The sequence below is a fragment of the Centropristis striata genome, chromosome 2, assembly GCF_030273125.1.
Source record: "Centropristis striata isolate RG_2023a ecotype Rhode Island chromosome 2, C.striata_1.0, whole genome shotgun sequence".
NCBI lineage: Eukaryota > Metazoa > Chordata > Actinopteri > Perciformes > Serranidae > Centropristis > Centropristis striata.
Window position 1 is genome coordinate 18,085,229 of NC_081518.1, and position 144,179 is coordinate 18,229,407.

The 144,179-nt window shown below is 39.1% G+C and overlaps 4 protein-coding genes and 1 long non-coding RNA gene across 6 annotated transcripts in view; 1 reads left to right on the forward strand and 4 right to left on the reverse strand.

Annotated features, from left to right (window-relative positions):
• The window catches only part of minar1 (membrane integral NOTCH2 associated receptor 1), a 7,672-nt gene extending 2,873 nt beyond the window's left edge, over nt 1–4,799 (reverse strand). The window contains 4 exon segments of the mRNA XM_059346928.1: nt 917–1,180; nt 1,987–3,330; nt 3,332–3,427; nt 3,978–4,799. Of these exon segments, the coding sequence (XP_059202911.1) occupies nt 917–1,180; nt 1,987–3,330; nt 3,332–3,427; nt 3,978–4,799 (2,526 nt within the window).
• Nucleotides 4,800–11,169: 6,370 nt separating this feature from the next.
• Nucleotides 11,170–88,721, reverse strand: adamts17 (ADAM metallopeptidase with thrombospondin type 1 motif, 17). The gene is given in 24 exon segments (XM_059353846.1): nt 11,170–11,242; nt 11,244–11,322; nt 13,497–13,692; nt 13,837–13,989; nt 15,703–15,907; nt 17,538–17,673; nt 18,923–19,082; nt 23,767–23,924; nt 43,721–43,801; nt 46,587–46,707; nt 47,098–47,225; nt 50,841–51,010; nt 54,354–54,499; nt 54,643–54,744; nt 56,127–56,277; nt 59,046–59,186; nt 59,553–59,658; nt 60,720–60,763; nt 64,540–64,697; nt 68,773–68,856; nt 71,901–72,061; nt 75,173–75,341; nt 85,316–85,677; nt 88,536–88,721. Coding segments are annotated over 24 exon segments (3,342 nt in total). The 5' UTR covers nt 88,594–88,721.
• On the reverse strand, nt 33,023–37,714 carry LOC131990648 (uncharacterized). Its single transcript, XR_009396073.1, has 3 exons — nt 37,628–37,714; nt 33,614–33,728; nt 33,023–33,517 (listed from the first exon to the last, which is right to left on the reverse strand). It is a non-coding gene; the product is annotated as an uncharacterized LOC131990648 (long non-coding RNA).
• Nucleotides 88,722–103,170: 14,449 nt separating the features above from the next.
• Nucleotides 103,171–110,055, forward strand: LOC131988671 (serine/threonine-protein kinase pim-2). Its single transcript, XM_059353857.1, has 8 exons — nt 103,171–103,216; nt 104,260–104,673; nt 106,612–106,706; nt 106,801–106,848; nt 106,955–107,176; nt 109,330–109,507; nt 109,601–109,774; nt 109,883–110,055. Exons 1-8 carry the CDS (start codon nt 103,171–103,173, stop codon nt 109,972–109,974), a joined length of 1,269 nt encoding a protein of 422 aa, XP_059209840.1. The 3' UTR covers nt 109,975–110,055.
• Nucleotides 110,056–117,187: 7,132 nt separating this feature from the next.
• cers3a (ceramide synthase 3a) lies at nt 117,188–141,195 on the reverse strand. Of its 2 annotated transcripts, XM_059355685.1 has the most exons (10): nt 141,023–141,195; nt 137,787–137,904; nt 135,081–135,199; nt 134,112–134,169; nt 133,876–133,926; nt 131,018–131,110; nt 129,596–129,724; nt 127,611–127,717; nt 125,284–125,437; nt 117,188–117,413 (listed from the first exon to the last, which is right to left on the reverse strand). In XM_059355685.1, exons 1-10 carry the CDS (start codon nt 141,193–141,195, stop codon nt 117,282–117,284), a joined length of 1,134 nt encoding a protein of 377 aa, XP_059211668.1. In that variant the 3' UTR covers nt 117,188–117,281. The 2 variants fall into 2 exon arrangements, with proteins under 2 accessions (XP_059211668.1, XP_059211663.1); XM_059355680.1 differs by lacking the exon at nt 117,188–117,413 and having other exon boundaries at nt 125,089–125,437.
• Between the last annotated feature and the right edge of the window lie 2,984 nt (nt 141,196–144,179).

The window sequence follows — 144,179 nt, forward strand, 5'->3', positions numbered from 1 at the left end:
CCTTGTGTACCTAAAAATAATTAAGCTTGGGCTTCTTCTAGACTCTAGAAGAAGCCCAAGCTTAATTATTTTTAGGTACACAATTCAGACACACTACAATTGCTAGACAGATGCTAATAATAAAAGATCGTTTTTTTCCCATGTACTATCAGCTAGCTGCTAGCTAGCTAACGTTAGCTACTTCCCTCTAGTAGTCACAGCTGCAATACTCTTTTCAAAATTATACATTTTTACATCATTTCTATTTTTTTTATTATATTATTTATTATATTCCCATTACCTCTTTGATTGCTGACCACCTTTGGGGGGGAAAACATGGGAATCTTTTTTTGTGACATGATATCTTGTTACACTTCAGCTGAACAGATTGCTGTTGTCAAGCTGCCTGTTGTCAAGTGCGCCTGCTGCCTGACGCCGCTGTTTTGGGTGAATGACGTCACGTGCGACCTGGGGGTGTTAACCACTTGTGTGCCAAAGCCAAAGTAGTGGCTTTAAAAAAAATTTTTTTTAATTAATAGTTACTCAAACCTGTCCAAAAACACTGTTTTATCGAAGCATCAACATAAGATAACCGTAGTTTGAGGATGTGATCTTAAAAAAAAAAAAAAAATGTTTTGCTTTAGCCCCGAATGTTTAAGCCTAGGGATGCCACTGACTATGCTTAATACTCAATGCGGAATTAGCATCTTAACTGTGACCCTTGATGATTATTTTGTCACTCTTGACAGTTAATTAATAATCTACTGTCTCAGCTTCAGTTGGATACACTGATTTCTTTTAATCATTTTAAAGACATTCTTGTTGATATTATGATTTATAAACTGAGTTGAATTGAAACAGTGTAAACAGGTGTAAAATGTGTAATGTTTAAATTCACTACCTCACAGCCCCCACATGATTCTGCGGAGTCAAGTACCTGCAGTTCCAGAGCTGTGAGCTGTTTTCCTTTCTCTTCCGAGATGCGGTTATACTTCTTGATGGCCCAGGATGGCTGGCCACGCATGCCATCTGACAGGCTGGTAAATCTCAGGTTGGTGTACAGGGGACTGCCTTTAACGTGGGCCTTGATGGATGGGGTGAAATGGTGTGGTGAGATAAACTGTTTGCTCAGAGGGGACTCCTTTCGAGGTTTTGGTAGGCATTTTGCTTGGGGGAGCTTGTATTGACGCTCTCGTTCTGCCTGGAAATGGAAAGAGGATTAGAGAAAAGAAAGGTCATCAGGGAAGCTTCCACCAGTGTACTTTCTTCAAACTTGCGTGTCTCAGCTTGGAAAAACAATTCTGTAGTTTCCTTCACTTTAGGCCAACAAGGGAGTAACTCATTGTAGATTATACAGGGCCTTTGTCTAAGATGAAGACTTTTTAAACTCTACAACTTTCAGCAAGTATAAATGTAAGTTCCTGAAGACATTCCAAATAATATTTTGCAATTCATTGTATTAGACAGAGGTTTATACCATCCAAATTGAGAAATAGGAGAATGTATCCAATGAACCCTCTAGGAGGAATTCCGAGATTCATTCATTCATTACCGTTTACTGATTATCTGCACTCGCTTAAAATAAGAAATTAACCTTAAACATTAAAACATTAACATTTAATTAACATTAAAAAGATAAATGATGTGACACTTCTAAATCTAAAGTTTTTTTATCTTGGTAATAAACAAATAATTTGCAGTGCACTCTGCTCGGGTCAGTTCATCGCTGCTTGCAGCTTTAATTTATCTTGTTTTAAGAGTTAATTTCTTATTTTAAGTGTTCAACATGCTTGTTTCTAGATTTAACAATCTTAATTTAAGAAATCTTGTCCAGGTAAATTATTTATCCATGCAGCAAGATCATTTCCCTCAGATTTAGTGTTTTTATCTTGTTTTTAGACACACCTTTTTTGCAGTGTACAGTGTAGACATTTACACACAGCTATCTATCAAATACCTGTGTGTATCAGTCTGATTTAAAAGTAAAGTTAAAAAAAGTATATCTACCTCTTCGGCCTTCCGGTGTCTGTCCTTGCTTTTCCTGCCTTTGTCTTTGACCTCATATCCACAGTGGTAGGGATATGAGACTGTCCACCAATCCTGCAGAGAGCTAGTGAGGCTGGCAACCTTGGACTCAGTGCCACTCTTCTCCTTGTTGAGTGAGTGGGACCACCTCCTGATGGACATGCTCATCTTCAGAGGTTTAAGTCTGAGGTTATCGCTGTTTCCCCCATCTGAACAGCAGGACTCATCAGATGTGGCAATTTCCATTTTGACATTGCGACCTGTGGTGTGGCCCTGGAAAACACAAGGTGACGGTGTGGTGTTGGGATGCAGATGATGGTAGGGAAGCGGCTTGTCTGAGGTATCATTGGGCCAAGATGCAGACACCATCTCCTCGTGTTTCCCGTTGGCCTCAGTCTCCTGGATCTTCTCATCCAGCATGTTGATTTTGGAGATCACCTGGGAGATCTCACTGCGAATCCCCAACAGAGACTCCAGCTTCTTCTCAATCTCACCAATCCTCGTAATCACCTTGCATATACTCGATTTAAGCTCATCGTCTGTGTTTTCCAGTGAATGGAAAAGGCGATCGAGCTTGGACTTGGCTAGTTTGACTGCGTTGTGTTCAGGATAGTTGTCCCCATCAGACTTCATAGTTACCTGAGAGAGAGACCCATGACTGTTGTAGCATGATGATTGGGCAACACCCAGAGAGTCACAAACACTCATATCATCCAGGAAATTAAACATGGTACTTATGTCATCGCTCAAGATCTCAGAGTCCCCTTCAAAGTGTTTGAAGACATGCCTTTCTCTGTCACTGTACTTCGCTGGGTAGTCTTTTACCTTATTCTGTTCAGCCTGCTCTGTTTGAGTCCCAACACTGGAGGAGCTGTCCCCTCCTTGAATAGATATACTGTTCATATTTTTGCCACTGAACCTTTTGACTGTTTCTATTTTCTCCCAACCTGCAGGCTCACTTGCCATCAGTGCTAGATCCTTGTTCCTTATTCCGTTAGCTTTTTTTGCGAAGCCAGACGGAGAAGCTAATGCCTTTTCTCCTGGGTTCTGAAAATGCCGCTCATTCTCAGTGAATATGATCTTGGCATTGCCATGGTGGTTTTCTTTAAGTGGTTTGCTGTTTAAAAGTGACCTGTCAAAGTCTGTAGGCCCCTCTTCTTTGCTGATACAAAGGCTCTTCACTGACCACAGCAGCTGCTTCCCTGCTGTGTTGCTCTGCTTCCTGTTGCTGGTGCAGTCTGAGACTGTGGGTGACCCAAAATATGTAGATGCCTGTAAGTCCTCCAGGTTGTCATGCTTCACCCTCTGTCTGTCCTGAAAAGAGGAGACGGGCATTGGATAAATAAACAAAATAAGGGTTACTGTAGGAAAGTTCAAAGCTGTGGTTGATGAACATTCGTTTGTACACTTTACTGCCACCTTTCTGTGGAGGTGGCAAAAGAAGTTCGGTTACAGCCACCCACTTTATGTCAGTAACTAAAACTAAAACCATAGTTGCAGCATTTATCAGTATCAGTATTGTTAAATTGGTAAATTGCTTAACTGAACTTTAAAAATGTCAGGAGATGAATTGTTTCATATGTCTGTTCAGAAAATGCGAAACCAGGAAAACAGTGGCAAGAAAAAGTGACTGGTAAAATTACTTGGTTGTCTGCATTCATTTGTCATAAATTGTGATCTGGTCTGCATCTCAGTCCCAATAAGAAATTAACTCTTAAAACAAGATAAATTATCTAACACTTCTAAATCTAAAGTTTTTTTTAATCTTGGTAAGACACAAATCATTTGCAGTTCATCGCTGCTTTCAGCTTTAATTAATCTTGTTTTAAGAGTTAATTTCTTATTTTAAGTGTACAACATGCTTATTTCTAGATTTAATAATCTTAATTTAAGAAATCTTGTCAATTGAAATTATCTGTCCATGCAACAAGATCATTTCCCTCAGATTTAGTGTTTTTATCTTGCTTTTAGACACACCTTTTTTTGCAGTGAACACATACTTGTGGTGAGAAGTTGTGGAAGTCCTCCTTAAAGATGCTCCTCTTCTGACTGAAGGAGTGAACGGGGAAGGGCTCTGGGTAGCAGCTGTATTGCAGGGTCTCAGTGATGGACTTGGTGCTCTGCATTTCACAGGATGGAGAGTGTGAACTGCTGCTGGAGTACTGGGGCAGACGGTGCAGCTTGTCAGGAGAAGCTGCTCTACATTTCAGGTCCTTGCTGATGCCGAGGAGGAAGTTAGAATCAATGGTAATAAACTGCTGGCAGTCGTTCTTAGATAATGTCGAGCAGGGAGCAGTGCTCTGAGACACAGAGTGCTGCTGGAGTCTCTGATGATTGTGGTGGTGGTGTCCACCCCTGGGCTCATCCATGTGCTCCTGGCCAAGCCCCCTTTCACAATCCTTAAACTTATAATCATCATTGAGAGAACTGCACAGTTCCACGGACTGGTTCTCATGAAACTTGGCTCTATGCAATATTGGTAGTTTGTCTTTGGCTATGCCTCTGTTCATTTGTATTAAATTAAATATGGTGACAATGTCTTCCACCACCATGCGCTTCTTGGATTGTGGTTCCTGCATGGAGCAGCACATCTTGTCCTTGAAAAGGTCTGCTGGGAAGGGGGGGTCCAGGCAGGCCGTGTAGAAAAGCAGGCTGCGGAGCTTGGCCAGTTGCACCATGTTGAAGTTTGCACACAAGAACTTACACAGGTCCTGGTAGGACATGGCGCTTTGCTTGGTGTCCAGCTCATCCAGGATCCGGACCAGAACTAGAGAGTAGTCTGGGAGGGGGTCCATGGCTGTTGAGGGGCAGAAACAAGGAAAAGCGTGGCACCTGAAAACAAATAAAGCAATTTCTTTTTAACCAATGAGTTGGAAATGGCAGCCATACTGTATTTAAGGACAAATTGAAAATTACACAGTTTGGCAATTTTAGCACACATACTCAAAAGAAAGACTGTAATCAACCAAAAACTTAAAACTTACTCCCAGTAACCAGACCAGTTTTTACTGTGTACACCATGTCGACACCAACAGTGGCTGTAGAGAGCAGGGCAGTGTTCCAGAGAGCAGCTTTAACAAACTCTAACCCTGAACTCTGAGTTCATTTACTCTGAGATTGGGAACTCTGACTTGTCAGTTCCACATCAGCTGATCTGAGTTAGTTCAATCAACTCTGACAATGTTCAGCCTGAGTTACACTTGTGCATGACTAAAAAACGTTGGGGCGGCTGTGGCTCCGTTGGTAGAGTGGTCACCTACCGAGGATCCCAGACCATGGTAGCCCCCAAATTGCTCCTGAGGCTGCATTCATCCGTGTGTGAATGAATTCCCAATGGTGGCAGGAGGCACCGTTTAGGGTAGCTGGTATGTATGAGTATGTGTGAGAATGAGTGCAGTCTGCCCTACAAAGTCTAACTGAAGTAACTACATTTGTGGTAAAAAAAAATTGAGTTATAACTAAAAATGAACTCCTTGATGTCTGTTTTATCTTGTGACAAAGTTTTAGATTTCAATTTTGCTTTACTTCAGATAAATAATTACATAAAAAACACAAAATCCAACTCAAAACCAAACGGTTATTGCACTTACCACGGTCTGCTTTGGATACATATAGAGCCACCAAATAATAATTTCCAGTGGAAAAACACCAATTTAACAAAATAGGATAGTTAATATTTGTGTCTTCTTTGTCAGGTTTTAAATTGGTGACAACATATAAACACCTTCTAATGCACAACATGGGCCAAAAATGACCTTGTGCATTAGAAGCGTAGTGATAAAAAGGGGTTTTTATTCAAGAAGTAAGAAATGAAAACAAAAAATTAGAATGTATGATGATCAAAAACAAGTCATTTGAGGAAAACCTGCAATACTGAATGATGAAATTAATTTATTGCAAAGATATAGAATATAAAAACTTAGTCGGGACACTTTAGACCCATGTTGTGCATCAAATGGTTAACAAACTCGCTTTCTGGAATTCACACAGGTACGTAGGCTACCTTTATTCATTAGCACACTGTCACTCACCTTTATTTGTTTGAAAGAGAGCAGGAATCATCCGATCAGCCGGACAGCCTGTCTTTAATCAGAGAGAAAATCAACTCAGAGTAACCCAGCATGATCTTTCTCTGGGTCTTCCTTTCATATGCAAACAAAACAGGGCGTACAGAAACCTATGTTCCGATGGAACATAGGTCCATCCGGAACTGTCCATCAGTGTAAAGAAAGGGCAAAAATCAAAACCAACGCAGAGTAAATGCACAGGCGAACCCGATAAAGGAGCATTTGCTGTCCCGGTTGGTTTGAATGTTAACCACGGATCCATCCTTCCAAGTGACAGCAGACTGTCTTCATGGTCCACCGTTCAGGACCTTCTGGACTGGACTCCTATCACAGCTGCGCCGCTGTTGTCCCTGAAGTCAATCATGTTGACTTGACCACGGCGTGTGTGTCTGCGTGGCGCGGACAAGCACAATATTGTGTCCACACAGTCAACATCAGCTCCTGTCACATATCAAAGACATGTTGACGCTCTCTCTCTCTCTCTTCTTTTCTCTCTCGCGCACACACACACACACACACACACACACACACACACACATCTGACTTGACAACTAACGTTACAATATAGCCTTTAAGTTCCAATACTGGAACATATACTTCACATCATATGTGAGATGTGTTAATATTAATCATATTGATATTATATATCATAGCTATACAATATTCATGTCCTTTTGCATATTCTACTTATCTATATGTTCTTATATTCTTATATATGTATATATATATATATATATATATATATATACATATGTAGATATATATATATATATATATATATATGTAGATATAGATATATATAGATATATAATGTTATGTATATATGCACATCCTGCACAGGCTATTATTATAATACTGGCCTTATTATTATTATTATTATATAATATTTGATCATATTATTATTATTATTATTATATATTTTATACTGTATATTTTATATCTATATTCACAATAACATTATTACCATCACATCATCAGTACAATTACCATCATCTTGCCACTGTACCTTAACTTATCTTCTTTTAACTTCTTAAGTGTCCTTGTTCTATTCTGTGTTTCTTCTCGTGTTGTTTTTATTTATTCTACCTCAGTATTTTATTCTATTGTATTTTATTGTACCTAAATACTGGACTGCTGTCTGTCTGTCTATCTTAAACTTTATTACACTGTATGTAGGCTGGTGAAGTGAGCTGCTCACAGCCACACTGTAAATAATCACTGTGAAATCTGCAGTTATTTACTGTTTTATTCACAGTCCATCACTGTGTTTGATTTTTACAGTATAGTGCTGTATAATTTACAATAAAAATCGCTCCTCGTGACAAAAATACAGTAGTCAAAGCATTACTGTGAAAATCTACTACTACGACTGTATTTTTTTCATTTTTATCATAATTTTGATCAGAATCAGACCTATACAAATGCTGTTTAAGTAATTAACTTAAAGTAAAGTTTTTCATACAAAACACAGTATGGAAATCAATTGTAAAAAAGTATACGTATTAATATTAGTTTCCATTATTTTAGTGTATAGAGTAATTACTTTTAATTAATAGTTACTTCTATAAAAAATAATGATTCAATTATTATCAAATTATCAGCATTGTTTACTGTGCCATATTGCCATATACGGTACCATTAAAAATCACAATGTTTAACAGTTTTTTTTTATTCTTACAGTAAACAAATCAGTCCTGTAAACACAACTGAAAAATCAGTGTTTAATTTTTTTTTATTTTACGGTAAAGAAACCAGTACTGTAAATAAAACTAAAATCAGTGTTTGTTTTTTATTTTACAGTATAAAAACAGTATTGTAAATAAAAATATAGTAGTTCTAGTTACTTGTTAATTGCTGCCAATAAGTTACTGTAAAAATCACAGTAAATTCTTTACAGTTTCCAGCTCCGTGCGTAATTTACACGCGCGGACATACAGTAGGCAGTGTTTATCTCATTCTTGCATCCCGGTGCATCATGTATACTTTAGGTAGGTTTATGCTGCCTGCAGACATATGAATACTAAGTAGCCATTTGGCAGTCTCTTCACAATGTGATTCCATTAGACCTTATATATTTCACTGTTTAACCCAAGTCAGCACCTATGCACACTCCCATTATATTTTACATACATTTGTAGTTAACTAAAAAGGTAAAACATTTGGTTTATGCTGCATTTTGCTCAATATTTGCTGCATTTTGCTTCCCTTTGTATCGTGCGTCAGGAACTTCCCTCAAAACAGTCTAATTAAAATTTAAAAAATGAAGATCTCGTCACCATACTAAGAATAAACACTGAAGCAGCTCATGGTGCCTTCAGCCATTCTGGTCCTACTCTCTGGAATTCTTTACCACATGAACTCAGATCTGTTACAACAGTATCTTCCTTTAAAAACAGACTAAAACACATCTTTTTTTTCTCAAGCTTTTAGTTAGGTAAAGGGTAAAGGCTATTTTAAAAGCAGTATTGTTGTTTCTTTTAACAATGATAATACCACTACCTCTTACCCGACTCTACCCTAATTTTTTTATGCTGTCTTATATGTTTTTATGTATGTCACATTATTTTATGGTTTATTTTATCTGTTTTATTTATAATGTTAATGCAATGCTTAGTGTTTGTATATTGTATATTTCCGTCATGTATGATTTTTACTTTTAGCACACTGAGTCCGAGCTGTATGAAATGTGCTATATAAATAAATTTAACTTGACTTGACTAATTAAGACTGCGGTTCAGTGAGCCTTCATTCTCTTCTCTGTAGTCAAACCAGCCGTCACTATATCATGTAGTGCCCCGTATTGTGATATTTATGGTAAATTAATTTAAAAAGTGAGCTGACATGATAGGTAAACACTTTACTGTCATTCTTTCTCACTTTATTCAGTATATTGATATAGACTGCACAGTAAAATATGACATTATATTAAAGAAAAATATTTTCCAGTCACTATTTCCACTTCAGCTACATACTAGAGGACCTCAGGTATCTTCTCACAAACTTAGAGGAATTTTCACTGTGGAATATCAGAATAAAATGTTTAGTTTAAACGTTTGTCACATTTTTACTGTACAGTAAATATCCAAGTGCATTGTATTTTTATATTATTTTAAAAATATTACTACTACTACTAATACTATAGTGGATAAAAGATCAACATTTCCTTATTTCCTATGGGGTGAAAAGGTCAACAGGGTCATAAATCAAATCTGGACAGAAGGTTGTGCATATCTCCCTCTGTCTCGATTGACAAAAAAATAATAATTTGACCTTGCAGAACACAGGAGTTGCTGGTCTACTGCTGCCTTGATCTGTTAGTTGGTCTTACAGTGTGACTATAGTGTTTTAGTTCAGATTCAACAACTTCATTCACCACTTCATGTTCATACAAAATACTTTGATTGCAAGCATTTACAAGGAAGTTTTACAAATATAAGGATTTATGAAAGATATAAATCCAAAAATGTTATCATTTCCCAAAAACAAATACATTGATTTAATTGTTTGTGGACTACTACAATGTATGGTGGTGTGTGAGGACAGGCAAAGCAAGAAAGCAGTCTGCATTCTTGTTTAATGGAAAAGCAACATAATTACAATGGGTCTTACAGGTTGTTTTTCCTCGTAAAATCACATAATTGATTATGTAACAGAATAAAGGAGAATCACTTTACAGTCGACTTGAAATACAATTGAATTTGATCCAAGCATTTTGTTTTCTGCTCAGAAGGGTTTAACCAATATTGGGCAAAAAGTTGATAACAGTATAAATGTTGTGTGATGACACAGAACAACAACACACATGGTGACAGTTCATGTAACAACCATACTGATTTGGCAATTCAAATAATTACATGTTCATCACCCTTTAGACAACATATTCATATGAAGCTGTGAAATGTAAGATGGACTGTATTCGGATTGAATATTTGGCCAACAAAGGCACAAACTTGAAACAAAGTGTGAACAAACGTGGATTAAATATTAGGCTACTTCATTATCCAGATATGTGAAATACATATGTAAAGTTGATGAGGCTCAAAGTTGATCTAATTGTAAAATTTAGAATAGACTAATATTGGCAAGAACATTCGAAATCTATCAACTCCATTGCATCTGAGAGAAAACAAAACAGTGTTACTTAATGAATGCACAATGTTCTGTTACATAAGTTATTCACCGCCTTTAACCCATTTAAGCCGGGAAAGCATTACCGCATTTCCCCCATTAAAACCGGGGGCGATGTTGCGTTATTCTACCATTAAAGCCGGGAAAGCGGATACGTCGTTTTATAGTATTTGTAGTTTTTTCCACCTATTTTTGGTCTCTTGGCCAATGAAATGCATCAGAATACATGTGGGAGTGTCGCAATGCAACATGGGACTATCATCACCAAAAAAAAAACACAAAATGACCAAAAAAGACACAAAATGACTAAAAAAGACACAAAAAGACAACATGACTAAAAAAAGACAAAAAATGAGCAAAAAAGACACAAAATGAGAATACATGTGGGAGTGTCGCAATGCATCATGGGACTTTTTCAGAACTGAAATCATGGTGGAAGACGACTATAGCGGAGGGAGCTCAGATATAACAGCTATAAGCTCTCAAATACTTTTTGAATTTCATTTCTATCTGCTACAGAGGCTGAAAAATCGATTATTTAGTAGGAAGCGTTGACACTTCTGTTGAATTTCCAGAAAAACTTCAGGTTTTAGGGGGTCATTTTAAAATCGCCCAGAGGTTTTACAGGCATTTTTTGCAGGCGTTTTAGGCCTAAATGGGTTAAACAGACCAGTGGATCAGTGGGTCACCTATAATTAGCTGGTTTGAATCACTGTAGTCCTCAACAGTTTAACATGCCTCTAGATCAGTAATTGTACATTAAAGTTGACATCATTAATATTTAAGTATAATATATATATATATATATATATATATATAAACCTACCTGGTAGTTATTTGAAACAGACACAAATTGCTATAATACGGTACAGTACAGAAACTTCCATCAATGATGTTTTCTCACCATCATTTTTCTAGACATTGAACAATCTAGATCATTTAACAATATAGAAAACAACAAAAAGTAGCCTTATGTGGGAAGAAAATAGCATTTAGTCGTGTGCAGTATTTTCTTGGCATAAAACCCACAAAAGATTTCAGCACTGGTAGCACCTCACGTCCTGACAGAGGTTCTTCTCTTGGATCACACAACAGTACTCTGTCCACTGGTCCTCGTATGCATCTGTAGGTCAGTGTTAGCAGCTGGGTGGGGGTTAACATGTCACACATGATGCTACAGTTAACATTAGCATTGTTTTGTTTTGAAGCGAAACACAGAAGAGTAATATGTTCTTTAAGTTCAGTTATTTGTTGATTTCCTTTCCGTACTCACCATGCTTTTATGCTGCTGCTGACATCATCTATGATCATCTATTACAAAAGAGAAAAAAACAAACTCAAACCAGAAAAGGTATCTAATGGACAATAATTGAACCTGGTCTCACAGGAATCCGTGAAATAGCCACGGATTCACTTAACTCAAAATCCGTGGAATAGCCACGAAATAATTCAAATTTCCGTGAAACTGACACGGATTTCGCTACAATGCAAGTTGGCTTGCAATCCCGTGGCTATTCCCTGGATATTCCTATTGGTTTGTTCCAGACAGTTCTCTCATTTTTAGTGAAAAAATCAATATTTTGACTTAGTTTCTGCATAAAAATGGATTTTGATCACATTTCTAGCGAGAAATATGTTTTATTTTCTAAATATTCACTCAGTGAATGTACATAATCACTTTGTATTTTGGAATAGCCACGGGATATGACTGTCATTAACTTGCATTGTAGCGAAATCCGTGTCAGTTTCACGGAAATTTGAGTGATTCCGTGGCTATTCCACAGATTTTGAGTTTAGTGAATCCGTGGCTATTTCACGGATTCCTGTGAGACCATGTTGCAATAATTCCTCATGGCTTTATGTCTGTGACAAACAGAAATTAATCTTCTTTTGGATTTCAGGCCGACTGCATACGTTTCTCTGTGTTTAAATTGAATTTTGCAGCAAATCCTGCCTTGCTATGATGTGAACACAAGTGTTTTAAGCTAAGTAGGATAGGAGCTATAGGGGAGCCAAAGGCAGCCAAGTGCACCCCCTGCTGAGTGTATTTATGATGACAACATGTTTGCAGTCAATGAAGTCGTGGTTAGCTATACCCAGAGTCATTGTACATATTTATTAAAAGTAAAACGTGTGTGTGTGTGTGTGTGTGTGTGTGTGTGGTGTGGTGTGTGTGTGTGCAGAGCTGGCCTGACAAGCAATTTCAATGCCTGCTTGCCTGCTTATGGCCGCTATGGCCAGATGGCCACTAGAACCGCCAAGTGCTTGAAATGACCAATAAGAGATCTTTAAACAGAGCCAGGGCGTACGGCCCTGTACTATATTAGTCAGGCGGCTTAGGACCAGATTTTAGAAGAATGGGGACACGCCGGACAAAAGCACCAAATTTTTTCCACATGCTCTCTTTCACCATAGGTTTCAATTTTTGGTAGGAGCCACTTTATCAAGATTGTGGATCGGAGATGGCAGCCGTATAAAGTCTATGAGAACCTATATATCTTCCAAGCCACTTAGAAGGTCAATCTTGGTGTCAAATCTACATTTTCTGTTGGGAAAAATGTATATACAAGATCTGACATGAGATATAAGCTTTCCCTTGATTTGTTTGAGCAGTGTACATGGCAGCTAATCCGCATTCTCCGTGAACATAGATTTCACTCAGGATTCCCGCTGCTGCACTTGAAGTTGCCTACCAGTCTGAGTGAAAACGAACATATCTATTTGATCAAATAATCATCTAGTGATATTCTCATTAGCTTTAAATGATTCCTTGACCCAGAAATGTAGATTTTGACACCAAGATTGACCTTCTTAGAAGAGATATTGGTTCTCATAGACTTTATATGGCTACCATCTCCGATCCGCAATCTTGATGAAGTGACTCCTACCAAAAATTGAAAATATCATATGTATGTGTGTGTGCGCGCGTTTGTGTGTGTGTCTGTGTGTGTGTGTGTGTGTTTTGTGTGATAGAAGCCAGTAAACAAATGATGGCCTTGAAAACAGATCAGCAGCCAGCTAACATCAATATGGAGGTTAGAAGGGGATTTTCAATCCTATCCAATTTCCACCAATGAGTTCAGTTTTTCTTATTTATGTCAAGTTAACTATTTAGTTTGTATATTTTACTAGTTAATTTGTTTTTTGCAACTTTTTTTTCACTCCCAAATTTACTCAGATTTAAATCTCTTGAGAATTTATTTTTACCTTAGAGAAAATCATTTGTACATGTCAGTTAAAAAGAAATCTGGTTCACTTTCAAAGATAAAAATAAAAACGATGGTGCAAAGTTTCCACAGAACAAAGTTGTGACAAGTATCTCACCTAGCCTGGGGGAGGTGGTGGTGTTTTTCTCACTGCAGATACCATGGTAACAGGACCGGTACGTCGGAGGCATAAGAGCCACTGGGCAGTCATTTCCATGGCGACCAGTCACTTTGTGCATACAGTGGACCACTCGTGATTGCAGGCTCTTCCCGCAGGATGACGAGCACTGAAACAGCCAATAGGTGATGTAAGTTCACACTGTGTTCTCACTAGCTTGACATATCAAGAGCTGTTGGACCTCTTTTAGTTACTTTTTCAACATAATCATGTCTTCACCATATACCAACCATGGGGTTTCAAGATCATTTACCTTGGACCAGTCACCAGTCCTCCATTCGTAACATTTGGAGTGATCCTCACAGGGCTCCTCTCTAGCAGGCTGAGACAGAGGATCACATAGACCCAGAGGGTTTGTACATGACACCGTCCGTTTGTGAACACCGTGACCACAGTCGGACGAGCACTGGATGAAGGGGAGGGAAAACAAATGAAAAAAAGAGAGGAAAACAGAACAATGGAAAAGAATAGGAAGAAGGTAACAACTGTTTATATCTTTGGAGAACATCTGTAAAACCACTGATCAGCATTTGAAAATCTAATATATTTAGGATAAAAATATTCAACCTTGTTTTTACCTAAACAGTCATCAACATGAAGGGCACCAATAAAATGTTCCATAAGTCATTACACGTCTTCTACGTCAATCAAACATCACTGACATGGCCACAACTGATTTAGATCCAATTTCCCCAAAGCATCTTTAGACTCATTTGACCGTAAAATCCATTTCACAAACATTCACTTTTAGAAATGTGATTGTTGATTAATTCAACTGTACTTGAGATCCCCTTCTTAAGAAGCTTTGGAACTTGTAGGAAAAACCAAACACTACATCTGTTCTGGGTAACACTTCATATTAGGGAACACATATTTAACATTAATCAATGCAAATAAGTAATATATTATATATACACACACACACACACACACACACACACACACACACAAAGACAGCAATGAGGCGTTTGGGAGTCCATGTTTTACAGTGCAATGTTGAAAAAAATATATTTGGTAACATTTTAGATTAGGTAACACATATTCAACATGAATTTGTTGTTTATTAGCAAATAAGTAACATATTGTCTCTTAATTAGTCATTATTAAGTAGTTATCAATGCCTTATTCTGCATGGCCTTATTATACAACCAGTAAGGCATTAACTAAGAGTTTTCCCTCAATAACCTCAGAATTATTGCTAATTAGTAGTAAGTTAGGAAGCTCTTGTATATGAGTTATGATCTTAATATGCTTTACTTTGTATGGACTTTATAAGTCTCCACATAGCGGTGAAGGAAACCATGGAAACGGCAAATAGCCACCTTCTCCAGACCTTTGACGTGACTGGTGGCTCCTTTTGGATGATTGGATGAGGATTGGTAGATTGTAATGTCAATCATTACTCTACAAAGTGGCTCACTTTGCGCCAAAGTTAGTCTACCAGTGACCCACCAAGTAGTAAGAAAGTTTCAACAACTCCCTTACTTACTATTAATAAGCAATAATTCTGAGGTTATTGAGGGAAAACTCTTAGTTAATGGCTTACTGGTTGCATAATAAGGCCATGCAGAATAAGGCATTAATAACTACTTAAGGGGCGTCCCAGTGGCACACCTGGTAGAGCGCATACCACAGTGGCATAGTCCTTGTGAGCGGGCGGCCCGGGTTCGAATCCGACTTGGTGCCCTTTCCCTCTGTCTCTCCACTGTCAATAAAGCCTTGAAAATGGCCAAAAAACATATTTTAAAAAAATACTTAATAATGACTAATTAAGAGCCAATATGTTACTTATTTGCATGCTCATAAGCAACTAATTAATATATGTTCCCTAATATGAAGTGTTACCCTGTTTTGTTGTGACTGAATTGCATCTTATGGCACATATGTTGTTGTATGTATCATGACGAATGAAGGTTTTTCTTCAATGAAATTTGATTCAAAATGAGTGTTCAAGGTAAAATAAATAGTGAAAAACATTCATTTTTAACATAATTATAGAATTTAGTTCTCCACTGATCTAATTCCACTAGGAAATGTGTACACAATTTTTACAAAGCTTTTAATGGTGTGCACATGCTTCCGATCAAGTTCTGCCTTAAGAAATGTGTGTATGACGTACCTTGGACCACTGTGAAACCTCCCACATAGTGAGGCAGGGTTGGCCCTCACAAGCCTGCACAACAACAGGTTTTCCTCCTTGGCAATATAATTCACTGGTGTTGATGAGTGAACCATTCTGTAGATGGTAAACACAAACCACCTCCCTCTTGCGAAAACCTTTACCACATGTGGCTGAGCAGGATCCCCACTCTCCTGTCACCCACCTGGAAAAAACACATTCATCGAGAGTTTATCCATTCAATCTGCTTTTGATTAAAATGTTTAACTCTGGATGGAGGTCTGAAACAGTTTTTGTAAGGGTTACCAGTTTAGTGTTGACGTACAAATCACTTTTATAGGGCACATTTTAAAACAAGTGATGATTTCTGTATTTTCTCTTTTTTTTTTGTTCCTCCCTTTTGGAGCGCCTTTTGTTTGTTAGAGTTTTTATTTGTTTGTTTTCCCCCTTGTTAGGTTAGATAGATCCCCTCGTTTCTTAGATTAGGGTGGGTTGGTTTATTAAGTCAGTGTAGTTAGGTTCTTAGTGTTTCTCCTCCTTTGGAGCGACTTTTATTTTGTTAGATCTCACAGCACAGTCTCAGCAGATTTTGTAGCACTTTTTATTTTCACTCTGTTTGAGGATTACTCTCGCTGCACATCCTGAATAAAGTTACTTTAAGTACACCTGCTCTGCATCTGAGTCCTGCATCTGAGTCCTGCATCTGAGTCCTGCCTTGAGCCCGGCCTGACATTTTCATGTCAATGACAAGATAAGACAATAAACACTGAATATGTGGCATTAATCTCAGTTTTACATTACTATCAATTAGGGATGACGCCGATCGATCGGCAACTGATCGGATTGGGCCGATATGATAAAAAAACGATTGGTCGAAAAATCAGATCAAAGGATAAAATCACCGATCCGATCGCATTATACATGCGCTTTACAAGTGTTTGTTATGGTGTGATATATATTCCGGATCCAAAGGTGGCTGTAGTGCGCCGAAACGCTGCCGCTTTAAAACGAAGAAGAAGAAGAAGTGTTGTGTTGTGGTCACGCAGCCTGCATGCACCTACACACACCCACAACATGTCTGCCATATGGAACTTTATCTAAGTGAGTGAGTCCGCTGTCACACATGCTAGCTGCAATTTATGCAAGCATTTAGACATTTAGAGAAATGTTAGTGTGAGAGTGAGCAATAATAATAATATGTTACACTGTACAGTAGTTCAATGTGACATAATGCCACCAATGTTCAGACTGGCATTTTGAGGTTGTTTAGCCTGTTAAATAGGCTCAATTTTTATTTGAATTGTATTCTATACGATATATGCAACAATACAGCCATTTAAAATGGATAGTATCAATGAATGAACTTTCAACATGAAGCTCTTGCCTGTTCTTGACTGCCCTATAGAGGCCATGTTGGCATATTGTTTTCCACAGTGCCACTGCTGCTATGAAGGAATATTAAAGTTACTGCTATGCAATAAATAAAGGTCAATCTAGGTAACCTAGTAGTATCTAGTAAATAAATGATTACAAGGTTAACATAAATGAAAGACTATAGGGCTGTGCATGAGTGGATGAATTGATGGGGGGGAAACAAGAGTAAAATATAAATATTAATATCGTCCCACGTGATCGATCGGTTCTGATCGGTAATCGGATCGGTGAGGCTTTAGGTGATCGGTGATCTGTATCGGTCTCAAAAAACCTGATCGGACCATCTCTACTATCAATTCAATTCCTTTAAATTGCAGCACCTGCTAGCACATCTACAAGCAACCAGCGGCTGTGAAAATGCTGCACATGTGTATGTGTGTGTCTGTGTGTACTTGTCTCACCGGTGCTGACAGGGATGAGAATTGCAGAGTTGTACTTGGGGGAGTGGTCGGTTCTCTGGTTGACAGTAACTATCATTGACCACCTCCATGGTTTTATTGACTATCCTCATGCAAGAAACCACTGTTCTCCTCTCACCTGCTCACACGCACGCACGCACGCACACACGTACGCACGCGCGCACACACACACACACACACACACACACACACACACACACACACACACACACACACACACGCACACACACGCACACACACACACACACAAAAAGACAGCAATGAGGCGTTTGGGAGACCATATTTTACAGTGCAATGTTAGAAATATATATTTGGTAACATTTTATATTAGGTAACACATATTCAACATGAATTAGTTGCTTATTAGCATGAAAAAAAGTAACATATTGGCTCTTAATTAGTCATTATTAAGTAGTTATTAATGCCTTATTCTGCATGGCCTTATTATACAACCAGTAAGACATTAACTAAGAGTTTTCCCTCAATAACCTCAGAATTATTAGGAAGTTGTTGTATATGAGTTATGATCTTAACATGCTTTACTTTGTATGGACTTTATAAGTCTCTACATAGCGGTGAACGAAACCATGGAAACGGCAAATAGCCACCTTCTCCAGGTCTTTTTTTTGCTGTCATCTAAAACTGAACAATGTTTTCAAAACATAAGTTTCACTAAAAGTTGACATAACCTACTCTGTGCATTCCCATCAAGAATCTTTTTCCCACTATTACTATTGAAAAAAATATTCAGGTTTTATTACTTTTTTTCTCTTGAAATGAGGCCTAATTTTGTATATTTGACTAAAATGACCAATAATAATGAAAAAAATATGAAAATTATATACCAATGTGTTGGTCATGAGTTACCTTAAAAGGTGAAAAAAAAGTTGGTAATGTTTTTTTTTCTGTCCTAAAACCAGTCTAATGTCATGCGGTCCTTTTCGACTCCTGAGGACCACAGGTGCTATAAAAATGTATAAAACACGTAAAAATGTATGAAGAATTAATGAAATTAATATTACCTATGAAGGATGCAGAGGAGCACATATGCTGAACATTTCAAGCAATTCTATGTTAGTTAACCTATATTAATCGTATGTTGAAAATGATTTGGGGTCAAAAAGGACCCCAGGAGTACAGGGGGGTTAAGCTTTATCATTTACCATTGTCAGACAAGTTATGGGACTAGTAATACTAATTTGGCCAAAACATAAGGCCTACAATTACACAATTTGGGGGTTTACCATCAATTTGATGTTTGTTAATAAATCAAGCAACTCTGTCAGCTGGCCTGTAATCGTGTACAACTATTAGCGATAGATAATGTAGAGTTTGTGTGTGTGTGTGTGTGTGTGTGTGTGTTCTACCTCCTCCACATTGGGCAGTACAGTGCTCCCAGCTGCTGTGTGTCCAGATGTAGAGATAATGTGGTTCCCTCTGCTCTTTGCTGATTCTGTCCTGAGTTGAGTTGAGAGACATTGTGTACTCATAGTGGATCCCATAGCTCTGATCATGAAAGAGTAGCACCTGGAACATAACAGAAAGTGGTTTAAAGTAAAGTACATCTGAGCTTATCAACCTCCACTTATTTATTTTTTTGGCAAACCTTTCTACAACCTTATGGAAAGGGACAAAGGCACTGCTGTGGTCTTGCTTGGTAGCAAGCTGACAGCAGCCAACCCCCGGGAGCATGTCTATGTTCCCCGGGTCCTATGTTCCCGTCTTTGTATGAGACTGGGGAACATAGGACCCTTTTCCACGATTTTCCCAAAAAGGGTCCTATGTTCCCCGGTCTGTTACTTTTTTCACCATTACTGCCAAATTCCATGGCAAATAGGCGTTTGTAGGCCTACGGGCTGTTTGACGGGCATATGCAATAACCTAACCCTAACCATAACCCAAATAACCTAACCCTAACCGTTGGTCCCCGCTGGTGGAACACACTACCAGTTCCAACCAGAGCAGGGGCGTCCCTCTCTACCTTTAAAAAACTCCTGAAGATCCAGCTCTTCAGAGAGCATCTTCTTTCCTAGCACCACACGGTAATTCTACTCCTTAAAATTGTCACTTACACTTATTGATGCACTAATAGCTCTTTTTGCACTATACCTTGATTATTTGCTTTTATTCTTCCTGTAGTCGCTTTGGATAAAAGCATCTGCTAAATGACTAAATGTAAATGTAACCATAACCTAACCCTAACCCTAACAGGAAAAAGCTAAGCCTCGATGCAAGACAATATGATTAGGGATGGAGAATACACAAACATGAGTAATCCTAGGTTCAAATAGCAAAAAAATAAACTGCAAAGTAACCAGAAAGTAGCTGCTGTGCAAATGTAAGTTTTGGGCTGCTTGAGCTAAGGTGGGCCATGCGATGGTAGGCCTGCTGGCCATGCTGAGAGTCTACTGTAAAGATTGATAGATTATGGGGAACATAGGACCCTTTTTCCTGGAAAAGGGGTCCCAGGGAAAATAGGGATGACCCCCTAACATCCTCTTTCTGTTAGCTGTGTCTTTGCAGGCTAATGTCAGTAAAGTCTGTTTTGGAGACTATATAGCAAGCTCTGTTTTTGTGTTCATCTCTTCGTGCTATTGTTTCTTCTACCTGAATCTCTATGGTTTAGACTAGAGTAGAGTTTCTCTCCTGTGTTGTTTTTTAAACTTATAGATATCACCCCTATTATAATGTTAGTGATTGCTGATCACTCCCAGCCATAACGTGTTATAGATAATGCAGTATTTTTGTCATCATCTTAGCAGAGCTTTGTGTGCTGTTCTTCAACAAAAAAACAGGTCTCATCAACCAGATTAAGAACTATTCTGCACTTTTAACTAAGTGGATCAGTTTTTCATATTGCAACAAGGAATGGCACAAACAGAAACTTGCACACCAAGCTAAAAAAGGGCTGCAAGTGGGCTGCAGGCTCTTATGCGGTTTGTGACTAGCACAGCCCCAACACGTCATCAAGGCAAACCACTTAGCACAAGAAAGAACAACTTTCTGTTATCCTGACAAATTCACGCCCATCAAAATCAAGAGATGTGACATCAGCACTCCAGTTATTACTGGCGAACAGGATCAAAGTACCCGCTGTGACTGAATGGATTACTTTATTCTAACCAGGATTGTAGGATAAGGGAAGACTTTTGAATGCACAACTTGGTCCAACACGTTTCCTGCATACAGAACAGACTGAGATCAAGATTACTTTATTAATCACACGATGGGGAAATTCAACCTCTGCATTTAACCCTTCCTTTCTGACACACCAGTGAACACGTTTAGTAGCAGTGGGAAACACATTTCTGCTACAATGTTTTGTGCAGCTCTTATTAGCAGAAGGATCAATGGATCAAACCCTGCTGTCTCTGGGTGCATCCTATCCTTCAAAAAATACTGAACATTTCACTGACTGATCCAGGAACTACATCTGGACAAAGTTAAAACTTATTACATATTGTGGACAAAGACCAGTTTCACCTCCTTCTGAGAAAAGTTAATTGATGGAGAGGAATCATCTCTCTGGCGCAACTGCTTCTGCATTTGTCTGAGGTTATTAGCAATGCATGTTGATGTTTCCCCTCACCAGATTATCTGAAACTACTTCAAAGTCATGGATAAAACAAATAACCACATAATCCAATAATACAAGCAATAATCTAGTATATGTACTTGGGTTGCAACAAAAATTAATATTTTTTTTAAAACTAATAAAATCATTTTGGTCAGAACCAAGTATTTACATACAATTTTAAGGTACTTGTATGCTACTTTCTACTTCTACTGCACTACATTTATTTAATGACTATAATTATTATACTAACCAACTCAAAGCATTTCTTTCAAATCACTCTGTATAAAGCCCTCATCAGTCTGGTTTAGAGCAAATCATAGCATTATTTGAGCCACAATGTTAGTTGTAAATTACATAATTTCCACCTTAGATAAAAAGAAACACTGTGCTGCATTATTCATAGATTTTTCTAAAGCATTCAACACAGTTGATCACTCTTTGTACCTAAATAGGCTATACAGTGTGGGCTTTGATAGAAATGCCTGCAGATGGTTCCTGAACTACTTATCTGGGCGACATTAGTGTGTGAAGGTTTGGAGAGCTCAGTCAGAATTATTAACCAATTACGAAAGGCGTTCCACAAGGGTCAATCGTGGGTCCTGTCTTATTTACTATTTACAGTTGAAACTAGAAGGTTAAATACACTATATAAAAAGACACATATCACTTTTCCTGTTTTAGGTCTGTTAGGATTACCAAAATTATTTATATTTGCTAAATGCCAGAATAATGAGAGAAGGATTTTTTTTTAGACAATTTTTTATTACTTTCTTCGAAGTCAGAAGTTTACATGCACTGACATTATTATGCCTTGAAACAATTTGGGAAAGCCCAGATGATGCTGTCATGTCTTCTGATAGGTTTATTGACAACATTAGAGTTAATTGGAGACACACCTGTGGATGTATTTTAAGGCCCACCTGAAACACACTGCTTCTTTGTGTAACATCATGGGAAAGTCAAAAGAAATCAGCCAAGATATCAGGGAGATAATTGTGGACTTGCACAAGTCTTGTTCATCCTTGGGTGCAATTTCCAGATGTCTGAAGGTGCCACATTCGTCTGTTCAAATAATTATACCCAATGTAAACTTCTGACTTTGAAGAAAGTAATAAAAAATTGTCTAAAAAAATCCTTCTCTCATTATTCTGGCATTTAGCAAATAGAAATAATTTTTGGTAATCCTAACGGATCTAAAACAGGAAAAGTGATTGTCTGATTTCATGTCAGACAGTGAGAAAAAAACCATATGTGTCTTTTTATATAGTGTATGTAAACCTCTGGTTTCAACTGTATGTCAATGACATTATCCAATCTCTGAGTGGCTGTCAGGCCCATCTGTAGTCAGATGACACTATTATATATTGCATTGCAGGCTCTGTACAATTGGCTGTCGACAGCCTGCAGCTCTCATTTAATGCCCTGCAAGATGCATCCGTTGGTCTCAAGCTGGTACTTAATGTAAGCAAATCATTTATTTATGGTATTCTCTAGGGCAAGAAATATAACTCAAGATGACCTGCATATACACACCAAAAATGGTTCTGACAGAACTGGTTACAGAATACAAATATCTTGGAATCTGGCTTGACGACAAAATTATATTTAAATGCCATATTAACAACCTTTCCATTAAACTGAGGCAAATGATTGGCTTCTTATACAGGAACAAAACCAGCTTTATATTAATATACAGAAAGAGCATTGTGGAGGCATCTGTCAGTTCTGGACTATGGGGATGTGATCTACAGAGGTGCTGCTCCCTTAACTCTTAGACCTCTTGACTCCCTATACCATTCTGCTTAGATTTACGACTGGTGATAGCTCCAACACTCATCACTGTTTCTTATATGATAAAGTGGGCTGGCCTTCTCTGGCAAACAGAACATTGGTACCGATTTATCTTCAAGGCCATTGCCGGAAAAGTACCTACTACAAATAATTAGTTTACAGTTCCCCATATGCAGACTGAACTTGGTAAGTCAACCTTTTGTTTTAATGCCCCATGACCTGGAAAGATCTTCAACTTTAACTGAGGATCAATGCGCCCATAACATTTTTTCAATTTTGTAGCTTGATTGCAGACTTTCCTGCAACTCTCTGCAGCTGTTTTTAGCTATGGTCATTTTAAATAGCGTTGTTTTACTTATTTATTTATCTATGTCAACAGCCCTCACTGAAGGTCTTTGGATAATTCTCCCATTGTGTGCTGCAGTATTATGCTTATGTTGCTCAGGTTTTTTTCATTGTTTTTTTCCTCCTTTCCTCCTATTTCTTTCTCTTCACCCCTGTTTTCCTATCCTGTTCACCTCTGTCATATTGTTATTGTGTGTTTTTAAACGTTTTGGATGAGTTTATGGCAAATTTCATTGTATACCCTGTGTATACAATAAAGGCTTTCTGAACTGATCTGATGGGTACCATATGTGGAACAAGAACATTGCTACTTATGGTATATTAATCAAATAAATTAGAACATGTCCATCATATTTGTCTTAGGCAAAAGTAGTAAGTGCATATCTAATTTGCAGGTAAAGGTCAATAGACCAGTTACACAAGCATTAGCACCATTAAGCTTGTGTCCACGATGTATTGTGATATAACAACTTCAATTACAGGGACTGGTATGTTTACCATTAGGTGTAAGGGTGTCCTAGTTGGTCCTTTGGCAGACATCTTCTCCCACAGTCCCCTTCTAACATAGCGCACTGTGGTCCCAGCCAGCTCAAACTCTCCTGGAAGCTCGATCTTCCAGTTGCTGTTGATGGATCTCTGACTGGAGTCTTTCAAAGCTGAGAAGAAGACACATAAGGTAAGAACACTTTCATGGAGAGGGTGTTCCGCAATTTATTTACTGACCTATATCACTGACCCCACTACTTAAGTATTTATATTATAAATATATTAATTGTTATAATTAAAACACATTTTAATTTGTCATCTGATACACCTTACAACCTCCTGCCCCTTAGATGTGCAGAACAGGCATGCCAATAATGTAAAGCTGAAGTCTGACCAGCTGAACCCTTCAAACATTCACTGGAGGTCATTTTTTAAATTATGTAAAAGGAGAAGAAAAACCCTTATTCAAAAAGTATTTTCCTATTTGTTTTGAAAAAATGATTTGATGATAGAATCATAGTTAGTATATGCAAAACAGAACATAGCATGGATGGGTCTATAACACTGATTTTGGAAATGGTTGTAAGAGACTCCCTCTCCGTCGCTACAAGACTAATGGGCAGAGCTTAGCACTAAAGGTTGGTTACTGGTGGTTGTGATGTTGTGTGAGTGGTTGTGGATGAGTGGCCCAGTTTGTAAAATGCCCATTATCACTAATGGCTGGCCATTGACGTGTGATAGTGAACACCCATTCTGCCCATGTTTGACACATATAAGGGCTGGGCGATATGGACCAAAAGTCATATCCCGATATATTTAGGCTAAACATCGATATACGATATATCCCAATATTTCAATCGCAAAGTTAGACCAAATTTTCAGGCAAAGTCAAATATGACATGTCACAAGTAGTTTTATTGAAACCGTTTAAGTGAGCATAAATACTGTATAACAGGAGTACCTTTTTTTTTTTTTTTTTTTTTTTTTTTTTTTTTTAAATCAAAGCTCCATAAGGTGCACATTTCAATAAAAACAATAGCCAATAACAATTAAAATAGCCTATGAAATAAAATAGGCCAATCTTTCTGAAATAAATATATTTATATGAGAAAATAATAACAAACATTACAAAATAACAAAATATGACAAAACCTAGTAAGGGCAGCATTTACATATAAAGAAAGGGGGAAAAATTGAACTATATCGATATATGCGATATGGTCTCATTCCACATCACATTTAAAAATATATCGATATATATTTTTTATATTGATATATCGCCCAGCCCTAACACATTTCTACTAAAATTATGTCACAGGTGTTCCTTGTCCACCAGAGACTATTGTGTGCACTGTACATTTTATGTTTGTGTCGTTTGAATTCATTAACAGTTGAATGGTTGACACTTGTGATTCAACAAGGCAGACAGTGACAAGTACTGTTCACCTATTCTGATTTTTGAGTTCACATTGTCAACTACATACCAGCCACCCTATCATAAATCCTATTATATACAACTATAACTCTTATAATTATTGAGCAGTTGGGGTTTACATATGCCTCAAACCTGAACAATGAACACCACTTGTGTGGGTTTCATGGTTCAGAAGTATGTTTAGATGGCTATCAGAATTATTAATAATTATCATAATTAATAATAATTACTCTACTTTATTTACTCTAAGTCACGTTGAGATGGGGCACCACTCTGTAAAACAGAGTAAGATAGCCAATATAACTAATTCAGTCTTATAAAGTTACTAAACCATCAATTTGGAACTCTGATTAATAATTAAGTTAATGGTTAGAACCAAATTACAAAAATAATAATAATAATTAGTAATGGTTGAAGGAATTCTTTTCACAGAAGAGGCTGACATCACTCCAACAATTTGATTGGTATCAACTGCAAATTAAATAATTGAATGTCTCATTGACAAAAAAAACCTTTCACAGTTATTTGAGGTGAATTTTAAGCAGATACATGACAAAATGTATGATGATCTGGAGGGGTGGAGCCTGTGCCCCAATCCAGGGATTGGGAAAACACTTTTCAAGATTAATCTGCAGTAATAAACCAGCAAGACCAAATAACACTACAGCTGCCAGGGGAGAGGGGGGGCATGGCTCTACCTTCTATCTGTCAGCTCAGCTGAGGCCTTTGGTGTCTTGGTGCAACCCAGCCTATGAAGCCAAATAGAAAGACACTGAGTTATCTTTAAGGGATATTCTCATTCAGTCGGTCCTGGGCTGCTCTGGTAGACTTAATGCTCCACAAAAGACTTAATGCTCCACAAGGCACTGCTCTGGCTCCATTCCTGTTCACACTGTACACAGTGGACTTCAAACACAACTCTGAGTCGTGCCACATCCAGAAGTACTCGGACCACACTGCTATTGTGGCGTGTATCAGGAATGGACAGGAATCTGAATATAGGGATCTGATAAAAGCCTTCAGTGACTGGAGTCACAAGAACTATCTCCTACTGAACACCTCAAAGACTAAGGAAATGATCATAGATTTCTGCAGGTTCAAGCCCCTCTTCAGCCAGTGAATACCTGTGGGGTGGACATGGAGGTGGTGCCAAGTTCTAAGTATCTAGGTGTATACCTGGATAATAAGTTGGATTGGTCCCTAAACACAGACGCTCTCTACAAAAAGGGGCAGAGCCGCCTCTTTTTCTTCTTGAAGCTCAGATCTCTTGACATGTGTAGTGCGATGCTGCAGATGTTTTATCAGTCTGTGGTGGTAGTGTGTTGTTTTATGCTGCAGTCTGCTGGGGAGGCAGCATCACACACAGAGATGAAGGCGGTTGGACAGACTGGTCTAAAGAGCTGGTTCTGTGGTTGGAGTCAGGTTGGACACACTGGAGGAGGTGGTGGAGAGATGACCTGTCAACATGTTCCAGGCCATCCTGAAATACCCAGATCATCTGCTACACAAAACCTTTATGGACCAAAAAAACAGCAGTGGACGGCTCCTCTCTCTCTTTTGCAGGACGGAGAGATTCAAAAGATCCTTCTCTCCTACAGCCATCAGGCTGTCTCATTCTACCAGACTAACTGGATTTACCCTCGGGGATAAATGAAGTCATTTTGATTTGAATTTGACTTAATGAAGTATAACAGCTACAAAATCACTGTGTTAGTTTGTCTTTAAAAGAAGAACCAGAAATGGTTAAAAGATTTCAGCTCCACAGAGAGATCAGACTGTTGAGTTGGCCTGCATTCCAACCACACTTCCTCCCAGCATCACAGGACCCAATAGAAACATTTATGTATTGATTTATGTCAATCTTCTGGGTTAGGAAAAGAAGATTTTTACTGCTATTTACAGATCCGTCACTTTTTAACAAAAGAAATAAAGACTCCTGATTTAGCTGAACCTGAAATACACATATTTATTGATGCCTATAATTCGAAAAAGTCCAAAAGGTACTCTTGGCAAACTTTAAAAAAAGCTTCATTTTAGTGAATAGGAATACAACAGATTATGATAGACAGTGTTGTGGGGGAAAATAAGCTATTTCATAAGATATGTGGCTTCAAATCAGGAAAAATCAATCCACTTCCACAAATTATTTTTCTAGAAGACTATGATACGATTTTTTTGTAAACCCGAATCAGAAGTCAAAAGTAGTTGGTTCACATTTTCTTTGCTGTAGAGGAGTGGAACAGCTAATTTCAGAAACCCTGGACATAACATTTGATTTCTACTTCACCTCCCCGAATCTTGGAAAAATCCTGAAGGCCTCACTAAAGGGGACATATGTTTTTTTTCCAAGATATTCATGGCTGCAAGTAAAAGTAGGACTGCCACAGACACAAAGACTCTTAAACTCTTTTTCATGTTTTAGAATGTATCTGTATACACTGTGTATACTATGTTATTGTCATTGATACAGTTTACACTAGGATTATACTGTAATGTCCTTGCTCTCATCTGTTCTTTTTTAATGCAAACAATGATAGAAGATGAATATCAAACAAAAGATAAACATTTCAACTTATCTCCAGGTATTTCCTTCTAGATCTTCCACACAACTTAGAACATAGCACCACTTGTAACAGAACAACACATTTTTAGGTGGGCAAAAGTATAGAAACAGATTTAAAATAGATAACAGTGAATAACAGTAAATATTTAGTTGCAAATCCTTTGCTTGCAATAATTGCATCAAATGTTTGCATTCTTCTTTGTGATGCTTTTCCAGCCTTTTACCCCAGCCTCTTGTTGTTTGCCCTGGGGGGCATAAGTCTCCTCCTTAGCAGGTAAAATGCATGCTCAATAGAGTTTAAGTCGGGAGATTGACCTCCGATAATTTGTGTATCATTAGTTCTTTTCATTTTCAATCAAAATCAAATAATGAAAAATTGACTGGTTATTTTGTTATTTGTTGTCTATTATGAAGTGAAAAACTAAATCAAGCTCTAAAATCTAGCAAAAACGTCTGCAATTGACAGGCTATCAATGGCCTTAAAGCCTTAAAAATTCCTAAAGTTCTTATTATTATAATCATGCAAGATGCTTTGATACAATGATCATCTGCTAATATTGTTTTGAAACTGATTAAACTAAATACATTTACTCTATCTGCTTAAACTTTCTCTGTCCTACTTAGAGTAAGATTCTATTATCACAAAAATATATATTTTATGTTTTATGTGGATATTGTTTGTTGCAAAATCTGTGTCTCCAGTAATATCTCTGCAGGTCATATCAAGGCAGGAGTTTGTGTTTTGAAAGTTTTGTTAACAGGTCAGGTCACAGACATGATGTGCTGAGCAGAAAGATAACTGTCTTCTCTGCTTGGTAACATGACGTGTCCATGTATTAAATAAACTGACAAATCAGTGGATCAAAAGGAGGCGACTGAAAGAGATCTACCTACATTTCTAAAAAAAAAAACATTGTTAGGCTATAAAACTGGGTTTTAGGGAAATTAGACTGGTCCAACCTCAATGAACTGACCGGCCTAATGTGATGTCAGGGATGTGTAGATTGAACCCAGAGACTCTGTAACTGCACATTTCTTGACATATTGTAATAAAATGAAGTTAAACTGAGAACTCAGACGTCTCCTGCTCATCATTCCCCATCAAACGATGGGCGCAGAGAAATAGGTGAGGATTTTGTGTTGGAGTCAGATAAATTAATTTTAAAGGTTTCCTCAATGCATTTCTCAACAAGTCTCTTCATTAGGCATACTTTACAACCTTAATCAGATTATTAACTAGTAAAGGACAGACATAATTTGCACAAACATGATAACAATAAGTGCATTTGCCTTAAATGAAGGCACTAGAAACATTCATATGTTTGCATTACATGTTTTATTGAAAAAACATTGATAACATTGAGTCGATTATTCAGGACAAGACCACTTTCTGTATAGTCACACAAACCAAAGGATGCAGATCTGTAAATGACAGATACTTAAGGCCTTTGTCATTGTCAGACATTGTGAGAACACAATATATCAGTTTTTTCAACAGCAAACATGACATTATGAGGTTAGAATTCCAGGTCTGCATAATATTCCAAACAAACAAATTTGAAATGACATCCACAAACACGTGGCTTACCTGTGACTTTAACACAACTTCCTTTTTGACAAGTCAAGATTCTTCAAATTTTAGATCCTCTATTCTTGATTCAAAATCAACAAACACAAAAGAAACATTTCCATTCACACTAACTATATATCAAGGCTTGCTAACTTCAATGTTAGCACTAAACCGCCATCTTGTCCCACTGAGCACAGGACCCGCCTGACACCCCACACAGCCCTGAAAACATCAAAGTTTCCGTCAGTTTAAAAAAGGTATGTTCAACCTTCAGGAGAGTTGCTACCAAAGCCTTCAGATAGTGCTGGATCAGTCTCATCTATTGCCAGTTTGGCCATTTCAAAGACAAAATTGATGAATTAAAACCAGAGTTTGTCATTTGGGTGTGTAGGTGAGCTCTGTGTCTGATCATAGCTATGCTATGCTCTGTGTATAATCCTACACTGGATATCACCCAATTGGTTTCTCCACAGGAGGATTATACTGCCCTACGAAGTCTAACTGCAGTAACTACACAAGGGGTAAAACCGAGAAAAACTGCTTGAAAGTTTGTTTGTTTTAACATTTTTTAACTGGCCAGCAAAATGGGTTATAGGTAGGTAAGTGATATGACACTTATTTCTACATGAATGGATGGTGTCGTTTTTTAATTATTATTTAATAATTAATATGAACTCCTTGATGTCTGTTTTATTTTGTGACAAAGTTTTAGATTTCAATTTTGCTTTATTTCAGAGAAATAATTATATAAGGACCACAAAATCCAACTCAAAACCAAGCAGTTATTGCGCTTATCACGGTCTGCTTTGGATATATATATACTAATTTAAACTAGGGCCGGGACATTAATTACAGTTAGGCTTTGTAGGGCAGTATACCGGACCCCACAGCTGCCTTTAGTGGAAAGGTCTGAACCAAACACCTCAGTCTACTTTGATTCCCGACTCCTGCGAGAAGTCCATGTATCAGTCGCTTCAACAATTCTGGAATAAAGCTGTTTCCCTCCACAGTAGCTAAAAAGTACCTAGCGCTGGAGTCCTCAGGGAAAGAAGCTGGCTGCTTGCCTCCTTCCACTCCCAATAGCAGGATTCTGATGCTTTGGATACATCTGTTCGCACACTTCCATGTAGTACACATACCAACAAGGTAGTGTTGTCTAAAGTCAAACATTATGCACTCACTAGAAGCCCGGTTGATCAGCCAAATCACAGCTATCAGCAGTTATTACATTCACGTTAATCAGCCTATTAATCGCTTATTTTAGACTACAGTATAGTGGTAATTAGAGAAAAATACATGCATAACTTAAAGATTCAGATCCAGTTTCAGTTGTGACAGCTGCAGCTTCCGCAAATTTCACAAGTTTGAAAAAGATTTATAGTCACACTAGGGCTGGGCGATACGGACCAAAAGTCATATTCCGATATATTTAGGCTGAATATCGAAATACATCCCAAAATTTTTGCGCAAAGTGAGAGCAAATGTTCAGTCACAAGTAGTTTTATTGAAAATGTTTATCTAAGTGAACTTAAAAACTGTATAAACAACATGAGTACCTTTTTAAAAATAAAAAAAATCAAAGCTCCATAATGTGCACATTTAAATAAAAAATATCTTAAATAAAAGTAGCCTATGAAATAAAATAGGCCAATATACCAATGTTATATGAGAAAAGAACAACGAACATTACAAAAGTGACAAACCCTAGTAAGGGCAGTATTTATATATAAAGAAAGAAAAAAATGTTGAACTATATCGATATATGTGATATGGTCTAATTCCATTTCACATTTAAAAATATATCGATATATATTTTATATCGATATATCGCCCAGCCCTAAATCACACCCCTTCCTCAATGTAGAAAACATGGCAACCGTTGAGGGTGAATAGTGTCCAGTGCTCCACATTCAACTTTTTGACTATTATGAGTGAAAATCAGGATCCTTATAGAGCTTTGCATCTCTCCTTACTGTCATGTGAACACCCTTGATGCACTCAAAATAGCAAGTGTGAGTACAGAAGTACACAAATTGAGACACTGAATTGTGATTACATAAATTTGGTATGACTGGAAAATCTTGTGGATTCAATGAACCCAATTTTATTAATGTGTGATGATTTTAGCCCACATATCAGTATTTCATTGTACTGACGAATAATTAGTTTGTAGTTGTAAAATTTTATGAAGCTTTAAAGACCTAGGTCATTCAGAGGATGTATGGCTTTAGGTTTATTGATAATAACATAACAATGTTTCTCAACAGTTTCCAGAACCGAAGTGGTGAAAATTTGAAAAAAGACCACATGGCGTGAGGGACAGTATCTCTAGTTGCATCCTCCGCCATAGGCTCAAGTTCAAAAGTACATTTTTGAAATCGACCGTCATGGATTTAGCCCTCTGGCAAAGGATGCTGGGCTTTTTGGAAGGGACCCGGGTGGCACAATTTTTATATGAGAGGTCCATAGAAGTCAAATCAATAGGGGTGTGACGAGATCTCATGCCGCAAGATCTCACGAGACTAAACTCGACGGTATTTCTCGTTGCGTTAAAAATCTGTCTTGCGAGATTTGTAAGCTATCCAAACTTGTATTTGTGAACTGTGGGGGCAGTAAAATGAAAAGAAGAAGAGGAGGAGAAGGAGGGGAAGCAGCAAGAAGAACGAGTCAAAGCGGCACAGTCCTCCTGCAGCAGTCTTTCCCAGCTGCAGAGCCGGAGTGGATGTTTACCCCTTAGTGTCCAGTCTGCAAATTGCTAACAGGCTAACAGTTAGCTCTGTAGCAGTACAGTGTGTATGTGCTCCTGCTGCAGGAGGTGTTCACTTAGCGATCTCTGTTTGTTTACAACAAGTACCGGACACTCTGTGCACAGTTAGCAATGCCGGTTGCTGATCAGCGGAGACGCTGTGCATAATGAATTAGCCATGCTGCTTTGTTTTGATCAGCTGCTGATGTTGTGCACAGTTAGCGACGGGGGCCACAGTTGCTTCTCCCGTGTTTAATCCTTCGCTTATGTGATCACGGTTGAAACTGTCGCTAATCGATTATGCCACGATCTAATACCATACGTCATCTTCAGAGTCTCTAAATCCCTCTCGGGGCCTTTTTTTAACGGAGACACGCAGAGTGAGCGGACATTAGAGAGGCCGTGGCCTGAGACTTTCCCGGTGGCCACTCTTCCCCCTAAAGGAAACACGGCTCATATTGTTTGCACTTGAAAAAAAGAGAGAAATATTTATTCATTCATTACCATTAACCGCTTATCCGCAATCGGGTCGCGGGGGGCTGGAGCCGATCCCAGCTGTCATTGGGCGAGAGGCGGGGTACACCCTGGACAGGTCGCCAGACTATCGCAGGGCTAACACATAGAGACAGACAATCACACTCTCAGTCACACCTACGGGCAATTTAGAGTCACCAATTAAACCTAAATGCGTGTTTTTTGGACTGTGGGAGGAAGCCGGAGAACCCGGTGAGAAACCACGCTGACACGGGGAGAACATGCAAACTCCACACAGAAGAGCCGCAGGCGGGAGGCGAACCGGCGACCCTCTTGCTGTGAGGCGAGAGCGCTAACCACTACACCACCGTGTAGTACAAATTGAAACTAAAATTTATAAAAGTTAAAATAAAATAAATTAAATTAGAGAAATATTTAATTTAATTTATTTTATTTTAACTTTTATACATTTTTGTTTCAATTTGTGGAAGTAGAAGTTTATTAAAAATTAATGCTTACATCATGCATGTAAAGAGAGAGAGCATGCATGTGCAACGTTGGTCCAGTCATATATTTTGTCATTGTAGTTTCTTAAAATCTCCTCTCGTCTCGTTCTCGTGAACCCAATATGGTGTCTTATCTCGTCTCGTGAGCTGAGAGTATCGTCACACCCCTACAAATCATTCGTTAAAACATCTTAACCAAGAATGATCATTTCATTCAAGTTCTGAACCTGACTATATAATGTATGCATGACTATTAAATGACATTGTCAGTGTTGTGTTTTTCTTTGCTTTTTTCTGTGTCTGTAAAACACCACACAACAATGAATAACTGCAAAGTAATAGAGGTAGCATTACTGTAAGGAGAGGGAAAATAGCCTTGCTGCTTGTGCCCAGCTTGTTAGGGGACATGGTGCTGAAAAGTACGAGCAGGGGCAAGGCTCTGAACACAACTGTATCAGGCTGGCTCCACCTGTTTGAAAGAAAAGGCAAAATATTAGGCATAAATAATGACTCATCATGAGATTTCAAACAATAAACTGGGTGTAATTGAGGTATTGTGACTTACCTTTCAAGTATTGGAAAGTCCATTTGGACTGGGCTGTTAAAAAGAGGCTTTCCCATCTGTCCATTATCTCAGAGATTTAACAGGAATTAGTTGGTATCAGCAACTCAAGCACGGGCTGAAAAAATGCAGTCGAATACAGAAAATTAATGTAAACAAAGTAATCTCTATTGCAAGTCCTGGGTGAACACAAATGGCGTCTACAGTCTAAAGAATATGGAATTTTTCTCACAATGCCCCAAAATGTGTAGTGAGAAAACATGACAATGCGAGGACTGGTTACAAGGGTTAAACATTATTATGGGCTTTAATTTGTCTCATTAATACCTGTAAACACACAGAGGGTGATCTACAAATAATCCTTGACTTGCACACACGTTTTGCTATCCACAAATACAAATTCCTAATTTGTAACTTGCTTTTGTTTTTTTTACAAATAAGTGTGTATTTGTAAATATATTTTGTATTTTTTAATACACAATTTTCCATTTGTAAAAACAAAAAAGCTATGTCATATGCATTGATGGAGCTATGGTTTGGACTCTGTTTAAGGTGGACTTACACTTAACTTTTGATTTTGCGTTAAAGCCATGGCCGAAGATGGAGAGTAGCCACCATCCTCTGTAAGTAAAACTATTTTTTCTTGCCCTACATTACATTAGCAACTATACCGTGAAAATAAAATGAAAACATTGATAACACTATCGCGACTGACGTTTTTGTGCACCACCCCAACTTTAATGAATTGAAAAACGTCGGCCTCCCTGTCCCTGTCTGAACTGTCTTTTGGAGCAGGCCGTGTTGTCATAACTCAGTCATTAATTAAATTAAACGTTTTAACTATAGGGCCGGGACTCGATTAAAAAAATTAATCTAATTAATTAGAGGCTTTGTAATTAATTTATCGAAATTAATCGCATTTTAATCGCATATAAATATTTGACCTGAGAACAGTGAGAAGTAATTTATTTCACATGGATTTTTAGTATACCATTGAATAATGACTGAATACATAAGCTTAAGCAACAAAAACATTGTTTATTTTTGTTAAAGTCCAACAGGCCAGTGCAATTTTTGCCATTAAGTGTAGCAATAGCATATTTAGAAATATAGTACGTTTCAGAAATTCAGGTAGCCTATAGGTAGGTAGACCTTCTGTAAACTAGAATACTTTGGTTTTTTAAGTATAACACAATGCACGCTAGCTACCACACTAGCTGCTATATGTTTTGCATTGAGGTGATACTTGAGGCTGGATGTGCTGCGGTGATATGTGAATTCCTTGTTGCATAGCAACACAACCATGCTCTTATCGACGCTTCCATCCATTGGTTTTTTGTAACAAAATGTCCCATCATCCACGGGGCCAACCAAAGCGCTCTCATCAGCTTCTTCCTTCATGTTCACTGTGGTTTGTTGTTGTCTGAACTCATGAACGCTAGTTGGTGCTCCAGTATAATCGGTCCGCCTGAAACTCATCCAGTGAGAAACGTTCCGCAGTGCAAAAATAAGTGTGATTAAAATGCCTCAATTTTTTTAACGCGTTAATTTTTGGGTAATTAATTAATCTAAATTAACCCGTTAAAGTCCCGGCCCTAGTTTTAACCAAACCGGCACAGTCGCAATAGTGTTATCATTGTTTTCATTTTATTTTCAGGTTATAGGTCCTAACGTAATGTAGGGCAGGGAAAAATAGTTTTACTTACAGAGGATGGTGACTGCTCTCCAGCTTGGGCCATGGCTTTACCGCAAAATGGAAAGTTAAGTGTAAGTCCACCTTAAGCAGAGTCCAAACAATCGCTCCATCAATGCATATAACAACACTGCCACGTACTGTTGAGGAGGGCGGCCATTTGTGAATCACCAGCTGTTTTTTTGTGGATTCTCTCGACAAGAATGTCTCAAAAATACATCATTGAGGAAAGAGATGCTTGAGTGTGATTGGCGATCCACAAATGCTGAATCACACTTCACAAGCAGAATTTTCAGTTTAACAAATGCCTTTTTTACAAATACACATTTATTTGAAAAAACCAACACACAAGCTACAAATCCTTAAATTCGTGTTTGTGGAAGGAATATTTGTATGCAACAACACTGGTTGTGATTTGACAACAGATACAAAAGCAAAATCTGAGAAGCTTGCTCCCATCAGGGATGCCTTAGGGAGATGGTGTAGCTCCTTCTACTGATGTTCAACCCAGGGCTAGAGGTGAAAGTAGATGATAACATTTGAAAGTAGAAGATGTTTTGTCCCTTTCCGTGGAAAATGGCCATTCCAGCAACACATTTATATAATTCTCTTGAGGTTCATTTTACCTTTTTTTTTTATTTTTGTTGTCAAAAGAAAGGCCTAGGGGGCAACACCGACGATATTAAAATGAATCTTTTCATGGATAAGGAAGCTTAACAAGGTAACCAAGAGGTAAGAAACAAATTGGATGATAAATAATTGTTTGAGTATTTTATGGATTATTTAAGACATGGGTCAAAACCGACCCGCTAACATCATGATTAGTAACAGAAAACTAACACAAGAGGAAGGCTAGAATTATCACCTGCCAGTTGCATGGCTCTGCCAAGACATCAAATTGCGTTTTTACATACATGTCTGTCCAGACTCATGTAGCCATGACTGTACCAATGCTTCAAATTTGATTGTTCTAAAACTTGATGCTTCACACACATTTTCAACCTGGCAGCTCAAAAGATCTATACATCAAGGTTATAATAGTTTTGGATTTTTCATTAGCTTTAGTTTTAATTTCGTTGTGATTGTCAGTTTTAAATCGTTTCGAGAATGAGTTTGCTAGTTTTAATTACTCTTTATTTTTTGGAAAATGCTTAGTTTAAGTTTAGTTTTTATTAGCTTTATTTTTTCTTCGTAATGGGGTATTTGTTGGGTGCCAGATTAAAAAAAGTCACAATAAATGTTCCTTTATTTCCTTTGTCTGATCCATCTCAGCCCCAATAAGTTTATCAAGTCATAAAACCAGATAGATGAAATAGATTTCATATCAACCAAAAAGGTTTACGTGTGAAAAAAAAGGATATTTTCCACTATGATTTTAGTTTGCTTTGTAACCACAAAATACAGTTTCGGTTAGTTATCGTTTTTTTAAAAAACTCTCGTTTTTATTTTTATTTCATTTAACGAAAATGTTTTTTCAATTCTAGTTTTCGTTATTTCGTTGGTTCTCGTTTACTATAATAACCTTGCTATGCAGTCACCATAATTTCAAGGTGGGCAACCAAGATTAGTGTCACCATTTCAGTATCCACTAAAATTCCCTTCTGTTCCTATTATGGCATTGAATATCGGCCAGAAAAGTGTTTTTAGTGAAGTTGACCTTTGACCTTTGGATATAAAATGGCATCACTTCATCATTGCATCCTTCAAGACATTTGATGTAAAATGTTTTGCTATTAGCAAATTAATTATTGAGTTATTCTCAAAAACATATTTTGTTCGGTCACAGTAACCTTGACCTTTTCCCTCCAAATCTAATCAGTTCGTCCTTATTGCGAAGTGGACAGTTTTGCCACTTAAAGCATTCTTGAGATATCATATTCACAAGAATGGACAGACACAACGTCAAAGTACAGTGAACTTGACCTATGACCTCTGCAATCTAATCACATTGCTTTGAAGTCCAATTAAAAATTTGTGCCAGATTTGAAAAAATTCCGTAAAGGCATACCTAAATTATCATGCTCACAAGAATGGGACAGACAAAGGGTCCAAGGACAGTGACGTTGACCTTTGACCTCCAAAATCAAATAAGTTCATTATTAGGTTTAAGTGATTTCTTACAAATTTGAAGAAATTACATTGAGGCCTCTTGCAATACCGCGTTTCTTCCAAGAACAACTATTTGCCTCTTGGACATTTAAGAGTCTCTTCATGAGCTTTTTTAGGAACATGCTCCTGCAGTGTACAAGTAGTAAACATCAAAATATGACAGAAGAAAACTTTTCAACACAACTAAAAGACAAACAAATGAAAAAGAGACTCACCCTCTCTTTGCTTCTGACCAGTCTTTTATCATTGGGTAGTATTCCACCCATTGCTTCACCATGACATTAACATCACATTTTCCATTGAAATCGGTCCATCCATCTGTGGCATACATGTGATCCAAACAATAGAATTTGTTATTACTCAACATTTTAATTACATTGCACAGGAGTGCACTCAGTTTTGTTATACTGTAGTAGACAAAACTGACCTTTAGGTGTATAGCCTGGTGCCGTAGGAGATTTTCAGGACTGGGAAAATATCTTTGATGTCATACCAGGAAAGTGAAGGCAGTGAGTTTTCTCAAATATTTTCGGCTGGAAAATGAATAAGATACTGTTATAATTCAGCCTTGTGTACACAGCACGTGGATAATTTACCAACTAATTTTTACATTGTGACACTGTACAATTAGCATATTGTTCTGACATTTTGCTCACTATTGCTACAGGCTATCATTGTGTTTCCAGAGTACTGGTTGAATTTGAAAGCAAGGCATATTCATCACGGCTGCATAGACAAATTCATTATTTTAGCTATTACATATTGCACCATACCATTTACATTCAATGCAGAACTGCTAAACAAATATGTTACAGATTAAAAACATAATAATAATGTAACCTTCTTGGACTTATTGCACATATGAAACTGAAACTATAAAAATCTAAAGTGTTTCTGTAGAGCTGTGGCCCCAGCCTTGAATAATTGCTCTAATTTCTTCAAGCCACTAATATTATATATATATATATATATAGATATATATAGATATATAGATATATATATACACACACATATATATAGTGCCAACATAGACAAAAAAGTACAATCATTAGAGTAGCGTAAGCCCATAAAATAACACTAATAAAACATATACCTAACCAATATAGCATAGCATACCTCTGAGTGTGCCAATTGCAACATCGTCCACTTCATCCACAACGTGACTTAATTGAAGTCCAGAAATGATACTTCAACAATTAAGGCAGCAGCAGGTGGTATGCATGCAGGTGTGTGTGTTTGACTTTAATCTGATGAACTGATATGTGCAATGTTTCCAAGAATGAATTGCTTATGTTTTAATATACGATGGGAAACATTGATGCTAGATACAGCTCAAAACTTGCTGTGATTCACTGACTTGCCATTGCAAAAATAGCGAGCTCTCTCAAAGCTAGAGTTAATGGAATTCCAGGAAGGTTGCATTTGTACTTACAGTAGTTATGCTCTATGATAGTGTTAAAAGTCACATTGGTAACGTAAACAAATTATCTGGTGCCTTAGTTTCCATTTGCCGAGACACTGCTGGCAGTGTAAATGTTTGAGGGTATGCAAATGCCTTTAATGAGGATAATTTTAAGGAAAGGACCACAGAGAGACCAGTCCGGCAGTGTAGCAACATTGAGAAGGCCATCACAAACGGCTTAACAACTACATTCTGGATCAACAGAAGGACCCAACTGGTAGAATTCTCGGCCTTGAAATTGATCCAACAATCACCCAATGATATGACATATACAGTAATATTCTTGAAGGCACTGGCCCACAAATAAATTATGTGATAACAGAACAAAAGGTTATATAAAAATTAAAACAGAATGTATTTGTAATGACAAGTAAACAGTTAGGTCTATCAGGACTCCTACATTTAGATGTTCTTAATACTGCACCAATTATATTACTGTACCCTCCATTTGGTGTTAGAGATAAACCAAGCCGTACCGCCTACAGTACATTTGCCTTCAGTGATAATAAGTTGAAGCTGTCTTCAAGGCAATTATTGTTCTACTAAAAATAAAATAATGCCATTTCCAATCAATAAAGTAAAAGTTAAGAAGTAAGGTTGTTCAAATTTTGTTTGCTCCTGCTATTGTTCTTCAGACTGTTTACAAATTCAGAACACTCATTGAACTGCATTTCAGCATATGGATAATATTTTCCCAGACAAAATCACCCAAAACACCACTGGTCCCAGTAGTTTGTCTGGAGGCAAGAATCAAATAATGTTGTTTTGGGTGATTTTGTCTGGGAAAATGTTGTGCATACAGTTTGAATCAAAACAAACTGATTTTTCAAACAATGGGCCTTTAAAAAAAAGCATGCTCTTAGAGTGTAAGTATTTCTGAACATCCTAGTTTTCAAATAAGTGTACATTGGGACCAACACTGGAAATAGCATGTCATACTTTAAAGAAAAAACACAAAGTAGTCAATGCAATGTCGGGCCTTTTGGCCCAGAGTGGCCCACCACAATTGATCACACACCAACGATCTTAGCGTTACCCTGAATATGTATACCAACTGAATCACTCACTAAAAACTATGTTAAATATGATAGTAAGTAGTTACCCAGTGATCCAAAGGTGGGTAGTTTGATACCTGGCCACAGTAGTCCTGAGCAAGATACTGAACCCCAAATTGCTCCGGATGCTACGTCACAGGTGGTTGTTTTGTCTTTTGCACCAAAAGGACAAGTGGTGACAAGACCAGACGAGATGTTTATGTTGGACTCAGCGCTTTAGTAGTAAGTTGGTTAGTGGATTTTGCGGGTTTATTAGCAAGCTAGCTACCTCCTCTGAGTCAAGTTGATTCCACACTAACAGCAGATAACGTTAGGTTGGCTGATATGTGAATTTAGTTCTAAGGTTGTATCTCCGTACCCTGATGATGCTGAAAATGATGTGTCTGTCTCACCTTCTGTGGACTGTGTGTGATGAGGCTCTATACTTGCACGTTTGACAACATGCCCACCCCCCCCCCCAACACACCGCCGAAGCCTCCAACAACCCAGGGAAAACCCTGGTAGTGGGCCAAGCTTCTGAACTTTTAGCAACCATTGGCCTCAGAGTGCCGTCCAAAAACAACTGTGGTTGCTGGAAGTAGACCGTGGTGAGCTGGCATTCAGTTGCCATGAGCGTGGGTTACAAGCTAATCAAAACAAATCAAATAGTTAAGCTACAACTACTGTGATTTTCAGAAGTAAGCTGCAATGGCATTCCAGGGCCAGAGGCCAGGTCGGAGCAAGCTACTGCAATTACTGAAAGTAGGCGGTGGGGCCACTGGCATTAGTCAAAGCTGTTCTTAAAAAATAGGATCACATTATTATTGAATGGCAAAATGTTAACAGTGTCTTGCTGTTAACCTGTTCCTGTCACATTGGTCTATATCCATTTTTGGTTGCACTTGACTTAACATTAAACTAATTAGATGTAACTAGCCATACTTTGTATCAAATTAGAGAACATTTCAAATAATGTGTCCTTCATTAGACATTAAAAAAGAAATATTTCTACATCCAAATTACACCTAAATTGTGTTAGGATCCCAGTCTTTCCTGAAGGAGGTGCAGGGGTGCATCCCACCCCTTCTTCTCAAGCCGGCTTTCCCCGGTGGAGAGGAATTACGATGTGGGAAATCGAGAGTTGCTGGCTATCGAGCTAGCAAGTTGGAGGAGTGGAGGCACTGGCTGGAGGGTATTCAACCTGCCGTCACCGTACCCCATCCTGCCAGCAGTTTGCTTTGTGGGAGCCATAACATGGGAGGTGAAGAGACTGGTATTAGAGGCTCTGAAGCTACATTCGGACCCAGGTGGGACCCCTGCTAACTGTCTCTATGTTCCAGATCCTGTTGAAGATCCTGTGAATCGCACACTCACTGTCCCTCCTGAAGAGTCGCTTCTGGTGGCTGACCATGCGACAGAACATACAGGAGTTTGTGGCAGCCTGTGAGACCTGTTCCCGCAGTAAGTCCTCCCAGCTCCCCACCGTGGGCCTGCTACACCCGCTCCCCGTTCCCACCCACTCCTGGAGTCACATCGGGATGGATTTTTTTAGCAGCGTCCCTCCCTCCAAAGGTAACACAGTCATCCTCACCATTGTTGACAGGTTTTCTAAGGCTGCTCATTTTGTGGCTCTCCCGAAACTCCCCTCTTCATCCAAGACGGCAGCTCGCCTGGTGACCCATGTGGTGAGGATTCATGGCATCCCTGTGGACATTGTCTCCAACTGTGGCCCCCAGTTCTTGTCACAGATTTGGAGGGCTTTCTGTCGTTCTCTGGGGACTTCAGTCAGTTTGTCTTCTGGATATCATCCACAGTCTAATGGCCAAGCAGAACCGGCAAACCAAGACCTGGGAGCTGCTCTACGCTGCGTAACAGCCAAGAACCTGGCCTCCTAGATTGATCATCTACCATGGGTAGAATACACCCACAACAGCCTGCCCAGCTCAGCTAAGGGTATGTCCTTTGGTCATCAACCACCTGTGTTTCCTGCACAAGAAAAGGAGGTCTCTGTGCCCTTGGTTCAAGTATTGATGCGTCGCTGCAGACGGCTCTGGAGGGAGGCTCGCACTGCGTTCCAAAGCAGTGGGAAGAGAAACAAGCGGGTCAGGGACTTCTAATGGACACCAGCCCCTACCTACCGTCCCGGTCAGAAGGTTTGGTTGTCGGCTCAAAACATTCCTTGACAAGCTGTTTCCAAGAAACTGTCTCCCAGGTTTATTGGGCCTTACGAGCTTCAGGAGATTATTAACGACTCTGCTGTGAAACTCAAGCTCCCCCAGGCTCTGTGGGTCCATCTGGTCTTCCATGTCTCCCAGCCCTCTCTCTCCTCCAGCCACACCTCCCCCACCCGTTCGGGTCATGGATGACCATTTGGCTTTCACCGTTCGGGAGTTGTTGGATATGCGCCGCCGGGGTCGGGTCTTCAGTATCTCGCCTAGTGGGAGGGTTATGGCCCCGAGGAGAGGAGCTGGATCTCCCCCCGGTTGATCCTGGACCTTGCGCTGATCTGGGAGTTCCACCAATGCAATCCCGGCCATCTTCTGGGACTGCCAAGAGGCGCTTGTGGCGGAGTGGCACTGTTAGGATCCCAGTCTGTCTGGTACTCTCCCTTCTCCCCCATCCTTTTTTTCTTATGTGTTCCTGTCTGTGTTGTGGTCCGCTCATCAAGAGCACCTGAGCTCATCAAGAGCACCTGAGCATGGCACTCAGCTGTGTCCACTCATTTTATTACCCACCTACTTAAACCCTGTGGCTCCTGTGATCCGGCACAGTTCGTTCACCGTCGTTTGTTGTAGGTAAGGTCAGGCCAATCTTTATGACAGATTTTTCAACTGGTTTTTTTATGCATGTTTCTAACCGTCTGTTTTTCTCTCCCGTTAAGAACCCCCATTGTCCCTTGCTCGTTTTGGTTTTCTGCCTTTGTGGCCTGAGTGCTTTTTTTATTGTTACCTCGTGTTTTTGAAGACTTCTCTGTGTCTTGCATTTGGGTCCAGTTCTCTACCGAACCGTAACAAGTTGTGCTTTAATAGAAACCACAACCCTTATTACAAAATTCTGCTGTAGCTAATTAGACACCACATTTAACAAACATGGGGTTATGGGTCTATGATAGCTTAATTAGGCTTAATGCGACTGTGGTGAGACAAATGGCATATCAATACTATATTTATATTCATAATATATACTTTATAATAAGCAGAAAAAACACTGATATACAGCAGACACTGCATTTTGTAAGTATTTGTCTGGCCGTGCCAGCTATTAAGATAAGTGTAACAGTGTAACAGCAGCAAAAAGTACAGCAAAACTAGAGAATATTATAGTCATAGCTTATGACAAGTCCGTCAAAGCAGCTGCAGTTTTACACACTGATTTACTTGCTGCAGCTCAGTTGTCGGTGGATGCACCTCTTGCACCAGATGCGTATGGATACGCATGATACAAAGGCAGGGTCACTCACGACACTCAGCTTGTCAGGCATTTTATAGTGTGTCAAATGTCAAGTCTTAAGTGACTGTGTGTGTGACACAATCCAAAGCTTAGCAGCTGCTGTTAGACTTAAGTCTGAAAACAAGATTAGGTTTAGTTCAGAAAAGGCCAGTCAGTTATGTAGCTGAACAATCAGCAAATATTTGGATCAAATAGCTCCAAACCTCACTAGGAGCTCTTAAAAGAATTGATGTTAAAAAGCTGTGTGTAAACACGATAGCAGCTGCCAAATGTTTACAAAGAAACATGGTGTGGTGTTTGTGGGCATGTCTGGAAGTTAGCACTGATCACTCTCAAGAACCTTAAAATATATGCATCCTTACCCAGAAAACTATGTGAGGGTTTGTCCTCCACAACTTTGATCCTCCTGGCTCCTGTCGGAATAATCACAGCTTCGATGTAGCCTAAAAAAGAAACAGAACATAAGGTGAAAACAGATTAAGAGGTGTTGGGAATGGTAGGAGCAAGTTTGGATATAGGCGAATATTAAAAATTAGAATGAATAGATTTGTATAGAAAGTGTTCTGTTTCTTTTCTACACTTAAGATAACAATGACTTTACCCCCCACCTGTAGGACAGTTATAATTTAAAGCACATAGACACTGATATAAACTATAAAAAAGAAACTTGTCATGACTTTTAATTCTGATAACACCTTTTTTCAATCTTTTGGTCTTTCTCATTGCTATAGAGAAAATTTATTAATTCCTATATAAGTCACTCTCAAGTCAAACATTTTCTCATTCTTACATCTTAATATAAGTAGCCGACAGAAAAGCTGTGATCATTTGTGCCTTATTTATCACTCACAGAAAATGACTTCTTAGTAATTGCCTAGTGGAAATGTGGCTTAATAAAGAAAGGAATTATATGGAATGTCATCATATCACTCTGTTCAGAGTCACATGAGAGTTGAGTCTGTAATGTTTCAGAGAACTTGCAGGCCCAATATTTTAGAGGATTTCATAACACAAACTGGACTTATCCCCGAGTTAACTTTTAGAACCAATGTAACAGACTGGATATGTAATGACAATTCTGTAGTACACTGCCCTACAAAGTCTAACTGCAGTAACTACGCAGAAGGTAAAACTGAGAAACACTGCTTTTTCAGTTTTTAACGTGTTTTAACTGGCCACTCAAATGGGTTATATGTAGATAAATTATATGACAAGTATTTCTACTTGTATTTATGTCTTTTTATGCTCAAAAATCATGATGATTTATTTGACCTTTGACCCCAAAAACGTAGTTAATGCACTCTGGTTTTGCTGTAAAAAATTCTGATAGTAATGCACAAACAGTGCAGTAACTACAATGTTGTTGTCTTCTTTCAGCTTTTATATTTTGTTTTAAGTGAATAAACATTTTCAAATTCATTTTGTTATAAATGTATTTAAAAGTGGAGTGGAGTGGGAGCCTGCTCTGTCCCTCCCACTGCACCAAACCAACTGATAGGGGTGTTCAAATGTGGTTATAGATTTATTCCTTTTTCCGGATATTATGTGAATGTTTTGATGATTCCTTTGATCTGTGTTTAGTAAACGTACGATCCATTATAGATGGTGTGGTCCAGTGGGAGGGGCCTAGTCTTAAAATGGTGGGAGAGCTGCACTGCCAAGGCAGTTAGAGAAGGGCTGTGGCGAAGCCCCGAGCACTACTGTTATACTGTGGATTTCTTCTTCTTCCTCTTCCGGACGCAATTTCGTCCCGCTACTAGTCCTACAACTTGAATAGTTGCAGGACAAATTATATATCAAAACGTGCGGTTTGATCGGGATCGGTGTGCCATTACTTTTCTCTACAGAATACAAATTTTAATACAAAACTGCCCAAAATTTTGCATTGAAATGAATGGCACGGCCAACAAAAAATGAGCGAAAAAGAACAATAATTGGAGATTTTTAAACATCTACTTCTCCGGCATAATTTCACCTAGAGACTCCATTTAAACTTTAAACAGTAGACACAAGTCTTGTGTATTGGTGTATTAATCCACGTTTCGATAGGTCATATAGTTTTTTACCAATCCCTGTTCAATGACCATGATCATTTTTGGAGAAATTCTGAGATTATAATGGGTGTGTATTGCACGGATTGTTCGTATCACAGTGTGTGACATCATTGCCAGAGTGTAGAGGGAGAGAAAAAATTGTCAAAAATAAATTTGAAAACTGCGCTCCAGGCCGTAAATTCCACTCTACAGAAATAATTTATACATAGAAATGTAGGAAAATTTGTCTTCTCACTCACAATCCTCTGGTAAAGCTGTCAGAGTTATAGTTTGGGCGTACGACGCAAAGATGTGCCACCAACACCACCAACAGCCTCATTGGGTCCCATATTAAAAACGCAGGAAGATTTCGGAAAAAAGGAAGATGGAACAATTTTTTTAGATCGCTCTAACAAAGCAATTTTTTAATTTTTCTTAAAAAAAATCATATATAGACGTTCAGGAAGAACTCGGGACACTCAAAGTGAAGTCGGTTCAATGATAGGTATCATGGCTTTGCCAAAAATGCTTTCTGTTCGAGGCCAGATATTCGAGTCTGTCCACCTCTGCTGTCACTCTTTCGGAACATTAACAGCTGCAGTTAATTCTGTTGATTGCTTTGATCTGATTGCCTTTGATCTTTGATGTGATTACAGTTACAGTTACATACACACACACACATGCACTAAAGTGCGCACGCTCCTCACACATGCATACACATGCTTCATACACGCACACACGCACACACAGGTAACTTTATGTGATTTTAATTACACACACACACACACACAGGTAACTTTATGCGATTTTCGTAGCCCCAGTGGCCCTTTCAGAATTTCCCCAGAGGAAATTTTGTAGTTTCAAACTGTCAGGCTGGTAAAGATTAAGGATAAGACTACAGGGTACCTGTATTTGATTCTTTACTGTGTTATATATGAACATTCGTAGCTTATAGTGTGATGCGTACATACTGAAGGCAAATATTATGTATTCTGGCTGTAACTGACTGACCATTTATGCTAGCATTCATCCTCAAATAATTCTACAAAACATATAATTTTTTTTTTTTTAAACTGCATCTTTTCAGCAGTAAATGGCAATGTTGAATACCTGTTGTTTTATAGAAAGCCAATATTAGCTCAATATTCAGCAGATAATGCATACAGTAGCTGTAGTATTAAAACACAACACTCACCCATTCCTTTGGTGTGGTTGAAGTCTCCTCTCACTACCTTACAGGAACGTCCATCTCCATCACAAAAACCACAGCGGTCCTCTTCAGCTGAAGAGCCGATGATGCCATCACAACCAATTTTCTGACAACAAAGAACAGTGAACAAGTGTGTGTGTGAGTGTGTGTGTCATATTTACTGCCCCACAGAAAAGAAAAATGCTGATTAGATAGATAGCTATATAATATATATATAAATATCTGTAGCTTTTACGGTGAAAAACTGCTAAACCATGACAGTAAAAGATACCTATTCCAATTCAAACCAAAAGCCTAAAACTAAACCTATTATCTCAATGACAAAATTGTGCTTTCCTCATTTTTCTTTATTTCAAATTATTTGTTTTGTGTTAACATGGCAATAGCCTGAAACACTACACCAATGTAATTTAATTAGTTACCACAGGGTGACGGTTGAGTGTACCTATGAATCAGAAGGTGTATTCACATGTGAATGTGTGATATCTGTGTATACCTGACACATTCCATTAATACAAAGGTCAGCCTCGTATGGTCCACAGGGCGTCCCATCCATCACTCTGTCAGCCATCAGGATTGGAACATCCCGACCCACTGGTGTGCAGTACAGCACACATGGATTCTCTGCTCGTGCACAGACACACACACATTGTAACAAAAACCTAAACACTTACACACACCAAAGTTATTATAGTTAACGAAAACTAACGAAATAACGAAAACTAGAATTGAAAAAACATTTGTGTTAACTGAACTAGAGGTTTTTTTAAAAATGATAACTAACTGAAACTGTATTTTGTGGTTACAAAACTAACTAAAATTATAGTTAAAATGTCCTTCGTTTTCGTCTTTGTCAACTTTTTTCATACATAATCCAGTGTTTCTATTTCTCCACCGCTGAGTGTGTGTATTCCTACTTTGTGGGCTTCCGATGAGAAACGTGAGTATTACTAACGCAATGCCACCATATTGGCTGTAAAGAGCAACTCCTCAGCTTTTAGAAACCATTGGACATATGAAAATTCTGATAGTGTAAACCGTTCAGTTATTATGGTAATCCAAAGTGAGCATGTCTTCAATTTGTCCATGATAATACAAATCACATTTTTTTTTGCAGTGGCGCTGAGAACTAAAACTATCACTAAAACTAATAAAAACTAAACTAAAACGAAGGAATTTTTAAAAATTAAAAATAAACTAAAACTAGCAAACTCACTCTAAAAACTAATTAAAACTAACTGAATTTGAAAACAAAAATTCACAACAAAATTACACCTGAGACTAATGAAAAATCCAAAACTATTATAACCTTGCCACACACTTATACCACCATACTTCACTGTTGGGATGGTATTTGGCAGGTGATGAGCGATGCCTGGGTTCCTCCAGACATGACACTTAGAATTGAGGCCAAACAATACAATGCTATACAATACAATTGCTAATTCCAAGCAGGTTTTCATGTGTCTTTTATTGAAGAGAAGCTTCTCCTTCTGGAAGTTTCTCCCATCTCCACACAGGATCTCTGGAGCTCAGCCAGAATGACCATCGGGTGCTCTGTCATTCCTTAGGCCGTCCCCCACTGACTGCTCATTTTGGCCGGGCGGCCAGCTCTTGGAAGAGTCCTGGTTGTTCTAAACTTCTTCAATTTAAGAATTATTTAGGCCACTGTGTTCTTGGGGTCCATCAATGCAGAATTTGTTTTGTACACAATCAACACAATCCTGTCTCTGAGCTCTGCAAGCAGTTCCTTCAACCTCATGGCTTGGTTTTTGATAATGTCCAATCAATTGAACATGGTGGACTCCAGTCAAAGTGGAGAAACATCTCAAAGATGATCAAGATAAATGGGAGGCACTTGAGCTACATTTCAAGTGCCATAGCAAAGTGTCTGAATATGTATGTCAGTATGATATTTCAAGTTTTCCTTTGCCGCTTCTCCACTTTGTCATCATGGAGTATTGAGTGTAGGGTAAAAAAAAAAAAGGCTGCAACATAATATAGAGATATTAAAAAAAAAAAAAAAAAAAAAAATATATATATATATATATATATATATATATATATATATACGTATATACAAACAAAATAAAAAGTAACAAAAAAGAAAGAAAGAAAAGAAAACAAAAAGTAAAGGGGTCTGAGTACTCTCTGAAATTAGAATGGAATATACTGCAGTAAGGCTCTTAGACAGTCTGTACTGCTTCTAATTATATAATCTCCTGTGTTTATGATTCACAAGGTGAACCTAAATGCACCATGAATTTAATAAGCTCCTACATTCCAGCATGACCGCAGTTCTAAAAATACAGTTTGCCCAAAACAAAAGAAAGTAACTCAATGGAGAGACCGCAACACTTTATGTTGGAATTCAGCTGACTCCACAGTCATGTTACTGAGACTTAATGAAATTACATTAAAAATGATGAAGAGCAATGGCTTGCTGCTGCAAAATAAAGCTTGAACGTAAAACGCTGCAGTTTATTTAGTGCCATTAAAATTTGCCTTGATAGCCTGATATAAAGAGGGAAGAATAGAGAGAGAAATGCTTGTATGCGAGGAAAGTCACAGTATGCCACAAAGTCAAATGTAAAGGTGTCTATATAAACACACACACTACAGGCTAAAAGTTTGGAAGCAAGGCCGATACAGGCCAAATATTGGGAAGCAACTTAAATTTTCTGTTCACAATGTTTGGATTCTTTGGATGTTTGGATGTGTTTACTGTAGGGGTGTGGCGAGATTAAACTCGACGATATTTCTTATTGCGTTAAAAATCAGTCTTGCGAAATTTGTGAGTTATCCAAACTTCTATTTGTGACCTCTGGGGCAGTAAAATGAAAAGAAGAAGAGGAGGAGAAGGAGGGGAAGCAGCAAGCAGCCAGAATGAAGTTGCAGGGGCCAGCGGCTCGTTAAGAAGAGTAAGAACGAATCGAAGCGGTTCTCCTGCAGCAGCCTATCCCAGCTGCAGAGCCGGAGTCTGCAATTTGCTAACAGGCTAACAGTTAGCTCTGTAGCAGTACAGTGTGTATGTGCTGCTGCAGGAGGTGTTCACTTAGCGATCTGTTTGTTTACAACAAGCACCGGACACTCTGTGCACAGTTAGCGATACCGGTTCATTCAAGATCTCTATTTTTATGATAATTAGACATGCTGCTTTGTTTTGATCAGCTGCTGATGTTGTGCAGTTAGCAACGGCGGCCACAGTTGCGTCTCCTGTCTTTAATCCGTCTTGTATGTGATCACGGTCGAAACTGTCCCTAAGCGATTACGAGAAGATAGAAAACCAGACGTCATCTCCGGAGTCTCATTAATCCCTCTGGGGGATTTTATTTTTTTTATTTATCTTATTTTAACATTTATACATTTTAGTTTTAGTTTCAATTTGTGGAAGTTTACTAAAAGCTCATGCTTACATCATGCATGTAAAGAGTTATAATAAAACATTTCAAAATGCATGTGCAACTCTGTTAATAAAAGTCTGTTGGTCCAGTCATATATTGTGTCATTGTAGTTTTCTTAAAATCTTTTCTCGTTCTCGTGAACCCAATATCGTGTCTCGTCCCGAGAGTATCGTCACCCCCCTAGTTTACTGCATCATCAGACTTTACCTTTATTGAATTGAACCATTTTCTTCAATTGACCTTTAGGTATATATTGATGTTACCAGACCATTGCTGAATAAATGTGAAGAAAAAAAAAGAAGGGCTTAGTTTTAGGGTTAAGAAGATTTGGAGGAGTCACAACTTCAGTGCAAAAGTAAAAAACAAATCACAGTTTGCATTATTATTATTATTCCGTTTAGCTCTTTGGCTTTTGAGAGTTTGGATACTAAAATCCCAATAACTCTCAACTGTGTTCATGTCTCTGACTAACTGCCATAGAAATGGCTAGAAAAAAGCAGCTGAGTAAAGAAAGAAGAGTACAGATTTATACATTAAGAAAAGAAGGATGCATTGAAAGAGAAATTGCAAAATGCCTAATGGTGTACAACAAAGGAGTTCACTACACCCTGAAGAGACTAGAGGAAACTGGAAGTTCTGATGATAGAAAATGGTGTGGCAGAAAGAGGTTTACTAAAAAAGCAGAGGATAAACATATCATTGTCACCAGTAAGAGAGATTGGCGAAAAAAACAGCACAACAAAGAAATCACCATGACAATGTCAAAACCCATATCTCTGACAACATACACATATTATATATATGCACGTGTGTATGTATGATGTGTGTTTCTCACCATCATCAATAATAGCAGTCAGCATGCTGCCCTTTATCTTCCTTGAATGTGGGTCATAGGAGAGACACTGCAAGTCTCTGAAGCTAGGTGCCCCCTTTGGACAAGGAGGACGTTCGCAGGCCTTGTGCTCCACATTGGTGCTCTGACAGTTTCGCCCACCAGGACCAGGCCTACACACACACACAGACACGCACATACACACCGTTTAGGAAACAAGGAGATATAGGCTACATGCACTGATATCGCACAAGATGATGATGATGATCACAATAGTACAATAAGGTCAAGTTTGGTAGCTGCACTTCTTTGTTTTTGTTTACATATATTTTATGTCCATTAACTCTGAAGCCAAATTATTAAAAGTTTACTAAAAGTACTTTAACCATTTTAATGAATGCCTGCATGGAAGTTGAGAAGCTAGGTGGTCCTTGTAAGGGCAGCAATATAAATTTAGGCTCCAAGATGAAAAACGAAGCCTTAAACTGTCATTGTTTTTGTTTCAGTTAACATCTCAATTGCAATATAGTATTGATCCATAGTGCTATTACATTGAAGTGAGAGCATTTCTTGAAATTTGACCTCATTGTATAGAATCAGCTGCTGTGACCTCTAGGTCTCATGAAACTTAACAATGATAAATGAGACACCTAGAACATTCAGATGATGTCGAGACGGGAGATATCAATTGAGGGGGTCAAATAACTTTAAAGTCATCAAAATACGTACAAATAGGAAATGGTTTTGCATTTCATTCAGCGGAGTAAAAATATGGAATGGGATTTGTGAAGAAATAAAACAATCTTCAAACATGAAACACTTCAAAATCAAATATAAAAAGCATGTCTTCACACGATATAGGGATGAAAACGGGTGTGTGAAATGACAGTAGGTGGTTATTGTTGACGTTTTATTTTTTAAATGTATTACTTTTTTCTTTTTTTGTGTGTTATTGTTGTTGGTCTGTTCATTGTTGTCTCATTATGACTACATGGGTGTATGTGTACTTACGTGTTTGTAAGTTAATAACAAGTTATGTGTGTTAATAATGGTAATAACGAGTTTATAAACTACATTACTATGTGTTATACATAAATATATATTAATATTATTGTTGTAATATAACTGAATATAGTAAATTAACATAGGGAGAAGGGGTGGGATTTAATAAGCTTTGGCTTCTTCCCACTCCTTTTGTTCGTTTGTTTTTAAATGTTCATCTTTTATTTTGTGTTCAAATAAATTCTCAATCAATCAATCAATGTATGGCTCTGCTAGGTATATTGACAATACATTCTCAACAGTTTGCAGAACAGAAGGGCATATCATCGAGTCGCCAAAAAATATAGAAATTGTCTAAAGTTTTTTAAACCAAATCACTGAATGGATTTTTCTTTGGTGTATTGATGTAATATTCTGGAGGTTTTTTTTGTCTGCAACAACTTATGGGATATAATTGAGCATGGAAATCACGGCGCACTTGATGGTGTCTCTAGCTGGCCTGACTCAGAATGGCATGTTCTATTTGTAGCTCTATTCATTGCCAGTTAAAACTCCTGTCTCTATTCAACCACAAAGTAGGGCTGTATTGTATATATTGATATAAAAGATATATCAATATATTTTTTAATGTGATATGGAATTAGACAATATCGCATATATCAATATAGTTCAAATTTTGCATTGTGATCCTTGATCCAGGCAAACTGCTTTATATATAAATGCTGCCCTTACTAGGGTTTGTCATATTTAGTTATTTTGCAATGTTCATTTTTCTTTTCTCATATAAATATATTTATTTCAGAAAAAGATTGGCCTGTTTTATTTCATAGGCTATTTTAATATAAGATATTTTTTAATTTAAATGTGCACTTTATGGAGCTTTAATTTAAAAAAAAAAGTTACTCCTGTTGTCATACAGTATTTATGCTCACTTCAATAAACGGTTTCAATTAAACTATTTGTGACATGTCATATTTGGCTTTGACTTTGAATGAACATTTGCTCTCACTTTGGGATAAAAATATCGGGATTAATATCGTATATCGATATTCAGCCTGAATATATCGGGCTATGATATATATGTCGCCCAGGTCTACCACAAAGACCATGAACCTGATAATCAATGCAAAGAGGGAGGACAAAATACATTACATATTAGCAGATTTTTTATATGATGCCCACAAGTATATGCTCTCAAAGACATGGACCGATTACCGCAGTGTTGCCAAAAGAGTTGGTCTCCCATGGGACGTTCTACAACCCCAATTACAAAAAAAGTTGTGACATTGTCTTAAACGTTCCATTTCACACAGTTTCCAAACTGGTATGGAATCTGGAATGCAAAACAAATATACTCGACCTTCATTAGTCCAACCCAGTTGTGGTGGGCTGACAAAGGTTCCTCAGAGGGGATAGAGAAAAAATTATGTTTTTTAGGATAATCTGCATTCACTATTCGTATCTCCATTAGTGGTGAGGTCAGCCGACATACTCAGTGACAGTTTATCCCCCCTGCTCAAATACCTGCCTGTAACCTTAGCAAACATACTTCCTTTATTCCTTTTACCGATTTATTTTATTGTTTATGCTTATAACTTCATTATTTCTCTTAAGATGTTGATTACAGGTCTACATGGTGGTGTAGTGGTGAGCTTTCTTGCCTCACAGCAAGAGGGTCGCCGGTTTTGATTCCGGCCTGCGGCTCTTCTGTGTGGAGTTTGCATGTTCTCCCCGTGTCAGCGTGGGTTCTCACCGGGTACTCCGGCTTCCTCCCACAATCCAAAAACATGCATTTAGGTTCAATTGGTGACTCTTAATTGCCCGTAGGTGTGAATGAGAGTGTGATTATCTGTATCTATGTGAGTGCGGATAAGCGGTTAAAATTAATGAATTAATCAATGTTGATTACTGTTATGCATGTTGCATTTAAGTATGCACTGTTAAAAACTACCTGCCTTGTCAAATTTAATTAAACAAATCTGAAACACTGTGAACATGCCCAGTTTAATTTAAAGGTAATTGCACATGGTTGGAAAATGCAGTGTGTGAAAGTGTATGGTTATATTCACACATCAAGCTGTCTGTAAATAATACTATTAAAAGCAAAAATATACGTTAAGACCATGAGTTGTTGGGACAATTTGCACAATTGCATCAAACATCCATTATACATGGACTCCAAAGACATGAGAATCTGCTGAGTGATGAATTCCAGATTGGACAGAGAATCCACAAACATACATTCAAAATAAAAATAAAATTATTTTGTTCTTGTATGTTTTCTCCTGTGTGAGACAACATGACAGCACAGTAGGTGCCTTTTAGATAAATGTAGCAATTAAATTGGCAAAATGCATACAAGACTTATGTATGTGTCTATTGGCATGTTAGAAGCGTTGTCCTGTGTTAAAATGTCAGTGCCCTCTATTTTTTTTAATTTTATTTAATGTTTTATATATTTAAAATGGAAATGTTATACCATTTTTATTATATGTGGTAAATTTGAACACGTACGGAGGATTGTCACACTTCCTCTGTCTGAATTGTACTCCAGTACCACAACTCCTGCTACAAAGGCTCCACTGGCTCCATGGACTCCAGTCACCATCCACATGCTGAGCAATGGGAGTCTTACTGACACAGTCACCTGCCCTGCACCACTGACACACACACACACACAGACAGACACACACAGACACACAGACACACACACACACACACACACACACCAATTAGAACTGTTGTCAGAGAGAGGTAATCATCATATTTGTGCATGGAAAGAAAAGTGTGTGCGTGATCCTACTTTGTCTGCTCCACACTCTGTTCCATCAAGAGGAAGATCCAGTTTGGTCTTGCAGGATGAATCTCCCCCTACTAAACACCAAAGGCCAGCGCACATCAGGTGCTGACACACACACATGCACACACACAATCCTTACATAAATGCAGGTATTTGCATTATAAATTCAACATTAGATACATTTAAAATTCACATCAGTGCAACAAGAGAGTCATTTCCACATTAAAATAATGTATATATAGAAAACTTGAGAATATATATAGAAACCAGAGAATATAAATATATATATATATATATTGAAAGTCTAAGAATTTGAAACCTGACAGAAAATCTTAGAATATATATACACTGAACAAAAATATAAACGCAAAACTTTTGTTTTTGCTCCAATTTTTCATGAGCTCATCTCAAAGATCTAAAACCTTTTCTATATACTCAAAATAACCATTTATCTCAAATATTGTTCATAAATCTATCTATCTAAATCTGTGATAGTGAGCATGTCTGCTTTGCCGAGATAATCCATCCCACCTCATTTTGAAATGTTTTATTATAACTCTTTACATTCATGATGTAACCTGAACTTCTTCTTCCACAAATTGAAACTTAAACTAAAATTTATAAAAGTTAAAATAAAATAAATTCAATTAAATATGTCTTTCTTTTTTTCAAGTGCAAAAAATATGAGCCGTGTTTCCTTTAGGGGGAAGAGTGGCCACCGGGAAAGTCTCAGGCCACGCCCTCTCAAATGTCCGCTCACTCTGCGTGTCTCCACTACAAAAAGGCCCCCAGAGGGATTTGGAGACCCTGGAGGTGACGTATGGTTTTAGATCGTCACATAATCTCTTAGCGACAGTTTCGACCGTGATCACACAAGCGATGGACTAAACATGGCAGACGCATCTGTGGCCGCCATCGCTAACTACGCACAGCAACGCAGCATGGCTAATTATGCACAGCGTCTCCGCTGATCATAAACATAGCGATCTTGAATTAACCGGCATCGCGAACTGAGTGTGTCCGCCCGGTGCTTGTTGTAAACAAACAGAGATCACTAAGTGAACACCTCCTGCAGCAGCAGCACATACACACTGCACTGCTACAGAGCTAACTGTTAGCCTATTAGCAGGACTGTGCTGCTTCCATTCGTTCTTACTCTTCTTAACGAGCCGTCATTCTGGCTGCTTGCTGCTTCACCTCCTTCTCCTCCTCTTCTTCTTTTCCTTTTACTGCCCCCACAGGTCACAAGTTTGGATAGCTCACAAATCTTGCGAGACAGATTTTTAACGCGACAAGAAATATTGTCAAGTTTAATCTCGCCAGATCTCGTGCCGCGAGATTTCGTCACACCCCTAGTTTTGAACTTCCGTTGTCTCTAAAGGGCTCTGGTGCCCCCTATGAAATGTCGACAATGCAGGCCCTGTAATAAATATGTAATCAAAACCAAGTAGTGAGTTATTTGGAAGGACAAATGGAGTCTGTTGTACCTCCATATCACTGCAGAAAGTGGCATTAGTTCCAAACAGGATCTGACACTGTTCATCCACACTGTAGTGCATGCCTGGCAGCTTGGGAGGAAGCTGAACCTGGTAACGGCTTCTTGGGTCCGTGTGGAGAAGGCAGGCACTGGCTTTGGACCTGTTTGAAAGACACACAAGAGAGAAATTTCTTATGTGCTTATCGTTTTTCGAGTTGTTTCTAAGAGATTTATTTAATTTTTTTATTGTCAATTCTGAATTCAAAAGAGACATTGTATTTACAGCAGATTAAAAAATGTGTTGTGTGTTATATTGAATGTAGATGTAGATGAGCATTAATGCACACAAAATGAAATAAAGCAAAGACACCTATCTATTTGTGATATCTATTGGCTGTTTGTGTAGTTTCCCAGGGCCAATGAGGAATACTGTCCAGCAGAAAATATTAATCACTTATCTTATTCAAAAATGCTGTAAGATACAGTCCAAAATGGGCATATAAGGTGGACGATTAGTGTCAGTTTAGGGTGTGGGGACTAGGGGTGCACCGATCGATCGGTGCCGATTTCCTTAATTTTGCGATTCTTTTACTTCTGCATGACTGAGCGTGCTCTGGGTGACAACAGTCACCCGGTGACTTTTTTTTTTTAAACTGGTTCGAATCCTGGTACTGACAGGTCTAGGACTGAAGTGCCCTTGAGCAAGGCACCTAACCCCCCTGCACAGCTCCCCGGGCGCAGTAATGTGCTGCCCACTGCTCCTTGCATGGTGTGTTCACTTGTGTGTAAAAAACGATGGGTTAAATGCAGAGGTTGAAATTCCCCATTGTGGAATTAATAAAGTAATTTTCTTCTTCTTCTTCTTCTTAAAAATCGGTGATCGTGATCGGCCAGAAAATTGCAATTGGTGCACCCCTAGTGGGGACCCAAAAACAGCACAGATTGAGACCAGCGTTGGAACAATTCAACACTTTATCATCAAAAAAAAGGGTTTTAAAAAATCCACAGCAGAGCCCTGTACTACGAAGCCAGATTTGAGGGTTGGCAGGATAACTTCAGCTCTAACCCTGGGTTTTCAGAAAGGGCTTAGTGAAGCGAGATCACAAGAAGATATCCTGGGTATGTGTAACGCGCTTCGTAGTACAGGGTTCAGGTACACTGGAAATACTCCACAACAGAGCCAGCCAAAACAGTCAAACTCTCCAGCCGAAACTCCGGGGAGGGAATCGAAGAAAGCAGGAGACAGACAAAGGATGAGCAGGAAGAGGAGTCAGGAACAGAAGGCTGATCTGGTTACCTGGGCAGGGACCACGAGGGTCAGGGACAGGCAGGGTCGAAACCAGGGAAGCAATCCAAAGGTAAATGCGTGTGAGCTTAACATGCTGCTGAAGACAATCTGGCAGAGACTGAGTGGAGAGAGTGGCTTTAAATCAGGTGAGGGAAGACAGGTGAAGGTGGTTGCAATGATAAGGTGGGAGTGGCAGGCAGGTGAGTGGAAAAGTACTAGCAGAGCTGGCAGTATGAAGGAAAGCCAGGAATGGATCATGACAGTACCCCCCCAGCAAGGGACGGCCCCTGATGTCCCAGCCTGAGCCGGAAGGGTGGAGGGGGCCCAGCGGAGGACTAAAATTCCTCAAAGGCAGCAGAGTCCACGTCCTCCTCAGCAGAAAAGGAAGATGTCCAGGAAGAGGCAGCCACATCAGTGCCCCCACTCTGTCAGACTGGCTTGATCCTGGAGACATGGAACGTCGGTTGGATCTTCATGGACCGGGGAAGCCGAAGACGTACCGCCTCTAGGTTGATTATGAGAGCAATGGGAAAGGGCCCCACAAGTTGGGAGACAGCTTGCAGTTTTTCCACCTTGAGGGGCAGGTCACCTGTGGAGAGCCAGAACCTCTGGCCAACCTGGTAGGTGAGAGCAGGTGTGTGGTGCTTGTTGCGGTGCTTGACATCCTCCTCCTGCGATGGCCACCAGAAGCGCTGCTGCAGGAAGTCTCGGGTCTGAAGGATGCCAGGATGACAGGTGAGCCAGGAAGCATGCCCTAACTGGAGAACATCAGAGCGGAGTTGAGCCGGAACAAACGGTCAGGGGAAAGGACCTAGGACCAGGCTTGTCCACAGTGGCAGCCCGCACCCTCGCCTCTATCTCCCAAGGACACTCGGGAAACTGCGGGGAAAGTCCATCTGGCTTGATGGTACGAGACCCGGGCCGAGTGTAAAATTTAACTTGTCAAAGAACAGTGACCAGCGGGCCTGTCTGGAGTTCATCCTCTGGCAGATCAAATGTATTCCAGGTTCCGATGATCAGTCCATACAATGAATGGCACCATGGCTCCCTCTAACCAATGTCACCACTCCTCCAAGGCCAGTTTCACCACCAGAAGCTCCCTGTTACCAATATCATAATTCCTCTCAACAGGAGTTAGACGGCGAGAGAAAAAAGCGCAGGCGTGGAACTTGTTGTCGACGGTGGATCACTGAGAAAGAACCCCCCCCCAACCACATGCTGGATGCATCCACCTCCACAATTAATTGGTGTTCAGGGTCAGGGATCTGGAGGATGGGAGCAGTAGAAAAGCGAGTCTTGAGGGTGTTGAAGCCACTTTGAGCTTCGTCAAGAGAGAAGAGAGAGAGAGGAGCGGTAATGGAACTGAAACCTCTGATGAACCGACAGTAGAAATTGTCAGATTGGCAATTTGACTTGACTTGAAAAGCTATACATTCACTGGCCAATATATAAGTTACACCACTGCTTGTTAACGCAAATATCTAATCAGCCAATCAGATGGCAGAAACTCAATGCATTTAGGCATGTAGACATTGTGAAGACAAGCTGCTGAAGTTTAAAGCAAACATCAGAATGGGGACATTGCATGTTTGTTGGTGCCAGACAGCAACAAGGGTAAAAAAAGAGTAACTTTAACCTCACCTCAGAAAATTTGCAAGGTCGTCACGGCTGCAGGAGGACCAGGACAGGTCGCTGGGGTTTCTTCCTTTCACCCATTCACCAGACATGATGTGTGAGTGACTAGTGCAGTTGGCGTGGTCGTCATCATGGCTCATACCCATGCTGAGGACAAGACATGGACACATAAAAACTGCATCAAAGAGTAGTAAACTTAATTCTTATACAAGGGAGCCATTTAATCTTTGTCTTTGAGGATATTTTTAAGCATCTATTCAACAAGTGTATGTGCAGTCAAACTTCTTACCTTCCCCAATGGACAGTGTACTCAATGCACTGAACAATAAGTTTGCTACAGATCTTAATACTGTTGCACTTTGTGTAGTTGTGTGCTCAGCGCCCTGCATTTCCTCAACACTCTGCTCTGGAATTGTGAACCATGAGCAAACTTTTGCAGCCTTGTCATAACAGCAACATGGAAAGTAGAATAGCTGTACAACAACTTTAAAACTTGAGTACAGTGAAACCTACTTGTGTCCCAGCTCATGAGTAATGGTGAAAGCCAAATTCAGTCCATTGTCCTCTGCCAACACACACTTCCTCTTGGCACTGCATACACCCCCCAGATAAGCAATACCTGTAAAATAGTAACATGACAGTGCGTTTAATAAATAACAATGTGACAATTGTACTGTAATGTTTGATATGAACTGATGACTGGAAGTAACACACTGGGTAATACAGTTTCATTAATACACCTCCGCAAAGTCACAAAATAAAATAATGGGCTAAAGTTGTCATAGAGATTTTAAGATAAGATTAATTAAATTAGTTTATTGTGTATTTTGCAGTATATTGCTGTTGTTGATAAAACCATAAGATTAGCAGTCTGTGTCTGTGAGTACCAGTCTTTTATGCACTTTCTGCCCACTAATAGCTCAAGGTATACTCACATGTTCTGGGATTGCTCTCCTGTTTGTCAGTTTTGGAACAATATTGCATCCAAGTTATCTGCCTTGATTAATAATCCTCTACCTGTTACTATCAGTGTTTTGATTCTAAATGACTTGTCAGCGCTTCTGCTCTCAGAAATTCAAAAGTGTGCTACATTTACCAGACTTACAGTTGCTAAGAGAATGGTTGCAACCCATTTGAAACCACCTCATGACTTGTCTACTCGAACACGGACCCTTTCCTTTCTGGATGTCATATATATGGAGCTCTCTACAGCTCGTTGAAATGTAGCACCAGAAAAGACTTTGGACACTTGGCTAAACATTGCTGAGTCTTTGAAAAATATGCTGTCGGTGTGTGCTATAGCCTTCTTACTTCTATTTGCACATATGTTTGGTCCCTTATGTCTTATGTCTGTTCCCTCATCAATGTTATTTGTTTGTTTGTTTGTTTATGTGTGTGTTTGTGTATGTCCGTTTCTATATGTCTTATTAGTAAGCTACAGACATCATTCTTACTGCTGTGTTTTTATTATGTTGTCTTGGGACACCTCCTTCTGTCTCAGCATATTGTTTGTAATTTGAAAGAGCATGTGATGGTTCTCTGCTACCATGTGTGATTATTCTGAATAAAAATATTTGTTTGCAAAAAAAAACTGTCTCTGAGTGTGTGTGTGTGTGTGTGTGTGTGTGTGTGTGTGTGTGTGTGTGTGTGAAAGAAAGTGCAAAACATAGTGGTACTCACCCACAGTGTCACAGGGTTCGTCTTTATGGACACAGAAATTTGTCCTAAAAGAGGAACAAGTTCAGGTTAACATATTATAACTATAATATAACAGACTATAACTCTGACAAGACATGGTAAAGTAGCATTAAAACACAGTTTTTAGCCCTTTGAGGTCGAAGCCATTTTGTCGTATTTTTGGTTTGAAAGGTCTTCTTTTGTAATAATGCATGTATATGCTCAGCCCTGCAATGCACAGCAAGTTTGTGCATTTCTAGGACTCGCTGATCTGGAAAAATAAAATAAAGTTTGATGTCAAATCAAATTAAAAGAAATTTACAGTCAAGTCTCATCTAAAATGTCTTGCTGGCAGGAGGTCTGGGAGCCTCAGTGTCATTCCTGTTCACCTCTACTGCTGATGTTCTCTTTGTTTGTGCCTCTGCATGTTGCCTCTCTGTCCTGCCCTCTGCAGTAACCAGTTGTCACATCTCGGGCTGGGCGATATATTGATATAAAAGATATATCAATATATTTTTAAATGTGATATGGAATTAGACCATATCGCATATATCGATATAGTTCCTTTTTTTTTTCTTTCTACATAAATGCTGCCCTTACTAGGGTTTGTCATATTTAGTTATTTTGTAATGTTCCTTATTCTTTTCTCATATAAATATTTCTGGCCATATGATGCTCTAATATGTTTCAACAGACTATAATTGACCCATATTAAGATTTTTTTAGGCATATTAAAATTTGACTATTTTTGACAAAAATAGACAAACTATAGTATGAGTTTTTTTCCGAGGGAGTCATTTTTGGACATCCCATAATGTGGTAATTTGTTGCTATTTTTTGACAAATAGTTCTTGACCCATGAGTCCTGGGATTCGAACCAGCGACCCCCGTGGTAACAAGCTGATTTCTTAACCTCGAGGCCACAAACCACCCATATATAATTGTGTTTTTCAGCTACTTTGGGACAAACTATACCACCATTAGCCTATAAATGTTTTCACAGCTTTTTGGTTGAAGGAGGTAAACAATGTTTTAAAGTAAGTTTTAATTCCAAAAGAAGAGGAATTTCTCAGAGTCAGAAAGTGAAACGCTGACGTCCAACAGCTGCAACACAACAAACTGGTTTTGTTTGGCAGCATAAAAAGTGGAAAAGAAGGAAATCAGTGGTGCTGTCAGCAGAGTAGCAGTGGAGCATTCAACTCCTGGGGCCTCATGTATCAACGCTGTATATGCACAAAAATATTGCGTTCACTGTTTTTTCCGCACACATGTATGAAAAGTGAACTTGCCGTGAGAATGTGCGGTGGCACCGCAAACTTTTGTTTGGCAGAAACTACTGCCTTTATGCTCTATTTAAAACATGTTTCATGTCTAAACTCAAACTACACACAACTGGCATTATTTTTTATAGTTTATAGCTCTCGGAAAATGGAGGGAAAATGCAGTTTTCCACACTCAATAACCCGTTCTAAATATGAGGGGATAGATGATTTTTTTTCCATCCATTTTCATATTTTAGACTTCACCTGCATACTGCTGCTTACTTGTGCAATGATAGTATGTTGAATTCTATATGTTTTGATGTTAAGATTGTATATTTTCTTAAGTCTATATATTCTGCTATTTCCACTATTTTTATATATCCCCCTACTGGGATAAATACTTGTGATTCTGATTATGGAGCGCATACATTTTTCACAGATAACCTGCCTTAATCACTGTGTCAAAATGCCGATCGATCCATGACGCACAGATCCCTCTCCCCGGAGAAAAAACGTGTGTTGAAAATCCTTTCAGAATAAGTCAGGTGTGGTGCTTATTTGATCCCGTATGTGATGTTTAATTGGGACAACAAGTTAAGTGTGGCTTATAAACTGATGCTCAAAAATGATTATGGCAGCATTACGCACTGGCTGCTCTAACAGCTCTGGCTAGATTCAATAATGGTGGAGTTTAGAAGGAGTGTGTGTTGAGGGACCCTTCTGCCGTGGTGCAGCTCTCTGATCCGGCTGGTTAACAGCAGGGGTGAAAGTAAGCCGGTACGGTCCGGTACTGCGTACCACTAAAAGATTCAGTGGCGGTACGCAGTACCAGGAAGATGGGAGAGTGGCTGCCTGCTATATGACCCTCATTCAAAGCCAGTCACAGCCGCACTCTGGGTCAGAAAATAGATGCGCTAGCAATATGCAGTCTTAAAAACTACTTTGTCTGTTTAAAAATTCCTTTAAACTCATTCTGAATAGTTTCTGAAGTGTCCGTGCTGTGTTTTAGTCCATGCTGGACGGAGCCTTGGCCGCGCGGCTCCCTCTCTCCCCCTCCCCTCAGAGAGAGCCCGGTGGTCTCCTCTGCGCCCAGCCTTTGAAAAGTGTACCGCACGTTTAATGTCTTTACGTTCGTTGCAAAATGTCACAGTTAAAATCAGTGGAAGAGTAAGCAATGCAGTTGTTATTTCATGTTTCATGTTACTTTGTTTAATTTTAACGACACAGAACAGCTCGGAAAATAAACTGCTTATGAGATAACGACCGGAGAGTTCACTCAGCAGTACGTGAGTGCGCATGCGCGTCTACTTCCGAAACACAGCGGTTGCTATGGGCATCTGTGCGTTTGATTTAATACACTGGGACGTTTTCCACAACTGGTCCACAGACGTCAAGAAACGCCGCTTGCGCCAGGACTTTGTAAAATGCATGAAGTGAAAGAGAGATGAAGGTTTTTGTAATAGTACCGGCAAGAATTTAAAACTACTTTCACCCCTGGTTAACAGCCACAGTGACACCTAATTGCTGATCCCAAATCTGAGGCAACAAAAAGCGTATTTTCCTGCCTCCACCTCAGAGATAACCACGTCCACCTGGCTCGCAGTGGCAGTAAGGTGATTTGTCGTAGTTTTGTCGATAATCAGTAGGCATGCCGGCGATTTATAGTCATTTGCATGTCATCTGTGTATTCATTTTCCGGAGGAGCCGAGTGTGGCTGGTGGCTCATGCATGTGCGCTCAGTTCCACGCAGGTTGGGATGTATCAAGGAAAGGTGCGCTGAACCTGGTTTAAGCACAGTTTGATACATGAGGAGGTGAGTTTGCGTACGTACTTTTCTAGTTTTGGGAGTATATATGGAGCCAAGTTGGACACACTTGAGGAGGTGGTGGAGAGATGACCTGTCAACATGTTCCAGGCCATCCTGAAATACCCAGATCATCTGCTACACAAAACCTTTATGGACCAAAAAAACAGTAGTGGACGGCTCCTCTCTCTCTGTTGCAGGATGGAGAGATTCAAAAGATCCTTCTCTCCTACAGCCATCAGGCTGTCTCATTCTAACAGAGATTCTACCAGACTAACTGAATTTACCCTCGGGGATAAATGAAGTCATTTTGATTTGAAGAATTTCACAGTTGCGAATTAAATTATTTTTAATCATGATTTAATGATAAATGATGTAGTCTAAACATGCTTTGCTTTGTCACCATTAAAAAACAAAACTATGGAGTTTGATCAGCTCAGGCCATCGATACAATAGTCTAATAACAATTCTCAAACTCAGACGTGTGGACTTCACGCTGACTCAAATTTGTGTACATGAGCTGAGAGCAGACTGAGATCTGATCGTACCCTCCGCTCACGTCCACATTGACAGGCTGAGCTTTGCGTGGAAATAATCGTACAATGTGAATAAATTATTGATAACTTCATTTAAAAGTGACAGCCCTATTCTTTAGATTAAAGATGAAAGTAGCATCCCAAGCAAGAGATCTGAGACCACATATATACATGTATCATTCATTACCATTCATTCATCTGAGAGAGTGTCTGCTATATACCTGGTAACAAGGACAGCAGCGTCCACTGGTGGGATGCCATCCCTTTCACCAGGAATGTAGTTGGTGCCAAAGTACCGTGGACCACCGAACTCTTGATACTGCCAATGACAGAAGCTCTCCAGAGACCTTTCTCCATGATGGCCCACCTTTAACTTTACCTGAACACATACAGGTCAGATAAACATTATTTCCCTCCAGTTTTTTGTCACAGTTTCTCCTTTAGCTGATGAACTATATTTAACAACTTTTTGATGAAAACCTTTCAGCAATTCATTCAGTTCAATCAATGCAATACAGGATTTTTTCCCACTTTCTCTAAATATCAATTCTACAGTCCTACATACTAAATACTATGCAGGTAGCCTGTAATGCATTGCATGTTTGTCCTAGTTGGGTAACACGGTAACATTTAATACAAAAAAATAGCCAAATAGCGAAAAACACAAAGCTGAGGCTGAAGGAAATGACATCAGTTTTGTATACATCTGGTTGTATAGACAAAATACTGAGCAAAGGTGAACAGGGATGTATCAACATCATGGAAATGTATTAAATAGTCAACTGAAAACCAAAAGTTAAGTTGGTTAATTAACTAACTAGTAGGGCTGGGCGATATATCGATATAAAAGATATATCGATATTTTTTTTAAGTGATATGGAATTAGACCATATCACAAGATATTTTTTTATTTAAATGTGCACTTTATGGAGCTTTTTTTAAAAAAAGGTACTCCTGTTGTTATACAGTATTTATGTTCACTTAAATAAACAGTTTCAATAAAACTACTTGTCACATTTCATATTTGGCTTTGACACTGAATGAACATTTGCTCTCATTTTGCGATAAAAATATCAGGATATATATCATATATCGATATTCAGCCTAAATATATCAGGGTATGACTTTTGGTCCATATTGCCCAGCCCTACTTACTAGCATGAAAGCATCTAGAGAAATTCATTTTGTTTACATGTTCAGTAGAGACATGCCAAACGACAACAAAAGAAAGAAATGACAAGAATAAGAGAGCAGGGGCCAGATATATAACCCCAAAAATGCATAAAGACAAAAATATACACACCAATTCTGTGTGTCAGATAAATAAAACTGGATGTACACCTGATTCTCTTCTAAAAATCCCAATCACTGTTGAGCTGGGCGCATTTAAATACCCACAGTAAGCTTTAAATTGATGTAGAATCGCCCTAAGACATCAGTTCGAATATCCATATGTGTGCTTATGCCACCTCTCATTTGGCATTAGTCAATGAGAGATTAGGCTATTAGCAGCATCTATATCACACATTCATTTTGTTTCTGCAAACCATCATCACGGTACTATCTCAATCATCATTATTCTTTCAAAACCTTTAATTTCCACCAATGTAGAATATGGTTTGGCCCACAATAATAATGTATGATTATTATGGCTGACCCCCCCCCCCCCCCCTCCTCCTGATGAAGTCAGGTGCGGAGAAAAGAAAAGAGAAGGTTTTCATTAAGAGACAGTTAGGAGACCATGTAGAACCTGATAATGTAATAAATTCCCGATAATGTAATAACCCCGATAATGTAATAAAGTGCATTTCCCAATAATGTAATACACTTTTTATCAATAATGTAATAAAGTATAACATTAATGGAAGGTTTTTGATCAAATCAAAGATGGCAGGAAATCCAATATGGCCGAAAACCCCATCAAAAGTTAATAAAGATTCAACTTTGACCTGTTGATGGCGCTAGAGCTCTTGAGCTAGAGTTGCCTACACAGTATCACCACTTGAATCTAAGGAATCGGTGGTCTGCTGTTAAATTATTACAATATTGGGGAATAATACATTATCAGGACTTGCAAAATGAAGGCTAACCTGATAATGTAATAACCTCCCATTAATGTTATACTTTATTACATTATTGGTTACGCGTCTATTTGGTGTGTTCATCTGTGTCGGGGAAGCAGGGAAGTTGTCGGGCCTTGTCGGGCCCGATTCGACATGCACAATCAGGGATCGTTGATCATTGGGAGAGTAGACTCGTCGGGTCCTCTGATTGGCTGTGTGCTAGCTATGGGCGGATCTGACTGGCGGTGCTCTAGCAAATCAGCGCGATTTGTGGGAGGGGTGGACACGATTAATTAATTGCTATCTTCAGGCAAGAACGAGTCCAAGAGCAGACAACGCGACCATCAGCTCAGCTGGAGTGACCATTTTGCAGTGAAGCTTTGTTTTCCAAAACGACTAAAACGTCTTCTCAAAACTAATAACAAGCTTAATGCTGTGTGCACTTTGCTTTTAATCTCCATGGTTACTTCTATCTACTTCTTCTATGGTTTCTCCATTACGTCATTTCCTGTTTTCATTTTTGGATTACAGTCATTACCGTTGTTAGGGAGACTTCTTGCATCTCGTACAAGCGCAGAACATACAGGCTGCTGTGTAGTCGGCAGTTGTCGTGGCGATGTGTTTCACTGCTTTTATCCACCCGACTGTGTCCGACGAGAGGCGACAGAATCGTCGGACACAGTCCACACAAGAGCTTGTCAGCGCCGGGTCCCGTCGGGGCGGTGTGTGGGGGCCTTAAAATTCAGCGCCGCAATTTCTAAACCACTCACTTTGTTTGTGTTTCTGTCCACTGTTTAATTACTGTGTTCACGCCATCTCAACTTCATATACATTGCTTTCCACCATGGCCGCATACGACTACGAGCAAAGGGTGCATTCATGTGCACCGTGTAAATACAGGAGAACAGATATTGGAACACAATGCAGAATACCTGAAGGCTTTACTGCATTAGGTGTATTTTTATACCTTCAATTGTTACTTGGAACTTTTATCCAGTCTTTCCTTTACATAAATTAAAACATTTCCTACTTAAAGTGATGCAGAAGAGGCATGTTAAAGTTAAATATTACATTACATTACATATAAAAATTTCATTATAAACTACTAATGCATATAAACATGAATGTTTTGAAGCAGATGCATGTTGCAGAGAGTACTAGTGATTGATCACAAGGTTCAATTTCCTCATTTTCTTTTGAGTTGATTTAAAAATATCAAGATATATTTTGTTTGTCCAATATAGCCTAAAATACCACAATATGATATATCGGCTATTGTTGTGTCAAATCCCAATTCATGTGGGTGGAACCCAAACTCTCAGGAAGTGCTCCTAGTGGGACCATATTCACCTGCCCACCCACTGGAAAGGGTGGCATGAAATGTTTGAATGTAGCTCAGTTAGCTTAGCTCTCTCACCTGCCCCTGAAACAAGGCATGACCACAGCTCCTGATCAGTCTGACGATGCAACTGGTAGGAAAAAAACACTGAATGTGGATGATGTGTTGAGGTCATGCGTTTCCATGACTGTTTGATTGAATTAGTTAGTAAAATGCAGTTTAAGCTGGATAATTTTGGTTATGCTAATTTAAGCTTATGTGTTTTGTTGGATCTTTATGTGAAACTCATGGTTACATATGATGTTTCTTTAAGTATGTATGTCATTACTTTAATCATTGACTAGGTTAATTTGAATGACTGTTTGTTTGAAAATCAAGTAACGGTAACATTTATTCTATAGGAAAACTGTTTAGTTAAATGTTCATTGGAATTTTTGAGACTAATGCATGTCTTTTCCGTTTATATTGAAGGTTATCAACCTATTCCATCCCATTCTATTCCATCGTTCTGTTTAAACCATCAAACCCAAAACCATAAGAAGAAAATAAAGATGAAAGAATAAAAATAATTGAGATGTCCTTTGCATCCTTCAACGGTTGATCAAGCAGTTTTTCAAGTTTGGGCAGAGTTGTGGTCACAAAGTAGACAGAACTTAACAGCTGTGTTGCCCAGCCCTGTCCCCAAGCACCACAACACGTTTTCTTTTTCTTTGCTCCAAAATTGCAATCAAATCATTTTGTTAGGAACTGAGAAGCTTTCACAACTGCCTGGGGACCATAGTGTGCCCTGAATTACTTCCAAAAAAACAATTACAACAAATTACTTAGAGTCTCTGTACAGGAAAGCTCGCTTATTTTGGAGTTCACAGCACAAAGCAGGAGAAAAAAGAACTCTCTTTCTCTCTCTCTCACACACACACACACACGCAGAAACACACACACACACATGCAGAAACACACACACACATGGGTGAGCATCAGCCATGTAATATGCAGGTAGTTAGGGTTGACAGAGGTAAATGGGGTCAAAAAGGGGGATATGTCAGGCTTACTGGGCGGCTGTGAAGCAACACCAGTTTGGTGATACGAATGTTGATCCGGGCTCCCAGACTTTGGTGGCGAAACATGTTGTAGACCTGCAAGAGACAGGGCACCATTACAAATTTCAATAGCAGTGAAGAAAAGGTGGATACAGACAGATAAGCAAAGGTGTATCAAGCAAATCTTTAAAGTCCACTTTTACGATGATATCCTTTAAAAAATGAGACACAAGCCAGAGACACAATGCTGTGTTTGGAAAGTGATTTATAATGTTAGCTTACAGTTAATGTAATATGTAGCATGTAGCACAGTATAGACAAGTAAATAGACAAATGGAAAGTACAGTAATGTCTTGTGTTGCTTACAGTCACTATTTATTACCCGAAGCAAATGATTACATTTTCATAGTCAGGGTGCTAAATTGACTTTTTTTTTTATTATTATTATTTTTTTTATCACCGGTTAAACTTGTGTAATTGCTATAGACACTGGTGAAAGAACATGTTATATTTCTCTAATACCACAAGAGCCTTACTACTTAATTTAAATATTACAAAAACTCTCTTCAACTTCAACCAAAACTTTGACATTAATGTAAACAGTCCACATGATGTTCTCCATCATATTAAGGTATACAAGAGTTGTATCAGATGGTTTTGGCTACAAGGTTAGCATGTGGAGGCCGATGCAGTGAGTGCAAGTATCGCAAGAGTCGCAAGAGACATCAGGGTTGACATCCAATATGGCAGTGGCCTATTGCTGAGGAGCAAAGTAGTAACAGCAAAACAAGTTAAAAAATATTTAAATTAGAGGTCCGCCGATATTTGTGTTTTTTTACTTGTATCGACATCGGCCGATACGTGCGTGCGTTCGCTGATCAATGAGCCCATTTCACTGAGCCAACAGCAGGCAAGGCTCGGTGCAACATCTGCCATTCTCTGGTGAGCTGCTGCTGATACCAGAAAAAAGGAAAACACATCAAATATGTGGATCTTTGTCATGTGGAGCTTTTCTTGTTTAAATTAAGACTTGTTTAACATTTATTATCATTGTGTCATTTTTATCATGTAAATGCAATATCAGCTTCAAGAATTGGCCCAAAAAAATCGGCAGTACATATCGGGGATCGGTTAAGACTGATGTCAAAATAATCGGTATCGGCCTTAAAAAAAACCCGTATCGATCGATCACTAATATATATATATATATATGGCTATCTCATATCAGACCACGTCCGAAGTCCAACTACTGCTACCAACTCGAAAAAAAAAATGGATAATTTTAAGCATCTCTAAATTTCCATCAACCACCATTACCACGGCAACATGGACCTGGATCAAGCCAACCCATCCAAAAGGAAAAAGAGACTCTTCGACCGACACAGATGATCTACAAACCACTGAAATCAAGGTTTGTGTAGTAGCATCAACAAGAAAGTGGACCTTCTCATATAATATAACACAAAGAAGACTTGTGCAATAGCCTGGAATGCACCCATAACAACACCCTTACTCTACAACAGTCAAACCAGTAATTACAAACTGCTGCTTCCTCAAAGAGCAAATGCATTCTATCACCAAAGAAAACAAACTGATGAAAGAAACAATTCTGGACATACAAACCTGCTACTTGCGCGTCAACCTCATATTCTCAGACATCCCATAAAAAACACCCTAGACAGAAGCATTAATCCAAAACTGATTGACCACTCATCAGCAAACCATCAGCGAGAGGATGGCCGATCATAACAAACACACAGAAATCAAAGGCACAGCATTTGGACTGAACGACCAATACCCACAAGCAATAAACAAAGAATGGAAATTACTGTACCCAGTCTTAAAAGAAAACCGGAAAAAACAACAAACGTGCATCACTGGTAGTTGACAGACTGTTTATCGATGGACAATTTTTCCGAAACACAAAACTCTCATAAACCCCTCAAAATTACCAATGTCTTTTCTGCTTCTGTTCATCTCTTGTCTTTTCTTGCTGTTATTCATGTTTTGTGTCTTTACTAATCACTATTATGTCTAGATATGTGTGTACTTTGTAGTTTATGTTATGTTATATGTACAGTTAGTTACAATGGTCAGTTTTTTTCTCTTTTTCTCTTTACTCCCCCTTATTATTTGGAGTGGTCAATAGCTCAGGGAGGACAGGACAGATCCAACAGCCCCTAATATGCAGTGCGCGCGGCACCGCGGGGAAATATCGTCCGTCGTGGATTAGAACAGAAGTCACCAGGTAAACCTTAAATTTCACGATCACACCTCCTCGTTTTCCGCGTCTTCTGAAGCGCATTTTCCGAGGAAGAGTGCACAGAAAACACAGGAGGTGCGCAGGTATTTCACCAAACACAGGTGGGAGACTGTGTTGCTTTCCCAGTCTGGACTTTGACAATAACAGGGACTCACTGAGAGCCTTAATGTTAAAAAGAGCCTGGAGATTATAAACAATCAAAGTGGAGACATCTTGGCAAAATACACATAGCAGTAGGGTAACTGCAAACAATATACTGAGCAGACGAGGGGGATGAGGCTGACGGCTAGCCACCACAGGCGCCATCTTGCCATCGCTCATTCACCCCTTCACACACACAATCATACTGGTGGCAGAGGTTACCCATGGTGCGGAAAGCATCATGCTGCCACCATCATACTTCACCGTTTGGATGGTTTGGGCAGGTGATGAGCAGTGCCTAGTTTCCTCCAGACATGACGCTTAGAATTGTGGCCAAACTGTTTCATCTTGAATCTTGTTTCTGACCGTCTGAGTATCATTTAGGTGCTTTCTTGTGTCGTTCACTGAGAGGCTTTCGTCTGGTCACTCTGCCATAAAGGCCAGATCAATAGTAGTAGACATATTTTTACTGTGTTTTATTGTGAAACAGCATCTGAGCAGCATCCGCTCTATACCACAAAACGCAGAATGCTCATATGGGTTGTTTTGACACGATGGGTTTTTATAGGTGGTATTGACAAACAAACAACCTATTCTGTTTTTTAGGTGGGGGATCTTGTTTACATGCCTTAGTCTGTTGATTGATTACTTTATAACAGGACCGATTCTACACAGAGACAACATTTCAAGTTTGACTTCATAAACCCTTGGGAAGGGGAGTCAGAAGGATTCTTACCATATTCATGACTGTCAGCAAGAACCTCTGTGCCACCGCAGCACCGTGGTACTGCACCATGTCAGAGTCTGCCACCACCACCGTCTCCACGGTGAATGCTTCGGGCAGGCGAATGGCTTTTCTTGTCCTGCGACCTTTTGACATCGTCACCTTCTTCTTCCCTACCACAAACAGGCAGACAGGAAGACCAAGGTTAGCAACACTATGCCAACGTTTAAAGTCACACACAGGAATTTTTTTTATTGCAGTAGCTTTTTTCACACTAGTATGGTTGTATTGTACAAGTTACTTTTGTATTTGTAGCATTTGCTGCCTATTTCTTGCTCCAAATATTTTCAGAATCCTACCCGTTTCTTCTACATGGCTGTGGCTCAGTTGGTAGAGTGGTAATCCACATATTGGCAGTTCCATTCCTGACAAAGGCAGCCTACATGTTGAAGTATCCTTGGGCAAGATACTGAATCCCAATTTGCTGCTGATGCTGCGTTCATCTGTTTCCCTGACCACTGACCTTTAAACCTTCAATATCTCAAAGAACCAACAAGATGACAATACATATTTACTGCCCAATGTGAACATTTGGTAAATGGTAAATGGACCTGCAGTTACATAGTGCTTTTCTACGGTGCCACCTGCCACCATTGGGAATTCATTCACACACCGATGAACACAGACCTGAGACCACTCTACCAACTTGTCCACAGCCGCCCGCACCGTACCATTTGGATAATCATTCTCCATAAATGGCTATCATAGCTCAGTCAAAATGTGTCCCTTCATCTTCCCCACGTCCATCCAGTCTGTGAAACACTTCAATTTCAGTCCCGATGCGTTACTTTCTTTCTTTCTACCACTGAGACTATCTGGCACCAACTTTAATCCCACTGTGGAGTATGTTATCTTCCAAACTAGTAGTTTGATTTTGTCTTTATCATTATGTGTGTTTGTGAAAAATGTGTGTCCGTAGCGTGACTGGGTCATGGTAGTTGAGTAGATCAGTTAGGTACTGGGGAGCAAGGGAATGGAGGGTTTTGTATGTAAGCAGGAGTATTTTGTAGTCAATGTGAGACTTGATGGGGAGCCAGTGGAGGTGGATGAGGGTGGGGGTTATGTGCTGATATGTTCTGGACATACTTGAGTCTGTCCAGGGCTTTTTTCGGAAACCCTGCAGTAGTCCAAATGGGATGTTACGGGATGTTTGGTGTCTTATGTAGAGCTGAGTGTCATCAGCCTAGGAGTGGAATTTGAGGCCATGCTGATGGATGATCTGACTGAGGGGGAGCATGTATACAGTGAAGAGGAAGGGTCCCAGCACAGATCCTTGTGGGACACCTTGAATAACCGGGGCAGGGGTGGAGGAGGAGTCTCTTTTGTTGACAAACTGTTTCCTGTAGTTGAGATAGGAGTGAAATCAGGAGAGAGCTGTACCAGTGAGGCCTAGGGGGTCACATAGTCGGTTGAGGAGGATAGTGTGGGAGACTGTAAGGATGGCGGCAGAAAGTTCGAGGAGGATGGTGATATTGCCTGAGTCTGCTGCGATGAGGAGGTTGTTAGTGATTTTGATGAGTGCTGTTTCCGTGCTATTGTGTGTTCTGAATCCAGATTGAAGGGGTTCGTGGAGCTCATGGTTGGACATGTGAAGATGGAGTTGGGCGGCGACTGCTCTTTCCAAGATTTTACAAAGGAAAGGAAGGTTGGAGATCAGGCGGTAGATTTTGAGGTCTTCCGAGTCCAGGCCTTGCTTCCTAATGATGGGAGTCTCTGAAGCCGTTTTGAAATGGACATTGGGCATTTTATGAGGGTCAGTCTGATGTGCTCCCTCCTGTAGCCAGCCTCAAGTGGCCAGTCCAAAGAATTGCAGTTTTTGGCACTTCTGCATGTGCTTCACAGATCAGCACCGGAGGTTGCTGCTTGGTTTGAACACTCCTTGCTTGCAGAAGGCTTGTCTGGTTGTCTATGACACGTAACACGATATTTGTGCCTCTTCAGCAACAAATTATATTGGAAATTATGATAAAATGATCATTTATGTGAAGGAAAGCACCAATAAAAGCACCAGGTGACAATTTGAGGTATGAAAATACAATGCTATACAACCCAATACAGTAAAACAATTAGGTATTCTGTATTGCTTTTCAGTATCTATTCTCCTGTATCTATGAGGTGCACCTAAACGCACCACGCCCAGTCAACACCATACTCGTAGTCCTTAGTGGCCACCATACAAAGCAATGTATAAGAGGTTGAGACCGTGTGACTTCAGTAATAAAAGGTGAACAGAATACACCTCTCCAATTCTCTTTGCCTCGGCCTCTGGAGAGCAAAATGGAGGAAAGTTACTATTGCAGATCACCACTCATAAATGGATTATGGACCCCAACATTACGATCTCCAGGGGATATGGTTCAACAGCGACATTCCAGATTGCTTGCCTGATCTAAAGATACAATATCCCACAGATGCATAATAAGAATTTGAAAGGGTGACACCCCTCAGTCTTGATGCAAAACCACTGGCAGTATTCCCAGAAAAATCCCTTCTGCAGCCCAGAAAGCATTGTCCCCATGGTAAAAGAGATGTTTGTCTGACAGGGTACCTGTAATTACTGATCAATTAAGTTGCGTTTTATTATGAAGTTTTGATCTAAGAAGGTTTTATGTTTTTATACATTTTCCTATAAATTATACATTTTTCCAATTTGAAAGTCTGTGATGTAATCGGATTGTACATTTTATGGGCAAAGCGGGCACTTTTATCTGTCTTTGTCTGCTTACAACGTTCCAAGATGACTGGAGGACCTCTGCACCCAGTTTGAGAAGCCAGCCGAGAAGGAAGTTATTGCAAGCTATGTATTATGACAGTCAAAGGGCGGACTGAATTCCTTTGAGCATTTGAAAACTCGTGGCGTAAACGTAGCACCCGACAAGCTGGTATAAGTACTCTGATTCTGCTGCCCAAAAGTCCCAAGCAGAAGCTCACGAAGCATTGGTACACTAGATTTGGTACTAGATGACTGAGAAGAGGGTACACTGTAATTTCATTACGTTTCATTTCCATACTTTGAGTACTCTGACCCATGCTACAATGTATTTACTATGTCAAAAAAGATTTAGTCTGTGCAAATACATAATGTCGAATGCAGTATGTAAAAGAACCAGGATGTCCTACTGCATCAGTTGTAGTGTGCAAGTCAGCAGTAAGCAAATCTGTCAGTCAGTGTGATTGTAATTCCATTTTCTGTGCAATCAAGTTGAGCTCTTAGTGTTACTCACCTTGTACAGTCCCACAATAGTCAGGCTGGTCAGCATCCGGAGCAGAGCTGGTCTTGTCACGTCGGTGTCGGTGCAGGCGGTGTTTTAGTCCAGAGAAAGATTGTGAGGGGCCATTTTCACCCACCGGCTGAATGAATAGGCTGTCGTCCCCGATCTGGATAAGCCCAGTCTGTGTACATAACAGAGACGTAGATGATGAAAGAATGTTTCTTCCCACGAGGAAGAATTCAAGTAAAGAAAAGTAGAATTTTAATTGTTTTTTATGTATCTTTTTTCTTTGTCAATATCACCAAATGATTAAATACAATAAAGTTCCTGCTCTCAGCCAGTTCATGAAAGCTTTTCCATCCTAAATGCATATTGATTATGGCAGAGGTGAGTTGTTCAGTGATTCTGGCTTGAATACCCAGGTCTAAACAGAAAATTATTACAGGCGAATTGACACACTGCTTTGCATTAGTACTGCTTGACTGGAACTCTGGAAGGAACAAACTTTACAGATTACAAATTCAGAAATTTTGATGTGAATGATGAATATTTTAAGGGGAATATTATTTTATGATTTTTGTTTTAAATCACCAGTTACAGGGTTTGTAAACACGTTGAAAAGTTTTGAGAATGCTTAATTTGAACTGTTGGACCTGTTTTCAAGGCCTTATTGTTCAACAGCATGCCTTCAGCCAAGAAATCTGCTCATGGGAATTATAGCCAAGTGTCGTTAAATCAAATTTGTCTTCATATGATTACTCTGTATTTGTGTACTTGCATGTAAACATAGTCATTGTATGGATGGAAAAAATATCTTTAATTGCACTTGAACCTGTTCGGTTCACTTTGCACTGAATTTCTTCATTAAATACTTTAGTTGGGTTTAAACCTGTTTTTTATGTATATACTGGCAAGTTAGCTTTTCAAATCTCTTTAATGATCTCCTTTATCAGTTTCACCAAAATGCATTCCATTTTCTCACTGTGCATCCATGTCTGGAGACTAATTGATGAAGATGCTTCATTCGTTAACAGACAGACTGACAGGTTTGAGACAATCTCGTATGGAAGTCTGGAGACTGATTTGGAGACACAGGGGACTTTAGGTCTACAATAGGGCTAGATTCTAGTGGTGTCAACAATAATCGATTCGGCGATGCATCGCAATGTGGGGCATGCACGATTCAGCATCGATGCGGCAAAGTGCCATAATCGATTATGTTTATTTCCTGGCCTCCAGTGGAAAGTTGTGGGGGCCAGGGTGGGAATTTCACGATGCCCCACACTCTGGCCTTGATGCCCTGTGAAAAAATGTTCAATTTACGGCCAAGGTGGCCTTTGCGCCCCTGTCAAAGTTCCAGTAAACACAATGCTAACCCGACTCACTCCCTGTCCTTCCAGACGTGTGCACATCAACACATGGCTCATTTGAATATTCAAATGAGCCATGTGTTGATGCGCAGCACAGGTAAGCTAGCAGGACAAGCTGTTTTGATATGTTGTGACTGAACTGTGTGGTAGTATTTGACAGAACTTAACATTTACATTTTTATAGAAAGTACTATTGATAGGCTAATACAATGGTAATTACCTATCTAAAGTCGACTCGTTAACGTTACATGTTTGCGTCATGAAAACTAGCGATAGCTAGCTAGTTGGGATATCGCTAATGTCTTCCCTAGCTCAGGGACAAGGGCTCGACATTTAGCTGATGTAAATTTCACCTCAGCAGGTTCCTTTTTTATGGCAGAAGGAGGCATTTCTCTTTCCTTACTCTAAGATGAACTCAGGCAGGAGATTCATTTTGCCATCTTTTTAAAATATATCCATTTGCCGTCTTTTCAAAACAGGTTAATTTGTCATTTTCCAAAAAGGTCCTTTCTAATATATTTAATATATTGTGCATTAATGTTTCTTGGTGAATGAGAATATTAAGGTATTAATCTGAAAGGTAAAACCAGCGTAATTTAACCAAACGGCCTTTATGCCCTGTCATGTGGCCTTTGTGCCCTTAAAATAAGTGTGAACAGGAAGGCCAAATGGCCTTGCCCCTAAAATGATGAAATTCAACAGCATCATAACAACAACAATCAAGATGGCTGAGGTGGAGGGAGATGACAGCGATAGACGGGTAATTGAAAAAGGACCCAAAGTTTGGAAGGGGGACATCTGGGCACATTTCGGATTTTATGAAGTTAATGGAAATCTAGACAAGACTTATGCGGTGTGTAAAACTTGCCACACTAAAATCAAGCATGTTGGCAATACAACTAACTTCACGAACCATGTTGATCACTGGCATCCTGAGTTGGCATTCAACAGCAACACAAAAAGTTGACACATCCCAGCCAAGAATTGACGAGTCGCTAGTGTCAACCAGTGTCAACCAGTGTCAACGTTGCCACACAACTCTGAGAGAGCAAAGAGGATCACACGATCGGTGGCATGTTTCATAGCGAAGGATAATTAATAATAATAATTTTATTTAGTTACATTTATGTCAAAGATACAGGAGAGTGATGATACACACATAGCAGCCAATAAAATCTATTGTTGTTAGGCCTATCTGACTGCTTGTATTGCCTCATGACTGACGAAAACTGTCCCTTGTTGTGTGCAGTATAATTGTGTTGCATCGCAATGCATCGTAGAATCGAACTGAATTGAATCGTTACCTGGTGAATCGTAATCGAATCGAATTGTGAGGGCAGTGCCAATGCACACCCCTACTAGATTCATCCTGAGATGCTGAAAGCAATGGACCCTGTGGGGCTGTCTTGGTTGACACGCATCTTTTGTGTCTCGGAGGTCGGGGACCACCGAGTGGTGGTTACCATCTTTAAAAAAAGGAAACTGTGGGAGGTGTTCCAATTAGAAGATTACTTTATTAATCCCACAATGGGGAAATTCAACCTCTGCATTTAACCCATCCTTTTTTACACACAAGTGAACACACCAGAAGGAGCAGTGGGCAGCACATTACTGCGCCCAGGGACCTGTGGGTGCCTTGCTCAAGGGCACTTCAGTCCTAGACCTGTAAGCATTCGAACCGCCAACTCTACAGTTACAAGCCTGATGCCTAACCTCTAGGCCACAGATTGCCCATTATCGAGGTATGACCACTGCTCAGCCTTTTCAGAAAGGAGACTCTGATCAATTGTCCAACCCTACTTGAAATGGAACATTACAGCATGTGAAAACATGTGACAGTTGGAATCCCAGCAAACAACTTTTCTTTACAAGCCATCCAAAGTAAGAGCTGTGTCTGTACAGTTGGCAAACAATCCATGCCTTGTCACTGGAGCTGATAGGCAGTTTCAATGTCAGGGAGCAGGGAAGAACTTAATGATGCGGATAAGGAGTGGTTGTGTAAAAAGGCAAACAAGGCAGAACATGTTCAGAAGCGACACAGAAGATGTGAAGCTTGTACTTTTGGTCTGCACCTTCTACAGAGACTGGTAAATAACGGAGGAAGGAATACCCTGCTGACGTGGTTAAGCTCATTCTCCCCCAGTTCCCAGGCATGACGGAAGACCTGCTTGATGGGCACATTGGCAGATTTTGTAAATGGCACAATGGAACGTGTAGGTCAATACTGACTGGCCGAAGCCTTATATGCTGTCCTCATAGCCAATGCTGTATTATCAGTGAGTTGGTACTGGTTGCCAAGGATGTCCAGCTAAGGGCTAAGGTAGGCTCCAGTGGATCGGTTTGATTTTGGCTTAGCCACTGCTCTGTCGTGAAAGATCTTGCATCATTGGGAAAATGAGCCTTGATTAGTTGTTCACTTTTTGAGATCAACTCATGACTGCACACTGATTGCACAGCATGGGCTGCCCGTTGTGCCAAATGGCAGCACCTGCCTCGGCACCCTAGTTCATGCTGGCAGGAAGATGACCTATCCTTTCCAGGATGCAATCGTTGGATCGGTGTGTTGTGTTTATAAAGACAATGAAAAAAAACTTCACTCAAGGTGTGAGAAGGGAATCTTTGTTGGGTATGACAAGAACAGGCCAGCCTACCTGCAGCAGGTTATTACAGAAGCAGAGTGCAGAAGCATAGACATTTTGGAAAATATTGGCTAAAAATGTAGTGGAGTAGAAGTATAAAATTAAATTATGTGGAAATACTGCGTAGTCCCTATAATGACTTAAGAGTACGGTTGACGGAAACTACAATAATAAAGAAACCAAAGGTTTTTGCACTTTTATGATTTTATTTTTATTATAAAGCGACAAATGTTGAATCAAAAAACTATCAAAGTGCAAGCATGACAATATTAAAAAATGGAACGTGCAAATTTACAAGAGTCAGAAATATAAATAAAATATAAAATTTAATATTTAAAAATGTTCATTTAACAATTCACAGTTGAAATACTAAAGTCTTGATCATCAAGAAGCTTGAGCTTTTTCCTTTAACATTTATTGAGTTTTACTTGTTTATGTATTTTTTAAAACTAGTGCAGTGGCCGTAGGAAGTATGTATTCTTATAGTGGGAGATTAAGTAGATTTTTCAATTATGACCAAATGAGGTTGTGTGTGAAAGTGGGATGTACAATGAGGTGTAATAATCTTGCATAGTGTTAATATACAAAGCCTATATTGGGTAATACGTGGATGTACATTGAGATATGAAGAGACAGAAATAGTTATTTTATATATTTTTTATTTTAAGGTTTTTCATAAGGTGCCACATCATCCAGCACATACACATTGAACATTGATATTCACTGGAAACTATTTGAATATTATTGTTAAATCGAACCTTGTAGCACACTTTAAAACTCCTTTCAAAAAAGCATTTGACTCAATTTGGCATGACGGTTTGTTCCTAATATTAATTGAAAAAGGTGTAGGGGGAAAACTTATGATATTATTAAAGCAATGTATACAAATAATAAATCTGCTGTGAAAATTGGCAATAGGGAAACAATTTTCTTCCCCCAAAATAGACGAGTGAAAAGGGCTGCAGTCTCAGTCCCACTCTGTTTAACATTTATATTGATGAACTGGCAAAATCACTAGCACAATCAGAGATCCCTGGTGTCACCCTCTCTGGCACAGAAAAAAATCTAAAGCGGCATTACAACAGCAATTGGATCATCTGCAAAACTAGAGTCAGACCTGGGCCCTGACAATCAATCTGGAAAAGACAAGATTTATGGTCTTCCAAAAATAACCCAAGTGTCAGAGAAACCCGTACAGGTTCTCACTGGCCTCTACCCACATAGAACACAGACACGCTCACACATATTTGGGACTAAAAATAACCTCCAAAGGAAACTTAATTCTGGCTTTTAATGATCTCAGAGACAAAGGAAGAAAGGCTTTCTATCCATCAAAAAATCTTCAACCATATGGCTGGGCAATATGGACCAAAAGTCATATCCCGATATATTTAGGCTGAATATCGATATACGATATATATATACGATATATATCTTGATATTTTTATCGCAAAGTGAGAGCAAATGTTCAGTCAAAGTCAAATGTGACATGTCACAAATAGTTTTATTGAAACCGTTTATTTAAGTGAACATAAATACTAGGTGTGTGACGAGATCTCGTGCCGTGACATCTCATGAGATTAAACTCGACAATATTTCTCGTCGCTTTAAAAATCAGTCTTGCAAGATTTGTGAGTTATTCAAACTCCTATTTGTTACCTGTGGGGCAGTAAAATGAAAAGAAGAAGAGGAGGAGAGGGAGGGGAAGCAGCAAGCAGCCAGAATGAAGTGGCAGGGGCCGGCGGCTCGTTAAGAAGAGTAAGAACGAATCGAATCAGCACAGTCTTGCTAACAGGCTAACAGTTAGCTCTGTAGCAGTACAGTGTGTATGTGCTGCTGCTGCAGGAGGTGTTCACTTAGCGATCTCTGTTTGTTTACAACAAGCACCGGATACTGTCGAGCTGAGCTAGACCAATTCCCCCTTTTAATTAGGATGCAAAATAAGAGCAATCAAATTCTACAAACACCTGGAAACGAGTGACCCCAGCTCCTACCATCACAAAGCTCTCCATTACCAGGAGGAGAACATAGAGAGTCCCCTCAGCCAGCTGGTGCTGAGGCTCAGCTCATCTCAGGACAGCCATGACTAGGGCTGCATTATTATGGCCAAAATGATAATCGCAATTATTTTGATCAATATTGTAATCACAATTATTCATCAAACATCTGTATTTTTATTGCACTACTTTTAAACAAACAATAGGAACAGTTTTTAGCGTGTGCACAGAGTGTCCGGTGCTTGTTGTAAACAAACAGAGATCGCCAAGTGAACACCTCCTGCAGCAGCAGCACATACACACTGTACTGCTACAGAGCTAACTGTTAGCCTATTAGCAATTTGCAGACTGGACGCTAAGGGGTTAACATCCCCTCCGGCTCTGCAGCTGGGAGAGACTGCTGCAGGAGGACTGTGCCGCTTGGACTCGTTCTTACTGGGGATTTCCACCAGGCGCAGAACGGCCGAGTGTGGAAATCCCCAGTTCTTAACAAGTCGCCAGCCCCCGCGACTCGTTAAGAAGAGTAAGAAGGAGTCTCCAATGACACCAGAAAAAGTCGCTGGATTTGTTGCCAGTCACTTTTTAAAAAAAATAGTTGCTAATGAGGTCTGAAAAGTCACTAAATATAGCAACAAAGTCGCTCAGTTGGCAACACTGCTTCGCCGGCTTTTACAAATGGCGCGTGTTGTTGTGACGTCGAGTACTACGTTACATCCTGCTTAGCATTCTATCCAATCAGCAACCAGCTTTTTACAGGGGAGAAAAATTACCCTACCCCCTGGTGGTTGGTGGACTACAGGTGTGGCTTTATTAGATATGCAGGAGAGCCGCATTTTAAAATGGAAATATAGCTGACGATCAGGTTAATTTAATCGTGGCGGCCAAAATCGTGATCACGATTAAAATTTGATTAATTGTGCAGCCCTAGCCCTGACACAATCAGGACAAACTAAATCATAGAGAAAGAAAAAGAACATTATGTTAACTATTGGACATCTACCACAAAAACACAAAACAAACTCAAATGCTACTCAGCTCTGATCAGAGAATACACTGTGTTAAAATATCTGAGCACTGTGGCTGATGGGAAAGTGACTAAGGCTGCGTTCAGACTGCAGGCGAATCTGATTCAAATCAGATTTTTAGGGCTGACTGTCCACACTGTTAGCAAGTGTCCAAATCGGATATGGCTCTGTTCAGACTGGGCCACATTATTGACTGATCTGACAGGTTGCTATAGTAATGGCAGAGCGTCTGTCGTCGTAACGGCATCAGACGTCATATTATTGCGACAGCGACAAGAACAACAACAACAAACATGAGGGAGGCAGGTCACCTCAGTATATTGGCCTTATCACTGTCCAGTAGAGGTGCAGAACATCTCAGACGCACCAGGGGAGAAACCGGGCGGATGGACCCCCCGTCGGGCCCGTATGAGTCGGGCGCGGCTGCCGGTGGACACCTCGTCTCCGCGCTACGCGTGCCGCGTAGAGTGACGTCACGGACAGTCAAAACCGGTCTGAGCTGTTCAGACTGAGACGCATCTGTCCCGATGCGATCTGAAACTACCTCCCGAAGGTGGTTTCGGTCCAGTTTGCAAAAATCGGATTTCATGTGATTTGTGACTGTCCAGACTTCAAAAGAGCCATCCAGTTCCAATCTGGATGGGCTAAAAATCGGATTTTGGCTGGCAGTCTGAACGCGGCCAAAGACTTTGACTAGGTCCAGACTCCGTGATCACTGAGCCGTAGAGACCGGCCACCACAGACACACCTGGCTGCCTCCAGAAGGCCGGCTGTGTCAGCTCTGTCCACAAAGAGAGATGGAGACAGAGCAGCACTTCTTACTACACTGTAGTACATACCAAGACATCAGAACAAAGTTCTCTGCAAAAATGAAATGTAAAGTCTGCTTCCCTCTCTGAGAAGACTAAATACAGCATATACTTGGTGAACATAGTATCAGAAGCAGCAAGATATGTGAGAAAACTAGACAACATATAGAGCAGCTGTCAGCCGCTTCATTCACTCCTCTACTCCATGTTGTTTATTTTACATAATATTACATATGACATATTGGATTGATATTGATATATTTTTGCTGTCTCTTTATTGACTATACAGTGGCTTGCAAAAGTATTCATACCCCTTGGATGTTTGACCCTTTTGTTGCTTTTACACATGAAATCATGATATAATTTGGCCTTTTTAAAAAGAATTTGCAAAAAAACCCTCTTCAATATCAAAGTGAAAACAGATTTTTACAAAATAGTATAAATTAATTAAAAATCTGTAAGTTAAAATAAATGATTGCATAAGTATTCATCCCCTTTAAAGTAACTGACCTGATTCAACAAAGTTCCAGCTAGTTGATGCAGCAGAGTCACAGTTAGTGAAATGGAGATCACCTGAGTACAGTTGATGTGTGTCAAGTGATCGTAGTATAAAAACGTGTCTGGGAGGTCCAGTCTCTGGTTCATCACTATTCCTGCTACAATTGTACCATGAAGACAAAAGAACACTTCTAGTAACTCAGAGAAAAGATCTTTGAAAAGTATAAGCCAGGAGATGACTACAAAAAAAAAATTAAACTCACTGGACATCACAAAGAGTTCAGTTAAACCATCATTAAGAAATGGAAGGAGTATGGACCTTGTTTAAATCTGCCTAGAGATGGACGTCCTCACAATCTGAGTGACCTGACAAGAAGAAGACTGGTCCTGCAGCCTTCCAGGACCTGCTGCTGAGGAGCATCCCCAGTGCATGATGCTGCCACCACCATGCTTCACGCTGGAGATGGTGAGTATGTGGTGATGTGCAGTGGTTGGTGTTCGCCAAACATAGTGTCTAGTCTGATAGCCAAAAAGGTCAGTTATTGACTCATCAGACCATAGAACCTTCTTCCAATTGACCCTGGAGTCTCCCACATGCATTTGGGTGAATTCCAGGCGAGATTTGATGAGCTTTTTTTCTGTCTCGTACAGCTCCGACTGGTGAAGAACCAGGCAACAGTTGTTGTATGTACAGTCTCTCCCATTTGAGCCACTGAAGCTTATAACTCCTGCAGAGTGGTCCTAGGTGTCTTAGTGACCACCCTCTCCAGTCTTCTTCTCTTGTCAGGTCACTCACATTGTGAGGACGGCCATCTCTAAGCAGATTTAAACAAGTGCCATACTGCTTCCATTTCTTAATGATGGTTTAACTCTTTGTGATGTCCAGTGAGTTTAAATTTTTTTTTTGTAGTCATCTCCTGACTTCTACTGTTCAAAGATCTTTTCTCTGAGTAACTAGAAGTGTTCTTTTATCTTCATGGTACAATTGTAGCAGGAATAGTGATGAACCAGAGACTGGACCTCCCAGACACATGTTCTTTTATACTACGATCACTTGACACACATCAACTGTACTCAGGTGATCTCCATTTCACTAACTGTGACTCTGCTGCATCAACTAGCTGGAACTTTGTTGAATTAGGTCAGTTACTTTAAAGGGGATGAATACTTATGCAATCATTTATTTTAACTTATAGATTTTTAATTCATTTATACTATTTTGTAAAAATCTGTTTTCACTTTGATATTAAAGAGGGTTTTTTTGCAAATTCTTTTTAAAAAGGCCAAATTATATCGACCATGATTTCATGTGTAAAAGCAACAAAAGGGTGAAACATCCAAGGGGGATGAATACTTTTGCAAGCCACTGTATTTACTTAATGAATTGTATATTTGTCATTGATTTGTCACACACACACACACACACACACACACATCTATTTCATTTTATTGATGTATATTTTATGAAATATATACACTTTGTTATATATATATATAGATAGATAGATAGATAGATAGATAGATAGATAGATAGATAGATAGATAGATAGATAGATAGATAGATAGATAGATAGATAGATGCGTCGATGCAATAGTCTCTATAATAGACTAGAATAGAATAGAAGAAATCTGTACCTCACTAACTTCTACACACACACACACAATAGAGAGGTGGCTACTGAAGAGTCCCTGCCAGACCAGCTGCTGTAATCCAACCTGTCTTCAGTATTACATTTAATGATGTGGAGTACATTTAAAGTACTTTCATTAAATGACATGAATTAATCAACAAGCCAAAAAAAGTAAGATGGATTTACCAGGCCGCCACAGGTGCTCAATGATGCCAGAGAATCTGTGTGGTTGATAATGAAGCCGGAATAAAAGCAGAGCTGGTTCATGGATAAGTCCATCACTGTGGTGTTGTCTCCGGACCTCTCCTCAACAACAAAGTCCCTCGAGAGAAACGCGCTGTCCCACGTCAGATTTAAATACAGGCTCCTTCCGAAAGCGGGCAGTGATAGAATTAAGTTATCCGGGTCGGAGTGTCCTCCCCTCAGGGGGTCCAGGGAGCGCTGAACACGGCGCCACAGTGCACGGACACTTTGGCCGGAAGACAGGTGCGCCTCCTGCCCCGACAGCAGTGTGGGCACCACTTCGTCTGTCTCCAGCTCAGACTGGGCTGTGGAAAAAGACAGTAACCATCAAACAGAGGCCAATGGTCATACATAGCATTCTGTACCGGTTCTGTGAACAGACTGAAATGTGTGCTCTCACGCTCCTTGGCTCTTTGGGTTCACACTGGACGCGGGTGCATTGCGAAATGTCAATGTTGGTCTAAAAATCTCTTAATGGTCTTAGTCCAGCCTATTTATCTGATATACTTTTATCCTATGAACCCTCGAGGACCCTCAGGTCTTCTGGGAGTGGCCTTTTAATAATACCAAAAGTTAAAACAAAAACCCACGGTGAGGCGTCGTTTTCTCACCGTGGTCCACGTTTGTGAAACAGCCTCCCTGAAGACCTGAGGGCCTCAGAGACGCTTCATAAGTTTAACAGCAAACTTAAGACTTATCTTTTTAATTTGGCTTTTACTTGAACCATTTTTAGAGATTTTTCTGCTCATGCATCTTAGTGTTATAACATCTTCTCTTAATTAATTATTTATTTATTTATTGTTTTTATCTATCTTTTTTCAACTTTTTATTGTTATTATTTACTTTATTATATTTTATTTTGTCTTACCTTACTTTATTTTTTATGTATGCTATCTAATTAATTTCTAAGCTGCCTCCAGTGTTTCCTCACTGCTCCACGTTGAGATGGAGCTTCCTCAGTTTGTGCTTTGTTTTTAATGGGATGGTGGATGGAGGGTCAGGGTGGAGGGTTGGGGATGGGTGGAGGGTGTATGCTTGTTTCTATGTTTTGTTATTATTATTATTATTATTATTATTTCTACTACTTTCTCCTTTTTATGTAAAGCACTTTGTTGCTTCTCTCTTGTATGAAAAGTGCTATACAAATAAAGTCTGATTGATTGATTGAATGTGTTAATGCACCCTCGTTAACCAGATGGACTGCACATACCAGATGAGCAGCTCATGTTCTGCAACAAGTGTTTCATCTAATCTACTTTGTCTGTCAAATAAACCAAAAAAAACCTGATGTTCTGTTATAATGACATAAGGATATATAGGGCTATATATAAAGTAGGGCTGTCAAAGTGATCGCGATAATATTGTTTTTATCCCATGTGAGGTTAGACACAGTTACACTTTGAAAGATTATTCACTTTAAGTGCGAATGATCTTATTTAACTGACCAGTGAACCTGTTGTACAATGTGTCTGTTGTTGTGATGCACCAGGTCAATCATTTAGTGTTGAGCAGTTTAAACAGGATGTTTAGTGTTCAGTAGGACACTACATGGTGTTAATATTACTGAGTGATGTTACATTCAGCTGGTGTTTCTTGTTTGACTTCAGTTTGCTGTGTTTTGCTTTCAGCATATTATATATATAATTGTGCTTCTGCAGTTAAAAATATAAACATTTACAGCACCAGTCAAAAGTTTGAACACACCTTCTCATTTAATGGTTTTTCTTTGTTTTTATTAAATCTTCTAAATTAGAGATTAATATTAAAGATACCAAAACTATGATGGAACACAAAGGATGGAACACAAGTATTTGTTTCCAGTTACAAGGTACACCTGTTAACTAAAAACTATTAATCCAGGTGATTACCTCGTGAAGCTGATTGAGAGAATGACAGAAGTAGTGGTCGACCGATACGGGTTTTTTAAGGCCAATACTGATTATTTTTACATCAGTCTTGACCGATTTTTTTGGACCGATTCTTGAAGCCGATATTGCCTTTTCTCCCTCCATTTACATGATAAAAATGACACAACAATGACAAATGTTACACAAGTCTCAATTTAAACAAAAAAGAAACATTTGTCAACAAAACAAACAAAACATATTAACAGTTGGAGAGCAAACAATGTGTATGTTGTTCTAGTCTCTTTTTGTGGTTTATTTGACGGACAAGGTAGATCAGACTAGTGGTCGATCGATACGGGTTTTTTAAGGCATCAGTCTTAACGTATCCCCGATTTGTGCTGCCAATTTTTTTGGGCCGTTTTTTTTGGGGCCAATTCTTGAAGCCGATATTGCCTTTTCTCACATGATAAAAATGACACAATGATAACAAATGTTAGACAAGTCTCAATTTAAACAAAAAAAGAAACACTTATTCACAATATAAACCAAACATATTAACAGTTGGATAGCGAGTCCACATATTTGATGTGTTTTTATTTTTTCCTGTATCAGCAGCAGCTCACCAGAGAATGGAGATGTTGCACCGAGCCTTGCCTGGTGTTGGCTCAGAGATATGGGCTAATTGATCGGCGGACGCACGCACGTATCGGCCGATTTCGATACAAGTAAAAACGCAAATATCGGCCGATATTTGGCTACTGTAAAGAATCTAAAAAATAAAACGTATTCTGGTTTAGCACTTTTAAAAAAACTACATAATTGCTATGTGTTCTTTCATAGTTTTTATATATTCAGTATTAATCTACAAAATGGAAAATAATAAATATGAAGACTCTTGACTGATACTGTATATGTCTCTCTCCACGCGTGTTTTCTAGGTGCGCGTGCACCAGTACACGCATTGACAAGCAGACAGAAACAGATTTGCTCCGAGTCAGCTGAGGAACTAAATTGCTTGTTGACCGGCGCGGAGAAATCTGGTTGTGGAGTGGAGATGTCAAGTCGGCCGGTATGAACCCAGAGCCACGTTCACCAGCACCATTTATCTGCTTTATAACATCTGCAGGAGCCTCACCGCTACAGGGATCTGCTGCTGGTCGCTTTCGGGGGAGCTCTTCTAACCATAATGGAGGAAACAAAAGTTTCTAGTGTTTCTAGAAGTGACATTCTGTTGTTTAACTGCGGAAGGAACTAGATTCCTGTAGGCGAACAAAGCATAAAGGGCATAGGCGAAGCTGCTTAAAGATTTTACTTACCAGTCACTCCGATGCAGAAAAGACAGATGATCACATGAGAAACAAGGCTGTTATGCATGATAAAGCAAAGCAGCGTAGGAATAAACTGGAAGAGCTTGGTGATTTTATTGTGAAGAGACTATGTCGCGTTGCAAAGCACTGAGAAGACGTTGCAGTTTTTCAAGTGTGGAAAAGTTGCAGTAGCTTAATTCAGACTAAAGAGTTTCTCTAGCGCAGGACACGCCCGCAGCCCGGGCTGGCCTCTCCTGATTGGTCCTATCTAACCCTAACCTGAGAGAAACCAAGAAATTCCTACGCTTTTATTGGTCAGTGAAGCTGTCCGTCACTGCCGGAATAAAATCCTACATGTGGTTTCAAATAGATAAATAATACTGCCCTACAAAGTCTAACTGCAGTAACTAAATTTTGGGTCAAAATTGAGTTATAACTAAAAATGAACTCCTTGATGTCTGTTTTATCTTGTGACAAAGTTTTAGATTTCAATTTTGGTTTATTTCAGAGAAATAATTATATAAAAAAACACAAAATCCAACTCAAAACCAAGCAGTAATTGCACTTACCACAGTCCTCTTTGGATATATATGCTAATTTAAACATAAAAATAAAAAAATAGAAAATAGAAAAAAGTTTATTTGAAAGGGAAATTATTATCTTGATAGTGATGAAGTAAAAAAGTGAGATAGAATTACATTAAGACTACAATATAACATTATTTTACGATATTAAGTCTAATATATGCACATCTTTGAGTTGTTAAACACTTTTAAATACACTGATAACAAAATCAATTTGAAAATGTTTATTCACTGAAAACTAAATATAAAAGCTAAAAGAAGACAACAACATTGTAGTTACTGCACTCTGTTTATCATTACTATTAGAACCTTTTACAGCAAAACCAGAGTGTGGTAACTACATTTTTGGGGTCAAAGGTCAAATAAACCTTCATGATTTTTGAGCATAAAATTGACATCATCAATAAATGTTGAAATAAGTGTCATATCACTGACCTACCTATAACCCATTTGGCTGGCCAATTAAAAAGACATTTAAAAAACTTTTAAGCAGTTTTTCTCAGTTTTACCCTTTGTGTAGTTACTGCAGACTTTGTAGGGCAGAATACTATTTTGGCATTTGGCAGAAGATTATAAAATTATAAGATTATGGTTATTAGATCATTTCAGGGTCACAGACATGAACATGAAAAAAGAAAGAAAGAAAAAACATGGCTACGAATGAGAAAATAGGAATAAATTATTACCCCAAAAAATAATGAGTATATATCTATGGAAAACATTTACAGGAGTTTAATTGGCCTGGGCCATACCTGAGAGATTTGCTGGATATAATTTCATTAGCCTATATTTTTTACCTCACCTGGTACTTTCATCTGTGCTTTCCTTTACATTAATCAATACATTTCCACCATAAATTCATGCAAAAGAGCATCCAGTGCATCCAATTAAATTGTATATGAGTTAATTTGAATTGATTAATATATCATTGATTTGATTAGATGCCGACGTACATAAAGTTGCTAACAACTAAATTAATTGTCAACAATTTTGATCATTTTCTTTGAGTCATTTAAAAAATAAAATAAAATCCCAGATTATCTGACAGACAGACAGACAGACAGACAGACAGACAGACAGACAGACAGACAGACAGACAGATAGATAGATAGATAGATAGATAGATAGATAGATAGATAGATAGATAGAGAGTCCGGTATTTAGGTACAATAAAATACAATAGAATAAAATACTGAGGCAGAATAAATAAAAACAACACTAGAAGAAACACAGAATACAACAAGGACACTTAAGAAATTAAAAAGAAGATAAGTTAAGGTACAGTGGCAAGATGATGGTAATTGTACTGATGATATGATGGTAATAATGTAATTGTGACTTGACAGTATATAATAATGGTACAGTATATAATAATAATAATAATATTAATATGATATAATAATAACATAGCAATGTGTCATATATATATCCATATAATATAAACACAAGATATAATTTATCACGCTGTTTACTATGAACAACACCCGCAAGTCTTTAAGCTCAAATAAACACATTTATTTGACAATAAATGATGAACTCCATTCGACAGAGCCATGAACACTGAAAGGATATTGCTGTCAGCATAGGACATGCTATCAGGATAGGTATTATGGTTTTGCCAAAAATGCTTTCTGTTCGAGGCCAGAAATTCCAGTCTGTCCACCTCTGCTGTCACTGAGCCGGAACAGGTGTCAGTTAATTCCGTTGATTGCTTTGATCTGATTGCCTTTGATCTTTGATGTGATTACAGTTACAGATACACACACACACACGAGTCTAAGCGCGGACACTCCTCACACATGCATACACATGCTTCAAACACACACACAGGTAACTTTATGCGATTTTCGCTACACACACACACACACACACACACACACACACACACACATTTTGAGGTTAAAGGGCATAGTTTGAAATCTCTGAAGAATCTCATCATAGTGTACACATACCGGCAGTAGCCCCCGTGGCCCTTTCAGAATTTCCCCAGAGGAAATTTCCTAGTTTTGAAAATGTTGTACAAGTAACAATGGAAATAAGTCCTGGACTTAGGTGTTTTTTAGCCTTGATTGTAATTTAAAAATTTCAAAAATATGAAATGAGATTACTTATTAATATGAGAAATATAAATATTAACATAAAATATGAGATTATAGACGTCAGGAAAGCAACTACATAAAACTAACTACTGTAAATACATGCCTCATTTAACATGTCAAGGGTCTCATCAAGTTTCTTCCCAATGGCTCCACCCTTCCTCCTGCACAGGCTCAACAGCTTGGGTGTGTATTGGTCCACCCTGACCAGGAATGAGGACTGCAGTGGTTTCAGTGTGATCCTGAGGAATTCCTCCTGGATCTGAGAGAGACCAAGACAGGAAAATGCAGATGTAGAAACATAATGTGATACAGAGAGAAAATAATACAGAAACAGAAAAAATACTGATACAAAGACTACACTGAATTCATGATGGAGTTTTTCTTTTACAGGTTCATTTTGTCTCCCTCTGACACAAGGTTATTATAAATAACGAAAACTAGAATTGAAAAAAACATTTTTGTTAACTGAAATAAAAATAAAAAGAGTTTTTGTTAAAAAAAGATAACTAACTGAAACTGTATTGTGTGATTACAGAACTAACTAAAATTATAGTGAAAATGTCCTTAGTTTTCGTCTTTGTCAAGTTTTTTCATACGTAAACCTTTTTGGTTGATGTGAAATCTATCTGGTTTTATGACTTATTATATTATATTATTATATTATATTATATATTATTATATTATACTTATTATTAAACTTATTGGGGCTGAGATGGATACGACAAAGAAAAGGCAACATTTAATGTGACTTTTTTAAATCTGGCACCCAACAAATATCCCATTACAAAAAACTAAAACTAATAAAAAACTTAAACTAAAACTAAGCATTTTCCAAAAAATAAAAACGAATTAAAACTAGCAAACTCACTCTAAAAACGAATTAAAACTAACTGGATTTGAAAACAAAAAATCACAATGAAATTCAAACTAAAACTAATGAAAAATCCAAAACTATTATAACTTTGCTCTGACACAGAAGGAAGCCCTCACTGTTCAGCCAGATATATGCCAAAACTAAGAATTAAAAGCACACCCAAAACGCTATGGAATCTTAAAAAACAAGAAGATGTGTGACTTAATTTCAGAAAGTGTCACACAGGTTACAGGATAATGGCAGTGATACTGTCAAACAAGGAAATAATGATTAATTTAAAATAGCGATATCCGCTTTGAAACTTTGCCACACATGTCAGCACTCTTTGGTATGTTACTCCCTAAGATCACAGTCCTCCTGGTCGAGAAACCGCCCAAGCTCTTGCTAGTCTCCACCAGGGCAGCCAGAGAGTTACAGACTGGGCGGTTGAGTTCAATTGAGTTTTGTCTGTTAATAGTGGTTGGAATCCAGAGGCATTACTGGACCTAGACTCTCTGATTCCTTTGGTTACTCACACACACACATCTCACCATCACCAAGGACAGCTAACTAGACTGTTCTGAAATCTTGGCAGTTACAAATGTAACACATGTGTTACAAATGAACCCCTGGTCACGCTCATACTTTGGTGTTCCTTACAGACCAGAAATGTGTGTGTATGCTAACGGACAAAGAACAGACACACGCAGTCAGCTGTGTGACTTTACACTCCTCAACATACAAACACAATGTTATATACAAAAAAACCCTCTGGATCTGATTTTCTGCAGAAGTGAATATTTTTCTAAGCCGCCATTCCCAGCAGACTGGATGAATCCTGTTGACAATTCTCAGGGCGTATATTACTGCACTGGCCACATGCTAACATGATGGCTTTACAGATGAAGAGAACATTTGAGTGTGTCACAGTTCAGCTCCCTCCTGCTCATTCCTGCAGCCTCTGTCACCTTTCTGTTCTGTTCACTTCTGGATCAATTGTCGGACTTCTGCTTCATCATTGGCTACGCTCCCAGCTCTTCTGTTAACTTTTGTGTCTCTTTCCACATACACGGCTCAGTCCACCTCTGCTGGGTTGTCCGAGTCCTCCTCAGACCCACAGAGACTTTAACCTGCTTAGTTTTTGTAACTGAATAAAAGTTATTAAGAATAAAAGTAATTATCAACTACTTCTGCTGTTCTGTCTGCTGCAATTAGGTCCTCACCCGTTGCAGCATGCTACGACTGCAGCAAGTTACAATTAAGATGGTTCTCCCTACTTGAATACTTCCATTTTGTGATACTGCTTCATCAGTGTGTGAATCAATTCCCAATGGTGGCAGATGGCATGGTTTAGGGTAGCCTGGGCCACCAGTAGAAATGGTTGCGCTGTCTGTAGTGTAAAGTGCTTTGAGTGGTCAAAAAGACTAGAAAAGCATTATATAAGTGCAGTCTATTTACCGTTTCATCCATCACATTAACCCAGACATTTGAGTTAGATGAGGTTAAAGCTTACCTGAATGTTAGTGGTGCATTGTACATTAATACGTAAAAAATAATCTACGTTCAGGTACAATCAGTACCTGATCATCACTCTCTTTGCCAGATACATCACTTAAATAACCTGTTTTTCCTGACTCTAGAATGGAATCACATATAGGCTCATTGTTTTTCTGTAAATAGCTAATTACGCAAGTAGGGAACTACTGCAGACTTTAAAAACTAATTCTGAAAGAACTGCAGGGTGGCACATGGAGAATGGCTTCATTAAACTGGAAGTTGCTGGTGAAACTGAGTTGTATTTTCACTCAGGAAGCTACGAGTTGTTATTTATCAGGAAACAATCATTTTTCGCATATGCCGCACATGGAGAGAGAATATATTAGTGAATAAAACCTTTCTGTCAGTCATTGCGTATGACACAGGTCTCCCTTTAAGTACTGTAGACATAGGTTTACCTTACTCCATTCAACAACAAGCTATATATATATATGTATATATATACTTATTTTTGCACCGTGGAACGTTTCTCACTGGATGAGTTTCAGGCAGACCGATTATACTGGAGCATCAACTAGGGTGGGAATTTCACGACGGCCGACGTTGCCCCGCACTTTGGCCTTGATACCCTGTGAAAAAGTGTTCAATTTACGGCCAAGGTGGCCTTTGTGCCCCTGTCAAAATTCCAGTATAAACATAACGCTAGTGAGGCGTGGTGGGCTTATGGAATTATACAGCCATCCTAGTGGTCACACATATACAGTCTATGGGTCAAACCCCGACCCACTCTCAGTCCTTCGAGACATGTGCATCAACACATGGGTCATTTGAATATTCAAAAGAGCCATGTGTTGAAGCAGCACAGGTAAGCTAGCGGGACAAGCTGTTTTGATATGTTGTAACTGAAGTATGAAGTATTTGACAGGACTTAGCATTTACCTTTTTATAGAAAGTACTATTGATAGGTAATTACCATTGTATTAGCCTATCTCTCTCTCATCTGTTGTGGTTCTACTGGACCTTTCTGCAGCTTTTGACACTGTGGATCACCAGATCCTCATCTCCACCCTTCACCACCTTGGAGTATCTGGCTCTGCCCTCTCTCTGCTCAAATCCTATCTCAAGGACCGCACCTTCCGTGTAACTTGGAGGGGTTCTGTTTCAGAACCCTGTCTACTCACCACCGGGGTCCCTCAAGGCTCGGTCCTTGGTCCGCTCCTCTTCTCGATTTACACCAACTCCCTTGGCTCCCTCATCCACTCGCATGGCTTCTCCTATCATAGCTATGCCGACGACACCCAGCTAATCTTCTCATTTCCCCAGTCTGAAACACGTGCAGCAGCTCGTATCTCTGCATGTCTGGCCGACATCTCCCAGTGGATGTCCTCGCACCACCTCAAACTCAACCTGGGAAAGACTGAGCTACTTTACCTCCCAGGGAAGGGCTCTCCCACCACTGACTTCCACATCACTGTCCAGGACACAGTGGTTGCCTCCACAGAAACCGCCAAAAACCTTGGCGTAACTCTTGACAACCAACTGTCCCTCTCAACAAACATCACCGCCACTACCAGATCTTGCAGATTCTTGCTGCATAACATCAGGAGAATCCGCCCGTTTCTCACTGAGAAGGCAGCTCAGGTCCTGGTCCAGGCACTGGTCATCTCACGCCTGGACTACTGCAACTCCCTCATGGCAGGTCTGCCTGCCAAAGCCATCCGACCTCTACAACTCATCCAGAATGCAGCTGCTCGATTGGTCTTCAATCTTCCCAAATTTTCACACACAACACCCCTCCTCCGCTCCCTCCACTGGCTACCGGTGGCTGCGCGGATACGCTTCAAGACTCTAGCTCTGGCGTACTCTGCTGCTAACGGTTCAGGTCCTACTTACATCCAGGACCTTGTCAAACTCTACACTCCTGCCCGTCCTCTCCGCTCTGCATCAGCCAAACAGCTGGCGACTCCCACCTTGCGTGGGTCAACTCGCCTCAAAACCACTTCCAGACTTTTCTCTGTCTTGGCTCCCAAATGGTGGAACGAGCTCCCCACCGACATCAGGACCTCAGACAGCCTGTACATCTTCCGCCGCAGGCTGAAGACCTATCTCTTCCAACAATACCTCGGTTAAGTCATGGTCACCTAACAGATATATATATTTAAAAAAAAAAAAAAATTCTTATTCTTTTCTCTTCTTTTCTTCTTTAACATATAGCACTCCTTAGCAATGACAGTTAGCTCTTAAAGTTATGTACTTACTCGATTCCTATGGTCTATGTCTAGTACCATCAGGTTGAATGCACTTATTGTAAGTCGCTTTGGACAAAAGCGTCTGCTAAATGACATGTAATGTAATGTAAAATTTAAAATCAACTCCTTAACGTTACATTTTTGCGTCATGAAAACTAGCCGTAGCTAGGTAGTTGGGATAGCGCTAACGTCTTCCCTACCTCAGGGACAAGGGGTTGACATTTAGGTGATGTAAATTTCACCTCAGCAGGTTCCTTTTTAATGGCAGAGAGGAGGCATTTCTCTTTCCTTACTCTTAGATGAACTCAGGCAGGAGATTCATTGCCATATTTTCAAAATATATGCATTTACCTGAAATGAAAAATAATTTACAAAATGTCAAAATATTTCATGAAATGCTAAAACATGTCACAATATCCAAAAACAATAAACAAAATTCAAAAATAATGAATGAAACCCCAAAACATTTTGCAAAATGCAAATAATATTACATTAAATGCAAAAATATTTAATGAACTGAGGAGACGGGGCGGCTAATCTTCTGTCTTTTGCCTGACTCAAAGTAAAGCATTGGTAAATTTGACATATATATTTATAACTTTTCTCCCACCATCTCCCATTTGTAATTTTTATGAAGACCTCTTCAATTTGGGACTTGAAATATATTGACCTTTTGTCAAATATTTTTTCAGTTGACCTTCAGGGCCACCGTACAGTTGGCATCAATGTTAAATTATTCTGCATGTTTAGTGAATATAGTATTTTTACCGATAGTCTTGCAGATGCAGCTTCGACCTCCCTGGACAATCAAAGGGAGGAGTCACCATCTTTTATGTGGATGTTCAATCAGTGTTGGCGGTCGATGTAGTTAATTGAAACAATAATTTTCTCAGTGCGACGAGAAAACTGTGTTGTCCTGCTTGTGGAGCCGTACACAGTCCAGTGCAAGTACCAGGATGCATTGCAGGTGAGCTAAAGATGCACAGCCATAACATGATGTAGCCAAGCTGAGTTGCATTTCCTGATGCAGTGCTTACAGTGATCACTAGGGGTGTGACGATACTCTCAGCTCACGAGACGAGACACGGTAGTGGTTTCACAAGAACGAGACGAGATTTTAAGAAAACTACAATGACACAATATGTGACTGGACCAACAGACTTTTATTAACCGAGTTGCACATGCATTTTTAAATGTTTTATTATAACTATTTACATGCATGATGTAAGCATGAGCTTTTAATAAACTTCTACAAATTGAAACTAAAACTAAAATGTATAAATGTTAAAATAAGATAAATAAAAAAAATAAAATCCCCCAGAGGGATTAATGAGACTCCGGAGATGACGTCTGGTTTTCTATCTTCTAGTAATCGCTTAGTAGTGGGGCGGATTAGCTCAATATTTTACACCAATCGTTCACTTTGTGATAAAAGCATGAAATTTGGTAGATGTGTTGGTGAATATGTTTCAAACAAATCTGGATATTGGGCCACCTCAAAAGCGCCCCCTAGTGGCCGTGGCAGGCATTTGTTGTACGAATAAATCAATGATGAATAAAAACTGCCCTTTTAATAATACCAACTGGTGATGAATTGTATATTGTTGGAAAGCCTGATTAGTCACCTTTACAACGAGGTACAGCTTGTAAAGATCGCGCATTCATGGAATGAGCAACGGGGCTAAACGTGTGGGTCGCACCCCCCAAAAATGTGCATCCCCTGTGTAGTGGGGTGGATTAACTGAACAATCGTTCATTTTGTGATAAAAGCATCAAATTTGGTACACTCATTGCTGAATACATGTTTAATGAATCTGGATATTGGGCCATCGCAAAAAAAATTCTGATGGCTGTGGCGGCCATTTTTAAAAATGGCCATTTAAAAGCGGCCATTTTAAAAAATGGCCGCCGGTGGTTACTGGCGTGGAATGCTTTGCCTACCCTACAGCTGCTGTTTCATGTTTTCAGCACCACAAATATAATTTAGAGACATGTTAAAGTGACAAAAGCTTTATTACTAAGTCTAATAGAAAAGAACATTAACTTTGTATAACATTTTATTAGGTCTTGATATTCCCATTCACAGGCTATGGCCTCCTCTTTGGCTTGTATTCTTCTGTTGCTCCTTAAAGAGAAAAAATAATTTTCAATATCGTATGACCTGCAACAATAAAAACAAAACACATTTAGACAGAGAAAAAAATCATACATTTTAAAAATTCTACTAGGGTTACTTGCAGCAGGTTACTCTTGGAATTTCTGGCAAAATCCTTGTACTGAGGTGTGTGACTTAGTCAGGCGGCTTAGCCAAATAAAGGGGACACGCCGGACAAAAGCACCACATTTTTTCCACATACTCTCTATCATTATAGGTTTCAATTTTTAGTAGGAGCCACTTCATCAAGATTGCGGTGATGGCAGCCGTATAAAGTCTATGAGAAATGCTATATCTTCCAAGCCACTTAGAAGGTCAATCTTGGTGTCAAAATATACATTTTCTGGGTCCAGGAATCATTTAAAGCTATTGAGAATATCACTAGATGATTATTTGATCAAATAGATATGTTCATTTTCACTCAGACTGGGCAACTCGCTTCAAGTGCTGCAGCAGGGTATCCTGAGTTGAAACTGTTTGGAATCAATGTTCACAGGAGAGTGTGGATTAGCTGCCATGTACACTGCTCAAAACAATCAAGGGTACGCTTTCATCTCATGTCAGATCTTGATCAACAAATTATTTACAGTGAGTCATCCAGTGATATTCTCAATAGCTTTAAATGATTCTTTGACCCAGAAAATGTATATTTTGACACCAAGATTGACCTTCTAAGTGGCTTGGAAGATATATTGGTTCTCATAGACTTATGGCTTATGGCTTATATGGCTGCCATCTCCTCAATCTTGATGAAGTGGCTCCTACCAAAAGTTGAAACCTTTGGTGATAGAGAGCATGTGGAAAATTTTGGTGCTTTTGTCCGGCGTGTCCCCTTTCTTCTCAAATCTGGTCCTAAGCCGCCTGACTAACTGTGATGGAGTTATAAAATACATTTTAAAAAAAAGAAAAAAAGAACCACATGGGCAAAGGAGACATATGACATATAGTGTGTGTGTGTGTGTGTGTGTGTGTGTGTGCAGAGAGGGATGTCCACATTCCACAGGACATAATTTAACAGTGTCTTATTAAGCTTTCACACCCAACAGCCACTGATACATGTTCCAAGCTAACTAGCTAGCTTAAGTACATATTTTTGCTATCTTGCCAATTTACTTTTCGGCCAAGGCCCATGAGGATTGTTTTTCTCTTTAGCCTTTATGATGTTCATAGCATATTTTATTCATAATTATAACAGGTGAAATAAAATATTTAGACATACCTTGATGGACAGTCCACTGCACTGCTTGTCCCAGGAAGCAAATGCTAGCTAGCTCATTTGCTAGCTAGCTCGATGGTTAGCCTGATTGTGGTGGGGCAGGAAAAATAACTGAAAGAGTGTCTAACTGGATTTTTGTTAATTTAATATGTGTATTTACATTTTTTAATTTACGTTTGTATATTTAGTTTAAATTTTTTAAATATTTTAAGAAATAATTTAAATATTTTTTGTAATTTTAAAGAAGAAAATGACTGCTATGGCCACTAGGGGGCGAATTTGCGATGGCCTAATATACAGATTTGTTTGAAACATATCCACCAACACATCCACCAAATTGTGTGCTTCTATCACAAAATAAGCAATTCTTGTGATTTATTGAGCTAATCCGCCCCACAGGGGATGCACATTTTTCGGGGGTGCGACCCACACGTTTAGCCCCGTTGCTCATTCCATGAATGCACGATCCTTACAAGCTGTACCTCGTTGTAAAGGTGACTAATCAGGCTTTCCAACAATATACAATTCATCACCAGTTGGTTTTATTAAAAGGGCAGTTTTTAGTCATCATTGATTTATTCGTATAACAAATGCCTGCCACGGCCACTAGGGGGCGCTTTTGAGGTGGCCCAATATCCAGATTTGTTTGAAACATATTCACCAACACATCTACCAAATTTCATGCTTTTATCACAAAGTGAACGATTGTTCAGCTTATCCGCCCCACTATAGGGACAGTTTCGACCGTGATCACAAAGGAGACGGATTAAAGACGGGAGACGCAACTGTGGCTGTCGTCACTAACCGCACAACATCAGCAGCTGATCAAAACAAAGCAGCATGGCTAATTATCATAAAAATAGCGATCTTGAATTAACCGGTATCTCTAACTGTGCACAGAGTGCAGGAGAACCGCTTCGATTCTTTCTTACTCTTCTTAACGAGCCGCCGGCCCCTGCAACTTCATTCTGGCTGCTTACTGATTCCCCTCCTTCACCTCCTCTTCTTCTATTCATTTTACTGCCCCACAGGTCACAATTGGAAGTTTGGATAACTCACAAATCTTGCGAGACTGATTTTTAACGCGAGGAGAAATATCGTCGAGTTTAATCTTGCGAGATCTCGTCACACTAGTGATCACGTGATGACTATAACCATCTTTTGGTTAGGCCCGTCTGTGTCACGAATCATTTTAAAATGTCTTTTCTGTTTCTCTTTGGTTTTTACTTGTTCTGTGTTATAATTGGCTTGCCGATAATCTATGACGCACTTCGGAATGCACTAACCTGTATGAAAGTTGCATGACAATAAAGTTTGATTGATTGATTGATTGATTGATTGATTGATTGATTGATTGATTGATTGATTGATGCAGACGTGATGTTTTTTAGCTGTTTGACTGCATCTTTTTGTATTAAATGTGTAAATGGAAATCATTTAATAAAGTAAAAAGTGAGGGCAGACTAAACCATGTTGATACTACAATCACTAAGAAGACAGACAGTCAAACAAGTAATAATTATTTATACACAACCATATGCAGTCTATGAGAGAGGGACACTTACACAGAAGTCTCAAAGTCTCCACTGATGATGGACTCCATGAGCTGCTCAGTGCCTTTGGTACCTGATATTCATGTTGACAGGGAAAGAAATCAGTCAATAAATCAATCACAAAAATAACTTATATTATAATCGAAAGTTAATGTTTTCTTTAAAAACACTAGAACTTAACATTAACCAAACATAGTATAGGACAGTCCTCTTTTTAGTAGAGCCCGCCCAATGTGGGATTCATGAAAATGATTTCAAAGGCTGATGTAATACATTTTTTAACTAAAAAGAAAATAGACCTTTTTATGTGAATTTTGCATGTTTTTTGCGCAGATATGACCAAGTTCTGAGAAGGCTATTTTCTCAAACAGATAACTTAAATAATGTTTAACATTCTTATATTACACTGATTTATTATTCTGTTCTTCCACTACACTTAAATGAACAGTTATACTGGTACATTCTCAACATATTTCCTCACAGTTCGTTGTGTGACAATATACTCGTATTGACAATAACTGTAATATTTTCAAAATGTAATTCATGTCATAGTTATAATACACATCCAACCCCAATCCCTAAAAGATTAGGACATTGTCTAAAGTGTAAATGAAATAGAATGTGACATTTAATGATTCTTTATGACATATATTCAAATAAAAACATTTAGTTTTTAGTTTTTTTTAATGTTCAAACTGAAAAAAAAAATGTTTTTCTTTTGTAAATTTACACTTGGAATTCTGAATTTGATGCGTTCTACTTTTATTTAACTTTTGCACAAAGTCCCAACTTTTGGGCATTGAGGTTGTATGATAATATCAGGCATCTTGTTTTTGTTTTTTGTTCATCAGTTAATGTGGTTGACTTTTCACTGTTCATAGCTGTTAATTCTTTGAAGAAAAAAAGAAAAGAAAAAGCATGACATGATTAAAGATGAATTTGACTGAGAGCACTTCAGATACCGCAATAATATCATTATTGTGAATTATTTTGCCCATTAAAAAGCATTCATAAGTTATTGAAATGGCATTACTTTTGGTAAAGAGAGCATTCAACTTGTTTAAGACTTAAAACACAAAACTCAGGACCCGTTTGTCTTAATTTGTCTTGACTTGGGACTTGAGTGTAAAGACTGGAGACCTACTTGTAACATGCAATACAAGGACACTTGGTCCATGCCTCTGGTAGAAACTATTTGTGACTTTGAGGTCAAATGTGCAAGTGTCTTGATAGCAAGTGTGAATAGTTTATTTGACAAAGTAGGGATTGGAATGATTAATCAATGATGATTAATGGTCGTTAAGAATTTGATCGATCACATGGAATTTTTAATCGATCTGTGTATTTTTCTATTTCAATTTTTATCTCTGACTGCGTATCAGTGCTCATTGAACTGAAACATCAATAATGTCAATAAGCCAATGAGCTGAGAATTAAGTTAGATAAAGCTACAGTTTGCAAAACGGAAAGTTTCAAAAACAATTAAAATAAAAATTAGCATGAATTGCTAGCTGTAATGATCCAAAACTTATGTAAACACAAAACACATTTAAATATGCAAGATTACTGTGCCTTTTCGGGGGCTAAAACATAAAACTTTGAACTCCTTGACGTTATCGTTACAGTTTAATCTCACTAGAGTTACCATTAGTTCAACAATCAACAGGAAGTCCCTTTTCGTCCTTTGAAAATAAAAGTGTCCGTTATCAAAACAGGCTTTTGAATAGGACTGTATATATATCTATGATTTTCCCCATGTATGCATGTTTTAGTATGTATAAAGAGGAGTATTTATAAGGAGTATGTATAAAAAAATTGCGATTAATTGATTAATTGATCCTTAATGTGATAGATGCTCGAGTTGGCAGGTTTCTTACAAACGCCCATCCCTTGAGGCGGATTTGTGACCTTGAGGTCAAATGTGCAAGTCTCTTTATATAAAAGTGTAAATAGTTTATTAAACAAGGTGAAAAGTAATTTTCAGTTGGTGGAGACTAAATGAGCACTTAAAGGAGAGAGAACATTACTTATATTCATCAGGTGAATAGAAAAACGCCTCCAAATAAAAGCTAATGTTGTACCATAACTATCTGATGTGTGTTAACACATTCACCATTATGATGTTGTGCTTACAGTGCCCAAACAATCCAGAGATAATCATTATTAGTCTCTTTTTATTGTTTTTGATTTAGCTTTTGGACTATTTTGTGTTTTTAGCAGTTATTTTGGCCACTCTAGTTATTTCAGCATGTGTTCCCTTAGTGATGTCACGGAATAGAACCCTGATCTTCAGAATCAGAACACAGAACCTCAGAACTCTCAGAGAAATGATAATTCACTCACACTCGCATATTATCAGCAGAGAGACACACAACTTCTTGATAATCACAGTGAAATATTTTCTCAAATATTTGTACCGAGTGCTCTTACAAAGCAACATGGATGAAAAGACTCTTTATTCTCTGGACTCAGAGAATGGTTCAAGTGAGTGTGAAATCTTGTTAAATAACTGCTTTTATACACTGTAGAAAGAAAGTTCCTGTCTTCTTGAAGAGACGTGAATTTTGTTGATATTGATTTAAGTATGTATATATACCTGGTTTATTCTTACTTGTCTCAACATACAGACAGAAAGTTCTTTAAACAAGTTAAATTGTGACTTCGTAGTCACTTTTTTCACTTGTTTTGATAAATCATTTTTGAAAGACTCTATATAGTGTCTTTATCAGCTGGACTTTAGTTGCAGTGTGATAATGTTACTTTGCAGGTAGGCTGTGTGCTAAATCAGAGTTAGTAATCACTTGAAACTCACTTAAAAGTATCAGAACTACTCTTCAAAAACACTGTTACAAGTCCAGTGTTTTTGGACTCAAGTAAAAGTAATAAAGTATTATAAGCCAAATATACTGGAAAAAATGAAGGTAGTCAGTAGGCTTGATGGCTACGTATTATTCTACATATTACAGAACAGTAAAAAATATTACAATTAAATGTACAGGTGCATCTCAATAAATTAGAATATCATAGAAAAGTTGATTTATGTCAGTAATTCAATTCAAAAAGTGGAAATACCACAGTATATAGATCCATTACACACAGAATGAAACATTTCATGTCTGAATTCATTTCATTATGAATTATAATGATTATGGTTTAAATTTAAGGAAGACCTAAAATCAATGTCTAAAAAAATTTAATATTAAAAAAGACCAATTTTAAAAAGTATGTTTAATATGGAAATGTTGCCCTCTGAAAAGTATGTCCATCTATATGACTCAACACTTGGTTGGGGCTATTTGACTTGAACTACTGGAAATGGACTTTTCCATCATATCTTAATGTATTGAGATGCACCTGTAGATGTAAGCAGAGTTTAAATATCACAGCTGAGTATGAGTCGGCTAACTAGAGCTGTGAAATACATTTTTAGGAGTAAAAAGTAAAAATGTACAATGTTGAACTTACAATACAGAGTTTTGCAAAATCATGCAATATGAACCAGTTATCTGGGTTTATTTCATGTGTAGAGAGCAGTGGCAGCACTACTGAACCCAACTACTGCATGGGGGACGACTGTAGGGTGACAAGTAACAAACACAAGATCAGCATAAATTACTCAGAGCCACCCAGAAAAAGGCAGAGGGGTGCCAGCGAACCCCCTGAGGTGACAGTGGAGACTGCGACAGCCAGAGAGACCAATGAAAAGTGGCAGAGAACTGGAAACTACGACACCAACGCTGGTGAACCTACCAAGGTGTCAGCGCAGGAAGTCAGAGAAGCCGAGAGGAAGAAAGAGGTCAGTGCTGAGCGGCCGCCAGCAACAGAGTCTCCCAGGACGAAGAGGTGGGATATCGACTGTGAAGTCTCCCCGAGCTCCTGCAGCCCTTCAACCTCCCGGCAGAACAATGAGACGCCATCCTGCTCCGTCAGGACCAGCAGAGGTACACTGACAGTGTGAAAGAGAATGAGAGGAGAGTGTGTGAGCATATACTGTGTGTAGTAGGACTCCTAACACCCAGAACTGAGTCAGCAATTTTGCACTTCTGGGTCCCTCATCTAAATTCAATTTCATTCGATTAGATTTGTTTTGTTGCCTGAAATAAGGTCTACGGTTAGAACAAGCTTGAGAGATTTTCTTCTACAACATAATATAAGCCGATAAGTGAGTCTCTGGTTGGTGACTAACTGAGATACAGAGGTTTGTTGGGGATATAAAAAGGTCATCGTCTACTAGAGGTGTGAATCACCAGAGGCCCCACAATACCATTTTGATGAGATTCAACTTATTTGTTATTGAACAGAGTAACAAGTACTAGGACAATGAAAGGACCATCAACCCGTCCAAACATATGTAAACATACATATTTTATCCAGATTTTAAGCATTTTGGGATATGGTGAGTATTGCAATACAATATATTGCGATTTAACTGTTTAACTGCATTTTGTGTCTACAAAATTAAATTCAATCAAGAATTGTTTTGTCAAATAAGAGAAAATTCTCAGTCAGTTCATCTCACTTCAGTCTTTTTATTTCTCCACAATGAGAGTCAAACCCACAGACTGACCAACAAAGTATTCAGTCAAACTGAACTGATATCAAACATGTATGTACTTTAACTAACTCAACTTTGAAACATAAAAAAAGCCTAACTTTGCAGCTTTATTACGACAGCATATCCTGACACATGGTGCCTATAGATTCCCTGGATCTTCTAGTTTCATATGATACCAGTAAATCCAGTATATTCCTGAATATCGATACTTGGCGGCCATGAATCAATATAATATTGCCACGCAAAATATACGATATCCTGACACATGGTGCCTATAGATTCCTTAGATATTCTAGTTTCTTATGAAACCAGTATCTCCAGTATATCAAAAAATATGGCGAAAATACTGATGGCTCGTCGGCTAAATATCAATACCATTAATAATGTTGCCACGCAAAATATTGCGATACTATGCAGTATGGATTTTCTCCCCACCTCTATTGTCTACATATACGGTGTTGTCGTTGAAGTCATACGACTGTGGTGTAGGTCATTTGTAGTGTTTATAACACTTGCAATTTACTCTGGCAATCACATTTATGCTTAAAAAATCAGGGAAACATGGTGATTCTAACTCATGGGTTGGCTTACAAAAATGCGTCAACACTGCAGCACTCTACAGGCTAGCACACAATCCCAGGAAAACTACAACATGTTTTTTCACCCTTTTTATACAGCTAAAACAAACAAGATATAAAGTGTTAATTAGTGAGCTTTAGATGTGCTCTTGCTTTCCCCCTGCTTTTAGTCCTAAGCTAAATTAACCTGCTACTGGTGGTATTAGGTCATGTTTAAAAAAAAAAAATCTATTTATTGATTTCATTAATACAGGCAAAACAGCAACAACAGATGAAACAATTGGACAAAATGAAAAAGAAAATAAGTAAATAAGTATAATAATGAGACAAAATAAAAATGAATAGGATCCCTTCTATACTTTAAATAATTAAATTAAAAAGAGATAGTGACTTTGCAATGTTTTTTTTTTAAAGTATATTTCAATTAGTTCTTGATTGAGCTTTAAATATATATAGTTTTATATTTACCGTACAGACATGAGAGCAGTATCTTTGGCTCTAATTTTTTGGCTAAAAAGCAATTAATTGTATTTCTCAAAATATCAAAGTATTGCCTCTGTGATTGAAGAAAACTAATACAAAACAAGCAAAAGTTTGTGACTTTTAAGCGAGTTTTGTCAGCTATAATGGGGGAAAAACTAGAAGAAGACTTTACTGAACCACAGGTTAACAACAACTGATTTCAACCATCAAGCTCATCTTTTGTTTCAACATATTAATACATGAATCTGTGTTTGTGTTTGAAGAAAAATTTGAGGCCAAGTACCTGCAGCTTCTCAAGCTCGGAGAAGGCGGCTTCGGAACGGTTTATGCTGGAGAAAGAAAAACTGACAACTTACCAGTAAGTAATAAATATATGCTATTCTCACATCACACATGCACACACAGCCGTCTCTCCCTGCACCAACTAAAGTTGTGGTGATTGTGTCCTGTAGGTGGCGATCAAACACATCCCTAAAGCTGCTGTGCAGACTCGACCAGTGGTGACTGATTTGATCTGATGTCTCAGCACCAAAATCAATGTTGAACTTTGCTATAAAAACATTCACAAACACCCACATCTATACTGAAACATTGTGTTGATTGTAGGTTTTAAATGGAAAGACGCACATGGTGCCATTGGAGGTGCTTCTCATGCTGAGAGTGGCAGGTGGACCGGGGTCACTGGGGAAACATGCTGCCGTGTCATTATTAGACTGGTATGATCTGGGCCCGGAGGTCCTGCTTGTCATGGAGAGACCAGTCCCTTGTGAGGACCTGCTGACCTACCTTGAAAACAACAATGGTCTCCTGAGGGAAGACCAGGCAAAGGTACTGGAGCTGGCTGGAGCTTGTTTTTGTGTCTATGTGTGCAAGAGGTGACCTCAAAGCTGCACTGAGATCATTTTGAATTTTGCCAGTGTCAGAGGAGAGTTTTAAGACCCGAGTCCGTTTGGTTCGTCCCAATCAAGGTTATTATAGTTAACGAAAACTAACAAAATAATGAAAACTAGAATTGAAAAAACATCTTTGTTAACTGAAATAAAAATAAAAACGAGAGTTTTTCAAAAAACAATAACTTACTGAAACTGTATTGTGTGGTTACAAAACTAACTAAAACTAACTAAAGTTTGTTTTTCGTCTTTGTCAACTTTTTTTTCATATGTAAACCTTCTTGGTTGATATGAAATCCATTTCATCTATCTGGTTTTATGACTTAATAAACTTATTGGGGCTGAGATGGATCAGACAAAGGAAATAAAAGCTTTATTGTGACTTTTTTTAATCTGGCACCCAACAAATACCCCATTACAAAAAAACTAAAACTAATAAAAACTAAACTAAAACTAAGCATTTTCCAAAAAAATAAAAACTAATTAAAACTAGCAGACTCACTCTAAAAACTCTAAAACGAACTGAATTTGACAACAAAAATTCACAACGAAATTTAAACTAAAACTAATGAAAATTCCAAAACTATTATAACCTTGGTCCCAATCAGAGTGAAATTTGCTACATTTGGTTTGTTTTGTATTTAGTCTGGTTTGCTTTCAAAGTGCAGAAATATAAGCGGACCAAATAACAAAAAAAGATTTGAAGAGGGGCGTGTATGAAGGTGGAGAGCTGGAAATCTACTCACACTATTATTTTTTATTGGTTGAAAAGTTGGCGGTAAAAAATTTAAACAAAGCAATGTGGAACCTAGCACAAACTGAGTGTGTTTAATTTTACTGGCCTTAATCTGCTCTGGTGTTCACACCAAACTAATTTGGAGAGAAACGCTCAGTAGGAGCTCCTGTTGAGGCTCGGGATCGTCAATAATGTGTTGATCCATTATTTACAACGAGCTGCGATCAGACAGCTGTATAATCAGAATGCGAGCCTTGATGCTCCTACAACAATCTGCTTCTACCACAAAGGTACATATTAAGTTATTTTGAGCAATTATGATAATTCTGCAATGACAAATTAGCTTTAGTTCAGTGGTAGAAAACCACATTCAGTGAAACTGAATGACACAAATTTCATCTTTATAATATTATCTGAGTAAATTCTGCGACACAGGTGGCCCACAATCCACTGCGTTTTGGTTCATTTCCTTTTACTGGGTCGGATTCTGATCGGCTTATGTTCACAGTGGAATAGAACCGCAGTAGGGTCCGTTTGGAAACGGACCGCGACCCTCTCTGCAAGAGGTCTCGGACCAGTTGTTTTGGTGCACACCAGAGTATTCATTTTATTTCTCAACATCCATATTTTGTACGACAAACACCATAACAACAACCTCAACCTTTGAATAAAAGACAATATGTCTCGAATGCTCTGAAGATGATAATGTAGATGACATTAACTACCCAATGCAGAAATTAATAAGACCCGAAATTCGCTAGTTGTTGACACTAGCTCCAATCTAGCGGATCATTCGCACCAGACTACATGTGTGTATTTGTTATGTGGAAAAGTTGAATGCAGATTTTTCTGTATTTGCACAGTGTACTCATTAGAAATGGCGTCAATGCAGTGCATACCAAACTTAACCTATTTGGTTACCACTTAATAGTAATCCACCTTTATAAAGGGTTCCTAAAATGAAAAATGTACGTCAGCCCTGAGAGCTCAGCACGCAGCAAATAGACAAAAAATTTGCAAATTAAGAAACATCTTTATGTGTAGCATTTAGAAAAAAATAACCAACTTTACAACCCACTACACCATTAACGCCAGGTTAGAAAAAGCACTGCAAGAAGCTCATACACAATGGAAAGTGTTTCCAGAGGACACTAATCGATGATGCACACAGCAGTGACGTGCAAAATAATGATAATGGGGTTTTTTTCCCCAAATCGTGCAGCCCTAAACCAAACTCAATCACTAACGTTTTTGTGTGAAAGCTGCAAAACTGTCCCATAATGGTTTAAGTGTCTCCTTACACTTCCTTCTCCGCTCTGCTCCAACTCATCTGTTTCTCTTTATCTCTGTCTCAGAACATCATGAAGCAGCTGGTGGAAGCAGCAGTTAAGATGCACTCTCTTGGAGTCTTCCATCGGGACATTAAAGCAGAAAATGTCCTCGTTGATTTAAGCTCGGATGTCCCTCGTGTGAGAATCATAGACTTTGGATGTGGCTGCTTGGTGAAGAAGATACCGTACCGCTCCTTCTCTGGTACGCTGCTGGCCTCTGCTCTTCATCCATCAGTTGATCTCTGGACTGATCAGTCAATCTTACTCATGATATGTTTCTCTCTGTGTATTGTAGGAACCGATGCCTACATCCCTCCAGAGTTTTACCGGCTTGGCACATATGAGGCGGGCCCCAGCACAGTCTGGCAGCTGGGCGCTCTGCTCTATGAACTGGTGGACAGCTACAAAAATTTCACCACCTTGGAGTTCCTTCACAAGAAAATTACCATAAACACTGAGCTGTCCAAAGGTAAGAAGCCTCAATACCGTCCTGAGTTGTGGTACTTATAGTGTGAAAAGTTATTTCCTTCCTTCCATTTTCCAAAGAACTGCAGCTTAAACTCTGCTTTCTTCTCAGACTGCCAGGACTTGTTGGATGTGTGTTTGGCTGTGAACCCTCAGGAGCGCGGCACTCTGGAGCAGATTCTGCTGCACCCCTGGTTCTCCTAATCCTGCACAACCGACCACCCATTGGGCTGAGCCAACTGACTCCAATGAACTCCATCCTTTGGTAAACATAGGCCTACAATATATTACACTGTCAACTGATATCAGAAATGAGAAAACTGAGAAAATTAAGAATAAATAAAAGTTACCAACATGTCTAAATAACGTTAAGTATTTTTTCCCTATATATTGCGTTAAAATAAGTTTTCATATTGCCGTATATCAGACAACATGAACACAGATACCAATGAATATTGATATTCCTTTAATGGGTCAATATCTGAACATATCCATCAACAGATATATCTGTCGGGCTCTACTCTTTAGTAAAGATGTACATCGCTTCACAAATTTATTAGACCCCCTGGTCATAAAAATGAGAAAACATAAATATTTTAGAAATCTTTCAAAAGCTTGTTTAAAACTAAAAATGTGATTGTTCAACACAACAAATACATTGTCGGCGTGATGCAATTTAATTATTCATGTGGTGTGTTCATGTAGAGTTAATACTTCATCTCCTCTCTGTAGGTATGAGTTTTATTCTGAAAAAAAGTGAGAAAGAGTGACAGTAAAGTGTTCCTCCTTCATGTCAGCTCCAGACTAATCACAAATGAGATTATTCTGGAAACCAGCCGTTCATTTCTCTGTAGAGGAGGCGTGGATTACGATCCTCCGGAGCCGTTTATTGGGCACTTAGAATGTCTATCAAAAGCGTCTGTATGTATCGTATCAGTTATACCACATGACATATGTAGAGCGACAGAATTGATGTTTGTTGTGTGTGTGTCTGTGAGAGAGTGTTGCTTGCTGCTTTTCTTCTCCAGTTCTCGCTTTCTGCAAGATTATTTATTTTCACGCTTTATTCCCCCTCATGTCATTCAGCCACACGCATCCACTGATTTTATGGGCAATAAACAAGCTGCTGCGGGTCTCTGGGTAGTGAGATCACCGGCGTAACGCCGGTGATCTTGCTACGAGCCGGGGGACAGCGGAGCCGGCGAGAGACCTTTCGCCTTTCAACTTTTGCTCTAAACTATTTAAAACACCATCTACAGCTAAAGAGAGTTTCGCGTCTGCTGCAGCCATGTTGGATCTGTAAGAAAACTACAAGCTTCCGTCTGCCGAGTAGTATGCGTCATCGTCTTGCCGTCCCTCCCCGTTCTGTGATTGGATCCCTAAAACAGGGCTAAGAAACCTCTCTGGTTTCCAGACTGGATGGAGGTTCGAAATAAAATTTGAGTGCGCAAGGCAGTATGGGTATACCCAGGCTACCGCAGTGTCCGAATCAGAGTGAAATTGGTACTTCTAGCTCATTTTGTATTTATTCTGGATCCTTTCAAAGTGCAGAAAAGTAAACGAACCACGAAATAAACTCAGAATTGCGTTTTCAATTATTTCCTGTAATTGGGTCGGAAAACGGTCACAGTGCAATCGAACCGCACGAGGTCTTTGGAAACGGACACACATCTTTCACAAAACAAAACAATATGTGGGTCATTTTAAAGTTTTGACTGTAGACTAATGACCTGCGATGCTGTCTGAACTATGAACTGTATTTCAAATAAAGAGAGAGAGAAAGTGAAAGTAGAAACAAGGGGGTGAGTCTGTATTGTCTCTACTTCTCTTCTTCGTTATCTATTTTTAATAAAATGCTGTTCTGTTCTTCTTCCTGACACTTACCTGTTTGGCACAGTGATCATTTCTTATATCTCTGTGAGGACGTCTTTTAGAAATCCAACTGAAATGGCTCGTGTAAAATGTCTGTATGTTTTCTCTGCTGCTTAAGGACACCCCTAAAATAGTATGATGAGGAAGTCTCAACTCTGGTGGTGTCCCCCAACATCCACAAGATGTCACTATTAGACCAGAAAACACAAACTGGGAGATGAAACCCAGACTCCAAAGTACAACATGCCCTCTCACAGTAAGGCTATAACAGGGGAGCAAACGGAAAAATACTCAGCTGACACACCCAAAATGTATTGATATGAGCAGTCTATGTGCAGAAACACTGAGTGATTTCATTCAGTTGTGAAACTGGGTGGAATTCTTTACTTTTCAAAACATAGATTGCAAACATTAGAGAAAAATATTAAATTAAAGAAACAGAAATTACAGCATTGAGAAATGCTGGTAAGACACTGAGAGGCAGGTGTGTGTTGTGTCTCACGGCTAGTGTGTGAATGAATTCCCAATGGTGGCAGAAGGCATGGTTTAGGGTAGCCTGGGCCACCAGTATAAATGGTTGTGCTGTCTGTAGTGTAAAGTGCTTTGAGTCGTCACAAAGACTAGAAAAGCGTTATGTAAGTGCAGTCTATTTACCGTTTCATCCATCACATTAACCCAGACATTTGAGTTAGATGAGGTTAAAGCTTCCCTGAATGTTAGTGGTGCATTGTACATTAATACGTAAAAAATAATCTACGTTCAGGTACAATCAGTGCCTGATCATCACTCTCTTTGCCAGATACATCACTTAAATAACCTGTTTTTCCTGACTCTAGAATGGCATCACATATAGGCTCATTGTTTTTCTGTAAATAGCTAATTACACAAGTAGGTAACTACTGCAGACTTTAAAAACTAATTCTGAAAGAACTGCAGGGTGGCACATGGAGAATGGCTTCATTAAACAGGAAGTTGCCGGTGAAACTGAGTTTTACTTTCACTCAGGAAGTTACGAGTTGTTATTTATCACATACGTAGGTTTACCATTCTCCGTTCAACAACAAGCTGTTCCTGTGTTATTGCCACAATAATTCTTTAAAGAAAATATTACCATGCAAAGTGCACTCTCTAGAAATAACCATGTTGCACATTATTATTATTATTATTATTATTATTATATTATTATTATTATTATTATTATTATTATTATTATTATTATTATATTATTGTTATTATTATTATTATTATTATTATTATTATTATTATTATTATTATTATAACCTGCTACACAGCTAATGTTATATTTAATTGTAATTTAAAAGAATAGACCAGAGATGTGATTCAGACTCATAACCAAAGACTTCAAGAAATTAATCTTGAACCATAACCTGGCTTCAGCACTTTAGGCTGAATTCAGATTATGGACCAAAGACTTGAAATATGACTTTTACTGGCCTAAAATGACTATATATTAAAGAGACTATATTTAAACAAGTAACTTGCACTTGAGTTGTTTATTCACCAAATACTTTCCTACTTTTACTTGAGTTTTACATGCTATATATATATATTTTTTTTTACTTTTACATGAGTGATTTTTTATAGAAGTAATTATACTTTTATTTAAAGATTTTCAATGCTCTTCCCACCCCTGGATAATCCAAATAATATAAATATAAAATATCTAGAAAACAAAAGCCTCAGGATAACTGAACATGTGAAAATTAAAAATAAATACACAAAAAGTTTTGAGGTTTCTATCCACAGAGCAGGACTGCGACAGTTGTTAAAAATCAGTTTGTTTATTTTTATACCACATTAACTTCCCTTATTACATGCATAGTTTACCTTAATTATAATAATCACAATCCAGTCTGAGGTGGTTGTAAGATTCTCCAGTAGTTTACATCTGCCTACAGATGCAGGTTCGAATCTGTCCTAAATGTTAAATATTGGTTTCAAGATTTGACAAAAAAGAGCAGGATGATGAAAAGGTGAAAAAAATATATACATAAATGTTTTCACTGTTATTGATGTAACATAAAAATGATGACACTCTGTACAAAATCTTGTATTTTACAGGATGACATTTGATGTTGGTTGAAAGAAATATAAAGGATGGATGCATCTATATAATATTTTGAATACTTAAATAATAACACTATACATAAATGTTTTCACTGTTATTGATGTAACATAAAAATGATGACACTCTGTACAAAATCTTGTATTTTACAGGATGACATTTGATGTTGGTTGAAAGAAATATAAAGGATGGATGCATCTATATAATATTTTGAATACTTAAATAATAACACTTAATACTTAAACCTGCAGAAATCTCTGATCATTTCCTTAGTCTTTGAGGTGTTCAGTAGGAGATAGTTCTCGTGACTCCAGTCACTGAAGGCTTTATCAGATCCCTATATTCAGGTTCCTGTCCATTCCTGATACACGCCACAATAGCAGTGTCTTCAGGGGTACTTCTGGATGTGGCAGGACTCAGAGTTGTATTTGAAGTCCCCTGTGTACAGTGTGAACAGGAATGGAACCAGAACAGTGCCTTGTGGAGCCCCTGTGCTGCTCATTCATGTCCCAGAAACACAGTTCCCCAACCTGACATACTGTGGCCTTCCTGTCAGGTAGTCTGTGATCCAGGAGATAAAGGAAAGATCCACTCCCATCTCTGTGAGCTTGTTTTTAAGTATGTTGGGTTGGATGGTGTTGAATGCGCTTGAAAAATCAAAGAACATGATTCTCACATACGCGCCAGTTTCCTCCAGATGAGCAAGGGCACATTGTGTTTGTCTATACTTGGGACTTAGATGCAGATCAGATCACATTTTATGAGAAATTAAGGCAAAATAACTAGGTCATTTCAAAGGGTTCACATACTTTTTCTTGCTACAATGGCAAGGAAAACAAAACTGTCACAAAACAGACACCCTAATTAATGCTGACAGGAAGATGACCTCAAATTTCATGGATGCAAAAGTTTTGGTCAATATTTTATGCCCATAAACAAAAGAAAAGAAAACTTGATTCAATGTGTGAGAAGGAAATCTCTTGTCAGGTACGACTAGAACAGCCCAGCCTAACAGCCCAGCCTACATGGTCTACTATCCTGTCAGTGGGAAAGTCCAGGAGCAAAGAGGGGTTACATTTGTAAACCAAAACTCCCAGAGAGCAGCAGACACAGCCTGACATGATGTATGATTACTTTGAAGTGCACTAAATATGCCTGAGGTTAGTAGCAAAGCACAGACAGTCAGACAGCTCACAATTAAATGTTTATTACAACAGTAGAACATGATTTACATTTGGCGTCCAGACTCTGTCCAGACATAGGCAATTTATATTTTTATATGCAAAATTATTAACAGTGACTTTAAAAATCTTGTTTGATATGTAAGAGTAGAACCACTCCGGAGCTGATCCTGCGATTCTCACCTACTGCCTGAGCATCTCAACCAAGATAGGGTGGTCCACAGTATCAAATGTGGCACTGAGGTCTAACAGAACCAGTATAGAACAATCTCCTGCATCACTGTGAATTAGCAGATCATTCAAGACCCTGAGAAGGGCTGTTTTAGTGAACAATCTGAATGGAACAAAACTGTAAGATCAATGTTTTGACTGGCAGGTAATTAGAAGGAATGGCATGGGAAATTAGATTTTGAAATGTTATATACTATTTTAAATTATTTTATACTAAAACAAATAGTGATTGACCTATGCATTTATTTTTATTTTTATAATTTTCCCTCAGCTTCCCTCCAACTTGCTGTGGCCCCCCTGCCGCCCCGAATTGACAATTTATGGCCTAATCCAGTGGTTCTCAACCTTTACCTGATGTACCCCCTGTGAAATATTTTTTCAGCCAAGTACCCCCTAACCTGGGCAAAGCATTTTTGGTTGGAAAAAAAAAGCCTTAAAAACAGAGCGCTGTGCCATCAGTGTCTGATTTATTAAACTTTGGAACTGATAAACACATACAAAATTCAAACATTTGAAAAAAAAAAACAATTTCAAACATTTTAAATGTTAATAATCCATGACTAAATTTATTGCAAATATTTCTCATCACTAAAATGTAGTGATTCAAACTAATGTAGTAAAAACAGTGAGCATATAACCATTTAAAACTATAACTGCTACGCTTCAACCACGACTCCATCTTTGAGTTTTACTGTGATTGACAGGTGATGCCAGGTGGCATATGACAGGTTGGGTCCAACCATCCTGGTATGGGGGACACTCTGGGTTTTTAGGATCATGAAGATGAATAGCCTACTGAATATAAAATTCATTTTATGAACTTATACTTATATTTTCCCCCCCAAAAAATTAAATAATTATTTTAAAAGGATTTTGCATGGATGCTGCTTTTTAAATGTATATTTTAAAATCTCACTTACCCCCTGGAGTACCTTCACGTACCCCCAGGGGTACGTGTACCCCCATTTGAGAACCACTGGACTATTGTAAAACATATACTGGAGTATCTGAATGCCAGAAAATGTGACAATGACAAACTGGGGCTACAGGCATAAAGTGGTGCAGATTGTGTGGCTGATGTAACTGACATCATAGTACAACCAGTTACTGTGTAAGCCTTAAGAAGAGTCCTTAGATTTAAGGGATAATCAAAAAATTGAACTTTTCCAAATCATTGGTAGCATTGAAGCATTGTACTATGGTGTGCTTTTATGAAATTTTGTATTTGAATGGGTGATGTGTGAAGTACAGTCATTGCTGTAGGCTATTTATATTTTTCTATCCTTGAGATGTTTTTTCTTTATTGTTTTACTATTTATTGTGTTGTTTTGAGACATGTCTATGGTGAAACCAAAGAGGAATTTCCACTCAGTGGATAATAAAGTTTTCGTATCATATCGTATCGTATGAAACAATGCTGTATGTACACAGATGTGCAAGCATGTTAACATTAGATAGAGTTTATTTAGATTTCTAAAGTCAGTTATAAATGACGGGGGGGGGGGGGGGGGGGGGGGTGATTGGTTTATTGCTCAACAGACCAGAGGTAGCAGATGTGAAGACAAAATTTGCAATAGAATGAAGTTGAGGAAGTTTGCAAGGATAATGTTTTGAGATTAACCATTTATGTGGAAATGTACACAATGCCAATGTCTTGTTTTGTAAGATAACGATGTGAGACTAAGGAGGGGTGTTGACAAACACTTTCAATTGTAGAAAGTGGATCTTGATTTATATTGTCACACAGGAAAACCTGATGCAGGTACTGTATGATCAATAATGACAACAGCCAATAAGATGCTATGTAGTTATGGGCATGCCAGTTAAGTTTTGTTCCTGCCAAAGTTCCAGTTCCAGTGGTAGGTTTGTATACGAGAACACCATCTGTGAGCTGTATTTCAGGGTAGAAACAAGACTAACAGACTAACTGAATTCCCATAGGGGATAAATAAAGTAATTTTGATTGATTGTATAATCATACAGAATACACATATACATGTGTGTATTCTTGATAGGTTGTGTTCCAGCGTCTAAGAAATAATTTGCAATTTGCTTATTTTTTGGTCAATATTTAATACAATGTATTTACCATTTTTGATTTTTTTCACACATTTGGCTTTATTGATGATACTGAGCAAAAGTCAGTGTGTAACCTTTGACTGGCAAATGTTGGGATGTGGAGACAGTCCATTTCCAAACTTGTGTTTTTCCCCACTTTCATCTTCTGTCAGGCTTTCTTCCTCTTCATTGTCACTTCTCTCATCTCTGGTCAGCTGTGACATGATAAGGAGATTAATAGAGTAAATGTAGAGTAAGCAAATACATGTGAAAATAAGTTGAAAAGAGGAAAAAGGTGGTGGTGGAAGGAGGTGATATAGGGGCTATCAAATAACCTCACCGCCTTTTCCAGCTCTGCCTATTCACATTCACATTCATTAAACTTTTCATTGATGAGATAGTGAGCAATTCTGTTCTGGAAACTGCTGAGAAACCCATTTACTTTCAATATAAAAATGCTATAAATGCTGTAATGCTATTGAGACTGTGATCATACTGGCGGTTACAACAGGTCCTTTTATACAGTCAGGTCAAGTAGGGAGACTAATATCATCATACATGGATATAATTGGGCTCTTGGGTACACATGGGACCCATTTTCATTCATATACATTGAGGCCAAAGGTCAAGGGACTCCTTTGAAAATGGCAATGAAAAGTAGCATCGTTAGGGAGGCCAAAGGGGGGTCCAGTCTTATATTTTAATATTTCAATATTTTAGGGTCACTTGCTCCCCCCTACTCCACCTTAGCTATAATAAGGATCTGACCTGAGACCAGCAGCAGAGATTTAATGACTTCAAAAATAAACACAGAGAGTAGCTGGAATTTGTATATCTATTGTGGTCTATTGTAATTCCTGCTAGCAGCCGGGGGTCTATTTTATCTATTTTATCGAACAAAAATATTAATTTATTTAGTCATTAAAATTTTGACACCCCCTGTGACTGATTATATTCTGTCTGCTGCTCCCTCTGTTGTACACATATGTTACATGAATTAAAAGCCTCATGTCCCTTATGTTCACTTTACACTCCAAAAAAAACCTTTTGTTTTTATGGTAAAAACCAGCAGCTGTGGTTGCCAGAACTTTACCGTAATAAATAGGGTGCAATTTTTTGTAATATTACGGTAAAAGGATATTAGCAATGTTGATTTCATGTTTAAGATTGTCATTTTATTCCATATTTTACCATAAAAAAAGTTTTTCCATCAAAAGAAATGCTGTTCATATAATTGACCAGAAAATAATTTATAAATGCTGCATAAATTGAAGATTTTGCCATTAAATATTACAGTATATATATTTTTTAGAGATATGTTGTTTACATTTAACGGTGAGAAAAATAATAAATGCAAGAGTAATGTTTTTGGGGGGTTTTTAAACTGTAAAAAAAACTGTTTTGGCTGATGTTGCTGTTTCGTTGTTACTAAAACTAAATTAACCCATTTATTATTTTACAATCTTTTACTGTCATGGTTTAGCAGTTTTTCACTGTAAAATCTACAGACATTTTTTACAGTGTATGCACGCTGCAATGGATTTGTGTTTGTGTGTGTGTGATGGGTAGGCTTGGGTAGGGTTATTAAATGTTGTTGGTTTTATGTGGTAGAAGGGCTGGCTTGTTATGCCTAAAATTCTCTCACCCTCCACGCTGCTTGCTCGTGGCATTGGCTGGATAAGTGAGCACTTTATTTTTGTCTTCAAGCTGGTATTGTCAAAGGTATTGCAGACAGTATTTTTGGATGGGATAAAGAAAGATGTGCTGACAGTGTGCTTTTTTCCTGACCAGGGTAGGTGTGTCAAAGGGTCAAAGAGTCGGGGCTTGCTTTAAACATAATGACTGGAAAATGTTAGCTTTGCTTTTTATTTTGAAAAAAATAGGAGTGTACACTGCAAAAAAATGTTGTCTAAAAACAAGATAAAAACACTAAATCTGAGGGAATTTATCTTGCTGCATGGACAGATAATTTCACTTGACAAGATTTCTTAAATTAAGATTATTAAATCTAGAAATAAGCATGTTGTACGCTTAAAATAAGAAATTAACTCTTAAAACAAGATAAATTAAAGCTGCAAGCAGCGATGAACTGGCCCGAGCAGAGTGACCTGACAATTATTTTTTTCTTACCAAAATAAAAAAAACCTTTAGATTTAGAAGTGTTAGATAATTTATCTTGACATCCCTTTTTTGCAGTGTAACTCCCCTGGTAAACGGGTTGATAAATGCAGATTGTTTGGAGAGAATATAATTTATGCATGATCTTATTTAATCTTGTACTGTCACACCGCGGTGAGTGTTTTGTCAAGTTGCGTTTTTGTCCTGTCTCTGTCTTGTCAATTCCTGTTTTATTTTGAAAAGTAACTCTCCTCTCGTTTCAGGTCACTTGCCCTTCCTCATGTGTCTCCAGTCTGATTGTCTTCCCTGATTCCCTGATTGTGTCCACCTGTTCCCCATTACCCTCATGTGCTTATAGTCTGTGTCTCCCCTTTGTCCTGTGCCAGTGTGTCATGTCTTTTGTCCGCACCACTAGCTCTGAACCACAGTATTGCCACAGTCATAGTCTTGTTAAATTGTTACTTTTCCTTAGCCCTCGTTAAGAGTGATTTTTTGTTGGCCTTTTGCCTTTTTTTGCCTAGAGATCTCCTCAGTTTAGTTTTGGTATTTTTCTTAGTATCTCCCTCGTTTTTAGAGGCGCCTTTTGTTACCTGTTGCTCCGTTTTTCTTGGACACAATAAAGACCTTGTTTTTTCTCAACTACTCTGCATCCGAGTCCTATTCCTGGTTTTCCCCTTCGTGTCAGTACACACTGGCCAGCATGGACTCGGCAGAGCAGGACCAGCTGAGCGCGGCGCTGCGCTCCCAGGCGTCCAAACTCACGCAGCAGGAGGAGCAGGTGGCCAGCCTTGGCCAAGGACTCAGAGGACTCGCGTTCAGCCAAGAGGAGTTTAAGGCCACCGTGATGTCCAAGGTGGGTCTCCTCGGCTCCCAGGTGGAGCAGCTTCTCCTCATCCTCGCCAAGAACCCGACAGCAGCGCCTGAACCGCCCGCAGCGTCTCCGGAGCCTTCTCCCTCATCTACGCGCTTTGGCGCATGCACCAGGCTGGCTCCTCCGGAGCGATACTCGGGGGACCTCGGACTAAGTAGGTCCTTCATCACAGAATGCGAAATGCATTATGAACACTCACCCCATGATTTTCCCACGGAGAGATCCAGAGTTGCCTTCATGATGTCTCACCTCACGGGGAGGGCCCGGGCGTGGGCCACCGCGGAGTGGGCCAGAGACTCCGAGGTGTGTACGTCACATAAGAGATTCACCGAAGCTCTCAGACTCGTCTTTGACCCGGTGGCGACAGATCGAGAGAGGGCTCGGGAACTCTGCAGGCTGAAGCAGGGAGCTGATTCAGTTTGTGATTATGCCATCCGCTTCCGCACCCTGGCTACGGAGAGCGGGTGGAACGCCGCTGCCTTGTACGACGTTTTTTTGAAAGGGCTCGCAGATCCTATCCAGGATCTTCTGGTTCCGCTGGACCTTCCTCCGGACCTCGACTCCCTCATCGCTCTCGCCGTCCGCACGGATAACCGGCTGCAGGAGAGGAAGCAGCGGCGCGGGCCCAGGTTGGTGCCAGCCGCTATGCCAGATCCCTCCGCGGCTCCTTGGCGCACGGCGCCACGTCGATCTCCTCCCGAGCCACTTCCTCGCCCTTCTGCTGAGCTGGAGGGGGAACCTATGCAGCTGGGAGGGTCCCGGCTTTCTCGGGAGGAGCGGCAGCGGCGATCCCAGGAAGGCAGGTGCTTTTACTGTGGCACACAGGGCCACCTCATCGCCGCCTGCCCCGTGAAAGCGACCTTGGTGGTGAGTCATTTCACAGCCGTCACCCCCATCCCACGAAAGTTAACAACCGTAACGATTACGCACCTTGGCAAGGACATTGAGCAGGGTGTTTTGATTGACTCGGGGGCGGATGGGAGCTTGATTGACTGGGGGTTTGCTCAGAGACTGGGGCTCCAGGTGGAGCCGCTGAGTAAGCCTATTAAGGCGAGCGCGCTCAACGGGCGCGCACTATTTGACATTACACATATTTCTGAACCAGTACACATTCACATCGCTGATCATGAGGAGCACATTAGACTTTACCTGATTAACTCACCTCAGCACTCTCTCATCCTCGGGCTCCCGTGGCTGGTGCGCCACAACCCGCGCATTGATTGGCAGACCGGGGACATTATTGGGTGGGGGGAGGATTGTAAAATCTGTTGCCGGCCCCAGAATGAAATTCTCACTCTGAACAATGTTTCTGTTAACTCTGCCATAGACCCAGAGACCATCGACCTGACCACAGTACCAAGCTGTTATCACCACCTCGCGGAGGTTTTTTGTAAAAGTAAGGCCACAGCTCTTCCACCACATCGCCCCTATGACTGCCCCATCGAGCTCCTGCCGGGCTCCACCATTCCCAAGGGCCGGCTTTATTCGGTTTCTGGGCCTGAAAGGCAGGCCATGAAAGACTACATTGAGACCTCATTGAAAGCAGGCCTGATTCGACCATCCTCGTCTCCAGCCGGGGCTGGGTTCTTTTTTGTAAAGAAAAAGGATGGGACCCTCCGCCCCTGCATTGACTATAGCCCCCTCAACGAGATCACAGTAAAGAATAGATATCCCCTTCCCCTCATGACTTCAGTATTCGACCAACTTCAACAGGCGCAGATCTTCACCAAATTAGACCTGCGTAATGCATATCACCTCGTTCGCATTCGGGAAGGGGATGAGTGGAAGACTGGTTTCAACACACCTTCAGGACACTATGAGTACTTAGTCATGCCGTTCGGCCTCACAAACGCTCCAGCAGTATTTCAGTCCATGATAAATGATGTGTTGAGAGATTTTCTAGATCACTTTGTATATGTCTACTTAGATGACATCCTGATTTACTCTCCCGACGTGGAGACTCACAAGAGACACGTCAAACTTGTTCTGCAACGTCTCCTTGAGAATAAGTTGTTTGTAAAGGCCGAAAAGAGCGAATTTCACGCCGATACCATCTCCTTCCTGGGCTTTATCATAGCTCCTGGAAGGGTTCAGATGGACCCGGCAAAAGTTAGCGCTGTGGCTGAGTGGCCCACACCAGATAGCCGCAAGAAAGTGCAGCAATTCTTAGGATTTGCCAACTTTTACAGGCGGTTTATCAGAGGCTTCAGCGCGACAGCGGCTCCTCTCCATGCTCTCACTTCTCCACAGGTGCCGTTCCGCTGGTCCGCCGACGCGGACGCAGCCTTCCGAGAGCTTAAGCGGCGGTTCACCACAGCACCCATCCTCACACTCCCCGACCCCTCTCGCCAGTTCGTGGTGGAAGTTGATGCTTCCAATGAGGGGATCGGGGGTGTTCTGTCCCAACGAGCCGAGTCGGACAACAAGCTCCACCCCTGTGCCTTCCTGTCACGACGCCTGACGGCAGCGGAGCGAAACTACGATGTGGGAAATCGGGAGCTGCTGGCAGTGAAGGTGGCGCTGGAGGAGTGGCGGCACTGGCTGGAGGGGGCACAACACCCTTTCCTGGTTTGGACAGACCATAAAAACCTGCAGTACATAAGAAAAGCCAAACGGTTGAATTCTCGACAAGCCCGCTGGTCATTGTTCTTTAACCGTTTTCAATTTTCCCTATCTTACAGACCGGGGTCAAAGAACACTAAGCCTGATGCCCTGTCCCGTCTTTTCAGCCCCGAGCCCGTTGCCACGGAACCTGACCCCATCCTTCCACTTAACCATGTGGTTGGAGCGGTTACCTGGCCCATAGAAGCCGAGGTGAAGCAGGCGAATGGTGAGACCCCTCCATCTAGTGGGTGCCCCGAAAATCGTCTGTTTGTTCCTGTTAATCTGCGCCCACAGGTGATTCACTGGGCTCACTCGTCTCTGCTCACCTGCCATCCGGGTGTACGTCGGACCATGTTCGCCATCGCACAGCGGTTCTGGTGGCCGTCCATGGAGCCGGAGGTCCAGGAGTACGTTGAGGCGTGTCCAGTCTGTGCCAGGAATAAGAACTCCTCCAGAGCCCGCGCAGGCTTGCTGCAGCCTCTCCCCATCCCGTCCCGGCCGTGGGCGGAGATCTCCATGGATTTTGTCACGGGGCTCCCGATCTCCAGAGGTAACACTACGGTCTTAACCGTAGTGGACAGATTCTCTAAGATGGCACATTTCATAGCTTTGCCTAAACTGCCGTCTGCTAAAGAAACAGCTGAGTGTATGATGAACAATGTGTTTAGGATCCACGGATTCCCTCAGGACATTGTGTCAGATCGGGGGCCCCAATTTATCTCACGGTTCTGGAGGGAGTTCTGCAAGTTAATTGGAGCTACTGTTAGCCTCACCTCGGGGTACCATCCAGAGGCTAACGGCCAGACGGAGCGCCTCAATCAGCAGCTGGAAACCGGCCTCCGGTGCCTGGTGGCACAGAATCCAGCGTCTTGGAGTCAACACCTGACATGGGTCGAGTACGCCCACAATTCCCTTCCCACCTCTGCCACCGGTATGTCCCCCTTCAATTGTGTGTTTGGTTACCAACCCCCTGTCTTTTCTGAGTCTGAGCCTGAAGTGTCGGTGCCCTCCGCCCATGCCCTAGTCCGCCGCTGCCGCCGCATCTGGGCAGCAGCCCGCCAGACACTAATCCGTCAAGGGGACAGAGTTAAGAGAGCAGCAGATCGCAGGAGGAGACCGGCTCCTGCCTATCAACCTGGCCAGCGGGTGTGGCTCGCTGCCAAGGAGCTGCCGTTGCAGGTGGAGTCCCGCAAACTGGCTCCACGCTTTGTTGGTCCATTCCCCATCTCTAAAATCATCAATCCAGCAGCCGTGCGCCTCCGTCTGCCCCGGTCCCTCAGAGTACATCCCACCTTCCATGTCAGCAAGATTAAGCCTGTCAAGGAGAGCGTCATGGTGCCGGCAACCAAGCCACCCCCGTCTCCCCGAATGGTCGAAGGGGGGCCTGTTTATGCCGTAAAGAAGCTGCTGGCAGTGCGCAATCGAGGTCGGGGCAGGCAGTTCCTTGTGGACTGGGAGGGGTATGGCCCAGAGGAACGACAGTGGGTCCCAGCCAGGTTCATCATGGACCCTGACCTCATTCGAGACTTTTATAAAGAACACCCTGAACAGCCTGGGCCGTCAGGTGTCGGCCCTAGAGGGGGGGGTACTGTCACACCGCGGTGAGTGTTTTGTCAAGTTGCGTTTTTGTCCTGTCTCTGTCTTGTCAATTCCTGTTTTATTTTGAAAAGTAACTCTCCTCTCGTTTCAGGTCACTTGCCCTTCCTCATGTGTCTCCAGTCTGATTGTCTTCCCTGATTCCCTGATTGTGTCCACCTGTTCCCCATTACCCTCATGTGCTTATAGTCTGTGTCTCCCCTTTGTCCTGTGCCAGTGTGTCATGTCTTTTGTCCGCACCACTAGCTCTGAACCACAGTATTGCCACAGTCATAGTCTTGTTAAATTGTTACTTTTCCTTAGCCCTCGTTAAGAGTGATTTTTTGTTGGCCTTTTGCCTTTTTTTGCCTAGAGATCTCCTCAGTTTAGTTTTGGTATTTTTCTTAGTATCTCCCTCGTTTTTAGAGGCGCCTTTTGTTACCTGTTGCTCCGTTTTTCTTGGACACAATAAAGACCTTGTTTTTTCTCAACTACTCTGCATCCGAGTCCTATTCCTGGTTTTCCCCTTCGTGTCATGTACAATATATATACTGCAAAAGGTAAAATCTAATATGCAACAAAAAAAAAAAGATTAACACCATAGGCATCTATGCCAGGGCTGCCATCCATGGCATCGAATATGAATCCATTTTAATAGTTGAATCATCATGTCACATTTTTTCCAAAGATATCTTATTAATTTACATGTATGTATGTTCAGTATGTTCAAGATCGTGTTCATGATCTGTGGTGCGACTTAATTAAAATGGTGCTTTAAGATTTCTAAATGGTTTTACCAGACCACAGTGAAAAAGAGTAGAAATTGTAATATAGATTTGTCCAGCAAATATTTTATACCCATGAAAAAAGGTTTGTAAATGTTGACAAATGTTAGACCTTTTTCTGATCAGACTTACATTGCCAAACATGAATTTTCTAATCATGCAGAAAATGAGGTAGGCCCAGAATATGTGCAGCCACAGGAGGACCACCAACATCACGTTGAAGAAGTAGTAGCCAAAGAAGGCAGGGTAGTATTGAACTGGGTAGACCCATGTACAGTGGATCAGCCTGAAACACAGCAGAACAGAAACAGAAGTAAAGATCAGTGGGCGACTGCTCTACCAACTGAGCCACAGCCACCCCTACCCAGGGTCCTGATCCAGGGTCCTGATCCAGGGTAGCTATATATACATGATATTTAGGGGTGGGCGATATGGCCCTAAAAGATTATCACCATATTTCAGGGTATTTTTGCGATAACAATATTTTTGACGATATTACAAAAATACTGAAAATTATATAGAAAATATGATATTTTAGTCTGTATAAATAAAAAACGAAAACCAATCATAAATCTAAAATGTCCCAACAGTTGCCAAATACAAAAAAATTTACTTTTGTCTCTTGAGTATTAGCAAATAATTAAAAATAACCATCTACGGGGTCCAGGGGCATGCCCCCCTGGAAGAATTTTTTTTTTCATAAAAGCCCAAATTTGTTGCCTCTCACACATTCTAATGCCACTATTCCATCATATACACTGATCTTATCATTGCCTTTTTCAATAAATAATTGTAAAGGAGAATAAGGGTTTGAGTATGTTTTATTTGAAGCTTCTTATTTTGACACTCTGCTGAGGCAAACAGCAACACAACGCAAAATAACTTGATATTATGAATAGTGTAGATAAACTTTCAGTAGCTTGAAATGTGACGTTAGAGCAGCACATGAGACTCTGGCGGGCCGCCACAGTCTAGGTAATTAATGGAAACCCTTATGCCACTACGGCAAGAAGTTAGCCTGGCTAACGCCAGACTAATCACAAATGAGATTAGTCTGGACACCAGCCATTCATTTCTCCGTAGAGGAGGCATGGTTTACGATCCTCCAGAGCCGTTTATGGGGCGCTAAGAATGTCTATCTTAAGCGTCTGTAGGTAGCTCTTAGCCAATTGTATCAGTTATACCAGATGACGTATGTAGTGCAACAGAAACTGATGTTGACCTAGCCGGACTAGCTCATCTCTACTTTGAGACTAAAAGGCTGATTTCTGCTTCTGCAACGTTTTTCTGCAGCATGTTCTGGCTCTGGCTGCTCACAGTCTACCGGCAGTGTTGGTGTGTGTGTGTTGCTTGCTGCTTTGCTTCTCCAGGTCTTGCTTTCTGCAAGATTATTTATTTTTTTACGCCTTATTCCCCCTCAGTCACACACATCCATTGATTTTATGGTCAATAGACGAGCTGCTGGGGGTCTCTGGGCGGCTCCGCTGTCCCCCGGCTCGTAGCGAGATCACCGGCGTTACAGCAGTGAGCGGTAGCGGGGCTAGTTGGTAGATTAGGCTTTGGCCAAATTCTGTCAGAAGCAAGGCTAAAACATCCTTTTTGGTGGTGAAACAGGAGTGTAAATTCAAACGTTGTTCTTCTTTTAAAATAAACTTTCGCTCTAAACTATTTAAAACGCCGTCTACAGCTAGATCCAAAGAGAGATTCGCGTCTGCTGCAGCCATGTTGGATCCGTAAGAAAACTACAAAACTATACAAGCTTCCATTTGTAGAGTAGTTTGTCATCGTCTTGCCGTCCCTCCCCGTTCTGTGATTGGATCCCTAAAACAGGGCTAAGAAACGGCCGTAGTTGCCAGACCCTTTCGCAGTTCGAAATTAAATCGAGCGTGCAAGGCAGTATGGGTATACCCAGGCTAGCAAGAAGTAGGAATGTTGCCTATGTCATGAAATGCATTTTTTTTACCCATAAAAAAAATATACCGGTATTATCGTGAACGATATGATATGGCACACCCCTAATGATATTAGGTACAAATTAAATGGTGTAGAACATTTATGTGAGCAGATGGGGATGGGATGGCCTAGGTGTTGTTCTAGGTCCTGATATGAACAACAAACCAAACTTTTTCAGAAAATATCACACTGAAAAAACCAACTGACAAAAAATGAGAAATAAATAACTAGAACTGAGCAAATAAAGGCTCGAGACAAGTAAAATTATCTGCCAGTGCAGTGAGTATTTTTTTCTTTGTAAGAATTCTTTAAATAAGTAAAAATATCTAGCCACTGGATTTCTTTTCTGCACCTGACTTCATCCGACTGGCCATTCCAACAGTGAACTCCTGGAGGAGGGGCGTGGCCAAGTCGGCCAGCTAATCAAACGTTTGACCTTACGTATTATTTTTGGGCCAATACTTCTTACATACACACACACACACACACACACACACACAGCTTACCAGAATGGGAAGATGATCAGTCGTGTTACCATAAACACCAGGGCAAAGAGAACGAAAAGACTCTTGCAGGTTTTCTCCCATTTGGCATAGTTGAATATCTTGGCAGACTGAAAAAGAAAAGTTGTGTTGTTAATCAGCTACATTTCTGGGTAAGATTGGGCTGACAGTGACAGATTTGGTAGATTTGAGATGTTGATGTATCAACAATTCTAAAAAGCAAGCATCACTTAATGAATCAATTAAAACATTTTCCAAACTCAAAGTTGTGAAAGTTTTTTGTGAAATAAAACACATCTAAATATATCAGTCATTGTCAGGAATTATTGAGTAATGTGTTTTTATAACAACTCAAGTATTCCGAAAAGTAGCCTATTTATCAGTGGTATTTCATTATCCAGGATGGCAGAGAGAAGCATTTTTAGTTGGGTTTTACGAAGTTCCCCCTTTGACACCCTGTTGGGCGGTATATGACAACCACAATAAGTTTAGCTGGAAAGCTAACCCTTATTGTGTGGTGTCCAAAGGAGGAGATGTTGCTGAGCAGAGACAACTTTGTGAATTTCAAGTTTTTAGAAATGAGGGCACCAGTACCACCTCCGCTTCCAACAGATCTGGGCGAGTGGGAGAAAGTGGAGTCAACAGAGAGTGCAGATGGCGTGGCAGTGTTTTCTGGACAAATCAAGGTTTTGGTCAGAGCTAGTACTTGAATGGTTGATAGATTAGCATGTGTTTGGATGATTGGCAGTTCAATAAGCTGGACATCAGGACCATGTCTAGCCTGAGTGTGGTTAATGCAATTGTGTCTTGGAACTTCCTAGCTTCCTTCCTAGAACAACCAGGAGGTGCCAGACTCTTGCTGTTGCAAGCAGTTGGTCCTTGCTCTTTGGCTGGGGTTGAGGCTTCTCTCCTCCACAGATGAAGAGAATGGAGTGCTTCATACCATGCTGCTGCTTGCTGCAGCTGATGCCACTCCACATTGTATCTGCGACTGCCGCAGGACTTGGTCATGGTGCCAATGGTACTGCCCCTCTCCCCAGGCCCCTGGACAGTTACTGAGGATGTGCTCCAATGATCCCCTCATCTGGCAGAGTTGACATGCAGGTGAGTCCGCCAGGCCCCAGCTGAACAAGTTTCGAAAGGCCAGGGAGGACATCATTCACCGACTGGACTAAGAACTTCAATCGGAGGGGTTCCACCATCCAGAGTTCTGCCCAGGTAATTTTTCAGGCCGCTGCATGTTCCCACTTGATCCAGGACTCTTGTTTGCAAATGCCCACAATTTTTTCCCTCCTCTGCATGCACCTCCTTCTCCTTAGCTTTCAGTTCTCCTTCCCTCTGGCTTTACTGTAGCACAGTCTAGGATTGGTCCAAGCCCGTCCTGACCAGTTGCCACAGGCCCCCCCAGGATGCTGTGCTGTAACATTGTTCCACCCACTCAACTGCCTCCTAAGTGCACCACCTGTGTTCTGGCCTTGATGCCTGCAGAGGAGACCTTTTGTGTTAGCATCTCCCAGGCTGCTGAAAGGAAGCTGTAGCTTGGTGTTTTGCCCGTACAGGGCCATGCTACCTAGCCTCCGTAGCAGGTTCAACCACCTGCGCAGGAACCGGCTGATTTGTTGATCAGCAGTTGCCAGAGGAGTCTACGCAGGATTCTGTGTTGGTATATCCAGGCCTTGGAATTTCTAAATCCCTTCTCCTGCTCCCAAGACGGGCAGGAAAACCACAACATCCCCACCCTCAATTTATGTCAATGAGAGATATTCTATCAAACAGTCTTAACTGCAACAACAGTTGTTTTCATGCTGTTTGCTAAGGCTGAGCAGATACTTCCATTTTGAAACCCTGGAAAATAACGCTGATAGTTTTAATGCACTGATATTGTAAAATGAAAACATATTAATATGTTGACTCGGAATATGATAAACTGTTTTGCAAGGTATTCAATATCAACAGGTGCTATTTAAACTTGTTTGGCAGTGACTAACCTCCAGTAAAACATCAGAAGCATCATGGACAATCATGACCAACGTTCCTATTCGGATGTAATTGACACACCAGGAAAATCCCAAAAGGGCCAGTGTAGTCAAGTGGTGGATGATTTGCTCCTTAAAGTCCTAAAGGAAAAGAAAAGTCAATGTATGTTAAAGTGTATTTCATGTAGAACACATATAGTCTTTACCAGACTACTAAACCAGATTCCCATTGGTACCATCTTGAGCCTACAATGATAGTCCAAGTTTTTATTTTTCAGAATCTCCATCCTGAAGGCAGGGTGACTAACAGTCTGTGAACCAGGTGGGTCAGTGTTATCTACATCCACCAGTATGAAATCTTGGGACTTTTATGCCATAGCTTATTGTACACAAGCAGCAGGTTTTGTACAATAAGCTAGGGCAGTTTTTGTACAACTACCACTGTCTGTCTGTCTGTCTGTCCCTTTTTCTGTCTGTCTGTCTTTCTGTCTGCCTGTTTGGTCTATGTCTGTCCATCACTGTCTTTCAATCTACCTGCATTTCTATAACTTCTTCATATTTTTGACTTAACCATTCAATAAATTGTAACAGACCAGAGCTAAATAGTCTATTGACATTCATGTCACACTGCAAAAACCAACTGACTAAAATTATCTGCCAGTGCAATATACATTTTTCTTTGTAAGAATTCTTTAAGTAAGTAAAAATATCTAGGCACTGGAAAAACAATGATGTCTTAAAATAAGTCCAAAAATACTTATTTCGAGCAATTATGGCTTGAAAAGCCCGACTGTAGTAACATTTAAATAAGCCAGCAATACTTGAAACTAGCATGTTTTTTTCTCATTTCAGTATGTGGGTAGATACTGGTGGTAGAAAACGCTTTTGAAATAGCATTTAAACTACATGCAACTAAAACTCTCGTTTGGAACCAATATTTTAGGGAATAACTCACCATATTCAACAGCTGAATAGATTGAAAAGCATGAAAAAGCTCAAAATGTCAATCCTAAAGACAAGTCTTTACACATGACTGAAATCCCTGTGAAGAGGTTATTCACTCATTCTTAAAATAAGCACATGAAGCTATGGTCAGTAGGTAAATTATACTCAACACAAGATAATTAAGATACTATTGCTAGATATAAGAAGAAAATACTGAGTAAGCTTCATATTTTTTGCAGTGCAGTTAATGGCAAACTTCACAAAGGTGTTATGTAAAATAATTGCTTTGATAGCTGGTGTTATTTGGGATTTGAAATTATAGTGTTTCATGTTTTTAGCTTTAATTTTTAATTTCTACTTGTGGTATATTACTTGACACATATGTGAACGTACTGAGTCAAAACTTCTGTTATGGGGAAAAATTTAACCATCAGGCATGCAGGAGATTCAAGCAAGTTATAAATCTGGCCTCCAACAATCACTACTCACCTTTCTCTTGACATCAAATGCAACGCTTAATAGAAGAGAGCCATAGAAGCTCATTTCCAAGATATAATACCAGTACTGAGACTCCAGCATGGACTGCAGACAAGAAGAGACATAGAAACAGAGACAGAAAGAGATGGACAGCATGTAACATGAGCACCATTTTTTTTCTTTTACACAAGACTTGATAAGTAATCAGAAGCAAAACATCTTCACTGTATGTGTGCTTCATAGCTAAAAGACCAAAGGACACAATTCTAAATATGAGGGTTTAAATATGAATTGTACTCTTAAACAAATATACAATAAAATATCAAAACATGGAGAGTTATCATCTTCCATCATAGTTTGTTGATGAAAATAAGAGTATACAGAGACTCATCTGAAATTGCATGTGTTTTTAAAAAAACATTTTGTCAGTGTTGGTTCAGTTCTGTCGGAGAGAATACCTCCAGCAGCTGGTTATAATGAAGTCAGGTCAAGTCCTTTAAATTGCCAAAGTAGTACCTGTGTTAAATCTGGAGACCACAGTTTCTTTAATAACTACTGCCCTATTTCTGTCCTTAGAATATAACTTGTATTTTGACATATTTTTTCAAGAGAGTCTGGCTGCAGACCTGCAATGTCAGGACCGGAAGTTGGTTCGGAGCCTTTCAAAATAAAAGCAAGCATACTGGAAGCACGTATTTTTTAAGTTAAAGTGAAAACTGATCAAATGTTAATGTTGGGTTGTAACGCCCCCATTTTTAATAATGCCCACAAATGTAATAAACCATCTGCAGCTTTTAATGTAATAATCCCACAAACGTAATACATTTTCCACAAATGTAATAGCTGCGTACTACAAATGTAACACATAATTTCCCACAAATGTAATAACTACTACGTTTGTAGGGACTTATTACGTTTGTGGGGAAGTGAAAATCTTCAATTTTCAATATTGTAGTAAGTTCCCACAAATGTAATAACACAATGAATAATGGGTGTGAAAACTTTATCATTTAGGGTTAAGGGTCAGGAGGTCCGTTGTGTGATTGCAGAGTAGAGAGCCAGCAGCTGGATTTTGCCCCCATGGTCAGTATTAGTAGTGTGTGTATAGGCAAACAAACAAACAAACAACAACATCCATTATTCTTTGCGTTATTACATTTGTGGGAACTTATTCTATTGAAAGTTGAAGATTTCCACTTCCCCACAAACGTAATAAGTCCCTGCAACCGTAATAGTTATTACATTTGTGGGAAATCATGTGTTACGTTTGTAGTAGGCTGTGGCTATTACATTTGTTGAAAATGTATTACGTTTGTGGGATTATTGCATTTGTGGGCGTTACATGGGTTATTTGAATTTTTTCACATCAGTTAAGTTATGTTACAATGTACACATTTTAACACAAACCATTATCTAATAATTACATTTTTACTTAGCATAACCATGTAGTTTTGTTTCCTATACCTAACAAATTTTACAATTTTAACACATCCAGTGCCACCAACTAAGTGACAAACATACCCACAGTGTTGAGTGATCAACTGCTGTTCCTGTTCTTGTTGAAATTACTAAATGTTCGTGGTTTAATTTCATTAGGAACTTCTGGAACTATCTTCAAGAAGGTGGGTGAGGATTTCCTGCTGTTTGTGACTGTCTGAGAAGCTAAATCTACTAAGCATTATGGTTTATTATGGCCGACTCCATACCATCTACATCAAACACTACTAAGGATGTGTTCTGAGTCTCCTGCTTTACTCATATAAGATCCCATAATTATCACTCATGACATGATTGGTTGCACTGAAAAAAAACAACATTGCAGAGTTTTATCAGACGTGTGGACTTCATGCTGACTCAAATTTGCGTACACAAGCTGAGAGCAGACGTGAGATCTGATCGTACCCTCCGATTTACGATCACTGTCTGTCGTACGCTCGTTTGATAAATGAGGGCCACTATGTTGGTGGAAGTCAACCATAACCTTCTTAAGGTTAGCCAGATTGAATTCTCCAGCAACAATGAACACAAATTCGGATTACCTGTCTGTAGGAAGTTCAATTCTTGTCAAAGGTCTGACAGGTCAGCCCTTGTACTTGTATGTGGTGGAATGTAGGCAGTTGTTATAATGATCAAAATGTGGAAAGAAAATGCATTTAATTGATGTGTAAACTTTTATAGATTGTCTGAACATATTGATAAAATGTTGTATTTGTTACAAATCATTTTAATGTTTTTTTATGTACAAATGGTGTTGTGCACATTATGTACATTAAATAATTACAACATAAATGAACAAAATACTTGATAATACTTTTTGACATATATTTAATTGAAAAAATATACAAAGAATATATTTTATGCTCAAACTAATGAACGTTTGTTTTTGTTAATAGAAGCCACGTGGAGTTTTAACTATATATATCTGTTGAATATATTTATATTGTGACTTTTATCTTTGTTATATATTTTTTTCTTTTTCTTTTTCATTCTCATTTACTTATTTAATCTTCTTAGATTGGGATGCACTGCCCGAGTTGTTGTAGGGTGGGGGGTGGGGGGATTTGTATTTGTATGTGTGTTCTGTAAAAAATCAAAAAGTATTATCTGTGTATATGACTGTATTTCTATAACTTGATCTCAATAAAAAGATAAAATAAGCCACATTGATTCTGACTGTTTTTCTTGTTTACATTTTAAATTGGAATTGGGTTTGCAGTTAAAGTAAGGTTGTAACAAATTTTCTGTTTCGGTGACAACTGCAATCATGGTTCTGAATTTATAAGAGTAACTTGTTCTACTATTCAAAGTAATAGTGTTACTCTAACACATTACTGCCCAACATGATTATGTTGTATAAATGTTATACAAACCTGTTTTGGATAACCTGTCCATACTTCCCGAGTGTCATAAAACCATTCTTTCTGCAAAAACATTGGGAAAAAAATGTTATTAGAGGGGTATTACTTTATGAAAGATATGAAGCTACACCCACAATTCTGCAAATACATTTAACACATAACCACAGCTATCTCAAGATGCTTTATACAATAAAATCTTATATTTCTTGCTGGGATAGACTCATGGTCCAATAATATAAGCTACTCACATCATGAAGTGATAATATTCCTCCAATGAACGCTGAAAGGTAGAAGGCAAATCTCCAGCTGTAGGAAGCAGAGGGGAGACATGGGTGTACTATGGCTGTTAGGGCTGTGAATCTCTAAGCAGCTCACAACTCAATTGCATTCTGATTCAGGGGCTATAATGTAATTCTAAAATGACATCATTTTTTTCTTAGAATGTATGAGTTTTAATAAGTCATGGACAGCTTCGCAAGGACCTTTGACAAAGCTTTATGGAACGTGGAAAGGAAACTTCTCAAAAGATGAATTTGAGAACCAATCAGTCACTGCCTGCTTGCCCACTTTCTCTCATCCTCGGCTCTTTAAAGCTGTGTGCACTGCTGTTACTTTGCAAAGGTGGCATTGGTAGCTACAAGGTTGTAGCCAGTAGACAATATCCTTCTTCATTTTAAGGTTCATAACATGTACCTGGATTCAGAAATAAGTAGGATGTTACAATAGATATTCCTGTAATGTTACGTCACAATGTCCACGAGTTGTGTATTATGCCTTTATCTGCATATAAAAAGGGGAAGTGAGGTCCAATAAAAAGTGGTCTCTAAATAAACATGTGGAGAAGAATTCTCATTTTTTTTTCTCATTATAATAGATCATCCAAAATAAATGTTAATGCCAGGCCCGAACAGGGCCTTAGTTTTGTTCCTCTGATTGACAAATTCGGATGATAGCATTGAAAATGAAATGATTGTTTGAAGTGTATCATCCCTGACTCCAATGTGTTTTGGGGACCTGCAATCTCAGATTTATTAGCATCAGGCTAATAAGGCTTAGAGCTCTGCGTTATAACTTACAGAGAGTTTGGGGGGAAGTTTTAGTTTCTGAACACTGACTTTGTGATGGATCTAATATGTTTCTCTATGTTTCCAAAGTTGCACTGTACCATATTATCATAATAACACACACACACACACACACACACACACAGTAGTCACCTGGACTCTCTGAATTTCTTCAGGACTCCTGGAAGGTCCTGACATCGTCTTCTTCTGAACCAGCGTTCAATTTGACTCACTGATAAACTACTTTTCTTGGAAAGTCCATTTATGTCTGCCTGGAAAGGAATTAAAACACGCACATAAGCAAACACAGAGAGGGATTAAAATTTGTACAGTTTAGATTAATGTCTATCTCCCAGCAGAATGAACATTACTTCTTCTGCTTCTTCTAGACTAAACCTCTTCTGGATATTTAGTCTAGGATACAGACTAAACATCCAGAAGCATTCTTGATAATATCAGGAGACTTCAATCATGTTTCCCTCTCCTTCCACCTGACTGGATTTACACAGTTCGTTAATTGTCCCACCATAGAAAATAAAACCCTGATCTGCTGTATGCTAATGTCAAAGAAGCTCACAGAGCTACTGCCTTGCCCCCAATTGGAAGATCAGATCACAACTTAGTTCTTCTGGAGACTTGTTACAAACCCTGTGTGTGGAGGCAACCTCCAACTAAACTCACAGTCAGGGAATGGACACCAGAGGCAACTGAGGCTCTAAAGGACTGCTGAATGTACAGACTGGAATGTGTTGCTGGAAACAGAGGAGAACAGTATGGACATTGACAGACAGGTTTACTGCTTTACTGATTACATCAACTTCTGTAGAGACACAGTCATACCCACTAGGACTGTACGCTGTTTCCACAATAACACACCTTGGATTACTAGTGATTTAAAGGCAATTCTCAATGAGAAGAAGGCAGCTTTTAGAGATGGTGACAAAGCACGGCTCAAACAAGTACAATATAAGTTGAAGAATTGACTAAAGATGGCAAAGATGGAATACAAGAAGAAATTGTGGTCTTTGCATCGCTTTTTCTTATTGTGTTGTGTTGTGGTCTTTGCAGCGTGTTTTCTAAATGCTTCGCTTGTGTTGTCAAATTGATGAAGATGTTTTCTCAGTTTGCTTGTGTTTTGTGTATTTGCATGTGTTTTCTTAAGTTGCAGCGATATGAGCTCTCAGGGCCACCGTAGTTATCAGCAAGGTGAGTCCCAACAGAATATAATGTCAGCGTGTCAGAATACAACTCTCATTAGCTAGCTTCTACAGTCTGTGAGCTGTATATATGTAACTATGTCTAGGGTTATTTGATACCCTGTCCCAAGTGCTCTTGATATGGGCTATTGAAATGAGTGACATTGGTGATGAAGAGCGCTACCATTAAATTCACGGATGTGAATGCAAGCCTGGCTGTGTTCAGTACCCAATATGGCGGCGACAACAACAGACATCGTCAGAAGTCATGTGACTGTAAGGTATCTATACTGCCCTACAAAGCCTAACTGCAGTAACTACGCAAAGGTTAAACGGTTAAACTGAGAGAAACTTTTTTTTAAAACATTTTTACTGGCCAGCTAAATGGCTTATAGGTAGGTAAGTGAAATGACACTTATTTCCACATGTCTTGATGATAATGAATATTGATGAATATTTATGTTCAGTTTTATGCTGTAGGTACTGCGCTCTAATATTTTAGTCTTAATATAATTTTATCTCACTATTTTACTTAATCACTATCTTGATAAAAAAAAATTCCCTATCAAAAAAACGTATAATTTCTATTTTTCTTGTCTTCACTATTCACCACAATGAAGAAATTTTTATATACGTATATATATTCAAAGCAGACCACGGTAAGTGCAATTACTGCGATCTGCTTTAGTTTTGAGTTGGATTTTGTAGTTTAAAGTTTAGTTTGTGTAATTTTTATATCATTATTTCTCTGAAATAAGCAAAATTTTTATCTAAAACTTACACACAAGACACAAGATTTTTTTATTTTTGGTTATAACTAAATTTTGGCAAAAAATGTATTACTGCAGTTAGACTTTGTAGGGCGTTATAGTATAGGCTGTTGATGGTCATTCTTTGTAAAAAAAAAAAAAAGGTTCTGAATCAATGCATGCAGTCACAAGCGAGTGACATAATAATAAACATAATAAATAATAAAAAAAAAATGAAATGATACGAATAATAAATAAATAGAAAAGAAAAGACGAAATGAGCAGCTATTGGTTAAATAACCTAGAAGCTTAGCATCTAACTTTGTGCAGGTATGAACTGGGTACGGTAATTGCAGAAGAAATCTGTCTTTAAGTCTTTGAATAACTGCATATATTTACTAGGTGTTATTGTAATGTAAAATGCATTAGAACCACCTTTAAAATAAAAAAATTCCTGTAAACCTTTTTTCACTACATTTTCCCAATCCCCCAAAAATCTATTGTGTCACTTATGAACACAAGAAGGGAAGCACGCACACACACACACACACACACACACACACACACACACACACACACACACACGAAACATGCATAAAAAAATAATAAAGGAAATAGCTCAAGCTTCTTGAAGATCTGTGAGTAGTCTATAGTCAGACTTTAATAAGGACTTAATTTACAAAGGCCAATATGACTTCAAAGTCAGTACAAGTACAAGTATACATAGATTTATTATAAATGTCTTATTTTCTTAAATCTTCTTTCTGAAGTCATCTTCTAATTAATACGAAACAGCTCTTTGCCACAACCTAATATCACCTGACATTTATAATACATCACCTGAGGAGTGTTTTTGTCTATTTGCACTTTTTTGCGTTTGTTTTACTTTTAGTGTGCTGTGTGACTTTGTTTACCTGAGGAGGATTTCTACACTGATTAACGTAGTAAAGTTCCAGGATGGTGTTGTCCGCTGCCTTCAGACGGACTCTGTGTTTGATCCCAGCTAGGACTGCGAGTGGTGTTGCTATCCACCTGGAACACATAAACACATAAGGTTTTCAATTCTAACAATGTCAGTGTCGGCATTGGACATACAGTGCATGATGAATGACTTATCTTTCTTTACAAATAATGTTATACTCAATTCTTTATTGAAAAGCAGATGAACACACACAACACTGGGTAAATACATTTATATTTTTATCATTCAAAAACAATCAAAACCTAAAATGCAAAAATGCTGTTAAGAATATTATGCACTGCAAAAAAGTGTCTAAAAAACAAGATAAAAAGATTTCTTAAATTAAGATTGTTAAATCTAGAAATAAGCATGTTGAACACTTAAAATAAGAAATTAACACTTAAAACAAGGTAAATTATCTAACACTTCTAAATCTAAAGTTTTTTTTATCTTGGTAAGAAACAAATCATTTGCAGTGCACTCTGCTCGGGCCAGTTCATCGCTGCTTGCAGCTTTAATTTAACTTGTTTTTAAGACACCCCTTTTTTGCAGCGTGCTATTGCAACTTCCCTTAAAGAGACTAGTGTAAACTAGTGCATGCACTTCAAGTTGCGTGTTGGCTGGAGCATGCTTTCTTCCAGAGTGCCTGTGCATTTGAGTTAAGGTGCCTAAATGTATCAGGGAACATACTGGCCCACATTTATCAAACGAGCATACGACAGAAAGTGAGCATAAAGTGGGTGTACGATCATTTCTACTCAAGCCTCGGCATTGATCAATTGGACGTGATTTCCTTCTTTTTCACTTTTTATGCTGCCAAACAAAACCAGTTTGTTGTGTTGCAGCTGTTGGACGTCAGCATTTCACTTTCTGACTCTGAGAAATTCCTCTTCTTTTGGAATTAAAACTTAATTTAAAACTTTGTTTACCTCCTTCAACCAAAAAGCTGTGAAAACTTTTAAGTCTGTGCTCCAAATGTAAAATATTCACTGAACTTGTTTGAGTTTATGACTATAAGTACTTTTATTTCATAAACTTCTGTCGCTGTGTATTTCTGTAATATGTCTATATTGCCCCTATTGTTATTTGTAACGGTGCACTTTGATAATAAAGTTGACTTTGGGGGGGCTGTATTGCATCCTTTGGTGTCGTAAACTCTGGAGGGGAGCCTTCTGAATTCGGTATATATTATATATATTAGGGTGTGACATTTAAATGACGCTTGTTTCGAGCCGTCACATTTAACAACAGCCGATCATTTTTACAATGTGATTGGAGAGATACGATGGTTTGATAAATCCCACGTGAACCCTGTCGTAAGACAAAATATATGCTCAGATCTGCACTCGTTTCTACGCTCATTTGATAAATGAGGGCCATGGTTCCTGAGACCGGATGTTCTACAACTATAGCTCTGAAATCTCCTTCCAGTATGGAGTTGGAAGACAGAACTAGCAGAGTGTGAGAGGTTGGCAATCATCTTCTGCACCCTGTGGCTGACTGTGAAAGAGAAGACCAGGACACTCTCCAAAGTGGCTCTATAGAATTGGAGCAATGCATCTCTTGAGACACCAAACTTTCTAAGCTGGTGCAGAAGTAAAGCCTCTGGTGGTTCAGACAGGTAATAGAAGAAAATAGATGATAAAGAAGCTTATGATTTGTGGCGTGGTTACCTTTGATTGACAGGTCAACAACACAGCAAGCCGTCATCAGGATAGAAGCGAAGCAAAACAAACGTATCCATGGCACTGTGTACATCTAAATAGCTGTGAACTTGTTTGCCGTATTTCTTCTCAGAACTTCGACCCTTTCACTGTGTTTTTAGTTGATGAAATTTATTTTATATAACACTTTGGTCATGTAAGAATGTTGGTTCAGTTCGGTTGTAGTAAAAGACACTTCAAGGAGTCAGCTGTGATTATTTTCCGGTAAATAAAGTACATTTTGTTTTAGTTAATTTTTTGATACACCTGTCCTCGCACCCCCTTTTTTATGGGTAAAAAAAATGCATATCAGGATATAGGCAACATTCCTACTTCTTGCCGTAGTGGCGTAAGGGTTTCCATTAATGACCTAGACTGTGGCGGCCCGCCAGAGTCTCATGTGCTGCTCTAACGTCACATTTCAAGCTACTGAAAGTTTATCTACACTATTCATAATATCAAGTTATTTTGCGTTGTGTTGCCGTTGGCCTCAGCAGACTGTCAAAATAAGAAGCTTTAAATAAAACATACTCAAACCCTTATTCTCCTTTACAATTATTTATTGAAAAAGACAATGATAAGATCAGTGTATATGATGGAATAGTGGCATTAGAATGTGTGAGAGGCACCAAATTTGGGCTTTTATGAAAAAAAAAATTCTCCAGGGGGGCATGCCCCTGGACCCCGTAGATGGTTATTTTTAATTATTTGCTAATACTCAAGAGACAAAAGTTGTTGTTTTTTTTATTTGGCAACTGTTGGGACATTTTAGATTTGTGATTGGTTTTCGTTTTTTTATTTATACAGACTAAAATATCATATTTTCTATATAATTTTCAGTATTGTGTAATATCATCAAGAATATCGTTATCGCAAAAATACTATTATAAATAAATATAAATATTGTGATAATCTTTTAGGGCCATATCGCCCACCCCTACTTCAAACGGATAGTACACAAACATCACGGTGTCACACATTAGTGTTATATTTATTTATATTCAGTACTGATTTTGTGGTATGTATATTAGTGTACTGTGTAATGTAAGTTGTTATATCCTTTTATGCTGATGATGTAAATGTATTTTATCACTGTGTAATGTAGTTTTAGCATGTTGAGTTGTTGTTCATGTACAAGCCCAACTAGGGACAAGAGTTGAAAATTAGCAATACCAAATTATTATATTATTATTGTAAATTAATGACATTGATGTGTTTTTTATTTGAAATTTGATTTTGCATGTCTGCACTATTTAGTTATATATTGTATGTTTATAAGCGTTGCTGGTTCCATATTTAATGTTAAAGCTGTAGTTACTGCAATTTTTGTATCATTATTCCTCTGAAATAAAGCTGCAAAAGCAGCTTTGTCACAAGATAAAACAGACATTATGCAGTTCATTTTTAGTTATAACTCAATTTCGACCAAAAATGTAGTAACTACTGATAGGCTTTGTAGAGCAGTGTAGATGAGTGTGGATCTTACCTTTCAAACAGGTATCTGAGGATCAAGAAGGCAAAAGTGTAGGGAACAGTGACATAGAGATGAGAGGCTTTGGCATGGACCCGGTCCTCCCTGTCCTCCAGGTCAGCCCAAGTTAGGTTCCCAGGCAGCCAGATTCTGTCCCACCAGAACCACTCATGCAGTGTGTCAAACATCTTTCCACCCTAGTACAGACACCAGGTGACACAAGCACAAGACATTAGTAACTACCAATGTGAATGCAGCATTTTTTGTAGCCAATAGGTGAAAAAACACAGGCAAAGAATCCAAGAAAGCAGCCGCTTGGGAAGGTTCACTTTAATTGTTGCGTGTCCCAAGAACAAGAACTAAGCGAGGTGAGGCAGCTTTCAGTTATTCTGCTCCTCACCTGTGGAACAAACTACCTGTAGATCTGAGGTCTGCCCAAACGCTCAGCTCCTTTAAATCAGGACTAAAAACACTATTGTTTACTGAACCTGGTCTCACAGGAATCCATGAAATAGCCACGGATTCGCTTAACTCAAAATCCGTGGAATAGCCACGGAATCACTCAAATTTCCGTGAAACTGACACAGATTTTGCTACAATGCAAGTTAATGAAAGTCATATCCCGTGGCTATTCCATGGATATTTTTTCCTATTGGTTTGTTCCAACTCACGTGACTTTCAAGGTCCCGGCGGTCAGAACAAAAAACATGGCAGACAGTTCTCTCATTTTTAGTGAAAAAAAAACAATATTTGACTTAGTTTCTGCATAAAAATGGATTTTGATTACATTTCTAGCGAGAAGTATGTTTTATTTTCTAAATATTCACTCAGTGAATGTACATAATCACTTTGTATGTTGGAATAGCCACGAGATATGACGGGATATGTCATTAACTTGCATTGTAGCGAAATCTGTGTCAGTTTCACGGAAATTTGAGTGATTCCGTGGCTATTTCACGGATTTCTGTGAGACCATGTTGCGTTTACTGCAGCATACTCTTAACTTTAACACTTATCTGCTGTACTCTACTGCCCTTACTTTTTAACTACACAATGTTTGACTTGTTCTTTTTATTATTTTATCTCTTTTCTCATCCTGCTGTATCTTATTTTATCTTATTTGTATTTTAATTTCTATTTCCCTGTTTTAATTGACTGTTTTTACTGTTTTCAATTGTGTCTTGCTGTTTTTAATGTTTATGTAAAGCACTTTGAATTACCTTGTGTTATACAAATAAACTTGCCTTGCCTTGTCTTGCCTAATTGAACTTACTTACAGTACAGCCTGGTCTCATATTTAAACTTACTCACACCAACAATAAGAGCAGTTAATTCTATATCAGAGAAGACAACAAGAAGGCACCAGTACAGAAGTAAAATATGTAAAACAAAGAGTTCCTCTCTGTCAAGATGTATGACTGTGTGACTTGTCTAAATATGAGTTATTTTTTTCAGAGATAGAGGTATGGTAAAACTCCAGAAAGCAAACCGTAGCCAAAGTTATTCTACCAGTGAGCCACTTTGTAGAGTAATGATTGACATTACAATCTACCAATCCTCATCCAATCATCCAAAAGGAGCCACCAGTCACGTCAAAGGTCTGGAGAAGATAAGTTAATGTCTTACTGGTTGTATAATAAGGCCATGCAGAATAAGGCATTAATAAGTACTTAATAATGACTAATTAAGAGCCAAAATGTTACTTATTTGCTAATGCTTGCTAATAAGCAACTAATTAATGTTGAATATGTGTTCCATAATATAAAGTGTTACCTAAATTGTACATATTGATTGATTGATTTTATATCTCTGCCCACTGTAGCAAGTGAAGGGAATCTTCAAGTAGTGAAACAGGAACACAAACAAAATGGGAGCGTTGATCAAACAATGTGGATGTTGTTAATAAGTTATTCACCTTTTATTATCGGTTATATGCATACTCGTTTTCATTGACATACGTTCTTTAAGCCATACTCTCCCAAATGGTGTATTTAAACCCAATTAATAAATATATTTCCAATAGCCTACTGTACAATTCACTGCATTGTTTCTTTTATGTCTAAAATGTTTGAATTATGAATGTTGGATTCCCAGAGATGGTGTGAGAGAGAAAAAAAACACTGCATAACACTGACTACTAGAAAGTAGTAAATCATGGAGACAATATGTAATGTGTGTGCGTTCTGCTGGAAGGTACAATAACAGGTTTTTTAGGCCCTGGGTTAGCTCTTGCTTACAAGAAGTATATTCAGTGGCCCAAACAGCCGAGGCAGGGGCAGCAGGAGAGGACGGACACCAAAAATATCTCAGGAGATTTGGAATTGAAGGAGAAACTCAAAACTAGGCTTGATGTTGGAATAATTCAGAGGCCGATCCATAACCTTTATTACTCTATGGTCACATTTTAGTTGACTAAAATGTAAAAATAACATAAAATGTAATGCCGTATATAAGCAACACATTTTTATAGTACAGGAATACAATTTGCTTTGGGTCTACACCAATAATCAATGAAAATTAATGTAAAGAGAATAGAAAATAAATTTCATTTGGTATAATTTTTTTGTCGTAGCCACATGGAGCCACTGCAGACGGCCTGAAGAGCCACGTGTGGCCCCAGAGCAGCAGGTTGCCTGCCCTGCCTTAGGGGAACATGTTAATGTCAGAGTCTGTGTCAGTACCAGCATAAGCCTGTCCTTGAAAAGTCAGTGTGTCAGCAGAAATACTTGAATTTGCTGTACTTGGCGAGATATTACTTGTGTTCAAAACATTAACATGAGTAAAAAATTAGAGCCCAGTTGATTACTGATTACCAATTTAGAGGCTGATGTAATGCATTTTCAGCTTGAATAAAAATAGACTTTTTCTATGTTGTTTAGACATAATGATGACTTTTTCAACGTCCATGATCAATGATATATCTGTCCTGCTCTAGTAAAAATATGTATTTTGCCCTAAAGGAATGGTCAAATGTTGAAAGTCTCACTTTGTAGAGATATCAATTAAAGTACCAGTATAAGAGTATAAACATTGTAATCCCCTCTGAATAAAATGACTCAAAGACTTCAATACACGATGAAATTACACAATACTGTTCTTGACTTGTCCGTTAGCAGTTGTTTGTTAAGTAATTAGTAGTAAATGACATTAAGGGAGATTTGCCTTCAGTCAG

Coding starts and splice junctions, on each gene's coding strand:
- LOC131988671 (XM_059353857.1), top strand. CDS start 103,171: ATGGATGAAAAGACTCTTTATTCTCTGGACTCAGAGAATGGTTCAA. Junction 106,849..106,954: donor CTGTGCAGACTCGACCAGTG/GTGACTGATTTG, acceptor TGTTGATTGTAG/GTTTTAAATGGAAAGACGCA. Junction 109,508..109,600: donor ACCGTACCGCTCCTTCTCTG/GTACGCTGCTGG, acceptor TGTGTATTGTAG/GAACCGATGCCTACATCCCT.
- cers3a (XM_059355680.1), bottom strand. CDS start 141,195: ATGTTTGACACACTGCATGAGTGGTTCTGGTGGGACAGAATCTGGCTG. Junction 135,200..137,786: donor AGTGTAGAAATCCTCCTCAG/GTAAACAAAGTC, acceptor ATTCCTTTCCAG/GCAGACATAAATGGACTTTC. Junction 131,111..133,875: donor GGACAGGTTATCCAAAACAG/GTTTGTATAACA, acceptor TCTTGTCTGCAG/TCCATGCTGGAGTCTCAGTA.